Source organism: Rana temporaria, chromosome 13 (genome assembly GCF_905171775.1).
Source record: "Rana temporaria chromosome 13, aRanTem1.1, whole genome shotgun sequence".
In the NCBI taxonomy this organism is placed as follows: Eukaryota; Metazoa; Chordata; class Amphibia; order Anura; family Ranidae; genus Rana; species Rana temporaria.
The window spans coordinates 78,613,164-78,757,342 of NC_053501.1; the positions used below are offsets into that span (position 1 = coordinate 78,613,164).

The 144,179-nt window shown below is 43.7% G+C and overlaps 1 protein-coding gene and 1 pseudogene across 2 annotated transcripts; both read right to left on the bottom strand.

Annotated features, from left to right (window-relative positions):
* Positions 1 to 23,006: 23,006 nt before the first annotated feature.
* STX7 (syntaxin 7) lies at positions 23,007 to 80,871 on the bottom strand. 2 transcript variants are annotated; one of them, XM_040332693.1, is made up of 11 exons: positions 80,741 to 80,871; positions 73,686 to 73,820; positions 66,041 to 66,110; positions 64,536 to 64,626; positions 51,883 to 52,020; positions 50,378 to 50,430; positions 49,181 to 49,274; positions 42,758 to 42,830; positions 32,592 to 32,674; positions 27,882 to 27,981; positions 23,007 to 26,695 (listed from the first exon to the last, which is right to left on the bottom strand). In XM_040332693.1, the coding sequence occupies exons 2-10, from the start codon at positions 73,759 to 73,761 to the stop codon at positions 27,886 to 27,888; spliced, it is 774 nt and encodes a 257-aa protein (XP_040188627.1). In that variant the 5' UTR covers positions 73,762 to 73,820; positions 80,741 to 80,871; the 3' UTR covers positions 23,007 to 26,695; positions 27,882 to 27,885. The 2 variants fall into 2 exon arrangements, with proteins under 2 accessions (XP_040188627.1, XP_040188626.1); XM_040332692.1 differs by having other exon boundaries at positions 23,007 to 27,981; positions 80,741 to 80,870.
* A 40,341-nt stretch (positions 80,872 to 121,212) lies between these two features.
* Positions 121,213 to 121,503, bottom strand: LOC120920964 (annotated as a pseudogene).
* Positions 121,504 to 144,179: the final 22,676 nt, after the last annotated feature.

The following is a 144,179-nucleotide window of genomic DNA, read 5'->3' on the forward strand; positions in this document are numbered from 1 at the left end:
CGCCACCATCTGAGCTGGCACCATCTGGTGGTGAGCCATTATTACCACCAGATGTGTAAGCTGGCACCATCTGGTGGTGGCCGTTGGTATTACAAGTTAAGTATTACAAGTTAAACAGCAATTCTAATGTCATTTTTCACTATTTTCACTGCCATCTTCTTCCCTCTAATTAGAACCCCCAAACATTATATATATTTTTTATCCTAACACCCTAGAGAATAAAATGACGATCGTTGCAATACTTTCTGTCACGCCGTATTTGCGCAGCGGTCTTGCAAGCGCACTTTTTTGGGGACAAAATTACACTTTTTTTTTATTAAAAAATAAGACAACAGTAAAGTTATCCCCATTTTTTTTAATATTATGAAAGATAATGTTACGCCGAGTAAATTGATACCCAACATGTCACGCTTCAAAATTACGTCCGCTCGTGGAATGGCGTCAAACTTTTACCCTTTTAAACGTCGCCTATGGAGATTTTAAAAAAACTCTACAGGTTGCATGTTTTGAGTTACAGAGGAGGTCTAGGGCTAGAATTATTGCTCTCACTCTACCAATCGCGGCGATACCTTACATGTGTGGTTTGAATACCAATTACATATGCGGTCGCTGCTCATGTATGTGTTCGCTTCTGCGCGCAAGCTCGTCGGGACGGGGCGCGTTTTCTGGCTCCTACGTTTTTTAGCTGGCTCCTAGATTCCAAGCAAATTTGTCAACCCCTGTAGATAACAATGAGTGACATAAATAAAAATAAAGTTAAAAATACAGTCCACAGCAAGTCCACAGAGGTAATGTACACAATATCACCATATGCCATTTGATATCTGTCATGTGCCATCTTCCAACTTTCCCGTCTGGCGTGGATCCCTTGGATTCACCTGTGATGTTTGTAGGCTCCAATCCAATGCCCCCACTACAACAAGGGGGTTTGGCTTGGTTTTTGTCTTTGTTTTCATTTTTAATGTTTTTAGTTCCACTCCTTGTCCTCATCATTAACCAACACTACGGGGACGAGTAAACATTATGCCTATAACAAGACCATTAGATATATGTGGTAAAAGGATAATATATTCCTTGCTCTAAAGGGGCGTCACCAGTGCATGATGTATACCCACCGCACCGGTGATGATATCCCCTTGTAAACTCTGTAAATATATAGTTGTGTTTGTTTATTCTTTGAGGCTTTTCTTGCATGTTAAAGGATCACTAAAGGAATTTTTTTTTTTAAGCTAAATAGCTTCCTTTACCTTACTGCAGTACTGGTTTCATGTCCTTATTGTTCGTTTTTGCTTTAAAGTTGCTGTAATTCTGCTCTGATCTCCACACTTCCTGCTTGTCTGGCTCCTTATAACCATGGTACTGGGAGCTTTTCACGGTGGTCTAATCTGTCATTACTGTGTGTCTAAAACTCCTCAGAACCTATCGGATTCATTTTAAAAACAAAACACTGCCCTGGATTTGTTTGTTTTTGTTCTGAGGGTCTCTTTACTTCACAGAAACATGAAACCAGTTTAAAACCGAAAGTGAAACTAGAGGCACATTATATGATTGAATTTAATCAATTTTTAATCATTTTTAAAAGGAATCAGTTAACTTGTATGTCTCTATACCCTGTAAACAGTCATTTCAGCAAAAATGTTTTTTTCCTTTAGTGACCCTTTAATGTAAGTTTATATTTTCATTCGCTGTATTGATATTTATCTGTTTTTTTGTCTTCCCTTACATGCAGAGACATTCCCTGTATCTCCTGGTGATCGCACTTATTCAATCATATATTCCTCATTCACATGCCCAGATCTCTTTCCACCAGCGGCGTGACATGGATCGCTCTTGGATGCGTGTTGTTTTGCCTGTCACTCCTATTAGTTGGGCGCCCAGGGGTGACCACCAGGCGCTGAACCAGCTCTGAATTACAGCGGAGGCTATGATGCTGTGTTCACCCTATCTTCATGTGCCACTGAGCCACGCTGATTATACATCAGCATTGAGACCATCATCGTTCTCACGTCCCGCCCACGGGCGTGTTATCACGCCTCGTTATGCAGACAGGGACGGGACTCCAGCGCTGTATCGGCTTCCCCATATTTTATCCATGTTAATGGAAATTCTTCATGTAAGTTCAATACAACATTCTCCTTTTTTATCTACTATACCCCTTTACTCTTTCTCCTATGCCTGTTGGGCTCATGATTATCTGTTAATATGTATGATATATACTACCTTCATAGGCTACAGTATCATAAAATACATATTGGTAATTATCTATATCACTAAGCAGGAGACACTTGATCTTCCTTTATCATCCATCATTTTATATTTAATGTATGATTTATTGCAATCAATGCGGCCAACTAAGGAGGTTCCTCCCTTGATTATTGCCCTCTAACATGGATTCAACATATCGAATACTAATTATATAAGCGAGAATGGATAATAATATTCATTTTATCCGGTTATTCCTTATTTTATTTATTCTACATTATTTTCTGATGGATTCCAGTACTAGTAATATTATCCTTCTTAGTACCTTATTATAGAATTATTGCTATTATAAACATCATTAATATTGACCATCAAATTCAAGGACATTTATTCTTATACGATATTCATCTTTCATTCTTTTTTAGCTATAAATCTCCTTAATATTTTCTCTTTTCCTTTTTTTTTTTTTCTTTTTCTCTTTCTCTCTTTTTTAATGTGATCGGTCTTCCGATCCCTAAGATTATCATATAACAATCTGTATTTATATACTCCCCACCAGGAATGACAGGTTCTACACACACACAGTCCTTCTGTGTGATCCAGTCGCATGTCGCTAATCCATCAGGCGACTCTGTTGAAATAGTCAGTGACCTGTGAATTGCGATCATCATTGAGGTAACTATATGCTCTTTGCCAATCTATGTTTGAGGAACAAAGACAGACATTTGTGTGTTTTTTGATTTTTTAGTTTGTCACTTTTGGTTAAATACTTTTGTGACTTGACTTAATAATTTTCGCTACATACATTAATATTGTACCATATGATTAGGCTATTGATTATGTCTTTCTGCTACGTAACCATGACCCTATAGAACTCTTTTGATAAGCATGACAGCAATATTTATATGTTTGAAATGTGTCATTAATTGTTTATCCATCTATTTATTTGTAGATTGCTTTTTTATATACATACATGTCCCTGAGGAAGCCAGAATGGGCGAAACATGTCGGACCTACTGTATATAATACTTTAGAAATCAACCAATGGTGAAACTCAGTCCTTCATATGATCATGTTTTTAACTTTGTATGTACTCAATAATGTGTATCATTACAATTATATACTTTTATACATAAACCTTGTCATTGATGTGCGATCTCTGTGGTTCCAGAGCTATCATTTCTATTTTTCATTTATTGACAATCTCTTAGATACACCCGAATTGCATTCGCACAGTCCCATGCCCCATCCCTTAATTGGGAACATATATTTATTTCTCTACCAGGGACGGTAATGCTTTTGGCTATTTTGTCAGTTCTATCTGTGCAAGCTCTATATTTACCTTTCTCTGGTAAAAACAGTTGTCATCAGCAACCGTGCATTTCAGCAAACTGTGCGTTTTAGCAACTGTGTGTTCCAGCAGTTGTGCATTTTAGCTAGTTAGTGAGCAAGCACCTGCTCAACTGCAGTTGGCCCCATTCTTAGACCTGCAGGATACCAAGCACATATGCACGATATTGGAGATACAACGCCCTAAAATAGACCCATTGCTCATGTTTTTTTTTTTAGACATGTACTTTAAAACATGCAATTAAGCGATACATTTGCAAGCACATATATTATGCGGTTCCTGCCTACAAACAGTTAATAACACTTTTAACCACTTCAATACCCGCCCATTGTCATTTGACATCCACAGATGGGATCTCCCATCCTGGGTGGACGTCAAATGACGTCCTGGGCGTCGCGGGTGGATATCTGAATGATGCCTGCAGCTAGAGGCATCATCCAGATATCCTTTTGTTCTGCCAGCAATTCTGCGCATAGCCGCCGCTTGATCGTTCTTACAGGCGGTGGGAGGGGACACCCCCCCCTCCAGCCGCCATCCAGTGCTTCTCCGGGCTCTCCCGTGCCATCGGGGGCCCGGAGAAAGAATCGTCCGGCGCTCGCAGGAAGCATAGAGATGACTGTCATCTCTATGACCGTCGGAGGACCCGGGCGCGATGTGATGACGTCACGCCCGGGTCCCCGTAAGTAAACAAAGCCGCGATTGCGGCTAGGAAGCAACAGTATTCATGAGATCGGTGAATTTTTTTGCACCGATCTCATGGTTTCCAGCCTGGAGGAGAGATGCGGGGTCTTATTGACCCCGCATCTCTCCATAAAGAGGACCTGTCACACACATTTCCTATTACAAGGGATGTTTACATTCCTTGTAATAGGAATAAAAGTAAAAAAATAGAAAAGAAGTGTAAAAAAAGAAAAAAATAAGTAAAAAAATAAATAAAAGAATAAAAAATAAAATTAAAACGCCCCTGTCCCCGGTAAATCGCGCACAGTAGCGAACGCACACGTAAGTCCCGCCGACATATGTGAACGCCGTTTAAACCACATATGTGAGGTATTGCCGCATGCGTTAGAGTGCCAGCAACAAATCTAGAACTAGATCTCCTCTGTAAATCTAAACTGGTAACCTGTAAAAAAAAATTAAAGCGTTGCCTATGGAGATTTTTAAGTACCGAAGTTTGGCGCCATTCCACGAGTATGCGCAATTTTAAAGCGTGACATGTTAGGTATCTATTTACTCGGTGTAACATAATCTTTCACATTATACAAAAAAATTGGGCTAACTTTACTGTTTTGTTATTTTTTTAATTCATGAAACAATTTTTTTCCAAAAAAAGGGTGTTTGAAAAATTATTGCGCAAATACCGTGCAAGATAAAACGTTGCAATGACCGTCGTTTTATTCCCTAGGGTGTCTGCTAAAAAAAACATATAAAATGTTTGGGGGTTCTGCGTAATTTTCTAGCAAAAGAATGATGATTTTTACATGTAGGAGAGAAGTGCCAGAATAGGTCCGGTAATGAGGTGTGTATAAAAGCCCGGTATTGAAGTGGTTAAAGTGTATTGGGTTATTATTTACGAAAGGCAAATCCACTTTCCACTACAAGTGCAAACTACAAGTGCAAAGCGAAAAGTGCACTTGGAAGTGTAGTCACTGTAAATCAGAGGGGTAGATCTGAAATGAGAGGAAGCTCTGCTGATTATCATTCAATCATGTGCTAAAATGCTGTTTTTTATTTTCCTTGCATGTCCCCCTCGGATCTATAGCCTTTGCACTTGTAGTGCAAAGTGGATTTGCCTTTAGTAAATAACCCCCATTGTGTCTTTTTCTAAACTGTCGCTTTTCTTTTGTTTATAGCACAAAAAAATAAAACCGCAGAGGTGATCAAATACCACCAAAAGAAAGCTCTGTTTGTGGAAAAAAAAGTATGTCAATTTTGTTTGGGTACAGCATTGCATGACCGCGCAATTGTCAGTTAACGCATTGCAGTGCTGAATCACAAACAATGGCCTGGTCAGCCAAATCTTCTGGGGCTGAAGTGGTTAAGCGGTACAAACCCCATATTATTCAATTGCACTTGCAGGAAATGCATTTACAGGGCTCCAAGGTTCTGGCCTTAAAAAAAAGCAAATATTATGAATGTTATTCATGCAGAATACACATGCTCTAGAGCAGGGGTCTCCAAACTTTTTACTTCAAGGGCCAGATTCTATATTTTACACATATTCGCGGGCCAGAAAAATAATTTATAAATAAATCCACAGTAGAAGAATAGAATATAATTTTACTTACTGCTGACAGCAGGACTGGATGGTTGGCCTGTATTCTTTGCTGGCTCCTAAACGCTGGAGCATCATGCAGCGGGGCTAAACTTCCATCGTGCATGAGGCTTTACATCCATGTCCCCATCAGTCTTCCCATTCACCTGTGTCCCCATCAGTCTCCCCATACATCTGTGTCTCCATCAGTCTCCCCATACATCTGTGTCCCCTTCGCTTGCCACGAAGGGTAGGTATGCAATCTTGGTATGTAAGATATTTAATGTATTTTCAGAATCATTGACGTATTTCAGCATAGTGCCTCCAAATACTGTCAGAATGATCTCAAATCGCAGCAAATGCTGCTCTTAAAACAAGTGAAAAATATTTGCGCTGTGGAAAGTAGAAATATATATATATATATATATATATATATTTCTACTTTCCACAGCGCAAATATTTTTCACTTGTTTTATATCACCCTTTGTCTATTGAGGTAGACCTTCCTAATATTTGCAGCAGTATCCCTGTCACTTCCCCTTTCCCTCGTTCCCTTCATTTCACCTAGACAGCGCAGGAGTTCACTTTATCTAAATGCTGCACTTAAACAGGCCTCAAGGGATATAAGATGTTGGGTAAAGGTTTAAACCGCCAACAGATGCATCAAGGTCTATAAAAAAGGGGCAAATATATATATCTCAGAATAGCACCTCCTATAAGCAAATCAGTAAGTCATACAGATCAACAGTACACAGGTAACACGTAACAATCGGTCCATCACGCCAGGTATCTCCACCGCCTAGTGAACTGCCACAGGAAAAATACACAAATTGCTTCCCATTATATATCGTAAAGCACACCTGATTCCTATCCATACAAATGTCAAAAAGGTGCGCGAGGCGCGGCAAAATTACGTCAATGGATACGATTCCAGACCGCGCATCTGCGCACGCGCAGAACCTGCGGGTATGCTAGACATGAGCATGTGCGAATTTGCACAGTGGTCAGTCAGTGTCATATACAGAATAGGAGCCAACCATCGGCCCATCTAAACAGGATCCGAAAATTTGTATGCGCAGATGGGCACATCTCAAACTTCAGATAAGATGGGAAATCACACACTAGCTCCTATTCCAAGGGGTTCAATCCAAACTAGGGGTGGCATTGAAGGAGAAAAAAAGGGAAGTCAAAATTGTATGAAAAGGTTGAACTAAAATAAGATTTTTTTAAAAATATAAATGAAAAAAAAGGTATAGCTATATAAAGTCAGTAATAAAGTGTCCCAGCCCTTCATTAAAGTTTTTAATTTACAAATCTCTAATGTTGGGTATCATCTGAGTGAACCAAATCAAAAGAGCGGAGGAGAAGGAGGAAAATAAATAAATAAGTACTCAAAAACAAGGATTAAATAAGCAGAAAAGGAACTACGGTAGGTACAATAAGCCAAAAAGCAAAGGCATTTCAATCATCTAGAATAGATCATCTTATAGGGAGCCAACCTATAAGAAGGATTTATAGGAATTTACCTCATTAATCCCTGGAGGGGTGAGGGCTAAGAATTTTTTCAATCCAGTATGTTTCAGCTCTTAAAATGGCATTATCCCAATCGCCACTCCTGGGATTTGGGGGAATGACCTCTAAGGCCCCGTACACACGACCGGATCTGTCCGCTGGGATTTATCCACGGATCAGTTCCAGCAGACAAATCCGGACGTGTGTACGGCCTAGCGGACATTTTTCGGCGGACATTTGTCCAGCCGAAATCTATCCGCTGGAAACCTGTCCGTCGAACTTATCCGGTCGTCTGTACAGACTCACCGGATAAGTCCGACCGATCCCCATCCCTCGCATGCGTCGAAGTGATTCGACGCATGCGTGGAAGTATTTACAGTTGTGTTCAAAATTATTCAACCCCCCAATGCTGTAAAGGGTTTTAGGGAATTTAGTGTACATTTGTAATTGTATTCAGAATGAAATCCTACAAGGACTTCTTAAAGAACCATATGCAACTAAAATGACATCAATTGGTTTTGTAATACAGTAGTAAATGTTTCTTTTGTGAATTCTTCATTTACACAATTATTCAACCCCTTAAAGACTACCACTCTGAAGAACAGAGGTTCATTGAAGTGTTTTCAATCAGGTATTGAAAACACCTGTGGATGTCAGGGAGCAGCAATAAAGCCTAATAAGCACCAATTAGGCAGCTTTAAAATGACTGTGATACTCAGCTCTTTCTAGACATTTACTGGTGTGGTTACAAACATGGTGAAGTCAAAAGAATGGTCCAGGAAGACAAGAGAAGAGGTGATTACTCTTCACAGGAAGGGCAATGGCTATAAGAAGATTGCAAAGATGTTAAACATACCAAGAGACACCATAGGAAGCATCATTCGCAAATTCAAGGCAAAGGGCACTGTTGAAACGCTACATGGTCGTGGCAGAAAGAAGATGCTGACTTTGACTGCTGTGCGCTGCCTGAAGCGTAGAGTGGAGAAAAGTCCCCGTGTGACTGCTGAGGAACTGAGAAAAGATTTGTCAGATGTGGGTACTGAAGTTTCTGCTCAGACAATACGGCGCACACTGCGTAATGAAGGCCACCATGCCAGAACTCCCAGGCGCACCCCCTTGCTGTCTCCAAAGAATAAGAAGATTCGACTGCAGTGTGCCAAAAGTCATGTGGACAAACCACAGAAGTTTTGGGATTGTGTTCTGTGGACTGATGAAACAAAATTACAACTGTTTGGGCCCATGGATCAACGCTATGTTTGGAGGAGGAAGAACAAGGTCTATGATGAAAAGAACACCTTGCCTACTGTGAAGCATGGCGGGGGGTCAATCATGCTTTGGGGCTGTTTTGCTTCTGCAGGTACAGGGAAGCTTCAGCGTGTGCAAGGTACCATGAATTCTCTTCAGTACCGGGAGATATTGGATGACAATGTGATGCAGTCCGTCACAAACCTGAGGCTTGGGAGACGTTGGACCTTTCAACAGGACAATGATCCCAAGCATACCTCCAAGTCCACTAGAGCATGGTTGCAGATTAAAGGCTGGAGCATTTTGGAGTGGCCATCGCAGTCACCAGACTTAAATCCGATTGAGAACCTCTGGTGGGACTTAAAGAAAGCAGTTGCAGTGCGCAAGCCTAAGAATGTGACTGAACTGGAGGCTTTTGCCCATGACGAATGGGCGAAGATACCCGTAGATCGCTGCAAGACACTTGTGTCAAGCTATGCTTCACATTTAAAAGCTGTTATAACTGTAAAAGGATGTTGTACTAAGTACTAAGATTGAATGTTACTTGGGGGTTGAATAAAACTGATAATGATGTAAGCACAGAAAAGACATTTGTGGTTATTTCATTATAAATGTTATGTTATATTTGTCTGACCTACACGTGCCTCTTTGATTTAATTGTAAGCAGGATGACTGAATGATCAAAATCAATGTCAAACTGGCCAAAACAATCAATTTCAGTGGGGGTTGAATAATTTTGAATACAACTGTACCTTCCAGGGTCGCGCACGTCGCGGCGACGGCGCGGCCACGTCACCGCGTATGTTTTCCGCGGGGATTTTGATCTGATGGTGTGTACAGCCATCAGATCAAAATTCGGAGCAGAAATGTCCGATTGAAACGGTCCGGCGGACTGTTTTCATCGGATATGCGCTCGTGTGTACAGGGCCTCATACAAAAAAATAAATCACTGTATTGTCAAATCGGTGGTGCAACCCTATATGTCTGGTAACAGGGGTTATAATTTTGCCTCCACTAGAATAATAGAGATGACCCCTCCTGCTTAGTCCAAGCTTGCGAATAGTTTTACCTATGTAAAACACATAACACTGACAGGTCATGAGGTAAATCACTTCACACGTAGCACAGTCTGCTTAATGTCTTGACTGAAACCACTGACTGTTGGGCAGGCAAATGCCTTTTCCCTCAGGGATCCAAGGGCAACAACTGCATCTGCCACAATGGTAAGTAGCTTTGGCTAAGAAAAGAGGTGGGGGTGGTGCTGCGCTGTTCTCTATGTATTATAATGCCAATTGGCTATAAAAGAGGATCAGAAAAGGAGGTGCACAGCTGGCATAAAGATTACACTGTTCCTAATAAAAGTATACCAATAGGCTAGGTTAAAACAATGTATCAATAACAACGTATAATAGTGCATAACATGCTAAAATATAAGTGATACTGTAGGAGTATAAAGTGCAGCGTGCATAGCTAATACGCGCGCACTGGGTAAACTTACCCAAAAAAGTGCAATATCCAATAAATAAATTGTGCAACAAATCAAACAATGAGTGCAAAATCCAAAATTGCATTGTGCAGAAATCAGCAAAATAAATAAAAACCAATTCAAAGTGCAACGTGCAAATAACTGGTGTAGACGAAGATGACACATGCTACTGAGAGCTAGTGACAAAATCTAATCCTCCAGTCCAAACAATAGTGCAATATCTAATAAGTCCAAGAGTAGAATATGCAATCAATCCACAAGTGTCATATGCAATTAAGCTGTGAACAGACAGCAATAAATCAATCCATTCTGTGTGCGATATAAACAATCCAAAGTGCAGGTGACAGAAGGTGCTGGAGAGATTAAAATCTCTTCTTCGTGCAGCAGTACACTAAAGAATAGATGGCCACTTACCTTGCAGTAATGAGGCAACTGCATGTAAATAAAAAGCCTGAGGTGGTGGTTCTTCCTTTTAGATCCTAGGCATATGGGTTAAAAACCTGGTCTTTGTCTCTCAGCGGCAGGGGGATGTAGTGAACATATTACAACAGGGGAGTGTAAAAGAAAGAGGATTCCCAATAGTGTAGTACGTTTAAAAATAGTATGGTAGTTTATTGGTAACAGTAAAAGGGTACTCACATAAAGTTAAAATTACTTATCTCCTACGAGCAGCGAGCTCGTCTGCCAACGTCAGATGGAGTGCCTTCCCTACGTGTGACGTCACAACCCACATGACTTCATCAGGGGATACCTTTGGAAGATTGGGATACAATCCGGGCATTAGGTTGATAATGACTACTAGTCAGGGTGTCTCGTAATGAGATTGCCCATCTAAAGACCAATTCTGGAGTGGGGCGTATATACTTGGACAAATTATGATCTCCAGATAGGATGTGCCAATTATTAGAGATCGATGCTCGCAGAGAGTTTTCATGTGCCGAGAAACGAGTGATACATTTCACTATAGTCATCTCAGTTTTCAGTACCTTCTTGAATAGAAGTTCAGCTCTGGGTCTTATTCTGGCTTTGTTGAAAGCTTTTCTCAGCAAAGTTTTAGAGTACCCCTATCGGATAATCTTGATCATAATAGATCAGATTGATGAAAGAAATCTTCAGATAAACAATTCCTGCAAAGACGCAGGTATTGTGCGTAAGGTATGCTTCAAATGAGCGGGCTGTGTGAGAACTATGGGCGTGTAAAATAGTATTGCCCGAGCTAGGCTTACGATACAAGTCGGTTGTGATGTAGCCATTCTCATTAATGCAAATCAGCATGCTTAGAAAGGCAATTTGTGTGGGATGGAAAACGTGTACATTTCAAATTTAACTCATTGGTGTTCAAAACCCCCAGGAAATCCAAGAGGTCATCTCTAGACCCCATCCACACAATTAGCAGATCGTCAATAAAACAAAAGCAAAACTGTACCTTGGTCAACCAAAAAGTAAACCTTTCATCAGAAAATAACCACCTTTCCCAACTGCCTAAATATAAATTAGCATAAGTCGGTGCACAATAGGTGCCCATAGCCACCCCTTGCTTTTGCAGGTAGGCTTGATTAAAGAATATAAAATTATTTCTGGTAAGTATGAACCTAAGTAGATCTAGAATGAATCCATTGTCAGACGAGGTGGTATGGTTCTGACTAGGGTGTACTCCATCTTCCACCCGACTGCAGTGCTCGAATGGCCCTTGTCTATTTATGGCGTAGTCTTAGTCCCCTGCTGACCCACTTCTGGTGATTGGCTGAGGTCTCTAGTTTTTGAAGATTCTCCAACCTTGTAGACCATCAGGCCAAAAGGTATCAGAGAGAGCTACCAAGATCCATCCAGCCCTGGCCTTTAATAACCCTGACACAATTCCATGACTCAGGTTATTCCTGGCCAGAACTATGTTTTTTCTCTACTCCTACTTCTAGCACACACTAGGGTGCTACACAACATACGTCTATACCAATACTCAGTACAGTTTTTTGGCCTATGACTAATGTTGCATAGTGGCACTTTTCAGTTCATCCTACCTTTTGATAAAAACCAAAGCAAACCACATCTACTAAAGTTTAATTTTTTATTATTAAAAAAAAAAAGATGTTATACTTACCTGCTCTGTGCAACAATATTGCACACAGCAGTCCCCAGGTGTTGAATAGGTTCGGCAAGCAGGAGTTTTTTTCTTAGAAGATGCACCAAGGTACCAAAAACTATTTAGAACCACTTAAAACATCTGAAAAATACAACCTGAAAGGCTGAAATTCTTTCCTTGATAAAATGCTGCTTCAGGCTCCCTTATATGCTAGACTTATCTGAGAGCTTTGGTCCATATAGCCTTAAAGGGAAGATCAGAAAACATGACCTTCCCTTCAGCATCCCTATTGTACCCCCATATCTTTTGTATATGATCTCTTTTATTTCTTCTCATTTACATGTTTATCCACTCCTGTGGGGTGCAATGCAATAGCGGAATTTATAGGCAGGAGATTTAGAGATAAAGCATACTCTAAGGAATTTATACAACAGCAAATTCAAGATGTTTCGAGACTGAATAGAAATACCATGCTGCAAGGAAAGAAAAAGAACGACAAATCGGAAGCACCAGTTTTAGTACTGGACTATAATATTCAACATAAAGATGTAGAGAAGTTGATAAAGAAACACTGGCATATTTTAAAAAGTGATAAACATCTGAAAAGTATTTTGTCAGATAAACCCAACATTGTATATAAAAGGGCACCCACTATTAGGGACATTCTGGTCAATAATGTAATTGATCCTCCCCCACGTAGTGGATATACCTTTTTTACTAGGAAAGGGTTTCTTCCCTGTAAGTATTGTTATGCCTGTATCCATACCCAGAATCCACAAGTTAAAAGAAATGAGTTTATTGCCACAAAGACCGGAATATGTCATCCGATAAAGGATTTTATCAGTTGCCACACTGAAGGTGTCGTATATGTTCTACAATGTACCTGCAATTTGCAGTTTGTGGGGAGAACCAAGAGACCCTTGATGGTCCGCATCAAGGAACATGTCAAAAATATTATTAAAGGTTTCCCCAAACATAATGTTAGTAGGCATTTTGCAGAGGTCCACAATAAAGACCCCAAACATTTAACCTTTTGGGGGATTGATAAACATAATAAACCATGGAGGGGGGCCCATTTAGTTAGATCTATTAGCCAGAAAGAATCTCAGTGGATCCATTCCCTCCACACTCTTGTGCCGGACAGGTTAAATGTAGAGTTCGATCTGAACTGTTTTTTGATCAATTTTTATGAATTTTTAACATTTTGGAATTATCTTAAATATTTTTATTTTCGTTACTGTTGTTTTAATAATATTTTTTACTGGTATAATGATATCTTGTCCATGTTTGCGTGACCCATGGATTTATGTGTTGTGATATATGTGCCATATTGTTATACACACACACGCCACTTATGGTCCGCAGTGTATATATATTGTGACAGGAAGTCAGGTAAATCTGTGGGTGTTGTCACAAACGGGACATACATTTCTGCCTTGCTTAGACAATACACTAATCGTTATTAGGCATCGGCTGCGAGAAATAGTCAGACAAGGTCTAAGGGCGTTGAAAGACTCCAGCTGTTCAGAATGAGGCAATTAAGGCCTCTATAAATAGCCCAGAGGATTACCACTAATTGGCTGCATCACTCCTAAGGCTGTGTGAGTAGGAGAGCAGTGCCAGAAGGGCTTCTGTGGAGGTGAGGAGAGGATTGATTTTTCTGTGTGAAAAAAATCAAAAGACTATTGTTTTGTGCTGTATGACCAGCACTGTCTACCCAGCAGTAGGCTGTGTTAGACTTCATAGATAGGTTCCTGTGTGGAAGGTAGACACCCAAAGTGGCTAGGATTTATTTTATGTTTGATTTTGTTTATGCTGTTTGGATGCTTGCAATTGTTTTCCAGCAAGATGGAAAAATAAACCAAAAAAGTTGTTTTCAACCGTCTTCGACTGCCAGTCTGTATAAATTCAGTGTGTGGTGAACCCGTCCAAGGGGTCACACACCCCGCTACCGAGCAAACCCCTCACTATATATATATATATATATATATATATATATACACATATACATATACATATACACACACACACATTATTTTACTATCTTATTTGTTTAATTAAGTGTGGGTGTTTTTAACAGTCATGCTGGTTGGAATGTTTAGTGCTGCATTTAAGCTTTGGTCAATATGTCCCCATATTGCTATAACATGACGGCTGTATTCTATGTATATTCCACCAAGAAAATGGCCGCCGCTAGTATTGGAGACATTAGCTCCAAGAATATGGCCGTTCCATTTACTTCTATTCCACCATTAAAATGGCCACCGTCGGTGTTGGAGACATGTTTTCCTCCAAAATGGCCGCCGATCCACTACCGTTTGAAGTATATATAAAGAAATCTCTTACATCCAATCAGATTCCTCTGATGAAGTCACGTGAGGTGACGCAAAGCGTCAGAACTATTGCATGTGACCGGAAGTGACGTGGATTTCGTCCGGAATTACGGTTTTATCCCTGCTTTCGTTTTTACTCTGCTTGTAAGTGCCCAATTTTATGCTTTATTAAATTTCTTTCTCTTCTGGGATTTTCCTTATCCAGATGGTGAGCCTCCATTTTATTGAAGATTATTAATCGCTACTATTAAGGACAACAGGAAGCTGTATATTAAGGATTATGGGCCAAATCCACAAAGCAGTTGCGCCGACTTAACTCGAGATTTATAATTTTACACCGCGCGTATCTTTGCGCCCGATCCTCAAAACGAAAAATCCGGTTTTTCCGTCCTACCTAAAATAATTACACCGGCGCATCCTCTGACGCAAATTACGCTAGTCACGCCGCTTTTTTTGATAGGCAAAGATGCAAATGAGGGAGATAGGGCGATCCTCAAAATTAAGTGTGTGCGCCGTAGATTACGCCCTGTGCGCCGTAGATTACGCCCTGTGCGCACCTGTTAGTTTCCTGGAGCAAAATTAGACTTTATAAAAGCAGCCCTAATTTTACACCTGCCTTGTAAAGGTCTGCAGAAGCAACAGCATTGAGGAAGAGCTGACAACACATCTTTGCTGGACTTCAATCTGACTGCCAAAATGCCCGGCCCATCCATGATTCTAACAGCACTCGCTACTTTACAGGCGCAAAGAAGGAGGAGGGCACAGAGGAGGAGGAGGGCACAGGAGAGGGTATACCGCCCACGCCAAGATCTCTTTGGCATGACTGCTTCTGAGGTCTATGGCAACTTCCGCTTTAACCAGGAAGCCATCCTGGAATTAACCCGAATCCTGCAGGATGATCTCACCACCCCAACCCAACGATCCCATGCCCTGCCACCTCACATCAAAGTAATGGCAACCCTGCATTTTCTTGCCACTGGGTTTTCCAAAGAACATGTGGAGGTCTGGCTGGGATGGTACAGTCCTCGATGAGCAGGTGTGTCCATCAAGTAGTCCCTGCAATACTAAGACGCATGGGCAATCAATTTCAAAAGCCCACCCAGGAGGACCAGCGATTGAAGACCATGGCGGACTTTTATCACATTGCTGGGTTCCCACGGACCATCGGGGCCATTGACTGTACCCATGTGGCACTACAGCCCCCCCATGAGACAGAGCACCTGTTCCGGAATCGCAAAAACTGGCATTCCATAAATGTCCAGGTGATTGTAGATGCCCATGGCCTCATCTGGCACGTCTGTGCAAAATTTCCAGGTTCGTGCCATGACAGCTATATATTCCAGCAGACCAACATATCTCGAGATTTGGAGCTGAACATGTATGGAGACAGCTGGCTGATTGGTGAGTGACATGGGTGTCAGGTATGTCCCCCCCCCATGATGCAGACATCACAAGGGGCACATGCATGACTAACATCCTTATGTCTTTTCCCTTACAGGTGACTCTGGATATGTCCTGGGACCACATCTGATGACCCCATTCAGGAACCCCCAAACCCCAGGAGAGCAACGCTACAACGAGGCTCATATTCGCACCCGGGCAGTTGTGGAGCGCACATTTGGGCTGCTGAAGTCCCGCTTCAGATGCCTGGACAAGACTGGGGGTACATTGTTGTATTGCCCAGACTTTGTGTGCCAACTAATCGGTGCTTGTTGTATTCTTCACAACTTTGCCATGAGAAGGGGACTGGAGATTAACTTACGTGCTGACCTGACCCCCCACTCAGGCAATCCCCCCCTAACCCCCTCTACCCGGTCTACTGAGGGCACAGCAGCCATCTTTTCACAGTAAATGCACATAAATAATGTCACAATGAGAATGTTTCTTTTCCCAGTAAATGCACATAAATAATGTCACAATGAGAATGTTTCTTTTCCCAGTAAATGCACATAAATAATGTCACAATGATAATGTTGCTTTGCACAGTAAACGCACATGAATTATGTCACATTGAGAATGTTTTATTTCACTGGAAACGCACATTAATTATGTCACAATGAGAATGCATGAATGCACACCACTGTGGTCCCTAGCACAGACACATCACATGCACATCGAATTGGATTAGATCCAAGTACCCCCCCCCCCTTTGGTACTTGGGAGCAGTAACGCCACGCCACGGCTCCAATTATGTCACTGTGCATTCATACACCATTCAGGAACCTGGGATCACTTCTCCCTGGTCCTGGGGATCCCTTCTCCACCAAAACTGAGGGTGACACCCTTATTTTATCAGGAATGCCACCCCCCCACATTCACACATCATTCACACACATAAACCAACTCATAAGTACAGTATAATAAACAAAATCATAAAAAAAGAAAAAAAAAAAAAAAAAAGTACCCCTGCAATTTAATTCCGGCGGCGAGTGCTCCGTCTGGGCTGCCCACGGGCACGGACAACTGGAGAATCTTCACGGGGGGGGGTGTGAGCAGGGGAGGGAGTATCTTCACGGGGGGGGTGTGAGCAGGGGAGGGAGTATCTTCATGGGGGGGGGAGCAGGGGAGGGAGGAGCCTCCCCTGGTGTCTGACCTCCGGCTGGCCTGCCCTTCAAGGCCACTGCTATTCTGTTCAGACAGACAGTGATGGCAGCCGTATTGGCCTGGCCAGCCCGGGTGTTGTCCTGCACAGCCCGGGTGTTGTCCTGCACAGCCCGGGTGAGGGCAGTCACCTCCTGGGCCACGCCTGTTGTGGCGGTATGCAGGGATCACAAACAGGTGATGACCCCCAATGAATTGGTGGCCACATCACTGAGTGACTCCCTCATTACATCCAGGCTGTGCTCCATCTTGGTCATAGTTTTTTTGATGTCACCCAGACTGCGGGTCTGCTGGGCATTGTCCCTCAGCAGACTGGCCGGCAGACGTTCAGACACCCCTCTGGTCTCCTGGGTCGCCATCCTGCCTGCCCCTGAGGCTTGTGGCCTGGGAGGAGGGGATAGAGTGACCCTTGTGGGTTGCAGCCTGTTGGGGGAGGAGTGGGAGGGGCTACCCCTGATGGTGGCCTGACTGGTGCCAGCCTCTGGGGTAGCCTCTGGGGGAGCCTCAAGGGTATCCTCAAATGTCATGAGATCAATAAGGCAATAAGGATTTCCCGGCCAATCTGGAGATCTTCTTCCTCCTCCCCCTCATCCTCCTCCCCCTCATCCTACTCCCCCTCATCCTCAGCCTCCTCATGAGGGGAGGTTTGGCCACTCCCCTCTCCTGGGGACTCCTCAGCAGCCTCCTGTCTTTGGGGTGGTGCAGCAGCCTGGCCTGATGGGCCAGCAATCTCCTGGTCATCTGTGGAGGACACCAAACAATCACAGGTTTGAGGATCCACACACTTGGCACATCTTCCCTTCCCCCACCCACACATGCTAATCACCAGATAGAAAAACAAAAACCTTACCTGGCCTCACAGGAACATCAGACTGATAACCAGGCAGGCCCACCACCTGCTCTGGCTCGAAACACTGGGCCACTGCCCATTCCTCTTGAGTCAGCCGGATGGGGCATGGTCCCCCTCCTCCAGTGCCCCTCATATGGGCAGTGAGCTTGGCCACCTTATTGCGGACCACGCTCCTCAGATCATTGATCTTTTTCTTGATGCCAGCGGGGGTCCTCGTCTTCCCCCCCCCCCCGCCGCATTTATGTGATCTGTAATTTTTGCATATATCCTCTTCCTTTGGGCCGGGGAGGTGTTCCGGCTATCAGGCCCATGTAAATATCTTCCATATTGGATGATATACCTGGCAAGGATTTGCTTTTCAACATGAGAAAAATTCAGCTTCCTGCGTTTGGGGGCCATCACAGACACCACCCAGCAACAAGAAAACAAACAGGACAAACACACAAAAATACACACACAACAAACACACAAAAATACACACACAAGCAGACTTCTACTACAAAATCAAAAACAAACACACAAAAAACAAAAACAAAATCCAAGCAGAAAAAAAAAAAAAAAACACATAGCAGAAACAATCAAACAAAAAATACACTTATCAGAAACAAACAACAACTACTATCTAATACTCCTCCAACACTTCTCTATCACACACAACTTACCAACAAACACTGACAAACTAAGAGCAGAAGCAAATTGCTCATGGAAGGGAACACAGGGAAATACTTTTGCAAGAGAAGTGTGTTTGACTGGGGCTATTTAAGCACAGGGCGATCCTCAAACTAAGTACACTTGGCCTTTTACCTATCTCACTGATTGCGCTCAGCAAAGTTCTGCACATGCGCAGTGAGCAGCAGATTCGTGCGTGCATGCGCAGTACAGCCGGCCCTTCATTTGCATGGGGTCACGGCTCATTACAATGAAGCACGCCCACTTCCTTCCCACTTGCCATAACCCCGCCTTACGCCTCGGAATTTAAGTTACGGTTGGCGCAATTTTGTGCGCAAATGCGCTGTGGATACGGCACTTACGACACCAACTTAGGGCGCCGTAACTTAAATTACATACGTTTTCAGAAACTTAATTTGCGCCGCTGGCTGTGGATTTGGCCCATCATCTCTGCAGTAAGACGTACTGTAGTTATACAAGGCTTAAGATCTTTGTTATTGAGGCAAGTGCTCTGTGAGCCCATATATTTAGAGAACCATCACCTGAAGCACGCTGATCATTTGAAGCACTTGAAGCCAGCATTTGAATATTTATTAGTGAAAGCACTTTGGACTGATTTTTTTATTTTTTAATTTTTTCTTTTTTTGTCAGCACTGGATTTGGGTGTATGTATAGGAGGTTCAGTGGTATACGGATCCCAAAGTACCCACGATATTTATTGCACATTTGCACTTTATTTAAATGGTACTCACATTCTTTGGTTATTATAAAGTGTTCTTAGAGGTTGCGCTCATCACACTTTTTTCTGCATCCAATTTTTTAGTGATTTGTACACTTTATAGATTCGAGCAGCATTCTGACATATTGGTCCTCTTGACCATCTGGTGATTCACTAGGCAAGCGCAGGAGACCACTTTTTTTAAATAGTGGGAATGTATTGTATAGGGATGAGCCGAACACCCCCCATTCGGTTCGCACCAGAACCGGCGAACGGACCGAACTTTCCGCAAACTTTTAGAACCCCATTTAAGTCTATGGGACTCGAACGTTCGAATTCAAAAGTGCTAATTTTAAAGGCTAATATGCAAGTTATTGTCGTTTGAGAACCTGGGTCTTGCCCCAGGGAACATGTATCAATGGAAAAAAAAAAGTAAAAAAAAAAAAAAAAAACGGTTGTTTTTTCTGGAGCAGTGATTTTAATGATGCTTAAAGTGAAAAAAAAAATAGAAACATTTAAATATCGTACCTGCTGGGTGTTCCTATAAGAAAAAAGTAATTTAAAACTGCTTGCGCCTTTAATATAATGTCTGGTCCCTGCAATATGGATGAAAATCATTGAGAAAAATAGCATGGGTTTCCCCGCCCTTCTCCCCCCCCCAGGTCATAACCAGCCCCTTTGGCCCTATATACTTTAAACTGCAGTATACAGGCGGTGCAAACAAGACAGGGACTGTAGGTTTGTTGTTAAGTATAATCTGTTTGTAAATCTGAACTGGTACTTTTTTAAAGTGTAGCTCCAGCCATAAAATCAATTTTTTAAGCTTTTTGGAAAACATAGAGCAGTGAGTGCGCAGTGAGGTAGGGTAGTAGTGTAGTGACGTTGTACAAAACAGCCATGCTATTATCAGCTATCACTGCTGTGGTTTTTGATGCCCCTCAGCCTCCTGACTGTGTTTTAAAGGTTCAACTTCACATCTATGCGATGCATCAGAGTATGTGCCTTGCTGCAGAACAGCCTATTAATTTGAGAATGAACTGCCTGCCACCCCTCAATAGCACCAAAGTGCATGGGCCTTTTTTTAATTAATTTTTTTAATGCTGCTGCACCAAAATGCATGGTGCTTTTGTTAGCATGCATTTTTATTTTTGTGATTTTTTTTTTATTTACACACTCACATATACACATTATATATATATATATATATATATATATATATATATATATATATATATATATATATATATATATATATATATATATATATATAGTGGCCCGGATTCACATACATCGGCGCATATTTATGCCGCCAGAGCGCATCTCCTTTATGCTACGCCGACGTAGCGCAGAGAGGCAAGCACTGGATTCACAAAGCCAGTGCTGCCAAATCTGCGCTGGGTTTCTTAGGCGTAAGTCGCCGTAAGTGGAAGTGGGCGTGAGCCATGTAAATGAGGCGTGACCCCATGCAAATGATGGGCTGTCTTAGACAGATAGGCATAATGAATGGCGCATGCGCCGTCCCGTGGACGCAACCCATTGCGCATGCTCAGAATCACGTCGGAACTACTCCCTAAGATACGCCGGATCACTGCCTACGGCGTGAACGTACCTACGCCTAGTGATATTCATGTCCTACGTAAAATAGGTCGGCTTGTGTTCCCTGGTGCAGCCATTTGCATGGATGCTGCTGACTTACACCTGCTTTATGGGGCATAACTTTACACCGGACGTAGGGCTTTACGCGCACTGTGTCGGACGGACGTACGTTCGTGAATCGGCGTATCTCCTTCATTTGCATAGATAATCAACGGGTGCGCCAAATACGTCCAGCGTAAATATGCACCCACGATACGCAGGCGTAGGAAAGTTACGTCTGTCGGATGAAGCCTATTTTCAGGCGTATCTTGGTTTAAAAGTCCGGCGCATATTTACACTTACGCGGCGTATCTCGAGATACGTCGGCTTAAGTGCTTTGTGAATCCGGGCCTATGTGTGTGTAAATAAAATAATAATCACAAAAATGCATGCTAACAAAAGCACCATGCATTTTTTGGAGAATCGTGATCTTCATTCTAAGCAAAAGAATTGATTCTCATTTTTCCCAGAATCGTGCCGCTCTACTGCCTTTAGGAATTAATATGAGAAACACCAGCAAATCTATTGACGTAGCTTTAGGTGCACACTGCAGAGGACACAGACAGTACACCACGTGCCAGCACAATCACCTGCCTTCCTGTCAGTATATGTCAGCGAACGGCCCAAAACCTTCATAATTCGAGGAACGATCGAACATACGACGTTCGAGTCGAACGTGAGTTCGACTCGAATACGAAGCTCATCCCTAGTAGTGTATTTCCAAGTAGGCTGCTAGGCAAATTTAGTAAGCTTCTCTGTAAGCAGTGGAGCAGCAGTTGATTGCTTTTTGCGGTTCAGTTTCTCACAGGCTGCTGTTTTGCTAATTCCCCCGTCTTCTGGATAGTTCTGAAAGTATAGTGGGAGGGAGAGAAGAACCAGCAGCATGAATATTTATGGGTCTTTGGCCAATCCCTGAATTTTTTTTTTTCATAACAAATATGTCATACCTGCTCTGTACAGTGATTTTGCACAGAGCAACCTCAATCCACCTATTCTCGGGTCCCCCGTCTGTGCTCCTGGCCCCTCCCTCCTGCCGAGTGTCCCCATAGCAAGCGACTTGCTATGGGGGCACCTGAGCCACTGCTCTGTGTGTCCATTTACACGGAAAGTGGCTCAGCCCTGCCCTTGCTCTCTCCCCTTTTGCTCACTGACTGATTGACAGTAGCAGGAATCAATAGCTCCCGTTGCTCTCTCAGCCAATGAGGAGGAAAAGACCCGGGAGAGCCACTGCTCTCATGCACATTGTTGGATCAGCTTAGGTAAGGGACAGCTGCTGCACACAGAAGGTTCTTTACCTTTACGCACAGAATGCATGAATGAGTTAATTAACACTGTCACTGGCTACTAATGCAACACGAATGGGTTAATTAACACTGCCACTAGTTACTAATGCAGCAGGGGCTCATAGCAGTGTTAATTAACCCCTTCACCTCCAAGTTCATTGTACATGAGAAACTGCTTACCTTACATCCAACCTGCACTAGCGTAGCACTGCACTTTCCTTCAAGCCTTTGAATGATGTGACATTAGAGGAGCAGGCCAAGACCAACTTTCAGCTGTTGGGCAGAGATCACTCTGCCAAAGAGTAATGACACTTCAAGTGCCAGGTGCAGGAGCGCAGAGAGTGAATTCCAGCACTTGGCCCCCAAGCTATGCAGGCATCATCAAATTGAAGGCCAACCAGCCACAGCTCAAGGAACATCTAGCAAACTCTAAAGGAACCCTGGTTGAGAATGGCTGATCTAGATGGTCAAGACAAGAGTCAGCCCTAAAACCTCCCATTATGACACATTTCACCCAACACCTTACTTATTAATAACACTACAGTGTTTTTATGAATAAGTCACAAATAGTGTGTGGGGACAATCTCCTTGGTTACCTGGCACCCACTTTGTTGGAAGCAGTGTGGTAATCTTTTTTTGCTCAACTGCAAAACTTAGACACCAAGGTCTAAAAATGTTATATAAAATATACATTTTAGAGTGCAATATACATAGAATTTTAGCTCTTTTACTTACCTATTATATAATATAAATACCACTTGCTTCCCAAGTACTTTAAGGAGAGGAGTTTGAACAAAACAGATGTTTATTTCACTTAGTTTACAACATCAGTTTATTTTGAAAAGACTGCAAAGAGGTTTTTTTAACATATAGGTCACCAAAAAGTAGGAATGTAAGTTCAATAGACAATCTACTACACTCTAAATTCTTATAAAAAAAGTAGACTGTACAGATCTGCCCACAGAATAATTACAGTTGGTTTTGCAGAAAAAAAACAAAAAACACATTCAATTTAGTATTACATATCAACAAGGAGCCTTTGCATCGACTACTAATGGAGTACGACTAGAGAGGGTGGAATCCTATAAAAGGTGAACAATTTTAATGCTACCGCGTTCTTTACACAATGTATCAAAACAATTTCACAGAACATCAACCCTTACATTGTTTTGGCACAGCAGTGCATGGTATATGGACCTGAACAGGAATACACCAAAATGATGTTTTGTTACAGTAATGATGAAAATACAGATAGATATTACACAACACAAACTGTATAAAAAAAAAAAATATTTTCTGGAAACTCTGCAGCAGCAACTAAGTTTGGCACTAAAAGATTAACAAAAAAAAGACATTAAGTTCTTTGTGCTATTTTTGTATTATGCTTCTCTGTTTTCTTTAGATTATTTTCAAAGCACCATATTTTCAGATTTCCAAAAGAAAGATGACGGTGAGGCACTAGACATAAATCCCTAACCTGTAATGAGGAATAATTAGTAAGGTCTATTGGCTTTGCTTTGCCAGCTCTCCACAATTTGTGAGGTGGGGGGCAAAAATAGTGACCACCCAATTTGAGGAGTCCATGCAAAATAAGAAAAAAGTACCAAATAACTGTCTCAAAAGTCCAAAAAACTTTAATGGTGACTGCACATACAGGATGGAAAAATACATCTAAAGCATTTTGCAAGCCAACAATCTCCTTTCAACAAAGCTTAAACCAAAATACTGTCAGTTGGAATCAGCTTCTGGATATAACTCTCTGACTGGAGAAAGAATTGAAGTGCAATTGCGTCTGTCTCTATGGCCAAGTGATGGGATTTTGTCTTCTATGCATTAAATCACTGTGAGCTCCCTCTGAATTGAGCGAGGACAGGAGGCAAGAAACAGCAGGGGAGCCACACAAAAACAGGGTGTAAGGCCAATGAAGACCTGAATGAAAGTGTCAGACTAGAACAGATGGAGGTAGTGATGCAAAAGACACTGAATGGGCTCGGGAATGGAAGCAAAGATGCAAAGGAACTTAGCAGAGACGGGGGGTAGGTGTAGTGAAAAATGCTTAAATGAGACATGACAGAGAGAGTAAACATGGTGAAACAAAGGGTGCCATGAAAGCCAGCTAAGGATGCCAATATATGTAAAATTGTGAAATAATTGAAGGCACAATTTAATGCAGAATAAAGAAAGAAGGTGAGAAAAAAGAAATAAGAGGAGTAAAAAATAAAAAACACATAATGATATAAAGGCAGAACTGGTGTAGAAGGGTATATTGAAATATGTGACACGTGGAAAGGAATGTCTTGAGTATTAAGATAGTTGATAAAATTATATATTGAAAAAATAAATGGATGGGGGGGTACAGGGGAGGGGGAATAATATAGAACTGCCAAAGCTGAAAGAATGAGCAGACTACTGACAAGTGTTTACGAGACAAGAAATATGATAATGCAAAATATGGAAGAAAAAAAGAAAAGGGGGATAAGAAACTGTGCTTGTAAAATGGATGGTTAGATCAAAACATGTATAATATACTGTCAAAGGAGTGTGGTAGTAGAATAACGGTGAAAGTCACAGAGCCTCAGTGGTTTTGTTTAACCATCGGGACCCCATAATTAAGTCTATGAAACATCTCTCTCTTACACAACCTTTCGAAATCAATTATAATTTCTGGATTAATGTACTTCTCTTATTAATAATAGCCCTGAAAAGGCAATGGTCCTTCTGTGGCCCAACAAAAAATTTATTTATTTTCAGACTATGCTCTTTAAAGCCTGATCAAAGTTTGAAATTGTCCTTCCAACATACTTTACCCAAGTACGTTAATAACATATTGGGTTGAGCAATTCAGGTTGGATTTGATAAGCCAAATGTCCTATACTGGTGGTAGAATTATGACTAATTGAAAGAAGGTGCAGACACTTGAGGAAACTGTATCTAAGGTATTACATTACATTTCTAATGATGTTTACTGGTCAGGGAAAACCAACTTTGACAGGAGTATTTTGTTCGGTGCGATCGTGTTTTTAAGGGCGAGTCTCCCGCAGAAAAAAGCTCTTGATTTATTTGAAAGCTCAATACCATTATTTCTTATGTTAACCACTGTATCTCTGAGATTCTGAGCAGAAAAGGTTTTGATTCTTAACTTTTTCCTAAAGACACAATTTTTTGGTCAATTTGCTCACCCTATTAATGGCACGTATTCTAAATTCTTAATCATTAAGAGAAAATGACACTCCAGCTAATGAAAACAACATTATTCATCAGACACAATGACACAAGTTCTTAGACCTTCTTGGTAATTTATGTAAATAAAGCACTGCTTAAAAATGTCTATTTGGTCATTATAATCTGTCTCCAAGGTGCAGCTTATCCTTAGTCTTCTAAAGTGTCCAAAATTAATATTTAGTGGCAAAGGTTTATGGTGACAGCTCCTAAAATTATCAGAGCTGTTATTACCCACATTTATAAAAAAGATCTTCATGCTAATTAAGCCATCTGGTTTACACATTAAAAAAACATCTAATATTTAATAGAAGAATGGTGATGATGGCAGATGAAGTTAAGACCTAATGTGTTTTGGTTTGGATATTCTAAAAACAATGAAAAACCTGAAAGTTACCCTCCCCATATGATTAAAGGAGCATATATTAATCACATGTAAAAATTTCAAGACAAAAGGGATTCCTCAAATCCATCCATATAGTGGTTAGCAAAAATTAACTGTGAAATGTTTACCCGTGACAATTCAATACGTTGGAGAAAGAATGTATCAAGAAAAATAAAGTAATTATGTGTTTAATACGACGCTGTGTTATCTTTTTGTTGATTGGCTTTTATTTGTACCTACATCATTTCCAATAAAATGTTTTTGGGAAAAAAAGATGTGTTTGTATGAATTAAATCTACTTGTTTCCCAGTCATCAGAAAGTCTACACTTAAAAAGCAAGATGTGGAAAGTGGCAGCCTGTAGTCAAGTGGATACTCCGTTCATGATTTAGTAACTTTGATATGTCCATTAGGAAAGTAGGAAGGTGTTTGACAAAGATTTGAAGGTACAAATCAACATATTCCGAAATATTAGACGTGAATGAGTTCATGCTTGAAATTATAGGGTGTCCAGGTGGCTTAAAGATTTTTGGACCTTTTGGTAGATGGTAAAATGTGGTATGTTTGGATTTTTGAAGACACCTTTTTTCACTTCTGGTGATGATGGCTTTCTCAAACCCCTTCTTCTATGGGGATATATACTCTCTGCAGAAAACTTCAGTTTGGCTCTAGGGTAAAACAGATCTGTTCTGGACCATGATTCCACCTGCTTTATAAATGTTTTTGATTACAATGTTTGAATCAGCATTTTCTGTTCGCCTAGCTTATTTTTCTCCCTTAAATACGTTGGACACCAGTGTATTACCAACAGTCGGTAAATCATTAAAATTCCTTACCATTGGATAGTGTAGGAAGTAAAGCTGGACCTAAACACTGAAACAAAACATTTATTTAGAATATCATCTTCGGTCAGAGGTCAGATGGTCAGATATCATCAAGTATATTTGGTAATTAAGAATAAGCTTAGGATAGACAGTAATTTCATAGTTAGACAGTAGTTGAGTCCTTATGAAAGATGTACTAGAAAATTGGATGATAAATAAAAAATCTTTACTGTGTATTGGTCTGTTCACATTGCTTTGTGGATCTTTTTCTTCCTTCCCCTACTCTGCATTTTCTTTAATGTGCTCTGTGAAGTTCAGATTTGTAACTTTGCCAAATTTTAGGAAAGTACTTGTGCCAAATTAAAAACCTATATTTTAGCCTTTATCTGTGTAGGCAACGGTCTTCATGAATTTTCTTAGTACTAGACAGTATGATAAAAGCACATAATTACATTGGGTAATAACATGTTGCAGCTTGCTTTCTTGAGTCCTTCAACTACACAAAGAATTTCATCTTCCCTGTAAATTTGTGCCAACATTTACTATGTGTGTTTAGGCATTGCCACACTTGTTCTGGATCACATTGTGAAGTGGAGCTGTGAATTTGCTCTGGTGTCATGGATGGTAAATATATTTAGACTTTTTCAGGGAAATGGTTAACTGCCTATGTAGAGACCTCCTTAAGATTCTGGTCCCAGTTTCCTGCTGCTCAGTTTCCTATCTTCCAGTTTCTTGCACCTGTTAACCACTGCCTGCTAGAGACTTAGCTGCAATAGGGACAGCTAGTCTCGTCCTGAAGACAGCCATCTGTTAAACTGTAGAACTTTCTCTAAATCATAAAGTATCTACAGGATGATTTATAAGGACTGTTGTAGAGAAGAAACAGGACTGTCACCCAAAACAAGCAATCTTATGCAGGGTTGAGTTTTCTAACCTGCAATACAAAATATTACAGAATTCAGGTTGGATGCTATGGGTATCGACAGACAGACAACCTCAGTTGTTATAAATGTGTCCTTATGTGTTAAAAACGTCATTCCGTGGCAAGCAATATATACAATTCTTGATCACTGCTAACACATCATTAAACCCAACAGCGTGCAGTGCTGTTAAAGTGCAAGTAAGACATTTCATATTTATAATATACACTTCAATTTCTTCATTTTCACTGTGAGGGCTACTTCTTCACTGATTTGTTAAGAAGAGATGGAATTTAAAGGCATTTGTAAGGACACCTTTTTAATTTTTTGTTGCTCCCCAGATAATCAGTCCAAGAACGACAGCAAGTATAAGGAGCACGACAACGATAATACAGATCTTCTTCCGGGATTTGCGCTTAAATACAGAAAAGTAATGTCAGAAACCATTTCCAGAAACCATTTCCATATCATAGTCAATTTCCATCACAAAAATGCAATTAAATAAAAATCTAATGTGAGCTGGAAATTGTCCCTTGTATGAGAAAGTATAGTAAAAAAAAAAGATGCTACATTTATTTTTGAAAATTCACTAGACAAAGGAAAGTAGGAATTTAAAACAATCTACTGAGCTGCTCAGAGCTAGTTATTAAGGGACTCTATTCCACATTTTTACAGTTCATAATGTGAAGAAGCCTTTCCATATGATGGAGATTAATTATTTTTCTCCAAACATAAAAAGGGCCCCCTTGTCCTTTGTAATTGACCTGAAAGTAAATAACTCAACACCAAGTTCACTATTCACCACCTACTGTATGTATTTATACAAATTCAGCATAGCAATGATATCATTAACAAACTGAGTTCACAGCTTAAACTATTAGCTATGATGCCATTATCAATTACAAGGTCCTTGGCAATATCCTAATTTGGAAGTTAGTGTTACTAAATCCAAGACCCTGCATTCACTATATCTGGTCTCCCACAGTACACAGAACATGGAAATGTAATTACACTGCTCAAAAAAAATTAAGGAACACTTTGAAAACACATCAGATCTCAATGGGGAAAAATATCATGCTGGATATTTATACTGATATGGACTGGGTAATGTGTTAGGAACGAAAGCATGCCACATGGTTTGATGTAAATGATTATCAACCTAAAGAGGGCTGAATACAAAGAAACCCCAATCAAAGTGAAAAAATTAATTGCAGCAACTCAAAATGGCACTCAGAAGTTTGTATGGCCCCCACGTGCTTGTATGCATGCCCGACAATGTCAGGGCATGCTCCGAATGAGACAACGTATGGTGTCCTGGGGTATTTTCTCCCAGATTTGAACCAGGGCATCGGATGGACCAAAACAATGTCCCAGAGGCGTTTTATTGCATTTAGGTCAGGAGATCCTGGGGGCCATTCAATGGTATCAATTCCTTCATCCTCCAGGAACTCTCGCCACACGAGGCATTGTTGTGCACCAGGAGGAACCCAGGATCCACTGCACTAGCGTAGGGTCCGACAGTGGGTCCAAGGATTTCAACCCAATACCTAATGGCAGTCAGGGTGCCATTGTCTAGCCTGTAGAGGTCTGTGCGTCCCTCCAAGGATATGCCCCCCCAGACTATGACTGAGCCACCACCAAACCGGTCATGTTGAATGATGTTACAGGCAGCATCATTTTCTCCATGGCTTCTCCAGACCCATTAATGTCTGTCACATGTGCTTAGGGTGAACCTGCTCTCATCTCTGAAAAGCACAGGGCACCAGTGGCGGACCTGCCAATTCTGGTGTTCAATGGCAAATGCAAATCGAGCTCCATGATAATGGGCAGTGAGAACAGGGCCCACTAGAGGACGTTGGGCCCTCAGGCCACCCTCATGAAATTCACTCCCCATCCCTGACCTGTAGGGCCATAACCCCTTCTCCCGCCCCCCCTCGGTCACCGCAGAGCGGCAGTTTGCAAAAAAGTGCAGCCCCATTAGTCACTGAACAGTGTGAAAGCATTCCCTCATGGTAGCTACAAGCAGGGCCAAAAAAAAAGGGGGAATAAGTTGGCGTCACATCTGTCTTCCAGGAGGGGTTGGGTTGGCGCTTAGTCGTGCATGGCCCCTCCGCCTCCCTGGGGCATCCCCCCAGTCTCCAAGGATGGGACAACTCACCCCAGGTCAATGTTCTGGATTACCCCTGCCACCTCTCCCCCCCTACCCCTGGAAAGCATCACCAGGAGCATCAGGAGGAGAAGAATGTCCTGTCTTCCTCATCTTCTCCCGTGTGCTGGGACAGCCCATAAAGCGTGTATACAGTTTAGTTTGTGGAAGGCAATGTGGCTGGGTAAATCCGGGAGTGCCCAGGTGTAGGGGCTCCGTGCAAAACTGTAGACTAGGGATAAGCAGGATGGTTACTCTGCGGGCACAGGTGGCTGTTTTCTATCTCGGTCTGACTCATGTGCATGACCGAGGGCTGCCGAAACAACCGGTTTAGATAGCGGCTCCAGCGGGTACCTCAAGGGGATATTGGTAGGAGGTGCACAGGAGGGGGTTGGAAGTCACTGCTAGTGGGACCGCTGCAGAAGTTTACTGGCCCAGGAGCATGTTATCACACATATGTGAGGTCAGGGTGTCATTGCCACCAACTTGCTCAGCTAGGAGTGTTCTCAACAGGGCAGGTGAAGGGACAGTAGTCAGGGATGGGTGGCCAAGGGCCTACTCACGTGTTGCGCCTCCCGACGCGGACCGCTGTCTCCCTCCGCCCCATTGCTGGCGGGGCGGCAAGGGACCGCGATGTGCAGAGGCGCCCGACTGGCACGGGAGGATCTTTAGCCAGTCCAGAACAGGTATTGGTTCCGCATCCAAGAAGTGGAAAAATGCTGGTAGGTCCGCGGTGGTCTGAAGCGTGAAGGTTTCGGAGTCCCCATGGAAGGTCACAGAAAGGGGGTACCCCCAGCGACACATGAGGCCGTTCTGCTTGGCCAGATCAAGGCATGGTCGTAGTAGGGCTCTGTGTCGTAGAGTTGACCTAGACAGGTCCTGCAGGATTCTGACCTGCGATCCGCCCACCTCTACGTCTCCATGCTCCCATGCGCGTCTCAGAATGGCTTCCTTCTGTGTATAGCGGTGTAGCCTGGGGCCTAAGGCCCTGTGGACTCTATCCAGCATGACATCCGCCTCTGGGTCCTCGAGCACGGTCTGGAAGATCTCCCTCACTGTGTCCCCAACATTCTCCATCTTTGCTGTCTCTAGGATGCCTCGGAGCCACAGATTATTACGGCGGCTCCGGTCCTCGATGTCCTCCAGGTGTAATTGTAGCGCAACTGCGGTGTTGCGGTGCTGGTCTCGGGACCACTCCAGCGCTGACACCCGAACCTCCAGAAAGGACACCGAAGTCTCCCGCCCTCGTCACCTGGTCTGTCAGGCTAGACACCTCTTCCCTCACTTCTTGTACAGCATCTCCCTAATGTCCAGGTCCAATATGGAGGCATCTGGCTGCTGAGGGGAGGACATCATAGCTTGTTGGGGCTCTGTGGGACTGTTTGGCGAGCAGTCAAGCGATGCAGAGGTGCTGGGCGGGGGTGCACTGGAGTCTGATGTGTGGGCCTTCTGTGCGACTCTGCGCACAGGGCCTCATGGTGCCGCCACTCTAGCTCCGGGTGATTTCTCTTGTAGTAGCTTAATATAGTGGTGGATTCTCCTGGAATCTGCTCCGTGACTGTGTTGGGAGACACAGCAAACCTTCTGCCAATAACACGTATTGATGCGCCATCTTGGAGGAGTTGGACTGCTGTGCCACCTCTATAGGGTCCAGGTATCGTCTCATGCTACCAGTAGTGACACTGACCCTAGCTGATGCAAAACTAGTGAAAAACAGTCAGAAAAGATGAGTAGGCGGGAAAAAAAATGTCAGTGGCCTCCACCAGTAAAACGATCCTGTTTTGGAGATCGTCTCATTGTTGCCCATCTAGTGCACCTCTTGTTAATTTCATTACACCAAAGCAGATTAACAACCCCCATAGCTACTTAACTGACCAGATCAATATCCCAAAAGGTTAATTGACTTGATGCTATACTCTGATTAAAAAACTGTTCCTTAAATTTTTTTGAGCAGTGTATTATGTAAATATAAACGGCCAAATACCTTTTTTTCCATCAGCAGTTTATAGCAGTCTTGTGACTTCTATCAGTGTCTGGTTAAAGCTTGTAGGATGAGTTTTTATTCTCCTCTGACTGTCCTATAAAGCTGAAGGACCCCTGACCCTCTATCTGGACAGTGCTGTTTGGCCCTATGCTGATCTCATGCACTCTCTCCCAAGAAAAGAAAACCCTCTAGCAATACACACCAAACTGAGCATGTGCAGCTTGTCCCCAAGGCAAAAAAAATAAATTACCCCTAATTTTGAGTGTCCCATTGGTGGATGCTGCTGCGTTACAGAAAAAAAAACTTTGACTTTCATTTATTCTGACACTGCTGTTAGTGCCAAACGTCTGGCTCTGAAGAGTGCACTCCCAGCTCTAGAACACTACACACAGTGAAGGCTATGTGGGTCGTTCACACTCCACCTGACTGGATGAGAGGTGGATAAACTGTGACACAACCTCACCTCCTCAGAACACATTGGTTTAAAATAGAACTATGGGCTAAGTGTAACTAAAAGCAAAACATTATCTTTTAAAAAAGTGAATAGAGTGGAAAGGCGGGTTAGAACCACTGTCATGTTTTTTTTTTTTATTGCTGTCTGTGGCACCAGAAAAATTATATTGATATTTATATCTTATTCATTATAGCCAAGCCCACTAAAATATACTGTATTTATTGGCGTATAACACTCACTTTTTTACCCTGAAAATAGAGGGTAAACTGCCTGCGTGTTATACACAGGGGGCTGTGGAAAGTGTTTTCCTGGAACTTCCCTCTTAAAGTTAGGGTGCATGTTATACGCCGATAAATACAGTACATGCAATAAGTGACCCCAAAAATATGTCTAGAGAGATCAACACTTTCAATAAAAGCTGCTTGAGGCAAGTTTCCTTACTTGGTATTCAGCTGCTCTGGCCAATTGCTGGTTAGCTTGTTGGACGTGGACATCAGCACTCTCCACATTGGCCTCTATGCTGTCTGTATAATAAAACAGACGTTTAATACAATGTATATGTTTTGCACTTTTTACCCTATTCATTACATCAGGATAAAAAAAAAAAAAAAAAGTAAAAAATGGCGTATTTCTGTTCATCCAGTATGTCTGGTGAGGTTAAACTTTTTGTTGCTGCAGTCAAGTTGCATTTATAGGTCTTCTCCCTCCCCCTACCAGGGACTGAATAACACTCAGTGACAGACTAATGAAGTCTCTTCTACCATAAAACTCTACCTCCTGGTAAATTTTGTTTAGGAAGTTAAATTTCGTTTTAACATTATTATTATTATTAAGAATTATAGGTATGGCCATTTTTGTATATAAGGAATTGGTGAAACTATTGCGCTACTGGGAGTAGGTCAATATTACAGTGAATGAAGCTGAAAAAGGTGACGTGGAAGCAGCTATATCCGATAGTGTTCACTGTACACAAAAAGAAAAATGTAAAAAAGGGTGATAAGCGCTACACACTATGGTATGGCTATTGGAACACAATAACCTACCAAACTAGCAACAACTAGTACTTAAATGACAACTAGTGATAAATATACCATAAAGTGAAACAACTAGTGAAACAATGTATAAATCAATATATATGCAAGAACTGTGAACAACACAGAAGAACCAATGATTGGAATGGAGATGAGAAATGTCCTAAATGAGGATAAATGTCCTATAACTGAGGAAACCGATAATGGGCACCAATGGATAATCTTCAGAAAGATGGCTGTAAGTGAATCACAGTGCAGATAGAGAGGTGTCCTAAGTTAGTCTCCCAAAACTCTCACCGTAGTGTAGTAGGATGTTAGCATGTAGCATGGGTGTAAGCGTATCCAGAGATGAACGTCAGACCACTTCCCAATGATATCTTCTGCAGTGGTCCTTTGTCTCTGTAGCTGACTTTGATCTCAAAAATGGATAACAGATCTAGGCGGTGCTTAATGCTCAAAGAGCACGGGGGGGGGGATTAGGGGAGAGAGAAAACAAGGATGCCTCCAATGGTGAAGTACATTTAAAAAAGATTATCCATTGGTGCCCATTATCGGTTTCCTCAGTTATAGGACATTTATCCTCATTTAGGACATTTCTCATCTCCATTTCAATCATTGGTTCTTCTGTGTTGTTCACAGTTCTTGCATATATATTGATTTATACATTGTTTCACTAGTTGTTTCACTTTATGTTATGGTATATTTATCACTAGTTATCATTTATGTACTAGTTGTTGCTGGTTTGGTAGGTTATTGTGTAGGTTATTGTGTTCCAATAGCCATACCATAGTGTGTAGCGCTTATCAACCTTTTTTACATTTTTGTATATAGTTACATAGATCCATCTTGATCCAATGTGACTATGCATACATTCCACATCTGTGGGATCCCTCTAGAACACAGGTGTCAAACACAAGGTCCGTGGGCCAAATCCGACCCTCCAGGCCATTTCATGTGGCCCCCGCATCTCTCTTGCAGCTGCAGAAGAACTCCAGCCCTACTCCAGACCCTTACTTTCTGCTTTCAAGCAATGCATCCAGGTTCTTCCCAGCAGCAGCATAAGGAAAGGGGGGTGCATTGTGATATAAGGGAGAGTGGGGGACTCAACTTCTGATGGTGGGGTGGCTCTTGACATCTAATATATGGGGAGGGGATGCGCTGGACATATACTCTTACAGATACAACCGGTCCTTTTGAGGGCAATCATAATGCTTATACGGGCCAATTTAATTGAGTTTGACTCCCCTGCTCTAGAAGCTGCAAATCACTGTAGTAAACACCACTACTCCAGTAATCTTCAATAGCTTCCAGGTCCCATGCCGAGTTATTGTCCCGATGAATTTGAGTGCTTGTCCTGATGAATTCTGAACACAGAAGGTTGGTCGCTCAGCATGGGCATTATTTAGAGATCACTTTGCAATAATTTATCATCCAATTAGAGAATGCTTTGCATTCACTGAGAAAATGCAAAGCATTCTCTAAATGGTGCCTGTGTTCAGCAGCTGACCTTCTATGTTCAGAATGCAGCAGGGCAGCTTCTCGGCATGGGACCCAGAAGCCAGTGGAGATCTCTGGAGTAGCCATGTGTACTACAGTGATTTCCAGTTTCTAGAGGGATCCCACAGGTATGGTATATGCATAGTTATTTAAGTCCAAGCAGGATCAATGTAACGATGTAAGAAATGTCATACCAGGAATTCATTAAATGCCTTTCACCACTTTTGAACAGTATTTAGCTTTGTCTAGGACTTCCAAACAGTATATTCTAAAAGGGTGCTGAAATAAAGTGTAGTACAGTGAGATCCAAGGAACATATCTACAGTATTTTAGATATTATTCGTTTAGACAGCATAAGATCAAAAGTGTCAGCTCCCTTAAAAGTGGTACTTTAGTTTTTGGTAGAAGATGTTAAGCTGAAAAAACGATTAATACTTCCGACAGAATACTTTCATTTCCTTACTTCTGATAAAAATTGGGGCATAGATAAAGACTTGGAGATATTGCAGCTGGGTCCCCCTAGAGATAAAAGGAATCCAGTGGGGTATTTAACCAGCTGCTGTTTGTCCTTGCCTAACATATTTTTTTTTTTAAAGGGAAGTGAGGTCTGGAAGTCACTACAAAAAGGCGAGCAGAGGGAAAAGGAATAGTCAACAGTGTTGCCTGTAGGTCTCCATGCAGATGCTCCTTGCCTTGGTCTGCACTGCAACTCTTTATAGAGGTGGCCATCTTGGTAGAGGCTGGGTTTACGTCCTCATGTTAGAGCCTCCATCAAGAAGAAAACTGAGCAGCACCTTCGTGACAACATCAGATCCTACTTCAAATCTCCCAAGACTAGCAGCCAGTGGCAGGCCCTAAATACCACACTGCAGATATACAGCTATGAAGGTGTAGGTACAGGGAGGCCTGGGCACCCTCACAAACTAGGGAGTTTTTTTTGGGCGCAACTCAGGACAAACTGTACTGCTTAGGCCCAATTAAAGTGATACTAAAGGACAAAAAAAAAAAAAATATTTACCTCCTCTGTGCAATGGTTTTGCACAGGGCAGCACTGGTCCTCATTTTCTCGGGTCGCCCGTCCATGTTACTGGCTCCACCACACCCCCCCGCGGAGCGCCCCCACCCCATGATTCCTCCTCACTGTCTGTGATTGACAGCAGCAAAAAAAAAAAAAAAAACATTGCTGCACGTTTACAGTTTGCACAAGAGCACCTGGATGTTCCACAGCAGTACTGGCAACATTTTCTGTAAATTGGTTTCATCTAAGTTGAGTTGTTTGGAAGAAACACACAACACTATGTGTGGAGAAAAAAAAGGCACAGCACACCAACATCAAAACCTCATCCCAACTGTGAAGTATGGTGGTGGAAGCATCATGGTTTGGGGCTGCTTTGCTGCATCAGGGCTTGGACGGATTGCCATCATCGAAGGAAAAATGAATTCCCAAGTTTATCAAGACATTTTGAAGGAGAACTTAAGGCCATCTGTCCAAGAGCTGAAGCTCAACAGAAGATGGGTGTTGCAACAGGACGACGACCCAAAGCATAGAAGTAAATCAACAACAGAATGGCTTAAACAGAAGAAAATATGCCTTCTGGAGTGGCCCAGTCAAAGTCCTGACCTCAACCCGATTAAGATGCTGTGGCATGACCTCAAGAAAGCGATTTACACCAGACATCCCAAGAATATTGCTGAACTGAAACAGTTCTGTAAAGAGGAATGGTCAAGAACTACTCCTGACCTTTGTACACGTCTGATCTGCAACTACAGAAAATGTTTGGTTGAAGTTATTGCTGCCAAAAGGAGGTTCAACCAGTTATTAAATCCAAGGGTTCACATACTTTTTCCACCTGCACTGTGAATGTTTACATGGTGTGTTCAATAAAAACATGGTAACATTTAATTATTTGTGTGTTATTAGTTTAAGCAGACTGTGATTGTCTATTGTTGTGACTTGAATAAAGTTCAGATCACATTTTATGACCAATTTGTGCAGAAATCTACATCATTGCAAAAGGGTTCACATACTTTTTGTTGCAACTTTAGTGGATCTTTGGAGAGCATTGGGCTTCGGAACTGAGAAGATCTCTGGAAATTCCAGCTTGTACCCTAGGGATACTGTGGATACTACCCACTTGTCCTGGATTTCTGTCTGCCATGCCGCTGAAAACTGACCAGGTTGTCCCCCCACTCAGCTGAGCGGGGGCGCCACTTCATAAAGAGGCTTTGGGGTTTTGCTTGTTAGCTTCTGAACCCCACAGCTTCTTGTTTTTCTGGGCCTGTTCTTCTTTAGCCTTTGTGGCTGGTCGAAAATGCCGTCGCAACTGGCTGGAGGTAGATTTACCAGAAGCCGGGGAGAGCGAATGTTTAAAACAAGGCCGCTTGTTTTTCTTCTTCTCTGGTAATAGAGTGGCATTACCACTCGATATCTTTTGGATATATTTTTCCAAATATTCCCCAAAGAGGCGTTCGCCATGGAAGGGGAACTGGCCAAAAGTTTTTTGCATGGTGCCTCTGCTGACCAATGCTTTAGCCAAAGAATTCTGCGCATATGCACCAGCTGGAGTGTGAGGCGAGATGCTTGCTGAATCAAATCTCTCATAGCATCTATTGTAAAACATAAGGTTTTAGGCAAATTCTCCCACAATTTGACTTAATCCAGAGGCAGATCCTTCAGCCTGTTTTACCTGATCCTTGAGGACCTGATACATACCCACTGCTGCTAAAGCAGGTTGGGCAACTGAACTAGCCAAAAGGAAGGAAGATTTTAGTAAAGATTCCAATTTCTTTTCCGAAGGATCTTTAAACACCTGTACGTTATCCACCGGACAAGTCAGGTTTTTATTTACACAAGAAATAGCTGCATCTACAGAAGGCAGACTCCACTTCTTGGAAAACTCTTCCTCCATAGGATAAAAAATGTCAAACTTCTTAAGAGGTGAGATACGCTTATCTGGATGTTGCCAGTCTGCGTAAATTAGTTTCCTTAATAACGGATGCATCGGAAAAAAGCATGCACCCTGCAGGGATTTTAGTGAACCCAGTGAACCCAGGGAGGAGACAGGTGATTCAGTTAACTCCGAAGGGGGTAACCTGAATGCAGTACGCACTTCAGCATAACATTGCACCTGTGACCTTAGCATCTGGGAAACAGAGAAGGGTTCTTCTGAGATTCCTGATCCATCCAACTCCTCGTCCCCATCCTCTGCAGGTGTTACCTTTCTTCCCCTCTTCAAATTTTTCTGAAAGGGGATCTAGAACCACAGGAGGAGATCTGCTTCGCTTTTTGTCCTTTTGCGAGGACTTTGCATTTAGCGTAGCGATTCTCCCCTCTAGGTTGTCCAGAGCTGCAGCCAAAGTGTCCTCAGTGACATATGCAGGCCCAGGTACCACCGGGGAAGTTGCTACTCCTGATAGTGGCAATGGCTCCTCCTGTACAGGTGCGTCAGAAATTACAAGAGAGGAAGGTATCGAGCAGGCACAGCTAGAGCCCCCTTTCTCAGACAGAGGTGCTTTCTTGTCTTTCTTAGTCCCTGAATTATTTCTAAGGGAAGACACATTACTAAGCAACAAGCCGAGGTACCACAACGCATATACTACTGTGCTCAGTTTAGCAATCTACATAAAGTGTGCAACTTAAACACACAGTTTCATGCATAGAGTAGGTGTACCACATAGAGCTTACGTGCCCCCGTAATGCTGCAGTGTCCCAGGGAGTCCCTTTATGGCTCATGTATTGAGCGCAATCCTACAAATGAGCGTGCCCATGCACGTGCATGCTTGCGACCGTGCTCTTCCTCCTCCGCCCCCCACCGCCGCCGATAAAGCGCACCCTGTGCGCATGACCAAGGGCAAATGGCGGCTGTCCTGGGGCAAGGGGAGCCTCCACCTGCCTGCTACTGCATGTGCTCTTACCCAGTGTCTGGAGGAGAGAAGCGGTGGCCGTTCTATGGCAGAGCTCTGCAGCGGAGGAAGTGTGCTTGTCCGTGGGATCTGACACTGTTTGGAGCATGGTGAGTACAACTCAGATCTTTAAAAAAAAGAAGACACCCTACTCAATATTAGAAAAAGGTCCTTAAGATTGTTCTTAGGATTCCTTTTCCCTCTTACCTTTATCCCCGCCGCAGGTTTTTCTGATGAAATTCAGACAGCACCAATCTTCACCCATCACGGCGGGTTTTGTGTGCCAACCTTCAGGGATATGGGTTCCTATTTAAAGGTGACCTCTCCCCTGGGCCTTGTAAAAGACTCTTACCAGGACTTTTAGCGTATAGGGCGAAAGTGCTGGACCCTAAAGCCCAGTCTTCCGAAGAGAGTCATTACAGGCGACGCCTCAAGCATGAGGCCCAGATCCCATCTAGTTTCAGCGTAAATTATTTGGCGTCTTGCATGGATCCGAAAGCATAGCTCCTTTTACCCCCAGAGGGCCTCTTTGGCAGAGCTTTCCTTTAGCACCTCCTACATGCGTCCAACACCTTAGACACTGACGGAAAAACTGAGGTACTTCCCTGATGGGAGGGGTAATATGGAGGGGAACTGTCTTCAATTGGTTGTGCCAGTGTCCAATCACCGCTGGTGACCCTTAACCCATTATGTAATGAATGGCTCTGTGTCCCGTGGTGTACGATAAAGAAATAGCACCAACGTTGTATGTAGTGAAGAAAATTGAAATAGGAATTGTGGGCATTCTTAATTTGAGGAACTAATCCCCAACATAAATTGCCAGGTAATAAAATTATATATATATATATATATATATATATATATATATATATATATATTATATACACACACACACACACACACTATGTGCTCAGTTTAATATATAACTATTGTTCACCAAGTGCTAAACACATAAAAGAAAATTGCACATTTGACCACAGCGCGTACAGAGTAAACCCCATTCTCTAATAAAACAAAGGTGTATATAATGAAGAAATTAGTCTTAATTCATTTAGTGAACATCCATCCTCCAATACAGTGGTTAGTGCTTAAAAGTTCTAATTGAAAGTGCCAAGTGCTCCAGGTAAACATGACGTGCAGTGTGGCACACATGCCTTTTGTTTTCCTACTCCCCAGAAGAAATGGACCCTCTGCTTTTCAGTCTGGGGGTACCAGAGAACTTCTTTACTTTCTATATGTCCAACTTGCTGCTTCTATATCAAGCTCAAATTTCCACCAGGCTCAAAGAAAAGAGAGAGATTTCTTATAGTGTAGTACATTAGACTTTAAAAAAAACACACAACATATAAAAATCCACTTACAGAGTTTCAGATACAAAGGTGCTACGATGACTCACGGCGAACCTGGAAAAACATATCGCTAAGCAAAGCGCCTTTCTATCTGAAACTCTAAGTGGATTTTTATATGTTGCGTTTTTATTAAAGTCTAATATACTACACTATGAGAACTCTCTCTTAAGCCTGGTGGAAATTTGAGGTTTATATTAGAAGCAGCAAGTTGTGCATATAGAAAAAAAAGTTCTCTTATACCCCCACCACCAGATATAAGCGAGTTTGACCCCCAGACTGAAAAGCTAAGGGTGTATTTTTTTCTGGGGAGTATGGAAACAAGAGGGGTGTGTGCCACACTGCACATCATGTTTGCCTGGAGCACTTCAGGACTTTAAATATGAACTTTTGAGCACTGAGCACTTAATTGGAAGATTTATTATTTACATCCTCATGTTTTTTTGTTTATTAAATAATGGGCTTTACACTGTATGCGCTCTGGTAAAATTTGAGAATAAGTTGCCAAGTGCCCACTAAGTCGCAGAATGTAAGAAACAAGATTTCATCATCATAATGGGTTGTTGGTACAGAGAGAAAAAAAAAAAAAGGAAAGAGAAAGATAGAATAATTAGAAAAAAAAGAGGGGAGAGAAAGAGAAAAAAGGCAATGTCTTCCTGGCCTCCCCCCCTGACCGCCAGCAAAACAAACATTATGAAGACGGTTGATTATATTGTATCCATGGATTCCAGACCCTCTCGAACCATAGGGAGGCATCTCATAGTATGCTAACCAGCTTTTCATTAGTCATTATCCAAGTGAGCTTGCGCTTCATCAACACCGGGTCAACCAATGGCTTTTCCAAGTGGTTGCAATCATGGCTGCTAGTAACATAAATTAAATCAGAGTATGGGTGTCTGGAACACACTCACTAGGATAACAGCATCATCCGTGTCTGCAGATCTCTCAGGTAAGCGAATAACCCACTTCCAGCGGTACGTACAGTGCCAGCAATGTTACAAGGCTCACTTACCTGAGATATCTGCAGACACAGATGACGCTGTTATCCTGGTGAGTGTGTTGGTGATCCAACCAGCCCTTAATTCTTTACATGCAGCTGCTCTCTATAATTTGCAGGTCAATATTATCCAGTAGGCAGGCTCGCATCCCTCCTCACATTGGTGATAACTGCATGCACATCCTCTCTCACAGAAGCTGGTGTGGGGATTATTTTACCATTGTGTATTTGTGGACTTTTATGTGATGCTTATAGAGACTTTATGAACATTGAGTTAGCACCACACCCCTCTTGTATTGTGGATGTTGCAAGTGTGTCCAGGAACACTTCTTTACAGTCTGAGTGCCGACCAGAGGGGGATTGGGGGCAATTGAACTTGGTTTAGTTCAATTGTGCCCAGTGTGTGTGCATCCTAAGGGTGCACAAATACTGGGGCCAGTTGAACTGAACCATGCCCACGTTCAATTCTCCCCCCTCCCCACTGGTCTGCACTCACACTGTACTGTAAGAAAGTGTTCCCGGGCACACTCCTCTGCCAGCCAGACCAGTGACCTGTGCGTCAGTACATTGCCATTTATAAAGAGTTCTGTGCGTCAGTACATTGCCATTTATAAATAGTTCTGTGCTTTGGCACAGTTTGCACTCACACTGAAGAAAACTGTACCAGACCACAAATAAACCATGCCCAGGTCCACCTCTTCCAAGTGGTCACCAGCATGGTACACTTAACCATACCAGGGCACTGTTTTGAGTACTCACACTACACAATGAACCATACCAAGGTGGTGAAAGATGCCCAAGAATGGGTAAAAGTGTGAGTGTGCACCCTGAGAAGGGGTCATTTCAGGCACCGTTCATTTGTGGTCCAGTATTGTTCGCTTCAGTGTGAGTGCAGACCATGCCTGAGCACCTAACTCTCCATAGATAACTTAGCCTAAAAGCAGGAATGACTCTGGTCTGGTTGGCAGAGGTGATGATGTTAGCGTGCGCAGGAACACTTCCTAATAGCCAAATGCAGACAAGCAGGGAAGTAGAGGTCAATAAAACCCCTGACACGGTTCGTGTAATTGCTCCCAGTGTGAGTACACCATAAGTTGCAGTCCTGCAATAGCAATGTCTAGCTCTAATGTCAGTTCTCAGCCTGTGTCCTCATCCACACATGAATATCTCCCAAAAAAAAAAAAATGCAGATAAAATGTTAAGCTCCCAATTAAAGAAGCAACTTTCTATGCCCTGTCCAGAGAGTTAAAGTTTATTACACTGAGAAGGACTAGTGGTGTCAGCATGATAAATCACCCTTCATCACCCTTCATATCCATTTAGGACAGGCATATGCAATTAGCGGACCTCCAGATGTTGCAGAACTACAATTCCCATGAGGCAAAACAAGACTCAGACATCCACAAGCATGAACCCAGAGGCAGAGGCATGATGGGACTTGTAGTTTTGCAACAGCTGGAGGTCTGCTAATTGCATATCACTGATTTAGGAGGAAGCAAGTGCCAGCTGATCAATTATTTGTCTTTTTGTTTTTATGGGCAAAATTGAAGGATTTATTTATATCAGTCAGGCTGCTGTTGTTATTTGGATCATGCTTTTTTTATCATATATTGCACTGTGGCCTTTAATCGCGCTTTTTTAGATTAAAACAAGCTTGATTGATGAATATAATACATTTTGGCAGAATGGAATTTTGGAGCTTTAAACAAAATGCAATGACAGGTAAAGCAACTTTTAATTTAGAATAGAGCAGATTTAATCACACAAGCAGTAAATATCTGCTGATGGTAAAATGTTAAATTAGCAAATTTAATACTTATAATACAAACTCACCAATCATTTCTCCTTGCTCGTGAACCATCATACCCAAGTCTTTAAATATTTCATTTATTCCTCTAATATCTTCCTGTTGAAAATAAATACAGAAATGTTTCTATAAAATTATACATTAATCATTTGCTAACTGATGGTGTTTCTACCTAAACATCACATTGTATAAAATTAGTAGAACATCGGAACACATTTTTAATACACACCCAGTTTCCTACCCATGTGTGTTAGTGTTGGGGATTAAACAAGCCTGTCAGGACAGATCCTATGGGCCATTGCTCATTTGTTATTGAGGGAGCAAGCTATGGGAATGTCATACTTGTCCTTCCTTCACCAAGTCAATGATCGATGTCACTAATTTCTGGTCATTGTTTTAACATATAATGAAATTAGGATCAAAAAAATAGCCAGAGTCTGCATCTTTAACCACTTAAGCCCCGGACCAATATGCTGGCTAAAGACCTAAGGGGTTTTTACAGTTCGGGACTGCGTCGCTTTAACAGACAATTGCGCGGTCGTGCGACGTGGCTCCCAAACAAAATTGGCGTCCTTTTTTCCCCACAAATAGAGCTTTCTTTTGGTGGTATTTGATCACCTCTGCGGTTTTTATTTTTTGCGCTATAAACAAAAATAGAGCGACAATATAAAAAAAATGCAATATTTTTTACTTTTTGCTGTAATAAATATCCCCCAAAAACATATCTAAAAAAAAATTTTCCTCAGTTTAGGCCGATGCGTATTCTTCTACCTATTTTTGGTAAAAAAAAAAAAAAAAACGCAATAATCGTTTATCGGTTGGTTTGCGCAAAATTTATAGCGTTTACAAAATAGGGGATAGTTTTTTTTGCATTTTTATTTTTTTTACTAGTAATGGCGGCGATCAGCGATTTTTTTCGTGACTGCGACATTATGGCGGACACTTCGGACAATTTTGACACATTTTTGGGACCATTGTCATTTTCACAGCAAAAAATGCATTTAAATTGCATTCTTTATTGTGAAAATGACAGTTGCAGTTTGGGAGTTAAACACAGGGGGCGCTGTAACATTTAGGGATCACCTAGTGTGTGTTTACTACTGTAGGGGGGTGTGGCTGTAGGACTGACACCATCGATCGAGTCTTCCCTATAAAAGGGATCACTCGATCGATGCGCCGCCACAGTGAAGCACGGGGAAGCCGTGTTTACACACGGCTCTCCCCGTTCTTCAGCTCCGGGGAGCGATCGCGACGGAGCGGCTAAAAACAAATAGCCGCGCCGTCGTCCCGGATCGCTCCCCGAGCGGACCCGACCTCCGCATGTACCGGGGGGGGGGGTCCCGATCGGAGCCCCCACCCACGTCTAGCAGAGGACGTACAGGTACGTGATTGTGCCTGTCCGTGCCATTCTGCTGACGTAAATGTACATGAGGAGGTCGGGAAGTGGTTAAACACAAATCAGCATTTGCATCTTCTGTATGTGTGTTCTATGCATGTATGTGGTTCTTCATACTCAAGAGATAACCTACAGTGTTTCCTAAAGGAAGGATAAGTAATGCATAGCATGATTGCAATGATATTATGAATATCTCAAATTCTAGCTAACTGTAAAGCTACATTTTAAATGAGAGTCTTATTTTGTGCCTAACCAAAGTGTCTGACAAAATCCATCCACTTTTGAACTTGTACCTACAGGTAAGCCTATATTACAGCTTTACCTGTAAGTACAGTAAATATCTCCTAAATCTACAGTGTTTAAGAGACATTCACAAGCGATGCTGCCACGTCACTGACGCATTTGCTTTGAAGGGACGGAATACCGTGCTGTACTTTCAGAGCTTCATGCCGGAGCCGAGGGCTCCTCAGCGCATGTGCGGGAGTGACATCACCGCAGCTCCAGCAATTTATACAACCGAAGCCTGCGAACCCAGAAGGAAGATCGGGTGAGCACCAGGAATCCATGACAGCACAGCGTTACAGGCATCTGCTTTACAGGTATTGCTGGCCATACACTATACAAAAAATTGTCTGGAAAAAAAAAAACAAAAAAAAATGCATTAATATATGTCCACTGAACGATTTATCGGTCATTACATGATGGCACTATCGTTTGTGCTCTAGGCTGAATATTTTTTTTTTCGAAAATGGGCCGATATTTTGTATAGTGTATGGCCAGCATTAGTCTGTCATAATGTGCTAGTATGTGGTGCATACTAGTACATTATGTCTTAAAACTGAAAAATATGTGAAAATATTAAAATAAAATTACATAAATATGAGAATAATGCATCAGACACTGGAAGACTTGAATTCTCGATGTGATCAGATGATACGTTCAAAATGGATCTCAAAACAAATATGTATCAGAATATAAAAATTCATTAAAAGAGCCCTCTAGATCAGGAATAAGCAATTAGCGGACCTCCAGCTGTTGCAAAACTACAAGTCCCATCATGCCTCTGGGTGTCATGCTTGTGGCTGTCAGGAGTATTGCTATGCCTCATGGGACTTGTGGTTCTGGAACAGCTGGAGGTCCGCTAATTGCATATCCCTGCTCTAGATGTTCAAGTGACTCCAGTAATTTGCTGGAATAATAGTCCACAAAATATAACGTTCAAAATTGAATGGAGATTTAAACGATGATTCCACAACCATATATTCTGCAGTGACTTGAGACCACAACACCCAAGAAGTTGTGAAAATGGTATTTCATTCCTTTCTGTCACTTTATGAGGAATGATCGAATACCATATATTGAGGATATCCTGATTGATATTTCTGGGGACACCTTGCTATCCAAGCATAGAGACCCAGGGTTGGGAAATAAGCCACAGGCGTTTGTGATCTCTGTAACTAGAGATCCTAGCAAGCTGGTAAGCGGCAGTAATTGTATTGGTGGACGACCTTTCCTAAACTCTTTTTACAACTTTTTGGGTGTTGTGGTCTCAAGTCACTGCGGAATATATGGTTGTGGAATCATCGTTTGAATCTCCATTCAATTTTGAACTTTATATTTTGTGGACAATTTTTCCAGTAAATTACTGGAGTCACTTGAACATCTAGAGGTCTCTTTTAATACATTTTTATATTCTGATACATATTTGTTTTGAGATCCATTTTGAACGTATCATCTGATCACATGGAGCAGTGGTCTCCAAACTGTGGCCCTTTGCTTGCTCTTATCAGGCCCTTGGGACATTATTTCATCCCAACGATGGGGCTCAATTCCTCCCAATGACACCAACGATGGGGCTCAATTCCTCCCAATGACACAAATGATGGTGCTCAATTCCTCCCAATGACACCAACGAGGGTGCTCAATTCCTCCCATTGACACCAACGATGGAGCACAATTCCTCCCAACGATGGGGCTCAACTCCTCCCAATGACACCAATGATGGTGCTCAATTTCTCCCAATGACACCAAAGATGGGGGACAATTCCTTCCAATGACACCAACGATGGGGCATAGTTTCTTTTAATAACACCAACAATGACATCAGAGATGGGGCACTTTTCCTCCCAATGATACCAACGATGGGCCACTTTTTCTCCCAATGACACCAACAATGGGGCACGGTTTCTCTCAATGACACCAATGATGAGGCACAATTACTCCTATTGAAACAAACAACGGGGCATTATTTTTTCCCAGTGATTTCGGGATCTTTTCACTGACCACTGTCTGGCCCTTGCAAAGTCTAAAGGACAGTAAACTGGCTCTTTGTTTAGAAAGTTTGGAGGCTCCTGACATAGAGAATTCAAGTCTTCCAGTGTCTGATGCATTGTTCTCATATTTAATCAATTTCATTTTAATATTTTCACGTATTTCAGCGCAGCTTATTATTTTTCAGTTCGATTATTTGTGTGTATCTCACATAAAAGTTGCAGCAGTTTGTTTCCATAATTTTCTTTCACAATTCAGAGTGATTACGGACAGTACAGTAATAATTTTTTTCCAATTTACATTATGACTTAACCCTGCAGGGGGGTCTACTTAATTTTTAATTCAGTGGTGATTTACTACCACTTTAAGAACTGGACTTCAAACACACTATATGGGGTTACCAAGTTGCAAACCAGGTGACCCAAGAAGTGCCTCTATGTCACTTTGATTTGCAGTCATCACAGTCATTCTGTCCAGTGTGGGATTAGCCAAATGGTTGGCTATTAGGAAAACAACACATAAAACACTTTAAAGATAGTTACTCTCCACAGTATCAAACCCTTTTGCTCAAAAAGTTTGACAGTCTACCGTGTGCTTTTAGTCCAAACTGAAATTGAAAGATTTTTTCGTCCCAATTCTCCTATGGATCACAGGACTGCAGTTCATTATGAACCCGTGACCCATTTTCAGCCGACACCAGGCTAGATCCCGCTATCCGCTGGCGTCGCTCAGCGGGTCCAAGCTCTAGCAAGATCTCGTAAATCATAGTAATAACCTCCTGCACTTAGGTGTGATGCTAGGGATGTGTAACACTTTTCTGCTTGGCTAGCTAGTAGATATGGTGCCGAAAGGTCTTGCTGCCCTCACAGGACTGTGGGCATTCTCGCATGTACTACAAAACAACAACAAAAAAGTGCACCGACCTAGTGCATTACCAAAATTACAATTTATTAAGAATATGAAAAAAAAGTATTCTACAAGTTTTGAGGGTCAGGCCCTCTTCTTCAAAAGGCAAAGAGTCTCTTTGGCTCTGAAGAAGAGGGCTCGACCCTTGAAATGCATTAGCCTTAGGATGCTATAAGGGCTCCCCAAACCACTGGCTGAGTTCCTTTGGACATGGAGGCGGTCTTGTCTGCATAATTTTATATGCCAATGCATGTCATGAGTTCGTAAATAAAATAAATAAATACTTTTCTTTAATTTTCCTAATAAATTGCTATTTTGGTAATGCACTAGGTCGGTGAACCCTCTATTTGTTGTTGTCTGGAAAGATCCTGACTTTCCACTCCCGCCCCTCCACAGCTCAGCTCTCCAGTAAAGGGCAGAGCACAGATTCAGTGACTGACAGACACATACTCTCTGTTCATTAAAGACTGAGAACTGAGTAATCAGCGTTATTTGATCGCTCAGTTCTCAATCTTAGAAGAATCCCTCCTAGGTGGATATATATATATATATATATATATATATATATATATATATATATATATATATATATATATATATATATATATATATATATATATATATATATATTATATATATATATATATATATATATATTTTTTTTTTTTTTTATTTTTTTTTTTATAAAGAACCCCATGCTTCTCTTTGAAGTTGGTCACACATAGTTAAAATTTCAGCAGATTCCAGTAAAATCCAAGCTGTGAGTGGCCCTCAATAGAGAAATCAAAGTAGTGGGGCGAGAAAAAAGAAAGTGGCTGAACAGTGAGGCCCCATGCAAATGCAAACACATGCAAACTCAAGTTTTCAAAGGCAAAAACCGGCGTTTAAAACGCCAGTTTTTTGCCGCGAATTTTCGGCGTTTTACCGCGTTTGCGGCTATCAGCGTTCATAACAAAGACATTGTAGACCCTCCCAAAGCTTTGAAACGCAAAAACTTTTGCATCTGAACCCAAAATTTTGCGTCTGAAAAAACGAGCCTAAACCCAACTGCTTTAAAAACGCAAAAAAACGTGAATGTGTGCACGGACACATAGGATAACATTAAATGTGTTCAGGGGCAGTTGAAAAAAATGCCCAAATGCCTCTGAACTCGAGTTTACCAGCGTCTCGTGTGCATGGGGCCTGACTGCATTTTATCAGTTGCAGTCACTGTTCAGGTTTTCTGACAACTGTGGCTGCTGGTGTCAAAATACAAAAGCCAGCAGCAGGAGATTTGTCCATCCACACTGTTTAGCATGGATAGTGAAATCTAAAGAGCTCACTGGGCTGAATGAGAAACATCTTTACATGTATGGACAGCCTTAAACCACTGTTGTACTAACCCACCCAAGCCATCAATCTGGCAATTTTGAAAATCGTCAGCCAAATAGTGACTGCATCCAATCAGATGAAGTCACTGTTGGGGTTTTCAAGCAGCCAAGATTAATTGCAGTAGCCAATTTACCCTGCTTCAGGCTAATCTACAAAATAAAAAAACATTGAGAAGCAATTATTTAAAAATGTGAAAGTTACACAAAAATTGTTTTAGGTAAAAGTAAAATTGCTTAAAATGTGCTCATTAAAAATACTCTATATGTGCATTTACAAACACACTTCAAGAATTGTATCACTACTTAATAATATGACGCCCCGAATCCTTGAGTCTCTCAACTTAAGGTAACCTGCCTTTTAATTGCAGTAAATATTTTTTGTGCTTTGCTATAGAATATCTCTGCTGGATAAATACTTGCTTCCTGTTTCACCTTTTTTTTATATTTTATTGTCTGTAACAATTCTTATTTGTTCCTTTGTGAACAAATGAAAAATAGAAACACACCTCAAGTTGAAGTATTGAGGACTCCCGCTCTTCTATAAGCCTTAGGTCATCTTCCGTAATGTCATCTTCTTGCATGACCTGTGATTGGCTCTCACTGTAATAAAACATCACATGCAAGTTAATACATTTCTAATCTTTGGATAATCTTTTCAAAATTACACAGTAAATGACAAGAAGAAATTAAAGTGATTGTAAAGCCTCAAGGTTTTTTCATCTTAATGCATTAAGGTGGAAAACCTTCTGTGCTGCAGCTCCCCTCCAGACACCCCCTTTTTCTTACCTGAGCCCGGTCTGATCCAGCGATGTGCATGAGCGCAGTGGCTCCAGCTGCTGTCTCTCTCCTCATCGGACAAATTGTTAGCATCAGGAGCCATTGGTTTTCGCTGCTGTTAATCAAATCCAGTTACACGGGAGCAGGAGGTAGGACCGAGTCCAGTGTCAATGAAAGCGCCCCCTCCGAGCTTGCACGCAGAAGCGAACGCATATGAAAACAGTGTTTAAACCACACATGTGAGGTATCGGTGCGATCGTTAGTGCAACAGCAATAATTCTAGCACTAGACTATGGGGCAGATCCACAGAACAATTACGCCGGCGTATCTATTGATATACCGCGTAGTTTCAAATTTTGCGCATCGTATCTTTGTTTTGTATCTACAAAACAAGATACGACGGCATCTCGGCTGGATCCGACAGGCGTACGTCTTAGTACGCCGGCGGATCCAAGATGCAATTTTTCGGCGGCCGCTAGGTGGCGCTTCGGTCGAATTCCGCGTCGAGTATGCAAATTAGCTAGTAACGGCGATCTACAAATGTACATCCGGCCGGCGCATTTTTTTATTTCGTTTGCATTTGGCTTTTTCCAGCGTATAGTTAAAGCTGCTGTTATGAGGCGTACTCGATGTTAAGTATGGCCGTCGTTCCCGCGTAGAAATTTTTAATTTTTACGTCGTTTGCGTAAGTCGTTCGCGAATAGGGATAGCGAAAAATGATGTTTCGACCCCACTAACAATTAGAAAAAAATGAAAACAAAACATTTCAAAACAAAAATTATACTAGTGTATGGTGACTGACCTGTCAATTGACATGTTCTAGTTCTTCGTACAATCTATTGTATGTCCATCAGTATAGAAAATTTCCAATAAGGGGAGACTAAAGACTACAAAATTAAAAAATATTAGTTTTTTTTCTGACTTACTTATTCCAGTTGACCAGTGCGCCATCTCTAAGACCATCATCTGCCCCACCAGCCTAATGTATAGAAAACAGCAAAGAAAAAACATCTGTATGAATATACAAGCACTGCATTGCCAACAGTTCACATGTCAATTCTGGAAGCAAATGGTGCTATTAAAATAGAGGCAGAATTTCAAAACCTTAGTTATAAAAGAAAATATTTTCCGATAGTAATTTCAGACAATAAATGAAAGCAATCACTGAGCTAATAATACTTCTAAGTAAACGCAATAACTATATTAAAAAAAAAACAAAGTTTCACTAAGGCTTTTTATGTAAGAATTTGCGTTTTGCAAAAAAAATAGGAGGTAATGACGCTTACATGGGGAGGTGCCATCATCCCTGCACAATAGCATTTAACAAAAAAGTGGACAATTATAAGAGGATAGCTATCGTTTAAAATAAAATGGCACACTTACTAGCCAGCCTGCAAAACAACCAAATTGGCCCCATCTAACAGTTTACGGTAAAAACAGGGGGTTTGGTTTATACACATTTGCAACTATATGCGTGCAGGGACACACTGGATACCCTTGCTGCCTTTGTTCTCTTGCTTGGTGTCACGTGTGTCCCTATGCCTTAAAGCAGGGGTGTGCTCCCTCCAGACATACCTGCCCTTAATCTATTCATTCTTATATATGCTCCTACTATGGAGGCTCTGGAAATTAAGTTAAGCCTAGTACACACTGGCAGGGCTGAACAAAAAAGAAAACTGACAGTTTAGGAGGAGCAGCTGTACTGACTATACAATGTTAGTAAAGCGATCTCACTTGCTGTTCTGATGTGTTCTGACAGGATCTGCCCCCCGCCAGAACACTATAATCAGAGCTCTCAGCCATTGGCTGAGATTGCTGATCGGGAGGCAATCAGCAGGCCTCTATCAGTAATGTCCTCGTAAAGCCGACTTCTGTAGGACCGACTGCATAGTTACATAGTTAGTCAGGTTGAAAAAAGACACTTTCGCGCTTTTCAGTCATCGTGTTTTTCAGTCGGTTACAGCGTGACGAATGTGCCATCTCCATTACAAACGCTAGTTTTACCAGAACGAGTGCTCCCATCTCATAACTTGCTTCTGAGCATGTTTTTTTCCTGTCGTTAAAGCCTACACAAGATCATTCTTCACGTGTTCTAAATTTTTAATGCCAATTTTTCACGTCATGAAAAATGCTCTGGAGCCCACACACGATCGTTTTTAATGACATTAAAAAATAAATTGCATGTCATGAAAAACGGTCTTGTGTACGCGGCATTAGATCTTATTGATCATAGCTTTTAGTAAGAGTCCGGACATTAGCAGAGTGCATGAAAATTGTCAGACCCTGTTATTATAACAATTACGGTACATTCCATCTATACATTACACACGATTCTGAAAGGAAGGATATTGCCTAGTCTGCAGGCTCAAAGGAGCGATACACAGCTCAGCCATTAGCCAAGCAAAGACTATACCTCTGATATTTAACTTACAGATAGTCTGGAACCTGCGCGGACTCTGGCCACAAACTCTTTCTCCTTCTCTGCAGCTTGTCTCTGAATTTTCTGAAAGTTTGTTAGCGCAGAGCTGAACTCATTCAGGAGTCTGTCTTTTTGCAGTTTTCTCTGTCTCTGTCACACAAAGAGAACACAAGGTTAAAGGAATGCATTCGAAATCTCTACTGTACAAAAGTTCACCATTTTACACAAAATTTTAAACCCCCAATTACTCTTTTTATGTTTTAATTGAGGAACTTCACCCACTTTAACAAAAACATGAAAATGAAAGGTCAGCAACTAGAAATACCATAGCTGCTGACTTTAAATAAACATGTACTTGCCATGAAGTCCAGCGTTGTCTTGCTTTAACCCAAAGCCTTCACAGGTCCATTTAAATCCCAAGCTGCCATATTGGATATGAGGACCAGCTATGACTTCCTGAGAGTCACAGCAAGCCCCCTACTGTGCAAGGCACTGACAACGGGGAGCTGGTCCTATAGCCTCCCAGGAGGAAACAGGCCAGGGGGGACTCGAAACAAGCAGACGTAATTTTTCCTAGGCAATAAGTAAATGGGAGCAAGTACCTGTTATAAAGTGCTAAATATCCTTTCCCCATACGAAAAAAGAAATGCCAAATGTGTAAAAGGTAGGGAGGAGGGATAAGATGTGACTGAAGGTCCACTTTAAGCACAGAAACACATCAGTACTATTCTATTCTTGTTGAAAGTTGTTTATGTAATATATATATATATATATATATATATATATATATATATATATATTAAATTAGAGGTCGACCGATATGGGTTTTTCTATGGCCGATGCCGATATTTTGAAATAGGGGCGGCCGATATACAATACCAATTTTTGCGGCCGATATTTTGGGCCGATTTTTTTTTTTCCCCCATTTCGTAAAATTTAACAGTGGGCACATTTTATGTTATTAAGGGACACTCTGATGGGCAAATTTTATGTTAATGGAAAATCTGATGGGCACAACAAAACTTTTATGTTAAGGGGCAAACTGATGGGTATATTTTTAATGTGTACGCTGATGGGCATATTTTATGTTAAGGGGCACTCTGATGGGCACAGCAAAATGTGTCCATCAGTGTGCCTCTTAAAAAAATATGCTCATCAGTGCGCACATTAAAAATATACCCATCAGCGTGCCCCTTAAAATAAAATGCGCCCATTAGCGTGCCCCTTAACACAAAAAAGTGCCCATCAGTGTGACCTTTAACATATGCCCAGCAGTGTTAGTGTGGACAATTAATATGCCCGTTAATAGTGATCAACGAACTAAAAAAAGGAAAATGCCACATACCGAGTAGAATGCAGGGGCGGATGCTGAAAGAATCAGATAAGGAGCCGGGAACTAGTAGCAGGGTGCGGGGCGTTCACTGGACGTCACGCCTCCACCTCGCAAGGAGAGCCAGTGACGTGGAGACAGGCGTGGCCCCTACTCTTAATGAGAGCAATGAGTGGCCCGCGAGCTGCAGGGGGCGGGGGAAGGAACGTGATGCCACGCCCCTACACGCCGCCGTACGCGCTAGTAGACTTCCAGGACCTGCGGTGAGGAGCAGGGGCCATACATGCATGCGGGAGCAGGGTCACTGGTGACTGGTGGTCAGTACAGTACTGCAGGGCAGGCGGCCATGCGGGCCGGATATTGTAGTTGCAAATCGGCCGATTTTTTCACGATAATCGACCAATGCCGATTTCACAAAAACGGCCAAATATCGGCCGATATATCGGCCGACCAATATATCGGTCGACCTCTAATATATATATTGTGACAGGAAGTCAGGTAAATCTGTGGGTGTTGTCACAGACGGGACATACATTTCTGCCTTGTTTAGACAATACACCAATTGTTATTAGTCGTCAGCTGCAACAGTAGCCAGAAAAGGCCTAAGGGCGTTGGAGAACTTCAGCTGTTTAGAATGAGGCAATTAAGGTCTCTATAAGTAGTCCAGAGGATTACCACTGTTTTGCTGCATCCTGAGTCTTTGTGAGTAAGGAGAGCAGTGCCAGAAAGTCTTCTGAGAAGGTGAGGAGAGGATTGATTTTTCTGTGTGATAAAAATCAAAAGACTATGGTTTTTCTGCTGTATGACCAGCAGTGTCTGCCCAGCACTAGGCTGTACCAGACTCCATAGATAGGTTCCTGTGTGGTGAAGATAGACGCCCCAAGTGGCCAGGGTTTATTTTGCGTTTGATTTTGTTTATGCTGTTTGGATGCTTGCACTTGTTTCCAGAAAGATGGAAGAATAAACCAAAATCTTTGTTTACTGCCGGTCTGTATAAATTCAGTGTGTAGTGAACCCACCCGCTACCGAGCTAACCCCTTACACATATACATATACATTTATATATATATATATATATATATATATATAAAAGAAATGAAAAATAATTGATATCAAATAAGCAGGAAACCCCAGGGAATCCTCTGCCAAGAAAAACGTATACCGTATTTGCCGGTGTATAGGACGACCCCCTAATTTTCCAGCTAAAATGTTGGTTTTGGGATATACTCACTGTATAAGACGACCCCTCACTGTGCCATCTATACATGCCTCACTGTGCCATCTTTACATGCCTCACTGTGCCATTAGTAACATGCCTCACTGTGCCATCTATACATGCCTCACTGTGCCATTAGTAACATGCCTCACTGTGCCATCTATACATGCCTCACTGTGCCATTCCATTCCCTGCCTCGACGATCTCCCTACCTTCTCCAGTTTGCAGAGATGTCAGACGGCGGCCATCCATTATTCAAAAGCTGCGCCTCCTCCTCAGGCTGTTCTGTGATAGGCGGAACAGTAATTTTCCCAGCAGAGCCTCTGTTCAGTGTTCCGCCTATCACAGATGTCCTCTCGTCCGAGGCCGAGGATGAGAAGGCATCCGTGATAGGCTTATACAAAAAAACTCCCACTGGAAGCGCTACACCATAGAAACGGTAATCCACAGTGTTCTGTGTGATTAAAAAGTTTCACAAAAAAACACACCCGTGCATCTGTCAATCACTAAGGAGACATGGGCAAAAAGCAAAAGAACAAAAAAATACAGCGCACAGGGGTTTAGTGAATGTCACTTTATAGTCTAAAATATAATGTAGAAAAACATATATGCATGAATAATTGAAATAGCCGCAAATAGCACACAGCAAAATAGAACATTTAAAATCTAATAAAAATAGTCCAAAATATTTAAGCAGAAGTTCATGTGGAGATGGTAGAGTGGAAAGGATTTCGCGTGCCAGGATAAAGCGTCCTGGCACGCGAAACATGTCAGTCACGGCTCACCTCAATTATCTTTTATGCCCCCATATGTTTGCAGTAGTACACGGTAGCTGATGCGTTGTGCTGACACCCGGGAAATCCTTTTAGTGACGCTAGCGCCAGTACTTCTACTGCTCGTTTTTTGCTCACACCGATTGGCTCCTGGAGTCACCTGATGCTTGATGGACGGTGTCCGGACACCTCCTTCTCTCCCCCTGTGTGACTCAACAAGGCTTCCGTCTCCCCCTCCTCGCTTCCGTGTGACGCGGCCGCGTCACTGAACCGGCTTGGTGGTTTCCTTCCAGGACTTCCCCCGCCGCTTGAGATCCTTGTTGCGAGGAAGCATTCCTTTTCCATCAGCCCCTGAGCCAGTGTGGTCAAAACGGCAGTATCCTCCCTGCATGGAAACAGCGCCAACATCTGCTCCCAGCGTGGTTGTCATCTTTCCACTGACGGATTCCATCTCCCCGCATAGAGACGTACAAGCGGCTGCTGTTTTTGAGGTATCGTATCACCTCTGCATACTAGCGTATGCACACCATTTGGATCACATTTTTAACATCTCCCCCGAAGTGTATGTGTTTCCACTCTACCATCTCCACATGAACTTCTGCTTAAATATTTTGGACTATTTTTATTAGATTTTAAATGTTCTATTTTGCTGTGTGCTATTTGCGGCTATTTCAATTATTCATGCATATATGTTTTTCTACATTATATTTTAGACTATAAAGTGACATTCACTAAACCCCTGTGCGCTGTATTTTTTTTATCCGTGATAGGCTGAACACTAAACAGAGGCTCTGCTGGGAAAATTAGTGTTCCGCCTATCACGGAACAGTCAGAGGAGGAGGCGCGCTTTTTTAATAATTGATGGCCGACGTCTGGCACAGGTACCCGGCGTATATGACCCCCGACTTTTGGGGGAACCTTTTTAGATGCAAAAAGTCGTCTTATACGCCGGAAAATAAGGTACTTTGTTCGCTTTTAACAGCTGAGGTAGAATAGAGATCATCCTAAAAAAAATCATTAATAAAAAAATGGTGATCAATTTCTTCTTTTGCAGTCAAATTTCAGAAAAACCCCCACTATAATCTTTGTTTTTTCCCCCCCCCCCCATTCACATCGCATACATATAATAATTTAAAAAATATTTGTTCCCCTTCTAGGTGTTTTTTTCGAGCAAGGCTTGGGCGGAGACTGCCTGCTACTCTGAACAATTTTAAATGAGAGGAAACACAATCGGTTTCCTCCACATGCTCTGGTAATACTCTGTGAATGTAAATGTCTCCAATAGTGTTTCCCTTTACATCGAGTACCCCTACCAGAGTAATTCATTATATTGGGTGTCCCCATCAGAACACCCCACATAAATCAGTTGCCACCATCAGGGTACCACCTTTATAACAGGTATTCCCATCAGGTTTCATCAGACAGCTTCCCTACATCTGGTGTCTCCCATTAGTGTGCCTTCTTACATCATTTGTCCCCATCAGAGTGTCCCCTTACAGTAGGTGCCATCATCAGAGTGCCCCTTTACATCAGGTGTCCCCATCCGAGTGTCCCTTTACATTAGGTGTGCCCATCACAGTGCCCCCTTACATCAGGTGTCCCCATCAGAGTGTCCCTTTACATCGCCCCCTTACATCAGGTGTCCCCATCAGAGTGTCCCTTTACATCGCCCCCTTACATCAGGTGTCCCCATCACAGAGCCCCTTTACATCAGGCATTCCCGTCAGAGTGCCTGCCTCCTTACATCAGATGTCCCCATCAGAGTCCCCCTTAACATAAAATGTGCCCATCAGCATGCCCTTTAACATAAAATATGGGTCACGCTAATGGGCACATTTTATGTTAAGGCACACTCTACTCTGATGGGAAAATTTTATGTTAAGGGGCACCCTAATGGGCACAACAAAACGTGCCCCTTAACATAAAATATGCCAGAGTGCCCCTTACAATAACATTTTCCCATCAGAGTGCCCCTTAACATAAAATGGCCCGGATTCACATACATCGGCGCATATATATGCCGCCGTAGCATATCTCTTTTACGCTACGCCGACGCAACGCAGAGCGGCAAGCATGGAATTCACAAAGCAAATGCACCCAATGTTGCGCCAGCGTAACGTAAATTCGTAGGCGTAAGCCAACCTAATTCAAAGTAGGTGGAAGTGGGCGTGATCCATTTAAATGAAGCATGACCCCATGCAAATGATGGGCCGAACGAACGGCGCATGCGCCGTCCTGTGGACGCATCCCAGTGCGCATGCTCAGAATCACGTCGAAAATACTCCCTAAGATACGTTGAATCACTGCCTACGACGTGAACGTAACCTACGCCCAGCCCTATTCACGTACAACGTAAATAACGACGGCTGTGTTCCCTGCTGTGCCAATTTGCATTGATGCTGCTGACTTACACCCGCTTTATGAGTCGTAACTTTACGCCGGACGTACAACTTACGTAAACCGCGTATATTAATGAGCCGGGCGCAAGTACGTTCGTGAATCGGCGTATCTCACTCATTTGCATATTCGAATCGTAAATCAATGGGAGCGCCCCTTGCGGCCAGCGTAAATATGCGCCCACGATACGACGGCGTAGGAAACTTACGTCGGTCGGATGAAGCCTATTTACAGGCAAACCTTGCTTTCAAAGTCAGGCGCATAGATAGGACGGCGCATATGTGCACTTACGCGGCGTATCACGAGATACGTCGACGTAAGTGCTACGTGAATCCGGGCCAATATGTCGAACAGCGTGTCCCTTAACGTAAAATCTGCCCATCAGAGTGCTCCTTAATACAAAATGTGCCCATCAGTGTTGCTCTTAACATAAAATGTGCCCATCAACATGTCCCTTAACATAAAAGGGTCACGCTGATGGGCACATTTTATGTTAAGGGGCACTCTGATGGGCACAACAAAATGTGTCCATCAGTGTGCCCCTTAACAAAATATGCCCATCAGTGTGCACATTAAAAATATACCCATCAGCGTGCCCCTTAAAATTAAATGTGCCCATCAGAGTGCCCCTTAACATAAAAAAAAGTTTTGTAAAAGACCTTTAACAAAATATACCCAGCAGTGTGCACAATAAAAATATACCCATTAGTGATCAGTACATGTGGCCCACATACCTTGCATGCAGGAGGGCACAACTGAAATAACGAATGGGTGGAAGCTGCGAGATATGGATTGCCAGGAACCGCGAGCAGCATCGGGGCAGGGCACGCATGTGACGTCACGCCCTTCCACACAGGGAGAGTCGGGAGCCACAAGCAGGGGGGCGGGGCATGCATGTGATGTCACGCCCCTACTTGCGGCTTGGGTCAACCCCGAGCCTTGTGGTAAGGAGCAGGAGGCAGGCGCATGCACGGAGCGTCACTAGTTTCTGGGAAAACCTGTGGTCCCAGCAAACCAGCACTGACATTTACAATTACACTGGCAGCCTGGTGGTCCGGGGAGAAGCATCACTCGGGCCGGACTCGGACCGTGGGCTGCCATTTAGTGACGGTTGTTCTAGATTAAAAAACTTTGATAGGACAGACAATGTTCAAATCTAGTGTACAACCGATAATGAAATGTGCCAGTACAGTACAGACAGAGTTATTTATGATGAACTTTAATTCCCAAGCCCTCTCGGCACAGCAGAGGAAAACTTCAGATTTGGAGTTTTCAAAAAGATTCAAGTAAAATGTAAGCAGCAATTTTTTTCCAATTATGCTATATGAATGAGAACATGTCATGAAAATAAAAGTAGGCGACTTTAAGAGGTTGTATAACTTCCTGTATACTTTGTACCTATAGGTAAGCCTAGAGTAAGTCTAACCTATAAGTACTGTAAATATCTCCTAAATGTACGCCATTTAGGAGATTTTACTGTATACCACGTCAATGATGTCATTGGCGAATGCGCTCTGAAGGAACGGCCGTCCGTACCATTTCTTCAGGAGCATGTGCCGTGATCGGGAGTGAAGCAGCAGGAAGAAGTCAGCAGCTGTCTATGAGGTGACGTGGAATAGTCCACAGGTGTAGGAAAGTGTGGGCCGTCTGGTGACTGAGACTCTATTTTGCTGAACTCCTGCGGCTTGTCCCCCCCCCCCCCCCCCCCCCCGAAACAGGCAGGGACTTTAGACCCAGGTGTGGAATGGAGATACTAGCGATGAGCCATTTAGTGGTAATAATTATATCAGGACTATGCTTTTATTTTTGCTTGTTTTGAGAGACCGGTAAAGACTATTTTGTTTTGATTTTGTGGTCTTGGGCACTCAATATTACACAGCACACAGCCATTTATTGCAATGGGAGGCTGAATGTTGTACCTGTGGCTCCCTTAGGCCACATTTACTGTTGCTCATTCTCTTGACTTGAATGGGCGAGTTTGACAGGTAGTGGCGTGGCAAGTGAACAGCTCCCTCCAGCTCTATAGAAGGTTTTAGGTGGCAAGGAGGACCATGACTCAACCACCTGCTTTTACCATTCTCTGTCGGGGTCCTTGCAAAAGAGGCCTTATGCTGGCTTATGCTATGTGTATTCTATCAGGGCCATCTTTTCCATTGGGCACGCTGGGCAGTTGCCCGGGGGCCCCGCTTGCCTGGGGGGCCCCACCGGCTGCCCAGCAACCCCAGTAAAAAATTGTGGAGAGTGACGGGTTAGAACTGCCCATGCCCAGTTCGCGAAAATCACAGAGAAGATCCGGTGCTCCATGAGTGCTGATGTAAGGGGGGAGTGAATGCAAAAATGTAAGGAGGCATTGATATAAAGGTTCCCCCTCCTATATTAGTGACCCCCATTACCTTAGTGTATTTACTCTACGGAAGGTGGTCTCTGGTTACCAGAGTGCCCCCCACATCAGAGTTCCCCTTTATATCAGAGTCTGCAGGATTCCCCCTTACAATGCAAGGGGGAACTCAGTCTGCGGACCCTGTTGTAAGTGGGAAAGAGAAAGCAGTGGACTCTGATATAAGGTGGTCTCTGGTCACCATAGCCCCCCTCCACATCAGAGTTCCCCCCCTTAGCTCATGATCTGCAGCATTCCCCTTTACATAAGAGTTCCCTTTCATGGTAAGGGGGAATCCTGCAGACTCTGATGTAAGAGGAAACTCTGTGCTGGCTGGGTTATAGTAACCTGACCTTCATGTCAATGAAGACATTTTTTTTTTACTTTTGTTTAACTTAAACACATTGCTAATAGCACTAGCTATATGTTTATAGTTTAAATACTGACATTTGCATTGTTCGGCACTGAAAACTGAAATTGTAGGTACTTTTTTTGCAGTGGCAGTAAAAAATGTGGTTCTGCCAGTAAATTTTATGATTTTTGTCAGTAAATTCTCGTGCATGATTGTGTAGACAGGGCCCCAGTGCACTGTATTGCCCGGGGGCCTATAATGCTCTTAAGATGACACTGTATTCTATACATTCTAATGAAGCCGTGTGCATGAAGGTTAACAGAGAATGTGATATTTACCATCCTGGCTGCGCTGTCTGACAGGAGGTAAATGAATCACAAACCATTTGACATTACACATATGTGTACTTGTTTGTGCAACTATCCATAGCAATAAAAAGGCAAGAGTTTGCTTTCAGTTTAAAACGGTTAGCTACTAATCCTGTCTATTCGTCTATCCATCATAAATATAAAGTACCTATTTGCATTTGTTATCATTAAAAGAAACATGCGTGATTCAGAAACTTCCCTTTATGAAAAAAGCACCATAAAAGAGAAAAGGGGAAATGTGTTTAAAACAAAAAGTATCTGTTCCGTTTTATGTAGTATGCCTCACTGCACAAGCCTACACAAATAAATCAATGCAAACCTCTTCACTGCTGTAATGCTTTCACAGGTAAATTGTTATTCGGTTAAAATTAAAACTTAAGAGTTGCATGTTGTTTCCTGCCTCTCTGCTGTACAGAGCCACAGAGCCAATGCAGAGCAGTGATGGTTTGGAAAACTAAACTGATTGGTGCTGAGGGGTTTTAGACACACAGGGCAGGATTCAGCAAGGAGATATGACGGCGTATCCCCAGATACGCTGTCGTATCTATGCGCCTGATTCAGAGAATCAGTTAAGCATAGATTTCCCTAAGATCCGACCGGCGTAGGAGTCTTACACCGTCTTATCTTAGGCTGCATATTTACGCTGGGCGCTAGGTGGCGCTTCCGTATAGTTACGCAAGGAATATGCCAATTATGACGGCGCATGCGCCGTTCACAAAAAACGTCAAATACGCGGGGTCATCTTAAATTTAAATAAAACACCCCACAACATCCCCATTCGAATTAGGCGGGCTTACGCCGCCACACATACGTTACACCGCCGTAACTAAGGGCGCAAGTTCTTTCTGCATACGGAACTTGCGCCCAGTTACATCGGCGTAACGTATCTGAGATACGTTACGCCCGCAGATAGATAGACAAATCTATCTGAATCCGGGCCACAGTAATCACACCTTCTTGAAGTTAGTGACCACAGAGAGAAAGCTCCCAGCACTGTGGTTATCAGGAAACAGACAACCAGGAAGTGTGGAGATCAGAGAAGAATTACAGCAACTTGAGAGCAAAAACGAACAATGAGGACATGAAAACAGCACTGCATTAAGGTAAAGGAAGCTATTAAGATAAAAAAAAATCCTTTACAAACCCTTTAATTAATAAAAAATAAATAAATATTTTATGTAGCATTTTTTATGAATAATCGAAAAACAAAACAAAACAACCTGTGCTAATACAAGAACCAAGCTATCAAACAAGAATATATGAACTCCCTTAGTGAATTCGTGCACAGCATTTTTCCTAATAAAATTACTAACTATGACTTTTGCTCCTAAATTAACTAAAATAAATGTATTTGGACCTCCATGGAACCTTAACAGCAGCCACAATTGCACCAGATTAAACTGAAAAACATACATACATGATATACTATAAAAGAAAACGAAGAAGAAAAAAAAACAGCAGGGCGCTAAGATCAGTATCAAATAAAAAAAACACTTTATTAAAATAAGCAGCACACTAATGCTGGCCATACACTCTATGAAAAATGGTCCAAACGAACTTTCGAAAAACGAACGTTCGGTCGTGAGCGCAAACGATATTGCCGTCATGTAATGACCAATAAATCGTTCAGTGGACATAAATAAAAAAAAAATTGGTTCGTTTTTTTACATATACCTAGTGCAGAAAGTTCAGACGGGAAACACATTAACCTTCCGATTTATCGTTCGTTCCGCAGAAAATTTCCAAACTTGTCCTTCGTTTTTTCGGCTCAAAAACGTCCCAACGATTATCGATTAACTATTCGAAAAACGAACGAACTGTCTGAACTAACGAATTTCGTCCGAATTTGCTGTCAAAATGCCTGGTGGATGTCGGAGAGGGGGTGTGCATGACGTGTTTCCAGGGACTTTGTCCTCTTTTGTAAATGTCTGTACTATACTGTAACCCAGTCAAAACTGACCTTTTTTTAAAGCGGGGGTTCACCTGCAAATAATTTTTTTAAAAGCCAGCCGCTACAAATACAGCAGCTGCTGTCGTTTAAAAAATTAACACTTGACGGACGCCGAAAAGGCGTTCGACAGGGTGAGTTGGCCCTTCCTACTCTAAACTCTCCGCCATATAAGACTGAGGGAGCGCATGATGAAGTGGGTGCAAGCTATATACTCCCGCCTGTCAGCCCAAGTCAAGGTCAATGGCCACCTATCCTCAGCCTCGGCCGAGAGGACATCCGTGATAGGCGGAACACTGAACAGAGGCTCTGCTGGGAAAATTAGTGTTCAGTCTATCACGGAACAGTCTGAGGAGGAGGCGTGGCTTTTGAATAATGGATGGCCGCCGTCTGACATACTCTGCAAACAGGAGAAGGTAGGGAGATCGTCAAGGCCAGGAATGGAATGGTACAGTGAGGTCGGCAATGGCACAGTGAGGCATTTAATATTTGCACAGTGAGGCATGTATAATGGCACCGTGAGGCATGTAATAATGGCACAGTGAGGCGTGTATAATGGCACAGTGAGGCATGTAATAATTGCACAGTGAGGCATGTAATAATTGCACAGTGAGGCATGTAATAATTGCACAGTGAGGCATGTAATAATTGCACAGTGAGGCATGTAATAATTGCACAGTGAGGCATGTATAATGGCACAGTGAGGCATGTAATAATGGCACAGTGAGGCATGTAATAATTGCACAGTGAGGCATGTAATAATTGCACAGTGAGGCATGTAATAATTGCACAGTGAGGCATGTAATAATTGCACAGTGAGGCATGTAATAATTGCACAGTGAGGCATGTAATAATTGCACAGTGAGGCATGTAATAATTGCACAGTGAGGCATGTAATAATTGCACAGTGAGGCATGTAATAATGGCACAGTGAGGCATGTAATAATTGCACAGTGAGGCATGTAATAATTGCACAGTGAGGCATGTAATAATGGCACAGTGAGGCATGTAATAATGGCACAGTGAGGCATGTAATAATTGCACAGTGAGGCATGTAATAATTGCACAGTGAGGCATGTAATAATTGCACAGTGAGGCATGTAATAATTGCACAGTGAGGCATGTAATAATGGCACAGTGAGGCATGTATAATGGCACAGTGAGGCATGTATAATGGCACAGTGAGGCATGTATAATGGCACAGTGAGGCATGTATAATGGCACAGTGAGGCATGTATAATGGCACAGTGAGGGGTCGTCTTATACAGTGAGTATATCCCAAAACCAACATTTTAGCTTGAAAACTTAGGGGGTCGTCTTATACGCCCAGTCGTCTTATACACCGGCAAAAACAGTAATGTTTGGGGGTTTTGTGTAACCTTCAAGCTTACATTTTTTTTAAATGTGTGCAAAAAAATGCAATAATGGCTTTGGCAGTGAAAAGGTTATTATAATATTATTATTATACAGGATTTATATAGAGCCAATGGTTTACACAGCGCTTTACAGGTTAAAGATCTCCCTCTTCTTCAGGGCTTAAGTGTAATGCATTTATGCTGAGCCTAATCTTTCTCACACCTGATTTTTTTAAGCAGGAAATAATAAAAACCATGGTGCTTTTTGGAGTCCTCCATCACATGAAAGCCCTGAAGAAGGGGAAGCCCCCCCCTGAAACGTGTTGTTTCCACTGAGTTTTGCACGTGACTTTTCAAAACTGGGCTCCCTGCTTTTGTTTAGTGCAGCCTCACCAGAGCCACTGTGCCTTGGAACAATATGATTGATCTACTGATGCTTTTAATCTAGCACCCTGTTTTTACTTGTTTCAGTGCAATAAAAAGACGACAGTCACCAGTCTATAAGAAAATGCTTTTGGCTGGAGCTGAGCTATAAGATAGTATCAGTACCTGATCGCTGTCTGCAGGAAGCGATGTAAAGTTCTTGAGGCAAACGTCTGTGTCCTTAGCAAGTTTATTCACAAACTGTATCTTCTGTTGTCTACAACAAAAATTACATCATCATAGGGTCAGTATACTGAAAGTGTTTTGTAATTGTTATATAACCATATAATCCTCTACCTCTAGGGCATATTTGGCTTGCACTTTATATATTACTGACATTTATATACCATCAACAATTTATACAAAGCTTTACATACTGTACACTCACATTAGTCCCTACTGTATCTCACCTATGAAGTTATTTTCTGCTATGTGTTGTATTAAAGTGGAGTTCCACCCATAAATATAACATTACATCTGTAGTTTTAAAAAAAATGTCATTAGTCCTTTTAAGAAAAAAAAATTGTTTTTTAGATGCCTTCAAAGTGTTGTTGCTAGGCAGAATAGTTAATCTTCCCACTTCCTGCACCTAGGTGCTTAAGCTTCCTAACCTACACCGCACAGACTCCTGGGAATGTAGTGGGTGTAACTTTCCAGGAGTCTGTGCACTCTCCAGTCTCGAAGAATCATGTGACTTGGACAGTACAGGTGCTGAAACCCGATCTGAAACCTATTACACCGCTTGTGCAGCACTGAGCATGTGCGAGATCTGCAAGGCTGAAATCCAGGAAGTCATACAGTCTGGCTTCATGATGCCCACACTTAAGATGGCCCCAGTCAATTTCTATTTTATAAAGTGTCTAAATGCTGTAACAACCTAACAAAACGAACCTTAGTTTACAGACTAACTTTACTAGAATACATTAAGCTTGTGTATTACAGGGGTATTTATATTTAAAAAGTGAAATTGTGGCCGGAACTCCGCTTTAATGTTATTATCCATGCTGATATCCAGTGTTAGGCAGACCGTATCGTGGTTGCCGGAAAGAAATTTACATGATTCCCCCATCAACACAGCCAGTGCTCACAGGGAATCCCTTCTTGTCTTCTCCCAGCACTGGCAGGCGGGGGAAGCTAGTGATAAATCGCTAGCAGCTATAGCAGCCACTTGCAATAATTTTGAATTGAATTGAAATCTCTTGTGAGAGTTTGCCAGGAAGGGAGGGGAATGAGTCATAAGAGGGTCAATGAGAGCTGCAGAGCTGAAGGTGTGCCTCTGTGTAAATCCAGGAAGAGAACAGGCCAGACTCAGTGGAGGGAGATTTCTGCAGCAAATATGGCAAGTCCCAGTATATATAAAATAATATGCAAAAAGGTTGGAGGGAAGCTGCAGAATGGCAAAGATATTATTATTACAAATTACGTGAGCAGACTGCAGTTCCTCCTTAATAAGTTCATAGTCAGGTAACACTATTCCTTTTTTGTAATTTGTGGCTTTATACATTGAATTGTTCTAAGTTGTGTGCTTATTTATCTAGGAAAGCAACCCAAAATATGCTGATTAATGATATCATAAGTCTCCTCCTGCTGTAGCAGCAATGTCAAGAGATATGACAAGGTTGTGTACTCACAGTTGATGGCGGAGCTCTGCAGTATCCAGCGCAGTTCCAAGCTGATTTACTATCCTCTGGATTTCAGAAGCTGCATGAGAAGTTCATTATTAATGTAGAAGGTTTATCAGTGTGTGTGTGTGTTACAACATGCAGAAATAACATTTGGCAATTAAACATTCATAAGAGGAAAATGGCAAACAATGAGATCACTGTAATGGCGAACAATCAGAAAGTGAACTTGTCAAGTGCAAAATATTGCCTATTGTGATGATTTGGCAGAATTGAAGCATTTGGCCCAGATTCAGGTAGATTGGCGTATCTATGCGGCGGCGTAACGTATCCGATTTACATTACGCCGCCGCAACTTACACGGGCAAGTGCTGTATTCTCAAAGCACTTGCTCCGTAAGTTGCGGCGGCGTAGCGTAAATCACCCGGCGGAATTCAAATTCGGCGGGTAGGGGGCGTGTATCATTTAAATCAAGCGCGTCCCCGCGCCGAACAAACGGTGCATGCGCCATCTGTAAAATATCCCAGTGTGCATTGCTCCAAATGACGTCGCAAGGACATCATTGATTTCGACGGAAACGTAAATGAGGTCCAGCCCCATTCACGAACAACTTACTCAAACGACGTAACTTTTTACAATTTCGCTGCGGGAACGACGGCCATACTTAACATTGTTGCGCCGCACTTATGCCACCATATAGCAGGGGCAACATTACGCCGGAAAAAGCCTAACGTAAACGTCGTAACTTTACTGCGTCGGCCGCACGTACGTTCGGGGAATTCGCGTATCTAGCTAATTTGCATACTCGACGCGGAATTCAAAGGAAGCGCCACCTAGCGGGCAAAAAAAAAAATTGCAGTTTAGATCCGACGGCGTAAGAGACTTACGCATGTCGGATCTAATGGATATCTATGCATAACCGATTCTAAGAATCAGTCGCATAGATACGACGGGTCAGATTAGGACTTACGACGGCGTACATGGCGCTGCGCCGTCGTAAGTCCGTTGAGAATCTGGCCCTTTGTGTTCCCCTGTGGAGTGTCTTGGAGCCCAGACCCAGGCTGAATACAGGGCCTGCAGATCTCCTCTAGTCGGCATTAAAGTCCGGACACTTTAACCTATCACTAACACTTAAACCCTTCCCTCCTTTACACTTAACCCTAAGCGCACAAAGGGGTGTACTCAAAAAAAAAAAATTTAACATTTGTTCTGCGCCAAAAGCAATGTTTTTCCTTTACAGGTTGAATATTATTCTATCCTAAAAAAAAAAAAAAAGTGATTTGGAAAAATACAACAGGACAGTATGGCCCAGATTTACAGAGAGCAGGCGCACATTACGCCGCCGTAGAGTAACCAATGTACGCTACGCCAACGCAGCGCAGAAAGGCAAGCAATGCATTCAGCAAGCTATTGCTCCCAACGCTTCGTCAGCGTGGCATAGGTTTCGAGGGCGCAGGCCGGCGTAGGTGGAAGTGGGCGTGACCCATGCAAATGAGGCGTGACCCCATGCAAATGATGGGCCGAGCGCCAGACAGATACGTATCACGAACGGCGCATGTGCCGTGACGTAGACGCATCCCCCTGTGCCTGCTCACAACCACGTCGGAACAACTGCCTAAACTACGTCGGATCACTGCGCAAGGCGTGAACGTAACCTACGCCCAGCCAGACACACGTCCAACGTAAAATACACCGGCTTGTGCTCCCTGGTGCAGACCTTTGCATGTCTGCTGCTGGGTTGCACCTCCTTTATGGGGAATAACTTTACGCCGAACGTACAACTTACGCGCACCTCGCGTAGCCTGCGTCGGGCGCACGCAGGTTTGTGAATCGCCGTATTTCCCTCATTTGCATGTTTGAATGGCTAATCAATGGGAGCGGCACCATGCTCCCAGCCTAAATGTACGCCCACCCTACGCCGGCGTAAGCAAGATACGTCGGCGGGGTTTACATATCTGTTTGTGGGTCTGCGCACAGATACGACGGCGCACATTTACACTTACGTCAGCGTAACTTGTTATACGTCGGCGTAAGTGCTTTGTGAATCTGGGCCTATGTGCGTTATGTCACACACTAATGTGTATTGTGTAAAAGCAGTCCATTCATTTTGGGCTGCCAACACACTCCAGCTTTCTCAAAGCGAGTGCAACCTTTTTAATGTAATGCAAAAATGTGATTTGGCTCTTTTATTATAGGCCTGAGGGCCAATTCACACCAGAATCACACAGGAAACGCACATTCCTTTGTCACTCGGTGTGGTGCCATTTTTAGCCCATTCATCTGAATGGACTGAAACTGCACCAAAAGTAGTGCATGCACTACCTTTTAAAAACGCATTTCAACCAAATTGTATAGTACTGCGGTATCATGCAATCTGGTGTAGGTAAGAACCCTTTCACACTGGGCTAAAAATAGTGCTTGTAAAGCACCTGAAAAATGCCTCCCTGCAGTGGCTTTCACAGTGGGACGCTGTGCTGGCAGGGTGTTAAAAAAAAAAGTCCGGCAAGCAGCATGTCTGTGGCGGTGAAGGAAATGAGGCGCTTCAGCAGCAGCGTTACACAGGCGCATTTAACCCTTTATTCGGCCGCTAGCGGGGCTTAAAAGCGCCCCACTAGCGGCTGAATAGCACTGTCAAAACGACTGTAAAGCGCCGCTAAAACTATCCTTGTTTTACCGTCAATGCCCACCCACCCCCGTGTGAAAGCAGCCCAAGACCCCTTTCACACTGGGGCTGGTAGGCATTGACGGTAAAATATTTCTCGGTTTAGTGGTGCTTTACCGTAATTTTAGCGGCGCTATATGGCCGCATTTAACCCCTGCTAGCGGCTGAATAAAGGGTTAAATGCGCCTGTGTATCGCCGCTGCTGAAGCGTTTTGCAGGGGCTTCGGCAGCGATGAAGAAGATAAAAGAAACAGAAGATTGTGGTAGAGACTCAGTGATAGTGGAATTTTTACCATTCAGCTTCTAGTATCCAATTGGGCAGGTCATATATTATGGAATTTTCTTTCCTTCAACCACAGGTCGAAGGGATGAAAATTGCTCGATTCACCCATTAGCACAGTCAGAGTTGATGGTGAAATCCCTCCCTGTAGCACTATTGTGTTCCGCCATCAAGGAGCCTTCCCCGCCGGCAGAATACAGCGATCACTGCTGGCAGATAATAGCCACCGGCAGTGGTCAAATGAAAAAAAAAAGGGCATCTTCTCTACACCAATTTCCTTGGCTTTTGTCTGAATGAATGTACACCAAAAAAAAGTCTGTATTCTCTGATCCAACGATTTGTCACTCTATTGTGCAATCCAGTGGTGTCTGGTGCTCAATATTTGGGGGGGCAAACAAACCTGCACCCCCTCACTCGTACTACCAAAATCCAGGCAGCCTGCCAAGTTTTATTACAACACACAAGTAAGTAGAAGCAATGTATCTTTTCATTCTTTTATCAAGGGAAATAACACCGGCGTGTAGATGAGGGAAGTCTAACTGTTTAAAGACCAAACCTTTTCTCACATTTGTTGCTTACAAGTGAAAATCATTATTTTCTGCTAGAAAATTACATGGAACACCCAAACATGATATATTTTTTTTTTAGCAGAGACGCTACAGAATAAAATGGTGGTTGTTGCAATATTTTTTGTCACACTGTATCTGCGCAGCGGCTTTTTAAATTTCAAAATGTTTAACCACTTGCCGTCGCCGCACCGTCATTATACGTCCACAAGGTGGCTCTCCTAGGCGAGACCACGTAAATGGACGTCCTACCTTTTAGCAGCCGCTCGCCCCCGACTCCCGTGCGTGTGCCCGGCGGGCGCGATCGCCGCCGGGCACACGCGATCGCTCGGTACAGAGCGGGGAACGGGAGCTGTGTGTGTAAACACACAGCTCTCGTTCCTGTCAGCAGGGGAAATGCTGATTTTCTGTTCATACAATGTATGAACAGAAAATCAGTGTTTCCCCTAGTGAGGCCACCCCCCCCCCCCACAGTAAGAACACACCCAGGCATACTTAACCCCTTCCCCGCCCCCTAGTGTTAACCCCTTCACTGCCAGTGGCATTTTTATAGTAATCTAATGCATTTTTATAGCACTGATCGCTATAAAAATGCCAATGGTCCCAAAAATGTGTCAAAAATGTCCGAAGTGTCCGCCATAATGTCGCAATACCGAAAAAAAAAATCGCTGATCGCCGCCATTACTAGTAAAAAAAATATTAATAAAAATGCCATAAAAATACCCCCTATTTTGTAAACGCTATAACTTTTGCGCAAACCAATCAATAAACGCTTATTGCGATTTTTTTTACGAAAAATATGTAGAAGAATACGTATCGGCCTAAACTGAGGAAAAAAAAATGTTTTTTTATATATTTTTGGGGGATATTTATTACAGCAAAAAGTAAAAAATATTCATTTTTTTCAAAATTGTCGTTCTATTTTTGTTTATAGCGCAAAAAATAAAAAACGCAGAGGTGATCAAATACCACCAAAAGAAAGCTCTATTTGTGGGAAAAAAAGGACGCCAATTTTGTTTGGGAGCCACGTCGCACGACCGCGCAATTGTCTGTTAAAGCGACGCAGTCCCGAATCGCAAAAAGTACTCTGGTCTTTGGGCAGCAATATGGTCCGGGGGGGTAAGTGGTTAAAAACTGAAGTTAGCCCAATTCTTTTTTTGTATAATGTGAAGGAAGATGTTACATCGCGAGAATCGTGATCTTTATGCTAAGCAAAAAAATTGTGATTCTCATTTTAGCCAGAATCGTGCAGCTCTAGAAAACATTAGCGAAAATTCATTTGCTAATATCACACAACTGAGCTGGCTCAGGGCGCAGTGCTCTGCACCCTGAGCCCACTCTTTTCCTAATCTAATCCTGTGCTTTAAAAAAATAAAATAAAAAATATTGAAATCCATGTGTCCGGCGCCCTGCATGTAGATTAGGGGCCGGGCGCATGGATAAGGGGGGCAACCCTAATGGAGTGGCCGCCACTGGTTTAATCTCCTCTTCATGTGGAAATATTGAAATCATTGGACTGGGTCTCAACAGCAATCTGGCAGTGCGGGGAGGTAATAAAATGGACAATGTGTCACTTACTACTGAAATCTAGCATTGTGGAATCATCATTACAATGCAGAGAACATCAAGCGTAATCCCAGCCAACTTTTTTGGGGGGGTTTTGGACAGTGTGCAGAAGGCTTTAAACCTTCGCCTGTGCCGGTGTCTTGTCGATCTAGTTCCCCTATCGAGATGGTTCCCTGCCTGACTGCGCAGGCGCAGACGAATCCCACGGAAATCTCCGACCCTCGGATGGCATCCAGGCTCATTCCTTAAAGTGGAGGTTCACCCAAAAACTTAATTTTTAACATTAGATTGAGGCTCATTATGTGAAGGGGCGTTCCTATTTGATTGACAGGCTTCTGACGGTCACATACATCGCGTCACGATTTTCCGAAAGTAGCCGAACGTCGGTGCGTAGGCGCCGTATAGAGCCAGACCGACGTTCGGCTTCTTTCGGCTACTCGTGACGCGATGTATGCGACCGTCGGAAGCCTGTCAATCAAATAGGAACGCCCAGTCCCGAAGACCATACCTGGAAGCGGCGGAGAAGATCTATCTCTAAAACGGTAAGTACTGCTTTGATTTTAAAAAAAAACACCCGATTCCCCTTGAGTTGACTGTGGGTATAGGGTTAGAGTATGTATGTTTTTTTATTTTATTTAGTAAGGGGTCTTTTACACTGATGAGTTTTTTGCCTTGCTAAAAATGCAGGAATTTTTTATGGGACTCCACTGCGCTGTGGATGTGGTGCGTTTTGAAAATCCTGCCTGCTGCAGTTCTTCAAAACCACACCAAAAACTCAGCTCCCCATTGAAATAAATAGAAAACACCATCTCAGTTGTATGGTGTATGCTGGGAGTCAGGCAACTAAACCAATGCACTGGAAACGCATCAAAAAACACATAGGCCCCTTTGACACAGACCAACCGATCAGGTCCACCTGTCAGTTTTTCAGGCAGACCCGATCAGACCCTCCATTGCGATCTATGGAGTAGCGGATGTCAACGGACATGTGTCCATCGACACCCGCTGACATCCGATCCAATCCCGTCTGCTAAATACAGACGGATGGAAATCTGTTCCCCAGCCATCTGGCGGATCAGAGGACAGTCAGATGGAAACGGACAGGCGATCTGTTTATCCGATAGCCCAAAGCCCAATCCGCATCAGCAGAGTGGACACCGACCTGTCACCTGCCTTCTCAGCTAGGATCAGTGGAGAGATCCCCTGCTGAGCTGGCGGACTCCAGTGTGAAAGGGTCCATATGCATTTTTTTAGCCGAACAGTGTTAAAGCCGCCTAAGGCCCGGTACACACGAGCAAACATGTACGATGAAAGCGGTCCGTCGGACCGTTTTCACCGTACATGCCTGCCAGAGGGCTTCTGTACGATGGTTGTACTAACCATCGTACAGAAGTCCGCGCGTAAACATTACGCGGGGCGTGTCCGCGTCAATCGCTGCGGCGATGACGCGGCGACGTGGGCAGGCCTGGCATTTAAAGGCTTCCACTTATGCGTCGAAGTCATTCGACGCATGCGAGGGACGGCGGGCGCTCGGACATGTACGGTAGGTCTGTACTGACGACCGTACATGTCCGAGCGGGCAGGATTCCAGCGGACGGTTTTAAAACACGTCCAGGAATATTTGTCTGCTGGGAAAAGGCCCGGCGGGCAAATGTTTGCTGGAATTCGGCCCGCTTGCGCCTACACACGACCGAACATGTATGCTGAAACTGGCCCGCGGACCAGTTTCAGCATACATGTTTGGTCGTGTGTACGGGGCCTAAGTCATTGCTTCTCTATTGGTTGAACTAGATGGTCTTTTTCAACCTGGCCAAAGCAGGGTATACACTAGTAGAACTCTGTTCAACATTTTTAGTACAGTGGTCTTTTGTCATCATTGGCGAGTCAAATCGGTGTTCCTTTTCAACCACAGTGACAAGAATAGGTACAGGATGAAACAATTCTAACAGTGTATGTGGTTTTCATTCAATTAAGTCTATTCACTCCAAAATGGAATGTTAAAAGCAAACAAATTCTTGAAATACTTTTATTCGACATTTGAATGTCGTGGTGAATTTGAATTTTCACACATGTCGGCTCAAGAAGGGCTGGCCTGACCTATAAAGCGCATATCTCCAAGACCCCTTTCACACTGAGGAGTTTTTCAGGCAGTTTAGCGATAAAAAATAGCGCCTAAATACCGCCTGAAAAACTCCTGCCCTGCAGTCTCAATGTGAAAGCCCGTGGGCTTTCACACTGAGGCTATGCACTGGCGGGACCACTCCAAAAGTCCTGCCAGCAGCATCTTTGGAGCGTTAAGAAGAGCGGTGTGTTTCCACCGCTCCTGCCAGTAATACCGCCGCCAATGCGCTTCTCCACAGAGTTGCATTGCATGCGATATTGACCCTTTTTCGGCCGCTAGTGGGGGTTAAAACCGCACCACTAGCGGTCGAATACCGCGGCAATTCCGACGATATAGTGCCGCTAAAAATAGCAGCGCTATACCGTCACCGCACCTCCCGCCTCAGTGTAAAAGGGGCCTAAAGGTAAAGAAGAAAGTCCTTTGAGGTTATATCGAGCAAACAAAAGGCTGTGACGTACTGCTTTGTGTTATCTTCTGGATATTCGTTGATATGGTCTGCACAAGCTGCATGGGGTCTCTTGTATCATAAGCCATGGTTGCTTTGTACCCGAGATCTTGTTCACATCAAAAATGTCCAGGAAATGGGATGGTACCTGAAAAAAATGTAAAAGATTAAATCAAAATGAGGTTCACAGCAACGCTAAATGAATTCCATGGCCAAAAGCCTGGACATTAAAATGTTGCAGCAACAGAACAGAGACCACTTGTGAAGTAAAAAGGACTTGATTTCCTTTTCTAGTATTGTGGCTATTGGCATCTCCATTAAAATTTAGTCTACCACTGCCTATTGCTGTTAATGTAACCAATGATATGAGACTTAGGAGCACACAATTACCACCATTACAACATTAAAGGGATAGTTCACCTTTACCACAAAACTGCCTATACAGATAAGGGTCATCTGTAGATAAGAAGAAACTGTGCAGCTCTGACTAAAGTTGAACAAAGCCATTGTAGGCCATTTACATACTTTATGAAACCTGACTGGAATACTCCCAGGACGTTGCCAAGTGTGGTCCAGTCGTCACTGTCCACCTTCTCAAATGCTGAGCTCAGAACTACTTCATTAGGAGAGAAAGAGAGTATGTGAGGGGGTTTGAATCGGAGAAAGAGCTCACTCCTGTGATGGTGGAGATAAGTAGTGATGGCTAGGCCTCACTTAGCAACATCCTGGGAGTATTCTAGTCAGGCTTCATACAGTATTTATATGGCCTACTCCCATAGCAAGGGTATTATTCATCTTTAGTCAGAGCTGCACAGTTTGTTTTAAATCTACAAACAACCCTTGCCTGCACAGGCAGTTTTTTTCGTAAAGGTAAAACATACAAACACAGTAAATTGCTTTGATGGCTTTAAATGGCCATGGGGTTTATATTATGGGGTAGCCCATTCTTTAAGCATACAACATACATACTTAACCAATTAGCCTAGCCATAAAAGCTCAGGCTGACAATTCCAAAAACAATCACGGTTAATCAATTTGAACCTGATCACCCCAACACAATGCTGGATGACCACTACAACAACAAAACCTAAGCCTAGGATCACATTGGAGCGATCTGTCATGCGATTTCAGAGATCAAATCGCATGACAAGTCGCAGCCTATTGGAGGCAATGGCGCTGTCCCAATCGGTGCGACACCGATTTTGCGGCAGCAATTTGCAAAAGTACTTCCTGCACTACTTTTGCAGATTTCAGGTGTGACTTCAATAAACATCTATAAATGAAGCCACACAAATGTCTATCAAGTAGCACCTGAAATCGCATTGACCTTACTACTTAGAAATCGCACTACTTCACGTGAAGTATCGCGATTTCAAAGTAGCATCAATGTGAACCAGGGCCAATACTGTGTAGGGGGGCTCTCTACTACTCCTGACAAGGCTACACCCCAGGTGGCTCAAGTTGCTGATAGCTGCCAGATCTCTCTAATCAACGCTGTCACTCAAAAGACAACTGCACTGCAACGCAACTGTAGTGAGCCTCAGGCTGAGTTCACACTACTACACTACTTTCATCCTACTTTGCTCTGCTACATTGGTCCTACATTTATCCTACATTGGTCCTACATCCATCCTACTTTCATGAACAGGACACTACTTTGGTCCGACTTCAATGATATTCAATGGGCCTGAAGTAGGATCAATGTAGGACCAAAAGTAGTACAGGGAGCATTTTCAAAGTCGGACCGACTTGTGTAGGACGCTACAAGATGCTCTCATAGGGAAACATTGAACACAGAGCAAAGTAGGATGAAAGTAGTGTAGTAGTGTAAACCCAGCCTCAAGCATTAAAGCACTTCTGGGGCCAGATCCACAACGAGCGGGCTTAACTTAAATCTTCCTATTTAAGTTACACCGCCGCAAAATCTCTACCTAAGTGCCCGATCCACAAAGCACTTACCTAGAAATTTTCAGCGGTGTAACTTAAATTCGTCCGGCGCAAGGCGGGCCCAATCTAATGGGGCGAGTCCCATTTAAATTTGCCGCGCTCCCGCGCCGGACATACTGCGCATGCTCCCGACGCGATTTTCCCGACGTGCATTGCGCGAAATTACGTTATGCCGAGTTTTGTGAATCGCGCCGGGTAAAAAAAGTTGCGTCGGGAAAAAAAAAAAGAGATGCGGCGGGAAAAAAAAAAAATGTAAAAAAAAAAAAATTTACAGCGTCGCGGGAAAGAAGGGTCTACTTTTACATGGTGTACTAACTTTACACTTTGTAAAAGTAGCCCTAATTTTGCGTTTGCAAACTAACAACTTACGGAGACTTCACGAAGGGAAACCGCTTCGTGGATCTCCGTAAGTGCTAATTTGCATACCCGACGCGGCATTTCGACGAGAAATGCCCCCAGCGGCAGCCGAGGTACTGCATCCTAAGATCCGACAGTGTAAAACTATTACACCTGCCGGATCTTAGGAATATCTATGCGTAACTGATTCTGTGAATCAGTCGCATAGATAGAAACAGGAATACGACGGCGTATCAGTAGATACGCCGGCGTATCCCTTTTGTGGATCTGGCCCCTGGTTCTTAAGGCTGAGTTCACACTACTACACTACTTTCATCCTACTTTGCTCTGCTACATTGGTCCTACATTTATCCTACATTGGTCCTACATCCATCCTACTTTCATGAACAGGATACTACTTTGGTCCGACTTCAATGATATTCAATGGGCTGAAGTAGGATCAATGTAGGACCAAAAGTAGTACAGGGAGCATTTTCAAAGTCGGACCGACTTGTGTAGGACCAGTTAAGACAGCTCTCATAGGGAAACATTGATTTTCACACGTCATGCTACATGAGGCTCCCAATGTAGGACCGTTTGTCGGACAAGTGTGAACCCAGTCTCAGGCTGGGTTTACATTTTTGCGAATTGCATGCTGGTTTTCACCGCATCCAATTCACATGACAGGAGATTGTGCCCTCGCGCCAGCCCAAAAAAATATGATTTTTGATACTGTTTTTTTGCCAATTTTTGGAAAAACAAAAGCAAACAGTGGCCACCAGTTTAGACAGGTGGTATACATTTTCTACATATATATTTTGTATTGCCCTCAGTTGTCAGCTTCATGTTTTATTGCCCCCACTTGTCAGCCTCATTTTTTACAGTACCTTCCCCAGCCCCTGTCCCCCGACTTGTCACCTGACCTGCTCCAATCAGGTTCCATTTGCCCACCTTCTAATCTGGACTGGCCTGGTAAATGGTTGAGCGCCGGTCTTTGTTCCCTGGTCCAGGCTGTGGGGCCCCCCTCAGGCAATTGGTCGGCTCGATCCGCAGGCGGAAGGAGTAGAAGTGGGGCAATGCGCTGCAGGAGATGGGACGGGTAGCCGAGCCATGGATCTAAGCTAGCCAGCACTGCAGAATGCTGCCGCCCATCGGGAGGTCACTGAAGACTGGAGGAGATGCTCTGGCTGCTCTCTCTGGGTGCTGCTGCCACTGCCAGAGAATGAGGAGAGGTGGGTGGACAGGGAGCGCAGGGCAGCACTGGTTAAAGGCTTTGCTCCTCTCTGCCTTGCTCCGAGACTCTGCGAATGTGACGTCACTGGTTGTTAGGGATAAGTCGGCACTGCGCTGCGCTAATCACAGGCAGTGAGACATGATCCGATCTCTGCAGCCACGCATTGGGACAATGTCTCCCTGCCTGTGATTAGCACAGCTCTGCATGTGGAGTGTGCGAACACGCCAGAGCTCATCCCTACTGGTTGCTAGACGCCAGGCGGGGTTGCCCTAGCAACCAGTTTGGCAATTGTCTATTAGGGTGGCTATGTGTCCTCATTTCATTCCGGGACACTGTATTGTCCTGGAATGAAGGTGCCCAGGACACAGGACACAAATGAGAATTATGGGACAATCCCGGGCAATCCGGGACACATGGGCACCCTACATCTGGTCCATTTTAGGTCCGAATACAGCCAAAAATTCGGACTGAAACGGTAAACAGGGACACACTGGACCCCTGCTGCCAGCCACTTTGAGGTTGGGTTCACACTGCCGCACAATGTGTGAATTCAAAAGGCTCATTCACACAGCACTGCATGCTAAAATAACCACGCTTAGACCTGGTTCACACCTATGCATTTTTTAGTGCATTTTCAGTTTTTTTTTAGTTCAGTTTTGCAGAAACACACTAAAGTACACTTAACACGGGCCAGGGACTTTTTTCTGGTATCATAGACTTCAATGGATCAAAAAATGTGTATTAAAAAATGCAAAATGCACCTGGAATATGCAAACTGCATTCTGCATAGGCGTGAACCAGGCCTTAGTGTACGGGCTGCTGTCAGTTCAGGGGCAGCAAAGCTGCAGTGTGATACATGTTTCAGTGCACACATTTTTTCATTTTATTTGTCTCCATACAGCAGCGCAGTGGCATGCTCTTGTGGTAAAACGTGTCATGTCTGCATTTTACTGCAGCTCACCGCACCTCCCAGCTGCCTTGCACTGTGAACTGTTTTCTATTTGCCCTAGCTGTGACCGGCGGAGGTCCATTGCAGAGAAGTGCAGATCACCAAACTACATGCAGACAAGCCTTTAGGCTAGGATCACATATGTGCGAATTGGTTGCGTATTTCCCCACATTCCAATTCATATGACAGGTGAGTGTGCCCGGTTCACACAGATCCAGGGCGGCCACAGTCCGCATTCTAAGGCTGGATTCACACCTATGCAGTTTTAGTGCTTTTTGCAGATTTGCACTACAGAACATGTTCCAAAGAAAACAATGTTAAATGGACTGTAGTGCAAATCTGCAAAATGCAAAAAGCACTAAAAATGCATAGGTGTGAATCCAGCCTAAAAAGGTCCTGTGCATATTTGGGTCCTGTTCAGGTGCGAGTTCAGGCAAAAAAATTCTGAACAGGGATGCACCGGACCGCATGCTGGGAACCTAGGGTGACCACGTGTCCCGAATTGCCCGGGACAGTCCCGCATTTTGCAGGTCTGTCCCGGGCACCTTCATTCTAGGACAATACAGTGTCCCGGAATGAAACTGACAGAGCCACCCCCCAAAAAAGGCCGCCACATCACCGCTTTACTTACTGACAGTACTTGTCCTGGCCGGGAATTCCTGGAGGAGCACAGTCCCCGCCCCTGCTTGTGATTGGAGAAATCAGAAATCCCACCTCTTGTGTCCAATCACTGTGCTGTGCTTTGTTACAGCACAAGCTGATTTTTGGGAAGGGGAGTGTCCCTGAATGGTAGTTTGGAAATGTGGTCACCCTATGGGAACCGCGGCCGCACATCTATGAACACAGCCTTAAGGGCCAGTTTACACCGTGAATCACACAGGAATGTGTTGTGCGATTCACATGCAATCCAGGTGCAGTGCAATTTCAGACCGTTAATTTAAATGGGCTGAAATTGCACCAGACCGCACCAAATGTACAGTAGTGCATGTACTACTTTAGAAAACTCACAGCAACCGGATCGCATGGTTCTACTGTACCATGTGATCTGGTGCAGGCAAACGCTCTGTTTGTATGACCTGCGTTTGGGGTATGGTTAAATTAGCCCTGACACCCGCTGCAGAATGCAAATGCATTGCGTTTTGAACGCAGTGTGGGAAGCGTGCATGGAACATGGGTTTCCAGCACTGCATTCTGGTGTGAACTGACCCTAAAGGGTTACTTCCCCTTTCCAGAGAACATGTAAATGGGAACAAACACCGGAGAACCTCCCAACACCCCTGGTCCCCACTGTACATACCTCTGGGGGTGCCAAGCTATCAGCACCAATCCCCACTTTTCTTCACACACCACTTCAGAGACAGATCAGATCGATTCACTTTGATGGTGCTGACCAATCAGAGTTGATCTGGCCCATCCTGGAAGTGCTGCACTGAGCAGAGGGAGGGTTTTAAATTGCTAGACTGGCTGTGGGGGTCCTGACAGCTCAGCAACCCCAGAGGTAAGTACAGGGGGTGGTGAAGGTGTCCGGTGTTAGTTTTACATTCTTTCTGTAAGCCCTGGGTCACACTGGTGCGACTTTGGACTCATGCTACTTCAGCGTGATTTCAAAGCCGCAGATCAGTGCGATTTGCGCTGCTGATTTCATTTAACGGTAAAACGTAGTGTAGGAACCTTTTTCATAATCGCTGTGTCGTGGCATTATTATTATTATACAGGATTTATATAGCGCCAACAGTTTGCGCAGCGCTTTACATCAGGGAAGACAGTAGTCACAATACAAATCAATACAGGAGGGATCAGAGGGCCCTGCTCGTTAGAGCTTACAATCTAGAAATATGAACGGTTCCATTGCCGGCAATATGGTGTCACTTGTCATGCGATTCAAAACTAACAAATCACATGACAAGTCGCATCGCTGTGATTGGGGGGCTAAAGCCGAACTAACCCTTTAAACTGACAGCCGATCCCTAACATTTTCCTTTGTTTTCAATGTTGCAGGCTCCTAACAAATATCCGACTCCTAGAATGGACAGACAGAATGGTTCTCCTGTCCACCCATAATGCAAACAGCAGCAATGGCCTCGCCACCGGTTGCAGGAACCAATCTATGAAATACGCCATTTGTAAACAACGCTGGGATCTTTCATGCATGCTTTCTGCCATATCACTGCCCCTTTGCTGTGGAACCAGAAGTCCCAGCAGACCGGTATGTTCCAGAAGTGTGTGAACAGGAAAGGACAGACATTGCTCCTCCTGCCATCACATGATCAGAGTTCAATCTGGATTTCCCGAGCAACAACAGGGAGACTCCCTCTCCGCCACATCAATGGAATATGCAGCTTTAATGGCCGGTCATGTGATCCTAATGGACCCTCTATAAATCCAGGACCAATAGATTACAATGGATCGCCTGCAATGACATAAATCACATAGAGTGTCCCCAGTGTGTAGATGTGATCACTTCTTGTGTGATCAGCTTCCTTGTGACAATCTAAGTGCTGGGCTGAGATCACAACAATTAGATCAATGGTTGCTGGATCAAATGATCCCTCCATGCTGATCACACCCTGCCTCCCCCCTTTATTACAAAGCAATGTCATACCTGGCTGTATCCTGCGGCCTCAGTGCTCCACACACCCCAGTGACAGGCAGCGCATACTCAGTGTGACTGGAGGGAGGGGCCGAGCCTGCTGATCTCCAGTGTCACATTTAGGAAGTCTGCATCAGGCAACTCATTGCATTCTAGGTGTCAGCATTACAAGCCGCTTCTTCCTGGTGGGGGTTTGCTCTGGGCGGAAGACAAAACACATGGGATTATAAATGCTATACAACTAAACGCCCGTATGTGTTTATACGCCTATGTTTTTGTTCTTCCGCCTAGCTTTGCTTTAGGCTAGGCTCACAGTCACATCTATGTGTTTTTTAGGCTCCATTTACATCTATGCATGTTACTTTTAGGTATTCCTGCTGTGCTTTCTGCGTTTTAAGACACGCATTTTTTAATTCATTTTTTCTAAGCAATTTGTTGTTCGGCAGATTACCCACTTCATTACTGGGCACTTAAAGTGGGTTTCTACCTTATTTTTAAGTTTATTAAAAGTCAGCAGCTACAAAAAGTGTAGCTGCTGGCTTTTAATAAACAGACGCTTACCTGCTCCACGGCTCCAGCGACGCGCCGGGGGGCGAGGAGCGGAGCCCTGGCCGGCGCGTCGCTGGAGCAGGTAAGTGTCTGTTTATTAAAAGCCAGCAGCTACACTTTTTGTAGCTGATGACTTTTAATAAACTTAAAAATAAGGTGGAAAACCCCTTTAAGGCTCCATTCACATCTAGGCGGACGAAATTGCGGCGTTTTGTCGCCGCAAATCGCGGTAAAAATAGTGGCGTTTTGTACCGCGATTTGTGGTATTGTCCGCCTAGATGACCCCCTCTATGGAGATGATTCCCATCTCCTAGCCGAACGCTCGAAGACGCCTGAAAAAAAGGTCCGGGACCTTTTTTCACGCGGCAGGCGACAGGCGTTCGGCGTGGAGATGTGAACCATCTCCATAGAGGGACATCTGTTTTCAGCCCTCTGGCGGCAGCGGCGTAGCGCTACAGGCGTAAAAACGCCTAGGTGTGAATGCGGGCTAAGTGCCCAGTAATGAAGTGGTTAATCTGCCCAACAACAAATTGCTTAGAAAAAATGTGTGTTTTCATTCTTAGTGTGGGCACCCGTTAGTGACAGCTTTCAGCTTCACGGCCGGGCACCCAGTGCGCATGTCCGAGCGGCGCAGCGCCGTCCGATTGGACAGGCGCTCGCCTACAGGGAGGGGCTGTGAAAAGGCGATTAAGCTAATCGCCTTTTCAGCCCCTCGGCGGAAGGAGGAAGTGGGACAGGAAGTCCCCTTCTCCTGAAGCTCCCACCCCAAAAAAATTACATGCCAAATGTGGCATGTAAGGGGGCAGGGAGTGGGTTAAGCGGAAGTTCCATTTTTAGGTGGAACTCCGCTTTAAACCCCCTTCGTTCCCAGACCAATTTTCAGCTTTCAGCGCTGACGCATTTTGAATGACAATTTCGCGGTCATACAACACTGTACCCAAATTATATTTTTATCATTTTTTTTTCCCACAAAGAGAGCTTTCTTTTGGTGGTATTTGATCATCTCTGCGATTTTTATTTTTTGCGCTATAAACATAAAAAGACAGAACATTTTGGAAAAAAAAACCCAATATTTTTTACTTTTTGTTATAATAATATCCCATTTTTAAACAAAAATAAATAAACATTTCCCTCGGTTTAGGCCGATACGTATTCTTCTACATATTTTTGTTAAAAAAAAACCGCAATAGGCGTATATTTATTGGTTTGCGCAAAAGTTATAGCGCCTACAAAATAGGGGATAGATTTATGATTTTTTTTTTTTTTACTAGTAATGGCGGCGATCTGCGTTTTTTTTTGTCAGACCTGCGATATTGCGGCGGACGTATCGGACACTTTTTACTAAATTTTGGGACCATTCACATTTATACAGTGATCGGTGCTATAAAAATGCACTAATTACTGTATAAATGTAACTGGCAGTGAAGGGGTTAACACTAGGGGTGAGGAAGGAGTTAAAAGTGTATCCTGGGTGTGTTCTATCTGTGCGGGGGAGGGGACTGACTGGGGGAGGTGACCGATGCTGTGTACCTATGTACAAGGGACACAGATCGGTCTCCTTTCTCCCTGACAGCACGTGGAGCTCTGTGTTTACACACAGAGCTCCACGTCCCTGCTGTCACCAGCGATCACGGGTACCTGGCGGACATCACGGCCACCAGGCACACGCATCGGCTCCCCAGCGATGCGCCAGGCACGTTGTTTCCCCGCTGCGCGCCTCCAGCGGCGCGCACAGGGAATGTCAGCAAGAGGATGTCCAAAGACGTCCACTCGGCACTTGAGAGCCGCGCTCTGGACGTCTTTCGTCCATAGCGCGGATCCCAAGTGGTTAACCTCTTGCCAACCAGCAGCTGTCATTATTACTGTGGCAGGTTGGCACGGCCGCACAAACTGCCGTAGGTGCACGTCAGCTGCTCTAAGAGCTATAGGTTGCCGCAATGTTCCGCCGGCAACCTGCAATCTCTCTTCAAAAGAGGCCAGAATGGGGATCTGTCAATGTAAACAGACAGATCCCTGTACTGTCAGGGAAGTATAGAGAGATCTGCTGTTCCTAGTGATCAGGAACAGCGATCTCTCTCTCCTTCCTATCAGTACACTCCCCCCACAGTTATGCCCTGTACACACGATCAGAAAATCGTCCGAAAAATACTGATTTCTGAGCGATCATATGATAATCTGATCGTTAGTATAGAGCTTTCGAGAGCTGATCAGGACAGTTCATACGATATTATTTGATCGGACGTGCAAGTTTTTTTTTTTAATAAGATGCCAGATCACACGATTTTCGTTTAATCAGCACAGCTGTTGTTGGAAAATGCTAAACAAATGCATTACAACACATGATATCACTTCTGAATTTTTATTCTGTCGTTTGCAAATTTTCGTGACTTTAGTAAACTCATCAGATTCGATCTGAGATTAGCATGCAAAAAAACGATCATCTTGTTCAATTTCCTTTAGATTTACCTTTTAAAGCGGAGTTCCACCCAAAAATGGAAATTCCGCTTTCCCCACCCCCCCCCCCGTCCGGTGTCACATTTGCCACCTTTCAGGGGGGAGGGGTGGTGCAGGTACCTGTATAATACGGTATTGAATAATAAGGTATTAGCACCCACCTCTGGGGAGAGACTCCCACGGGAGTCACTCCACTTCCTGTCGTCCCCCCGCTGCCTTCTGGGAAATACACTGGTCCCAAGAGACAGCGTGGACCACTGGGAACGCGCTGTGCTACTCGCACATGCGCAGTAAAGAACCAGGCAGTGAAGCCGGTGAGGGAATCAGGAAGTGAACCCGCAAGGCTTCACTTCCTGATTCCCTCACCGAGGATGGCAGAAGAGAGACGAGCGATTGCTCATCTTCTGCCGCCGACATCGCGGGCGTGCTGGACAGATAAGTGTCTATTTATTAAAAGTTAGCAGCTGCAGTATTTGTAGCTGCTGACTTTTAATATTTTAGTTTTTTCCGCGGGACCTCTGCTTTAACTATGTAGTGCAAGGGCCTTGTAATTGCTTACATATTGAAAGTGTTTAGGTCTGACCTTATATTATATGGATTTGATAACTATAAAGGAAAATTTTACAAGAAAATTGTATAGTGTATGGACAGCCTTAGAAACCTCCCTGGGGAATATTTAACCCCTTGATCGTCCCCCTAGTGTTAACTCCTTCCCTGCCAATGACATTTATACAGTAATCAGTGGCTATTTATAAATGTCAATGGTCCCAAAAAAGTGTCTGTCATAGTCCAGCTAAAAAAAGGCTGATTATCGCCATTACTAGTACAAAAAAAATTATAATAAAAATGCCATGAATATATCCCATATTTTGTAATCGCTATAACTTTTGCTCAAACCAATCAATATATGTTTATAGGGTTTTTTTTTTTTTTTTTTTTACAATAGCCCACATCTTTCCCGGAATCACTGTAAATCCCGGAGTGATTGGCCGGAGCCGCGATGACGTCACTCCCACGCATGCATGCGGGTGCTGCCGTTCACAGCAGGGGTCCTGATAAAATGGCATGAGTAGGCTGTTCCTTCAGTGTGCATGCACAAATGACATCGTCAGCAGCGTACAGGCCCGGATTGGCCATAGGGCAGACCGGGCATTTGCCCGGTGGGCCGGATCGCCCGATTCATGGCATGTTGATGATCAGGCCGCACAGCAGGAGGGAAGCGGCGACTGCGGCCTGGCCAGAGTTATCACTTACAGACTGCTCCTCTTCCTTCAGCCATGGGCGTCCGCACAGTGGGGCGGAGGGGGGGCTGCGAGCCGCTGTCAGGATGGTTTCCTCCCCCCTTTCTTTCTCATGTCGGCTGCATGGGAGGAGAGAGAGCTTTCTGCCTGTTCTTCTTTCCTCCCAATTGGCCACAGCGGAGGGCCAATCAGAAGAACTAGAGGGACATCATGGGAAATGTAGTCCCAGAGATTGATGGCCCAGTTGTTATCAGCAGGGAGCCGGCCAATATGCATTCTGCTACATCTTTGTAGCACTACCCCCAAAGGAGCTGCTGGTTTGTTTTGGGTGGCACGTTACCTTGTGGCTCCTCCGCCGTCCTAGGGGTGTATAGTGAATATAGCAGTAATGGAATGTCCACGACAGGTGTCTTTTTCTGTGATCTTTATTACCCAGTCAGGTAAAAAAAATAAAAACTTGTGATGAAGAGTAGAGGTGGAATAAAAGGAGAAGTAGCAGACTCAGGCGCAACAATAGGGAAACAGTCCTGCTCCCAACAATACTTTGTATTCTTCGCCACTCTAGCCAGAGTGAGTATAGCGTACCTGGACAGGCCTCTCTCACTGACCTGGCAGCCAGGGTATCGCTCGAACTTGAAGGAAAAGTTTCTGTCTGCCACAGACCCTCCTGGAGTGAACTCAGGGAAAAGCCTCTGCCACAGGCCCTCCCTGTGATTACGGAGACGATCCTCTTTGATAGAATTGTGCCTGGATCTCCTTCAAATAGTTTTCAGGTACCGACTGACAGGTGACCAGCCTCTCAGTGTCCAGCTACCTTGATCCCCGGTAGTTTGTCGAGACCCTATTGGATCGCCAGCCTATCATTGGCTCTCCTCAGATGGACTCCCCACCGAACAGCTACCTCGCTTGGGATCTTCAGGATTGGGAACCCAGTCGACTACTGGGCTCCCTGCCACAGCTTAAATGTTCTGGACCAACATGGTCCCGGAACCAGGAACACCGCGTGGCACGCGCACACCGGCCTGGGAGGCCATTACATCGGGGCGCCGTGATGCAGTCACCCTGAAGGTGGGTGCCGCACTCCGAAGAAGAACCCAGACCAATGGCGTCTGCCTCTTAATCACTTGCCGCCCGCCAATGACATATTGACGTCGGCAAAGTGGTTGTAGAATCCTGAGTGGACGTCATATGACATCCTCAGGATTTTGAGCCGCTGCGTGCCCCCGAGGGCGCGCATCGCGGCAATCGTTGTTGCAGGGTGTCAGTCTGACACACCGCAACACCGATCAAGCTAAAGAGTCTCTCACGGAGACTCTTTACCACGTGATCAGCCGTGTCCAATCACGGCTGATCATGATGTAAACAGGAAAAGACGGTAATCGGCTTTTCCTCACTCGCGTCTGTCAGACGCGAGTAGAGGAGAGCCGATCGGCTGCTCCTGTGACAGGGGTGGTTTGTGCTGATCGATTATCAGCACAGCCCCCCCGAGGATGCCCACTGGACCACCAGGGATGCCCACTGGACCATCAGGGATGCAAAAAAAAAGGTATGCCACCCTAGACCACCAGGGATGAGAAGGACACAAAAAATGGATGCCAATCAGTGCCGCAATGGATGCCAATCAGTGCCCACAATGGGCATCACTGATTGGCAGGCATTGTTTGGCACTGATTGGCATCCATTAGTACAACACATACCATAGTGCCCATCCGTACCACCTATCAGTGCCCAGAGGGATCAGAGGGGAGAAGACCAGGCCAAGAGCTAGTAAAAGAGCAGAATAAAGTGGAGGAGATCTGGCAGAAGACACCGGACAGCGGGAGAAGAACCAGAGAGAGAGCGGAGAAGAGCCGGAGAGGGCAGAAGAAGTCGGAACAGACCCCCAGAGCTGCCTAATAAATTACTTTAAAAACCTGCATAGTGTGTTTTTTTTTTCAGGTGAATGGGTAGGGGTACAATGTACCCCATACTTATTCACATAGGGTGGGGGGCTGGGATCTGGGGCCCCCTTATTAAAGGGGGCTCCCAGATTTCCGATAAGCCCCCCGCCCGCAAACCCCAACAACCAACGGCCAGGGTTGTGGGAAGAGGCCCTTGTCCTCATCAACATGGGGACAAGGTGCTTTCGGGTGGGGGCACCCACACCCCCATGTTGAGGGCCTGCGGCCTGGTACGGTTCAGGAGGAGGGGCGCTCGCTCGTCCCCACCCCCTTTCCTGACCGACCGGGCTGCATGCTCGCATAAGGGGTCTGGTATGGACCTTTGGGGGGCTCCCCTGAAAATCCATACCAGACCGAAGAGCCTGGTATGCTCTTAGACCCCTTTTACACTGGGGCGTTTTTCCGACGCTTTAGCATTAAAAAAAAAGCCTTAAAACACCTGAAAGTAGCCTCATCTGCAATCCCAATGTGAAAGCCTGAGTGCTTTCAGAGCCCTTTCACACTGCCAGCACCCGAAAAACGCTGGTAAAGCGCCGCTAAGACCCCTTTCACACTGGGTGTTTTTTTTTAGGTGCTTTGGCGGTAAAAAAAGCTCCCTCAATGGGAAGGGGGCTCTGCAAAGAAGCTGCTTGCAGGACTGCCAGCACAGCGCCTCAGTGTGAAAGCCCTCGGGCTTTCACATTGGGATTGCAGATGCAGCTTCTTTCAGGCGCTTTACAGGCCCTTTTTTAATGCTAAGACCCCTTTCACACTGGGGTGTTTTTCAGGCACTTTAGTGTGAAAGCACTCAAGCTTTCACATTGGGATTGCAGATGCAGCTTCTTTCAGGCGCTTTACAGATGCTTTTTTTAACGCTAAAGCACCTGAAAAACACCCCAGTGTAAAAGGGGCCTTAGAGAGGAAACCAATGCCGGTTTTTTATTAAAAATTTGGCGTGGAGTTCCCCCTCAAGATCATCAGAGCCCAAGTCGCATGCCAAAGTCAGATCATGCTAGACGGCGATCCGACTTTGATCCGACTTCAGTGATATTCAATGGGCTGAAGTAGTATCAAAGTCGGATCAAAGTAGTACAGGGAGTATTTTCAAAGTCGTACCGACATGTGTCTAACCAGTTAAGACGGGTCCCATAGGGAAAAATTGATTTTCACACGTCAGTCGACATGAGCTCCCAATGTCGGAGCGTTTGTCATACCAGTGTGAACCCGGCCTCAACACAAATGCAGTGCTTTTGCATGCACAGGATCACATGGTACAAAATCTGGTTGCAGTGCATTTCTAAAATTGATTGTGCACTACTTTGGAGCAATTTGAGCCCATTCACAATCACCCCACACTGAATCGCATGTGAATTGCATAGGAATGTGGTGCGATTCCTGTGTGATTCATAGGCCTTTCAAAGTGTGAACCAGGGCTCCTTCCTAATTGTATTTCCTATAACACTTTACTGCAATGCATTTTATTTTTAAAGGTGCAGGGACTTTTTTACATGAGGCATGCGTTTTTCGCTCCATAGACTTGAGTTTAAAGACGTTGTAAACCCTTTTTTTTTATTTTTTTGCTACAGGTAAGCCTATATTAAGGCTTACCTGTAGCTAGCCTGGATATCTCCTAAACCTGCACAGTTTAGGGGATATCCCCCTGTGTCTGTCGTGCCGTTGCTTCAGTTAGCTGTACCGTAACAGGCGGCTCCCACGCGCATGCACGGGAGTGACGTCATCTCGACTCCGGCCAATCACAGCGCTGGAGCCGCGATACCCGGAAGCAAGCTCCGGATGAGATGTCCGCAGCCGGAGGGGATGGCTGCGGGGGCTTCGATCTAAGGTAAGTAATATATAATGAGCTAGTATGCTATGCATACTAGCTCATTATGCCTTTGTCTTGCAGGTATTTATTTAAAAAGATATTTTTTTACGGGTTTACAACCACTTTAATTGCTTTAAAAGCGTATATATGTGCGTTTTACCCACATTCTTTGTTTCGTTTTCCTGTATGACAACAGACACCTCCTCCTAGCATCATCACATACAATACTTTATATGTAACAAACCTAGGTGCACTATCACTTTTAGCCCTGGTTCACACCAGTGCGACTTGAGAGTTCAAAGTCGCACCCCACTTGCGGCAATGGAACCATCCAAATTGCTGCAACTCTGAAAAAAGGTTCCTGCACTATTTCTGTGCAATTTCAGTGCAAGTTGCATTGACACATGTTAAATTAAGTACCACAGATATCAGCAAGCTGCACATGAAATCACACTTTGAAGTCGCGCTGAAGTAGTGTGACTTCAGAACCACACTGGTGTGAACTAGTGCTAAAGGCATTTTCAGGTGATTGTAAAAGCAGAAATGAATTCTATGCATTAAGATAAAAAAATTCTGTGTGCAGCCCCCCTAATACTTACCTAAACCCCATGTAGATCCAGCGATGTCTCAGCTGCCTGGGACTCCCCTCCTCATTGGTTGAGAGAGCAGCGCGGCGACATTTGCTTCTGCTGCTGTCAATCAAAGTCAGTCAGCCAATGAGGAGAGAAAGGTGGGGGGCAGGGCCACGGCTCCGTGTCTGAATGGACTAAGGAAGCTGCGGCTCAGCTTGGGTGCCCACATAGCAAGCTGCTTGCTGTGGGGGGCACTCAACAGGGGGGAGAGTTCAGGAGCACAGAAGAGGGACCCGAGAAGAGGAGGATCTGGGCTGCTCTGTGCAAATCCACTTCAACAGAGCCACCTTGTTCCCGTGTTGATGGGGACACAGGCCTCTTCCCCACACCCCTGCCTGGTGGTTGTGAGGGTCTGTGGAACAAGGGGCTTATCTGAAACTGGAAGCCCCCTTTAAAAACACAGACAGTTTTTGACCATTCCTTTATTAAAAATAAAAAAAAACCTGCCCCAGGGTGTAGATCCATCGGCAATTACAACAAAAGCTAAAAGCTCCATACGTGCTGTGTGACAGTTCTTAAATAGGTAAGGGGTGGGGGCCACCCAGCGACATAACCTGGTGGTACCGCCCCACTGTGATGTCACTGACCGCTGCATGCTGGGTCGGTGGCATCGCAGGGGGCAGTGCCACCAGGTGATGTCGCAGAGTGGCACCACGCCTTGAATGACCCGGTGACAATGACCAGGTAATATGAATAGCAGCGGCCGGTCAGCCTTTATTAAACTAATGACAGGCTGACAGTGGCCACCACTTTTCGCATATAGCCGCACACCACGTGTTTACCTGCGGATGTCTGGGCCTTGATGCAGTCAGCTGTGTCCAGCTCAGACATCCACAGGCAAACGATCGGTGTGCGGCTACATGCAAAAAGCTTGTTTTTTTCTCACAACCCCATGCTAATAAATGGTCAAAATATTTTTTATTAGATAATATACATTCTCTGTAGAACAAGATACATAAGTTTGGTGGTGTCAAGCTAACTTCTCAATCGAACAAAAATAGCAGACATCTCAAGTCTCCTGCGAGATGCTGGAGACTCCCGCATTTCTTTGGCGGCTCCCGCACACCCGCAAGCGACTCGCGATCTCCCGGGAATGATCGGTGGGCAGGGGACATCTGTGAAGACCGATCTCTGTCCCCACAGACGTCTCTGCAAACACAGCTTCCGCTCCCAGCATCCCCTACAACAACACTAAACAATCTGTTCTTGTAATTAGGGCTCGCGGACCAGTTTCAGCAGACATGTTCAGTCGTGTGTAGGCCCGAGCGGACAGGATTCCAGCGTACATTTGCCCGCCGGGCCTTTTTCCAGCAGGCAAATATTTCTGAACATGTTTTAAAACATGGAATCCTGCCCGTCGGACATGTTCGGTCGTCTGTACATGTCCGAGCGGCCGCCATCCTTCGCATGCGTCGAATGACTTTGACGCATGCGTGGAAGCATTGAACTGGCAGGGCCGCGCATGTCGCTGCGTCATCGTCGTGGCGACGGTGCGGACACGCCCCGCGTATTGTTTACGCGCGGATTTCTGTATGATGGTGAGTAAAGCCATCATACAGAAATCCCCGGGCAGACATGTACGGTGAAAACGGTCCGGCGGACCGGTTTCATCGTACATGTTTGCTCGTCTGTACGAGGCCTTAGAGGTGCCTCTCTTTTTTATAAACTGTAAAAAAAATGCTTTGATATACAAGTGCGTTGGATTACAAGCATGTTTCTGGAACAAATTTTGTGCTCGCAAACTATGGTTTTACTGTGTGTGTTTGTGTGTATATATATATATTTTAAGATTGGGGGATCAGACTCCAATGGTAGGTGCGTTTTTTCAGCGAGTATGCCGATCCAGACTGAGTTTTTTTAGGGGCCTGGTAGCCCACTTTTATTTAAAAGTTCACAAATACAAATAGCAGCCCACGCAGTGGGGTTCCACCATTCCTGTATCTTGGAAAAACATCAACAGTTCAGCCTCCCGGCTTTCACATTTGCCATCCGGCTGTTTCAGGCCTTTAGCTTAGGCCCCAAGTTCTGCTCCTCAGAACTACCAGTTTCTTAGAGATAAGCACACATCTAGCTTACGTCCTGCTGCAGCTAAGCACACACCTAGCTTATATCTTGCTGCTCCAACAGTAATGACCTCTGCCTCCTGCAGAGATGCATCCACTCTGTGACTTCTCTCACAGAGCTTTGGGAGTCACCTGACTCCTATCACAGACCTCCTGTCTGTGGGGTGGGGCCCTGAATGCTGTTCAGATCAGCCTTAAAAAGCCCAAAACACAGCTGACCCATTAACATGTGTTTCTCTACAGAATCTGGCGTAAAGCAGCCATTTCTCACCCAGCACAGGGTCCCATCCTCACAATATATATGTATATATATATATTAGGTACATGTGTTTATCTTATCTGTCCAGGACATCTACCTGTCTAGTGACCTAAAACGATATCTGTCCTAAACTTGCTGCCTCACAAATCTCACAGTAGCTTGATACAGTTTATCTGTTTGTCAGTTGGTATCAGCAGTAGGACATACCCGGGGCAATAAACTGGGAACACCACATTGTACTTCCCATTTCCCTATGAGGCTGTCCCTGTTGAAGACAAAGTACTACTTAGACCACATACACACTAGATTTTCTTCAGATTTTTGTCTTCAGATTTACAAAAACCATGTAGTGCAAGGGCCTGCCTGATTGCATGCAAATCAAAACTCTTAAGGTTTGACCTCATATTATATGGTTTTTGTAAATCTGAAGACAAAAATCTGCAGAGAATCAAATAGTGTGTATTGGGCTTTAGACTGTACATTTTGGTATGATTCCATGTCTACATTTGGGCACATGTAGGACCTATACAAAGCCTAAAACGAGTTACCGTTTCTATCTCGCTTGTGCTCTTGTCATTGACATCAATTGCTTTAGTACTTGAAAAAGGGCAAAACGTGGCCAGGAGTACACTGCTGTTTTTGAATGTTAGTTTATAGTTATTGTATTAATTCCTCTTATGAAAACTAAAATTGCAAGCCATGGTAAAATACTTTACTTTATTAGTTCATAATTGTATACATCATCATTTATCACCGAAATGAACATTTCCCTTTATCTGAACATATAAAACTTCTTGTTGCCTTCCTAAACTCTTGGTTTCTTACGCTATATAAAAGAGGGTTAATGAAAGGAGTAAGGATGGTATACAAGAGTGATCTCCATTTATTTTCTGGATTAAAGGGACCTCTTGCTGTAAAAATATACACAGTAACCAAAATACCACAGTGAGTGCAGACAGTAATCAGATGGGAGCTGCAAGTGGAGAAGGCCTTCTTCCTTCCAGCAGAGGTTGAGATTTTCAGAATTGTGATAAAAATACAGATATAGGATAAAATGATAAATAAGAATGGTATAAATATAAGAAGGAAGGAAATGGAGAAATCATGCCATTCAATTAGGTCTTGGTTTGCTGATGCTAGACTGAGGAAAGGAGCTAAGTCACAGAAGAAATGATCAATGACATTAGACTGACAAAACTGTAGAGTGAAGATCAAATAGAATTCGCTTGGGCTTAAGAAGACACCGGCTGCCCAGGACCAGAAAGCCAAATGAAAACACAATTTAGGAGTCATGAAAGAAGAATAGTGTAAAGGGTAGCAGATGGCCATGAATCTGTCAAGAGACATAGCAGCAAGAACTATAGACTGGGTATAAACGTACAGAGAATGTGTACAGTACTGGAAAAAACACCCAGCTATGGTTATTTCCCCCCCCACCATCAGGATGACATATAACATATTGGGTACAATGTTTGTGGTGAACATGAGGTCTACAAGTGCCAGATGTTTGAGGAAGTAAAACATAGGAACTTGAAGCTGATGATCCAATGACACCAGTGTAACGATGAGAAGGTTTCCAACAAGTATGACTATATACATTACTAGAATGAAAATAAAAAGGAGAATTCTAAAGTTCTGAAGACTCTGGAATCCCAAGAGTAGGAATTCAGTCACCATAGTTTGATTCTCATTGCACATTTATTTCAACCTGTAATAAAACGAATGCAAGTTGTCAACAAGGGATGATATTTTTTGATATTGATGATATTGTACCATTAATGACATGATCAGCTGAATAGTAAAATATTAGATTTAATTAAAGTTTATATATAGCCAAAATGTTTTGTTTTTGATGAAGTAGGGAAGGACTAGAACCCTGACTGCTGGTGAGTGGAGAGGCTTTAGGACAATAAAAAACAGGTAAATGTTTGATGTTATGTTCAAGCTTAACTTCATCTTCTAGGGCCTGAGGTTAGGGATTAAAGGGAAGTTGTGCTTTGCCTATGCGCAGGAAAAAACAACAGATTAACTTAAAGGGGTTGTAAAGGTTAGTTTTTTATTTTCGAAATAGGTTCCTTTAAGCTAGTGCATTGTTGGTTCACATACCCTTTCCTTCAATTTCCCTTCTAAATGTTTTTTTTCTTTGTTTTCTTAGTCTGAATTTCTCACTTCCTGTTCTTTCTTGGTAAGGTGTTCAGTAAGCTGTTCCAAATGACTTTCCACCGCTCAGATGATGGTGGAAAGCTTACTGAGGAGAAACAGGAAGTGAGAAATTCAAACAAAGAAAAAAAACATTTAGAAGGGAAATCGAAGGAAAAGGTAAGTGAACCAACAATGCACTAGCTTAAGGGAACCTATTTAGAAAATAAAAGACGAACCTTTACAACCCCTTTAATTGTCTCCCTCCCCAGCTTTCATATTCACTTATCCTTCAGTCCTCTTAAAAGTAGAACAGAAAAGACAAAAAAATACAATTACTGCCAAGATGGAAACTGGGTCATGGAATAAATGTGTTCAATTTGTTATCCAAACCAGTTGTTCTCATCATTTCTGAGAAATAATCTTTTTATCACACTACTGTTACACTGTACAGTTTGGGAGTTTCCGAGGATTTGTGATATGCCTTAACTCATGGGACGAATATCCTTGATACAGACAATTTTATCTTAGATAGTCAGGAATTTTATTGCATCCTACATCCTGATAGTCAAACTTAGATCCCATACACACTATACAACTTTTGTCATCTGATTTCCTCTAGATTTACCAAAATCATGTAGTGCAAGGGCCTGCCTGATTGCATACAAATTGAAACCCTTGAAGTTATTATATGGTTTTGGTAAATCCGAAGGAAAGAATCTACAGAAAATTGTATAGTGTGTATACAGCTTAAGTGGTGGTGAACCAAAATTAAGGTGAGTACTTAAAGCTGGGGAAGTTTGCAATTAAATGAGCCTTTTGAATTTTCCTGAATTGTCCAAGCACTGGTTCATTTTAAATTTAGGTGTTAAGTCTAGGTTATCTGTAGGGTTAAGGAGAAGGTTAGGGTTACCTTTACAGTTACCTTTAGAGCCGGTTCACACACAGGCGGCACGACTTTGGGGGTGACTCGGCAAGGCGATCTCAAGACGAATTGAGAGGCAACTTGCAAAATTACTTCTCTATTATAGTCAATGCAAGTCGCCTTGAGTCGTCCCCAAAGTCGTACAGGAACCTTTTTCTAAGTCGGAGCGACTTGCGTCGCTCCTATTAGAACGGTTCCATTGAATAGAGTGGACCGCAACTTTTTAGGCGACTGCGTCGCCTGACAGGTCACCCCTGTGTGAACCGGCTCTTAAAGTCAGTAAATTGATCTGTGTACGTAACAGATGCAACAAAAGCAGTTTGTGCTAAAGATGCATCACATTATCTCTTCTATAACTAAACAATATGGTACAACAATTGTAAAGTTATACATGTAAAAGGTTCAGACATCTATTTAGAGATACACATTTGTACTTACTATTATTCAGATTCCAGGCTTGATTAAAAATGTGTTTTGGAATAAGATATGTGTTAGCTCTTTAACTCTATAATCATAATAATATAATAATACTATATATCTATAATGTTGATGTGCCTTATGATGGGTAAGAATTATCCAGTAAAAGTATCATGCCCTTTTATTTACCATTCAATTCAACTCAGATCCAATCAGATTGTTAATTGATTTCAATAATCTGCAAAAGTCCCTTGTGTATAATTAGTTCATAGAAAACAAAGCAATAAAACAATAATGACAGTTTCTGTAAGTTAATTTGCTTGTTTCCTCTGAAGTAATGTTATAATGTATTATTAAATATATTAATAAAGAAACTTTGTTCTAAGAACAATTTTAAATCATACGGTTTATTCCCGCTTTACTAAACCAGACTGGGTGTGCTATATATGGAGAGGTAAGTGAACACAGGCTACAATTTCGATTATCTGCTGTAGTGAACCCCTAGGTGACGGCCACCCATTCTGACACCTAATCTTTAGCACTCAATCGCATTTTGGGATAAGCTCCGAAAAATAATAGTGCCCTGGTCTCCCCATTTAACAATTTTTTTGCCCATATTTTTAATAATCCGTGGATTTTAAAATATTGGTGGATATTAAGGCTTTTAAATGGTGGCTGAACAAGGGGTTATACTGAATGTGGCACTTTTTTAGGGGGCCCTTTATATTATGTTATTGCATAGACACTCTTGAAATGCCCTTGTTAGAGTGATATACACATATTCGCCAGCACACCAAGGATCATTTAAAAAAACGTCCAAAAATTTAATGCATGTTAGCGATCCAGAAAAAGCAACGTTTCAAGGTCGCGCATAAAATTTTTGGACTTTTTTTAAATGATCCTTGGTGTGCTGGCGAATATGTGTATATGATTTGCTTTCCGGTTCCCAGCCGGTAATCGTTTCAGCACCCTTTTACTTATTGGCCATTTCCTGGAAGGTGTGCAATTGGAATATTTTTGACTTGTTGGAGTGATTTCGCTTTTTTCAGATCTCACACTTTTTACCGTCGCTTTGGCCTGAAAATCAGGACCAATATAAGGTAACCTCATATTAAAAGTGGTATACGCAGGACACGGGTCAGTGAGGGGGTATATCTCTCATATATAGGCTGCTACTGGGCTCATGTCCCAAATGTTCCTATATTCCTATATTCTTCACATGCAATGGACCTTGTGGAGGACAGAGATCTGGATCTATGGCACAAGTGTTTTTTTTTAAGATCATTTACTGGTATCCTGAACGTTGCTGTAATGGAAGCTGATTTGAAGGTACTCACCCATTGGTACTTTGTCCCGACGTGCCTGACTAAGATGTAGTGACTACCATGTTTGGTGGGAATGTCCACAGATTAATAGCTTCTGTAATGGAGTCTTTGCCTTAGTGTGCAAAGCATCTGTTCCTTAGACACCCCACATCACTCTTCTTAATGCTCCAGTGGATGGTGTCCCTAGCCACCTCTAATGTTTGATCCTTTTATTTTACTGGGGCTAAAATGATGGTCGCTAAATCTTGGAAGCAACCTACCATGCCTCCAGCATGGGCAAATAAAAAAGTCACATGGATTATGTTGCAGGAAAACATTGTCAGTGTTTTACATGAAATAGACCTGGGAACCGTGGGCTAGCTATATGCATGACTCATTTTTAACTTAATGCATTTCCCTGAACGTGAGGGATAAGTGTTTCCTCTGGTTCTGTCCAGACTCATTCTTCTTTTTCCTTTCTTCTCTTTGCCTCTTTGAATGTCCTGGGTGTCTGAGGGTCCTTTAGAATGTTTGTGCCGGAAGTGAGGTCCCTCATGATTGTATACTTGTTTATTACTTGCCTTGAGAGGTGGGTTAACCTGGCAGACTCCATGGCAGCCTATGTGTGGGGGCTTACCTTCTCTCCACTGCTATAGGATGGCTCTTAAAGGGAAAGTAGCCTTTCCCTAACCATATGCCTTATATCCTGCAGTTAGGCAGGATGGGGGGGGGCGTCTGACGGTCATAATGCTCCCGAGGTTCAGTTGAGAACTTCCGTGTTAACGGCAGGTCTCTCTATCTCTCTCTTGTTTGTCAGACCTTCCAGGTCAGGTGGCCAGACTTCAGCATGTGATGACAGAGACCTTGCCAGGCCGCAACAGTGGCATTCTTTATCTAGATCCAGATGCCATGGCTCCCCATCTAGGATCCAACATCAGTGGAGAAGTTCTGAATCCTCCTCCAGACACTGCACCTACTGCCCTGACAGCCACTCCAATCAGAGAGCCTGCTGGGGATGTGTGAGGTCCCAGAGGGCAAGTCACTATGCAAGCCATGCTATGCCTGGGCAGTTGTGGAAAGAGACTGAAAACCAACAAATGGAGTCTGTAGTGAATAGTGTGTTGCAACAGTCCCTGAAAAAATGGGGTACAACCCACATGCAGAGTCAGACCACCACCATGTTAGGCTCTACCATTGGGGATGCTAAAGGTGACCTGAATCCATCTCAGCCAAGGTATGCATCCACCAGATCCTCAGTGAGGTAAAGGGAGATGAATACTTCAGAGGCCTTGACTTTGACTTATATGACCCCCTTCGCTCCACCGTTACCCTTTGAGCAGGGTCGCTTACCATCTCGGTGATGAGTCTGCTGGTCGTATAACACGTCTATTTTAGACTTGCTGTTGATGTATTTTTTATAAAATTGTGTATTTCCTGTTTTTTTAATGTTATTTTCAATAAATTGATTCATTTTTTTACCTTTACTACATTTCTCTTTTAAAACTCTTTTATCTAGTACCGCTATAGTCCACTTGCCCCTACCTACCTTCTTGGCTTTTTTGGCTCTCTGGGGTCCCAATAAATCTTATTTCTATTCAAAATTATGTTTAGGATGATGGTACTATAACTTTCTGTTTATCTTTGACACTGAGAGGCTTCCATTTAAATCATTGTGATTAGGTGGATAACACACCAGGACCTTATTTCTTTCCGGATTACTGTTGTGACGAGGAATAACACTTTTGAGGAGTATTTTACCACCTTTACCCCATATGTGACTCACCTCTGAACCAAGAGTATCTCTCCTTTTTCTATGCTCCCAGTTCTGGGTAGCTGCCTCTCGATACATCTATTTGAATTTCTGTGCATTAAATTGTTATTTGAATTTTGTACAGACAGTTCTCTCCGACATGGACCTAGTAGGAACTGCTTGGACTGGCTTTGTGAGCTCAATCCAAGCTAATTGCCTGACTACCAATGTCAAAACTGAGGAAGAGACCAAAATCTTCCTCGATAGAATGTTCGGTCTGCTGAAGCGCAAGTCCCATCTGCACTGGCACACCGAATATTTTAAACAGTACATCAGAGAAGAAACCTGCCCCCTAGGTTTAAGGATCCAGTTATTTCCCACCATTAAAGACCCGTCCTCCAGCCTTAAAATGACCTGGGAAAAAACCTTGACGCATTGTAGCCTAGAACTCATGAAAATACTTACCAATCAGTATATTTTAGACATGGTCTCCCTGGATAGTGAAATCGAGCGTCTGAATACCCAGTATCATCACCTTATGGACGTCACTACCTTCCCTGCTAAATGGAAGGAGGTTCGACAACGTCTAGAAGTGATGAATAAAGATATCATTATCAAAAAACAGGCTAAATACGTCAAGGACAAACTTGCTTTTTCTGAAAGCTTCGCATATAAGTGGAATGACCAGTCCAATAACCAAAGAGGGCCCCCTAAAAACAATAGGCCCCCCCCCGAAACCCAACCTCTGATTTTTCAGAATCTGACTCATCCACTTCCTCCCTTTGTTCTTTCCCTGTAGACCCACGTCTAACTGGGACTGCCGTATCCAGTATGACGCGTAAACGCACAAGACATACTAATGGGACCTCACCAGTGGCACCTAGGAAAGGCAAAAAGACTTCTAACAGGCACCAATCGGCCCATACCCCGGGTGAACCCTCACCAGAGGCCAACACGGCCCCAGGTGGGAGCACACCAGCCCCAACACTCCCCGCTACCCTGCATCACCTTATTCCCAAGGCCCTGAGCTCAATGGTGAGCAACCCCAAAAAACCTCTCCTGGACATTGATTGATTTTTTAGACTTGACATCCCCCGACTTCAAAAAGCAACAACTCAAAATCGACACATTCACACGGAAAATACCACTGACACCACTACCTAGCGAATCCACAACACCGACCAATTAAATATTATTAATCTCTCCCCAAATAAACCTTCCCCCGAACAACTGTCTGTATTACAACTAGGTTAGAGCTTCTGCCCCCTAGATTCACTACACGTCATGGAAACCATTAAAGATTTGTATCTTTTTGCACGTAACCTTACTTACAAATACCTATATGATTCAGATCATCACAATGCTAACCTGGAGCGTGAACTTTGTGAAAGCACCAAACATTTCTCTATGGCTGAATTCAGGGCCCTACGTGACTTAATGCTTCTCTATGACGAGGGCTCCATTGATGACCCCCCTCCGGCCTCACAGACCGGAGTATCTGGGGTCCCCACTGGAACCTCTGTGACAACTCCCTTAAATACAATGACAATTACCAGCAACGTTCCAACTAAAAAATTTCAATTTTTTTTTTACAGATTGCTCTCAAGCAACTCCAACAATGTGGAGAAATAATAATTAAACCGTCTGACAAAGGCGGGAACATTGTAGTAATGACACACCTCCAGTACCGCACAATGTGCTATACTGTACTCAACAACTCAACCTGGTATAGACCAATGCCTATGGTCTGTACACAAACATATATTAATGAATTTTGTGAGTTGTGCACTGGTGCATTCTGGCAGGGCTTAATTGATAAGGAGACTCTTAGCTATCTGATTCCCAAATTTCCCAGGACCCCAACATTCTACACCCTTCCCAAAACCCACAAAAACTTGCTACAACCCCCGGGTCGACAGATTGTGTCGGGGATTGGTTCCTTAACCGACCACGCCAGTAAATTTATCGATTTCTTTCTCATGCCCCATGTCAAAAGTCTACCCTCATATATTCAGGATACCTCTGATCTTTTGCGGCACATAGAGGGGATCCAGGACTCCCTCCTCGTGGCGATTGACGTCGAGACTTTGTACTCGAGCATTCCCCACAAGCAGGGAGTACGGATGGCTGGATCCTTTCTCATGGAACAGGACAATACCACCTGGCCCCTTAACAAATTTTTGCTGAAACTACTGAGATTTTTTTTGACGCCGAATTATTTCATCTTCGAGGATCAGCATTTTCTTCAATGTCAAGGCGTAGCCATGGGCACCTTGTGTGCCCCTGCCTACGCCAACCTCTACTTAGGCGCTTGGGAGAGAAGAATCTTCTCCAGCGAAATCTATGATACCTTTTTACAAGCAGTACTATGCTGGTATCGCTTTATTGATGATCTGTTTATTGTGTGGACTGGGTCCATAATCCTGCTGGAGGAGTTTATCCTTGCCCTTAATCAAAACTCAGACAATTTGTTTTTCACTGTGTGTTTTGACAAGCAACAGATCCCGTATCTGGATCTGTTAATTACCAAGAGCCCTGATGGCACCCTAGGTACAGATCTATACCGCAAGCCCACTGCCGGCAACACCCTGTTGCACGCCTCCAGCGCACACCCACGATCTCTTGTGCACAGTATCCCGTATGCGCAATATTTGCGCCTACGCAGGAACTGTGCACGAGATGAGGACTTCTTATCACAGGCTGCCTCCCTACGGACGCGACTCCTGGCAAGGGGCTATTCCTCTACCATTTTGAGGAAAGCCTTCAACAAAGCACAGGCTCGCACGAGAACATCTCTCCTATACACTGCTCCACGTACCCCTAGAAAATCCACGACAGCTATTGTCACCAAATTCTCGGCCCACCATGGGCAGCTGCGCAGCATTTTAGACACTGGCATATGTTGGCAGATCATCATATCCTGAGCAAGTATATCCGTGAGACCCCGGAATTAATTTTCTGTTGAGCTAGGTCACTCAAGGACTCTCCCTATCTGGGACCCAGGGGCACCTCATGCTGTGGGCAGTGCCCTAAATGCCCCTGGATCCTAGAGGGACAACGATATCAACTACCCAATGGAGAAACCTTCTCCCCCCACTTCTCAGCCAACTGTGGGACTAATGGGGTTGTTTATCTCATGCTATGCACTTGCCAGGCCTTTTATGTGGGTAAAACAATACGAGAATTACGCCAACGTATTGATGAACACCTATACTGTTCTACCAGTGGGAAACTTACTACCATAGGTAGACATATAGGGCTTCAGCACTGGTACAACCCCTTAGCAGTTAAATTTATGATACTAGAGATAGTTGCTATAGACCCTAGGGTTGGTGACCGTGATAGGGTTCTCCTCCAACGAGAAGCCCTATGGATTGAACGGCTCAATGCCCTAATTTCTCCTGGCTTAAACAAAGTGAATTCATTCAAATCATTTATATGATCTATAGACACATATTAGGAACGTTCACTTGCCCCCCCCCTCCTCCTCCTCCTCCTCCACCTTTGCAATTTTATGTTTTTTTGTGGTTTCTGATTATGCCTATGTGTTTTTAACTTTGCTTTTTGTGATCATATATGCATAAATCTGATGCTCTTTTTCCCTACTATGTCATACATATGATCCATGTCCGATATGATATAACTGTCTGCCCATGATTGCTTGAGCATTTCTTTGTTTAAAATGCTTTATTTACCTTACAAATACTTGTCAGGGTATCAACACATACCCTTGTTAAGCTTGTTACATACCATATGTTTTGAGTAAATCGTATAACTCTTTATTAATAACTGTTTATTCTTTGTAAAAGCCATCACTGTGCGGCTCCTTGTCCTGTGTCTTCCTCCACTCGTTCGGGGTGACCTGCTTCCAGCTGCGCTGGTTCCTCTTACAGCGCGCCCTGTGGCCATTGGGGCTTATCACCCCGCCTCCTGGGGGCGGACTACTGTCGCCTCAGACACGCCCCTAGCTTGATTCCAATATGGTCCACGACTTTGCCTTGGGGGGCTGGTGTAGTAAAAAATCCTCGGACCTATGAAAAAACCGGACCGCGCCACTTCCGGTGCTACTACGTCAGGAGCACAGCTGATCGCGGGTCCACGGCGCATGCGCAGATGCTTTTTTATTGTCCGTGAATATCCTAGACTGGGGTAGGTGGGCTGAGGCGGATCAGGCTAAATTCAGAGACTCGGGTGGGCAGGCGGAGCAAGAGTTTTCATGACATTATCTGCAGCACCGCCTCCAGCCCTGTCCATAAACACACAGTAGCCTGCTTGGTCCCATGCTATTTTTGGTCCGTGAATATCATAGACTGGGGTGGGCGGGGCGGAGGCGGAGCAACAGTTTTAATGACATTATCGGCAGCACCGCCTCCTGCCCCATGTAAACACACAGTAGCCTGCTTGTTCCCGAGGTCGAGAAAAAATATAGAGACCCCCGCCCCCTAGCCTGCTCTGCTAAAGGGGGGGGCGGGCCCCGTTTATACTTGTGCCCGTCATACGAAGCAGTTGTGCCCACCATGTGCAGTCACTTGTGCCCATCATACGCAGCCAGTGTGCTCACCATTTGCAGCCACTTGTGCCCATCATACGCAGCCAGTGTGCCCACTATTTGCAGCCACTTGTGCCCATCATACGTAGCAATTGTGCCCACCATATGCAGTCACTTGTGCCCATCATACACAGCCAGTGTGCCCACTATTTGCAGCCACTTGTGCCCATCATACGCAGCAATTGTGCCCAACATTTGCAGCCACTTGTGCCCATCATACGCAGCAATTGTGCCCACCATATGCAGTCACTTGTGCCCGTCATACGCAGCCAGTGTGCCCACTATTTGCAGCCACTTGTGCCCGTTATACGCAGCAGTTTGCAGCCACTTGTGCCCATCATACGCAGCAATTGTGCCCACCATATGCAGTCACTTGTGCCCGTTATACGCAGCCAGTGTGCTTACTATTTGCAGCCACTTGTGCCCATCATACACAGCAGTTTGCAGCCACTTGTGCCCATCATACGCAGCAATTGTGCCCACCATATGCAGTCACTTGTGCCCGTCATACGCAGCCAGTGTGACCACTATTTGCAGCCACTTGTGCCCGTCATACGCAGCAGTTGTGCCCTCTATATGCAGTCACTTGTACCCGTCAAATGCGGCACTTCCTTCTTCTTCTGTAGCGGCGACTGTAGCTCCTGTGTCCGCTTGGCTCCTCAGGCTTCCTCCGTCATGTCTCCTTTTCCGCCAAAGCGTTAAGCATCCAATAGGATCGCCTAAAGATTTGGCCATTCGGGAGACGGTTTTTACTGACCTGCCTGCTGATTGGCAAGGAGGAACTTTAGTGTGAAAATAGCCTCTGGCTCTTATCACGTGCTTCAAAATTCACACCCCGCCTATTCCCGCCATAATATTTCATGTGTCCGGCGTCCTGAAAGGGGCCAGGCACATGAATAGGAAGGGCGGCAGAGGTGACGGGGGCGGTGCCCATGCATTGTGGGCCCACCATGCAGTAGCCACCACTGGTCTTTGATATCTGTCAAGTGCTGGGGTCCGGATCGCCTCCGCTGCTTTTCCTCCAATCGGGCCAAAGAAGCTAAGTGCGAGTTTACCTATAGCCCTCACACTGGAGACTTGTACACCATCATCATGGCATCCCAGGACGGTGGGTATCAGGTCACGGGAGGGCAGAGCGCATGTGTGTCCCGCTTTGGGGCACTGGTGGCTTAGGGAGAAGGAGAGGGCCCCTGGGTGGACGTGGGAGAAGGAGACGGCACCTGGGTGTTTGGAGGAGGAGAGGGCCCCTGGGTGGCCATTTAGTGAAGAAGAGGGCCCCTGGGTGGCCGGGGGAGAAGGAGAGAGAACCTGGGTGGTTGGCAGAGAAGGAGTGGGCCCCTGGCTGTTTTAAGGAGAAGGAGATGGGCCCCAGTGTTGGCCAAAATTGTAAGTGAAGGAGGACAGCACTAAGGTAAAGGAAGCTATTTTTGAAAAAAATTGTACCTTTACAACCCCTTTAAGCCACCCAGGACTCTGATTAGCTCTTTTAAATGTATTTCCCATTGGGATGAATTGGCTAATGCCCTTATTTAATATGCTCTTAAAGCATATTAAATATGTGTTCTTTGTTCCTAAGATTATATCCCAATTATTATCTTCTAGCAAGGAACATAGTTTAGGGAAGTTGGCTCTTTTGAAATTCAGTATCTTTGTATTCTCCTTATGTTTTTATATTTGTGTATATCTGTGATCGTTGTTTCCTAAATCTCCCCGTATTTCCACATCCGTGATCAGGTCTGTATTGTTGAGAAAAGGGGAAAACTGGGGCAAGTTTTTTTGGACTTTTCAGGCACAGTATGCTAGTAAGAATACAGTCGTACAAAGAGGAATTCTCTAAAATGTAATTTAATTGAACATGGGAGTACAGTTCATATGTTAAAAACTTGACGTTCCAAAAGGAACTGACTAACAAACTAGCTAGGCATTGTAACAGGCCTCCAAACCGTAACAGGAAATAGTCAAATAATAATCAAAACAAGTAGTAGTATAAAAGTAGTATAGCGTTTCAAGATTAGATGAAATACGAGCTATAGAGAGTAGATTAGGTAATTAGAATATCCTGTATGAGTAGAGGAGGTTCGGACGTGATGATGTCCGAAAGATGGAGCTTGCAATGGGATGACTCTACCGGTTTCGCGCGTCTAACAGCGCTTCTTCCCAGAGTCTCTTAGATATAGTTTGCTACAAAACAAAATATAGACATTGGAAGCACAGACATAATAAAACATTTGGATGTCAAGCAGAACATTAATACAGATAAAACTAAAAATTGATAGGCGTGTGAAAGGGGCCAATCATTGTCTCAAACATGGAAAGCGGTATGAAAAGGAATATCGAAGTCAAAAAGGCAAGGAAGAAGAAAGGAAAAGGAAAACGGGAAGTAGCGACGGCTCGCCTGGACTAGGAGAATGCAACCCAAATTAATATATACGTGTGCCAAATATGAATAAGCATATATAATCAGTAATATGTATGAAAGGAGAAAAAGTGTTAAAGAGCAGGAAGGGAAAGGGGAAGGTAAGCAATATAGTAGTTAAAAACTGAGGGGCATATTCTTATAGATCTGAGGCGGCGGAACGTATGTCCTTTACGTTACGCCGCCGCAAGTTTAAGTGGCAAGTGCCTGATTCCCAAACCACTTACCTGTAAACTTGCGGCGGCGTCGCGTAAAGTCCACCCGCGCAAGCCCTCCTAATTCAAATGATCCTGGTAGGGGGCGTGGATCATTTAAATTAGGAGCGCTCCCGCGCCGATCGTAATGCGCATGCTCCGTCGGGTAAATTACCCGACGTGCATTGCGCTAAATGACGTCTCACGGACGTCATTTGTTTTGACTGTAACGTAAATGGCGTCCAGCGCCATTCACGGACGACTTACGCAAACGACGTTAAATTTTCAAATTTCGACGCGGGATCGACGGCCATACTTAACATTGAGTACGCCACCTAGGGCGCATCTTTATCTTTATGCCGCGTATCGCTTACGGAAACGACGTTAAAACACTACGGCGGGCAAGCGTAGGTTAGAGAATCGGCGTGACTAGTCATTTGCATATTCTACGCTGACCGCCACCTAGCGGTCAGCGTAAATATTGCAGCCTAAGATACAACGGCGCAGGCCGTCGTATCTTAGGCATGTTTAAGTGTATCTCATTTTGAGAATACACTTAAACATAGGATCGGACTTACGTCGGCGTATCTGCTGATACGCCTGCGTAAATTATTTGAGAATATGGCCCTGAGTTACTTACTTACTCATATATATAAGTAGATTCAAGAACATTGGTATAGAACATAGAAGAAATTCATTTCTTATAGAGGTTTAAAATACTAGGTCCGGGCTGCTGGACACTAGATGATATACCCTTGAGGGTAAGCAGATCTATGAAGAGAGTGAGCCGGGTTAATTATAGTACAAATATAGCCAAAAGGAAGGGTTAACAAAGTTTCTAATTCATACCTCAAATGGAGTATTAGACTGCCAGAGCGAGGGGGGGAGAGAAGAGGGGGGGGGGCCACCGTGGCTCCCAGCCCTATTGTAGTCTCCAAGTATTCAGCAGAACGTGCCGGGGCTTAGGCCCAAGATGGGGTTGTAACCCAACAGGCAGTGTAAATTTTGGGAAGTTAGGGGATAAAAAAGACAGGATAAATAACATTGCAACAGCGCAGTGAATCAGGGGTTGGGCGGACTGATTAGAGCATGGACGGTTTACCTGGTAGAACGGATGGCAATATTTAAGTTTATTTTGCAAAGCAAATATACAAAAATCAAATACTTTCAACAGGGTACATTCTCTGTACTGCGACGCAGCGCATAAATACACTACATATCAATACAGTTGCAAGCATACAATTAAATTACATTCATTCAACCCATTCTGCGGTATGATGCCTGATGTGTTGCGCATAGTTGTGAAACCCCGAAACATCACATCGTGCATGACGCCGCATTACCCTGAAAACAGTAGTTCAAAAAAGCGTGTCAAGAAATGTCAATGTCAGGTGGAAGGGGAAATCTTCAGACGTCCTCTTCCTCCTTAAAGTCCATCAAGGTATAGTCTCTAGAACGTAGAATGGATGGCAGCGGGTATACTCCATAAGTCTCGTACGAGACTGCAGCCCAGAGCGTCCAAGTCCTGAGACTTAAGAAGGGCCGCGCACCAATCAGAGGGGACGTACAACGCGGCACGGATGCGTGACGTCATCCGCAGTAGCCGCAGATAGAAAAAGTATAAGAAAAACAGCGCCGCATGACAGAACAAGGATGCAGTATAAAGGGGACAGGCTAGCTAGAAGGGAGCTCCATCTAGTGGTATGCAAGTGTAACGTAGGTAATAAAAATGTATTGGAAGAGCCGGCATTGTACATAAAAAGGGAAAGTAAATACAGCAGTACACGAAAAGCAGATTCAGAGAAGGGGAAAAGAGTAAGCAAAGACAGAAACACAAATAAGAGGTGGAGACACATGAAGGGAGCTAGAGATTCACACGCTCATCAATGGAGTTACAAAATATAGGATGCAATTAACATTCATAATATAATATAAAGCACAGAGTTATAAGAATTTAATAGTTCAGAAAGTTTTGCATAATCAGACAGGGACAAATGATCATACATTTATATGATTGAGTAGATACTTTTAGTGTGATTATTTAAATGGAGTCATCAATAAATTATTAACCCCAAAGCTTACAATAATGGGGTAAGAAAGGGAGGGAAGAAAGGGGGAAGGGAAGGGAAAGGGGGACAGGGAAAGGATGGAAAAGGAGAGAAGAAAAGGGGGAGGGAAGGAGGGAAGGAGTCTGGGAGCACAGGTAGAGTTGTGCTATACATGCATAATAGATAAGGAACCATGACTTATATGTGGTGATAACCTAAATGGCCTAAAGGAGGTAGAATGTTGGTCATTTAGATAGTATTAGTAGGGTAAAGTATGGTTATTTAAATAGCTTTTTTTTAAAACTCTATGAGCTAAAGACCGTGTAGTTCATCATGTCATATGTATTTAGTTGGAAACCCCCGAAGGGGGAGCAAACAAACCACAGTATAGCTATAAAGGGGGAGGGGGGGAAGGGGAGGGGGGAAGAAACGGGTGAGAGCAGGTACAGGCAATGGATTGGCCATTACAGAAAAGGTTTGTATGATTGTGCCTCGTTGAGGCCAGGACTGCATAAGGCATTTAAACGCTCAATCCAGAGGGTTTCTTTCTGTAGCACCAATTTATCCCAGTTTCCGCCACGTTCATTTTTACGGACTACCGCAAGAGCTATAAAAGAAACAACCTTGTTGTTGAATCTATGGTAAAGATCCAGGTGGCGGGTAACAGATGTCAGCATTTTACCCTCCGCAGAGTAGTAAATGTGATCCCTTATTCTACATTTAAACTTCCTAATCGTTTTGCCAACGTAGAAGGCTTGGCATTGACAAGTCATTAAGTAGATTACCCCCTGTGTATAACAATCAGCATGAAAATTTTGTGTAAAACTTTCCCCATTGGGTAAAATGAAGGTGGTGCCCTCATTAACCCAGGGGCAAAAAGAGCAATGACCACAGCGAGTGATGCCATTGGGGGTGTTAAGGATTAGGATTTTGGTACATAGTGGCTGGAGGTTAATTGGTCCCGTAAAGATCTAGATCTTTTAAAGGTTATATCTGGTTGTTTGCCAATATATTTCTTAAGGATGGGGTCATTAAATAATAGGCTCCAATGTTGGTTTAGGATTCTTAGTATTTCGTTATGGTGCCCGGAAAAACGCGTTATGAATCTGACTGGATGCGATGTAGGATTAACCTTTTGTTTATATAGTAGACTTGTACGTGGTTGCCGAAAAGCTTTATTAAACGCCTTCCGCAACAGAGATTTACTGTAGCCTCTATTAAGAAGGCGTTGTTTGAGGAGATTAGCTTGCTGAATGAAATTGGTAGTTAGAGTACAGTTTCTGCGGAGGTGCAGGTATTGGGCATAAGGTATGCTACGTATTAGGTTGTCTGGGTGAGTACTTCCTGCGTGCAGTAGTGTATTTCCAGCAGTCTCCTTTCTGTATAGTGATGACGTAAGTCGTCCGTTTGCGTCTTTCATGATAGTCAAATCCAAAAACGTTATTTGATTTTGTGCGCTGGTAAATGTAAATTTCAAATTATAGCTGTTGACATTGATGGCCTCTACAAATTGGTGTAGTAGGTCCAGTGGACCTGTCCAAATTATAAAGATGTCATCAATATAACGTAACCAGTTGGTAACGCGGTTAGTATAAATGGACAATTTTTCATTGGAAAAAAAAAATCGTTCCCACCCCCCCAGGTACAGGTTGGCGTAGGCAGGGGCACAACATGTGCCCATTGCCACGCCCTGTACCTGGAGGTAATGGGACTCTTTGAAAACAAAATGATTACATGCAAGTATAAAACGTAGGAATTCTACAACAAAGTCACTATGCTGCCATAGATGGTGGTCTTGTTCGTAGAGGAATGCTCGAGCTGTCGATATGCCCTGCTCATGAGGGATGCTGGAGTAGAGAGCCTCCACATCCAAGGTCACGAGCAGGGCATTCCGAGGCACTGCCACATCCTCAATCTGTTTGAGTAAGTCGAGTGCATCTTTGGTATATGATGGTAGCCCTAATACATGTGGCAATAGAATTTTCAGTGAGAGAACCAATCCCGGAGACTATTGGTCTTCCGGGAGGAAGTTTGGAGTGTTTATGGATCTTGGGCAAAGCATAGAACGTGGGTGTTCTAGAATGCTGAGTATTTAGGTAATTGTACAAGTCTTGGTCAATTAGACCTCTTTGGTAGGCGGAGGCTATAATGATGAGAAATTCATCTCTAAACTGTGTAATTAGTTTGATTGATCAATTTGTACCATTCTCGATTTTGGAGTATGTTCATAACCATCTTTTCATAATTTTGTTTTGTCATCAGTACTACGTTGCCACCTTTATCTGAAGCCTTGATTTCAAGGTCAGGGTGGCATTGGAGGCTGTTTATGGCTTGTCGTTGTTCTTTAGAGATGTTATAGGTTAGGGGATTGGTATCTAACTTTCTAAGATCATCAATAGTACTTACGAGGAATGCCCAAATATTGGGATTGCTCATAAGATCTGGAAACCGTTGGGATTTCAGTTTAAACTTTTTAGTGATAGAAGAGGTTTCATTAGGGGTAGCAATTTCTAAATTATCTGAGGAGTTCAAGGTAGAGTATTCATTCTCATCCAAGAGCAGCATGAGGTCTCGTAAGGCTCTAAAGTCTTCCATGGTGAAAGATTAATAACATCTAATTCAGGGTTAATTGTTACGTTGGTGGTAGAGTGGTCTGGGGATTGTGAAAATTAGAAACCTGGGGGATAACATGCAGATCCAATGTACCTTGTCTAGTGCATTGTTGTAAATGGGTAACCACTGGAGAGGCATCTAAGGAGATGTATCTCCTAGGGACCCCCGTATGTAATTCTGGGGTAGAGCCAGTAGTACTAGCACCCAAAGGGAGCAAATGCGATATGTTTTGGGCTTGCAATGTTTGTATGGCTTGAAGTGCTGTGGCTCCCATATAGTTACTTTGTGACCCACCGCCGCCACCACTAGAAGGAGTGTTAGGTTGGGAACATTGGGCCAGAGCAGTGTCCCTAATGGGCGGGCGTTTTTTAGGAGGGTGCGATACGGAAGACCCACCACCAAAGTCCCTCTTACGTGTTCCGGAAGTAGACGGTTTCGAGCCCGATTGGTTACATTGTGATGAAAACTGTAAAGGAAGCAAAGAGGAAGAATCAGATTCTGTATCATCTTCAGTGGTGTAATAATTACTGTCTTGGTTTCTAGGTATTCGATAATTAGAACGTGAGTTTCTATTGGATGGAGGTGCCTGCCAACGGTAGGCAAAACCTTCTGTAAATGCTACTCTGTCTTTAGAAAGCTTGGTTTGTTTTTTATATATAATATCCTTAGTAATCCTAGTGATGTAATCCTTAATTTCTTGGCAATGTTTTTCGTATTGACCATGTGACTTAATTCATTCATTATTGGATTGTAGTGCAATGATATCTTGGTCTAAGGAGAGTAATTCTAATTGGTATTATCCAATTAGTAGTTTCATAAGCTGTGTGCTGCAAGCAGTAAGTATATGTTCCCAAGATGTCTTAAACTCAGCAGTAGCATTTTGGAAGGAAGGAAATACCTGGACTCGGAGGCCTAGAGGACTAATATTGTCATTCACATATTTACTGAGGAATTCTATATGCCAATGTAAATTCGACTTCTTTTTTAACAGACGTTTCATTTTAGCCATATATTGGTTGATCGTTATTTCCTGTTCATTAACCACTTAAGGACCGCCTCCTGCACATATACGTCGGCAGAATGGCACGGCTGGGCACAAGCACGTATATATACGTCCTGTACTTGTACCCAGCCGTGGGTCGCGGGTCCGAAGCTCCGGGTCCCCGATCGGTCCCCGGAGCTGAAGAACGGGGAGAGCCGCGTGTAAACAAGGCTTCCCCGTGCTTCACTGTGGCAGCGTATCGATCGCGTCATCCCCTTTATAGGGGAGACACGATCGATGACGTCACACCTACAGCTACACCCCCCTACAGTTGTAAACACTCACAAAGTGAAGCCTAACTCCTACAGCGCCCCTGTGGTTAACTCCCAAACTGCAACTGTCATTTTCACAATAAAGAATGCAATTTAAATGCATTTTTTGCTGTGAAAATGACAATGGTCCCAAAAATGTGTAAAAATTGTCCGAAGTGTCCGCCATAATGTCGCAGTCACGAAAAAAAACGCTGATCGCCGCCATTAGTAGTAAAAAAATAAATAAAAATAAAAATGCAATAAAACTATCCCCTATTTTGTAAACGCTATAAATTTTGCGCAAACCAACGATAAACGATTATTGCGATTTTTTTTACCAAAAATAGGTAGAAGAATACGTATCGGCCTAAACTGAGGGGAAAAAAATAAATTATATATGTTTTTGGGGGATATTTATTATAGCAAAAAGTAAAAAATATTGCATTTTTTTCAAAATTGTCGCTCTATTTTTGTTTATAGCGCAAAAAATAAAAAGCGCAGAGGAGATCAAATACCACCAAAAGAAAGCTCTATTTGGGGGGAAAAAAGGACGCCAATTTTGTTTGGGAGCCACGTCGCACGACCGCGCAATTGTCTGTTAAAGCGACGCAGTCCCGAACTGTAAAAACACCTTGGGTCTTTAGCCAGCATATTGGTCCGGGGCTTAAGTGGTTATTGACATTACAGTTGGTTTGGATTTCAGACATGTATCCTGTCCAGCCTGTACCTGCAAAGTCCATTATTGTAATGGGGTGGCTGTGGGGATATAATGACTTAATTGATTTTAGAGAGACAATAAGGATAACAAAAAAAAAAAACTTTCTGAATTAAAAAGTTGAATAAAGAGGTTTAAATTGTTATGTAACACTAGTAGGTACTTTGGTGCAAAAAAGTAGGTCTGTATTGTTGGTAATTAGTAGGTCTAGTAACGCTTTGTTTTTAGTTGTTGCATTTACCAACTGACCCATGAAAATGTCCTGCAAGAAATTTAAGAACTAGTGAGTATTAGATGAATGCACGGTTCCTTCCACCCAGTCTATGTCTGGATAATTTAAATCCCCCATCATAATGACACTTCCCATTCTTACTGCTAATCCAAATTATGATAGGAGGTCCGCCTCCGCCTTCTGGTTAGGGGGCCTATAGCATACTCCCAGTATTACTTTCCCCTTAGTTTCCTCCCTTTGTAGCTCTACCCCTAAGGATTCGACCTCCTCCCTTAGTGATGTCATCTCACATTCACTTGTACATAATTTTTGATATACAAGCATACCCCTCCCCCTTTTTTACCTTTTCTATCCCTGCGATATAGGGAATACCCTTAAATAGTTGACAGCCAATCATGAGAGCTGTCAAACCAAGTTTCTATAACTCATACAAAATATAAATCCTCCTCATACAACAGTAGCTCTAGTTCTCCCATATTGTCTGCCAGACTCCTGGTGAACATGCCATGTAGTTTAAATTAGTTGCATACTATCTCCTTATTGGGTCCTCTGGGTTTGCAAATAGGATTTCTATCCTTGTATCCCCAAAACTCCCAAAACATTCCAAATATAGACATCAGTTATGTGCTTATTAGAAATTGCCAACAGCACTGTTTTGCCTGCAGCATAGCCATGGTAAAAGAACCAGCCATTGGGTACAACATACATGAGGAAATACATGACTCCACAGAGCTTAGTGTTAGGCCCCGTACACACGACCAAACATGTATGCTGAAACTGGTCCGCGGACCAGTTTCAGCATACATGTTCGGTCGTGTGTAGGCGCGAGCGGGCCGAATTCCAGCAAACATTTGCCCGCCGGGCCTTTTCCCAGCGGGCAAATATTCGTGGATGTGTTTTAAAACCGTCCGCTGGAATCCTGCCCGCTCGGACATGTACGGTCGTCAGTACAGACCTACCGTACATGTCCAGGCGCCCGCCGTCCCTCGCATGCGTCGAATGACTTTGACACATGCGTGGAAGCCTTTAAATGGCAGGCCCGCCCACGTCTCCGCCGTGTCATCGTCACGGCGACAACGCGGACACGCCCCGCGTATTGTTTACGCGCGGACTTCTGTACGATGGTTAGTACAACCATCGTACAGAAGCCCTCTGGCAGGCATGTATGGTGAAAACGGTCCGACGGACCGCTTTCATCGTACATGTTTGCTCGTGTGTACCGGGCCTAAGTAGCACTTCAGCAAAAGTTATGTTCTTCTCCTTCTCAAGTGCGCAAAGCAACCACTTTTTATGAAGGCCGCTAATGCCCCCTTTTCCTCATACTGCTCATTTTCTCTTAATGCACTGTGTGGTGCTAGCATTGAGGCGGAGGAAAGCAGCGAAATTATTATTTTTGCTCCTTGTACCCTGCCTTGAAAACATTGCATAATTGAAGAAACACAATCAAGTGAAGGGTTGCTTTCACTTTTTTTGTAATCATATACTCTATTTAACCTCTAAAGTGGGGATGCATTTCATGGCTGTAGGCAGTTTGTGAATCGGCGTACGCAAACGACGTAAAAAAAAAAAATTTGACGCGGGAACGACGGCTATACTTAACATTGGCTGCGCCTCATAGAAGCAGGGGTAAGTATACGTCGGGAAATCGCTTACGTAAATGTCGTAACAACACTGCGTCGGGCCCGCGTACGTTCGTGAATTGGCGTATCTCGCTGATTTACACATTTCTCAGCGTAAATCAGCGCGAACGCCCCCAGCGGCCATCTTTAAATTGCAGTTAAGATCCGACGGTGTAACACAGTTACACCTGTCGGATCTTAGGCATATCTATGCGTAACTGATTCTATGAATCAGTTACTATGAATCAAGTCAGAGATACGAGGGTGTATCAGGAGATACACCATCGTATCTCTATGTGAATCTGGCCCCATGTGTCCATAAGAGTCAGCCCCCCCAAAAATAAATAAATTCCCCCTCCTCCCAAGACAAATCTGCCCCCTGCTGAAATCCCCCGTCCCAGCACAAATCTTTGTCCCCTCATCCCCCCCTCCCAGCTCAAATCCTCTCTTTGCTCAAATCCCCACTGCACACCCCACCCAAAAAAAATCACTTCTACTAGCAAAAATCCTCTACCCCTCAAGTTTCCACTCTGAGTACACCCCCCCTCCAAATCCCCCCTTCTAGCACAAATCCGCTCCCCTCTCTACCATTTTGCCTCTTCTAGCACAAATTCCCCCTTCCTAACACAAATCCTCTTCCCCTATACCCCCTCATAACACAAATCCCCTAAAATCACCAATCCTAGCCCCCGTCCATCAATTTTTCCCAACCAGAAGAATATATTCCCCCACCCAACACAAATACCCCCCCCCATCTCCTTCTGGTGCCCCCCAACTCACATGATATCAAAGTGCCCAGGGCAGCCGCCTCTCCTGCGTAACCCTTGTCTCGGTCCAAGCTGTAGGCAGCAGTAATGAGAGGCTAAAAATCCCTACAGCTGTTAGTGTAGGCAGCAATTCTAGACACTGAAGAAAATGGTCAAGTAAGGTGACTGATATTTTAAACTGGTCCTGTCATGACATTCATTTACTAACACCAGCAGACATAATATAGTGCCAAAATATACCTTTTAATTTTTTGTAACTCATCTTTTGAGGGTTAAGAAATTAACCAAACTGGATGATCTTTGCAAACAGACTTTTAATTGACATAGATTTAATTAATGGTTCACGTATCATACATTAGGACACACTACTGGACTACTGCATTGATCACTGCCTGTTTTAGAAGGGATATGTGCAGGAGAAGGTCGGGCCCCAGGGTCTTCTGGTAAAGTAGAAGAGTGACCATAGCTGTAGTTGCTGCACCAAGAGTGGAATTACCTTGTAGTGAGACCCTGATATGGCATGAAGGACTGAATCTTTATTATTTACCTTTTGGGAAACAAGTACAACAAAGATGTATAAGCGCCACAGCACTTGAGAAGAAGAAGAAGGATGAACATGTTATGTTTATGGATGTTGCACCATTTTGTGTTTTGGATGGAAACAACTGTATGTATCAGTTCCTTTATTTAAAATTTGCTCTGGTTAAACAACATCGTCTAATTATTGTGGAGAGAGTGTGCTCCTACAATAAATATAATCTAGGGAACAGAGGGGTTCATGTACTTAAAGGGGTGGTTCCCCTAAAAATAAACTTTTGACATTGCATTTGCTACAATAATTACAATTAGAATCGGCTGGTTTTATGTAAAAAATACCTCCGTACGTAGCGTTTGGTATATTCGTTCCCACCGCCACTTCCGGGTACGATGCTGGCGGTGGGCGTTCCTAATTGATGGACAGGCATCCGACCGACGCATCCATCGCGTCACGAGATGCCGAAAGAAGCCGAAAGTCGGTGCGCATGCGCCCTATAGAGCTGCACCGACGTTCGGCTTCTTTCGGCATCTCGTGACGCGATGGATGCGTCGGTCGGATGCCTGTCCATCAATTAGGAATGCCCACCGCCAGCATCGTACCCAGAAGTGGCGGTGGGAACGAATATACCAAACGCTACGTACGGAGGTATTTTTTACATAAAACCAGCAGATTCTAATTGTAATTAATGTAGCAAATGCAATGTCAAAAGTTTATTTTTAGGGGAACCACCGCTTTAAACTGGAATGCGCAAAATCTGGTGCAACTGTGCATTGTAAGTAATAAGCTTCTAATGTTAGCTTGTTCAGTTAAGCTTTGACAATAAAACCTGGAAGCTGATTGGTTTCTATGTAGAGCAGCACCAGATTGTGTATTCTCCAGTTTTAGTAAATCGACCCTACAGTGTAAACCTTTAATCTAGCCTTCTGGATGGTGAAGAGTGAGTAAAGAATGCGGAGCAACCAACTCAGGAGAGGGAGCAGTAGTGGTCGGTGATGGAGGTTCCATAGGTAGGGTGATCTGGTGTGTGATGCATCCTGCTCAGTGCTCAATGCAGTCTCTCTCAAAATGTCTCTGTAGTCAGTGCCATATGTGGGCACCCGGTGAAGTGATTTGGCTTCTGGCCATAAAGGAGTGCTAAACCCACATGAGTGACAATACACTACAACAATATGCAGTTTATCCATGCTAACAAACTGATTGTGAAGATGTGATCATGCTACAAAGTTCGATCTAAGTAGGGGCTTCATTTTAGGTGTGGCCCAGGTAAGTCCATACACAGTATGGTACATGTTGCAATCTGACTGTATAATCTTTAAACAATCACCTTTAAACTATTTAAAGTGGAAGTCTCATCTAAACCCTCTAATCTTAAACTTGCTCCCACCCTTATTCTAAGTCATTTAATAACTAGCCTGTAGAGGAAAGATATTTACATTCACCTATACCTTAGCATCCGTGCCTGATCATATGATCGTCTCCCAGCACCAGCTTCAGGGAAGAAGGAGGGGCAACGGACAACAGATGCCCCATATTAAGCCTATGGGTGACCCCACTTCCCAGGCATTGCAGTTGTTGCCCCCCTCTCCCATTAAGCTGATGCTGGGAGCCAATTACATGACTGGACAGGATAGTTCAGGGAATAGGCCGGGCCGCCAGTCTCAAACTGGCGGCCCTCCAGCTGTTGTGAAACTACAAGTCCCATGAGGCATTGCAAGGCTGTCAGTTACAAGCATGACTCTCACAGGCAGACGCATGATTGAGACCCCTGTTCGACAGGCTTCTTAGTACAGGGTTAGGGATGGGGGTTAGAGCAGATTAAAGATTAGGTTTAGACTGGGTATGAGGAACTACCAAACTATCCAATCAATTTGTATCCAATCAAGCAGGCCCTTGCACTACATAGTTGTTGGTAGATCTAAAGGAGATTGTACATTCAGTTTGTCGTGAGCTTTAGTCTTGCAATTTATTAAAGTTTTATTGAACACTAAACACCCAAAAATTGACAAAAAAACCCCCAAAACAATTAAACGCAATCAACAAATAGCAGTTAATTTTAATTTACTTTATTAACATGTTTACAATGTACATACTATATACCCTACTGTATGCCTATATTATTTACCTTTATGTCTATGTGTCAGTTGTTTTAGAACTTTTCTAAACTCTTGACTCCTGAGGCTATATAAAAGGGGATTAATAAATGGGGTTATCACTGTATACAATAGAGACCTCCATTTGTTTTCACGTAGTGAATTACCTCTTACTGTAAAAATATATATTGTAACTAAAGCTCCATAATGTGTGCCGACAGTGGCCAGGTGGGAACTACAAGTGGAGAATGCCTTTTTCCGTCCAGCAGAGGTAGAGATATTCATGATTGTAATGAAAATACAGATATAAGATAAAATAACAAATAGAAATGGAATAAATATAAGACAGACAGAGATCAGAAAATCTTGCCATTGTATTATATTGGTGTCTGATGAAGAAAGCTTGAGAAAAGGGGAAAAATCACAAAAGAAATGATCAATGACATTTGAGTTGCAAAACTGTAATTGGAAGATTAAGAGAAATTCACTTGGAATAAGAAAAAAACCAGCTGCCCAGGACCAGAAAGCCAATTGTTGACACAGTTTAGGATTCATGACAGAAGAATAATGCAAAGGTTGGCAAATAGCCATATAGCGGTCAAAAGACATTACAGAAAGTATTACAGATTGTGTGTAAATTGCAATACAGTGAATATAGTATTGTATAAAGCACCCCGTTGTAGTAATGTTTCCCCCTTCCATCAATATAATATATAGCATGTTGGGTACAATGTTGGTGGTGAACATGAGGTCCACTAGTGCCAAATGCTTGAGGAAGAAAAACATGGGAACTTGGAGTTGATGACATGTTGTCACCAGTATGACAACTAGAAGATTTCCTATCAATATCATTATGTACACAAGGAGGACCAGTATGAAAACCAGTACTTTCAGGTGGGAAAAGGTTTGAAATCCTAACAGGAGAAATTCAGCCACATCCGTTTGATTCTTCTCACACATTTTTTAAAGATGTTTAGAACTTTTGTCCAAGCCTGAAACATAATGGAATTGGGTTAAAGGAACACTAAAGGAAAAAAATGTTTTTGGTAATGTAACGGGAGGGCCGTGAGACCCAGAAGCTCTTACACAGATTGAGCCAGGAAATAAGGGACATATTTTGGATTGTCTTAACATGGGTCTGTAATCCACAATATATTCAAGAATGTCTGCAAGAAATTACAGGTTGTTGATTCTGAACCCAACAGGTCAATAGAAGAGTGACTCATTCATGTGGGAACACAGACTGTTAAGGGGGTAATTACGTCTGCTACTGTCATGTAAATTAACCTTAGTCTGGCTCTCAAGAACCGGTCATTGTGTGATGCTAATTAACACTATATTGTGTGAATTTATATTGATGATAAATGTGTATTGTATAGCAGGTGAGAAGAGCCGGAGTCACGATGTCTGACTTGTCAGCTGTAGCTAATTAGCTCATGTGGATTGTGTCAGACCTGGCGCCAGAAAGTCTACCCAAGATGTGTATTGGAGGCTTGTGAGGAAGCATTGTATAATGTTGTGGGTGGAGTTGAATCATTGTTCATATTTGGTTGCTGACTGTACAGTATATAAAGAGCCTGAGTTTACCATTAAAGGATCTATTCGTTTTGAACCAGAGAAGAGAGCTGTGTGTGTCTTGTTTCTGGGGAATCCTATGGGTCGTGTTCGTCTGCTGGATTGTGGAGTGTCGATAAGCTGTCGTGGGTTGGTGGAATGGAATATCGTAAACGGCGTTTACCCCTGACCGTTACAGGTAAAATAACAAACATGTTATACTTACCTCCACTGTGCAGCTCGTTTTGCACAGGGTGTCCCCGAACCCTGTGCAAACATTTAACTTTACAACAACCCCTTAAATTGATAGATCACATTTAAGTAATCAGGGACTTTTCCTGTGTCAGGACTAGGGCTGCAACTAACGATTATTTTCAACATCGATTAGTTGGTCGATTATTGTTTCTATTAATCGGTTAATAACCTTACAAAAAAAAGGTAATTTTGCTGCGATTTCCTTTTTTTTTTTTGGCTAATTTGTTGTTAGCCAGGTTAAAAAACACAATTTACCGCAAAAACACATTACCGGTACATGCTTTTCTGCAGATTCTCCATTGAAGTACTGGTATATTGAACCAAAAAAACAAAATAGCACAGTTTTGTGTTAAAAATAGTCATTGCCCTTTCCAAATACGCAGCAGCTGAAAAAAGCATGGATGTTAACGTGTCCCATAGAAACCATGTAAATGAACTATAGTGTGTTTCTGCAAAAAGCACCAAAAAACACAGATGTGTGACCCAGGCCTGAGATGTTTAGTAACATAATGGGGTTAAAAAAAAATTGTACAAAAAAGAGCAAATAATTGCTACTGTAAGTGGTTCTTTTTTTACTGTGGGACAGTGTAAGTAATATTTACAGTAGCGATTTGCTCTTTTTGTAGTATAAAGGGATAGTTTTTTTTTTAACCCAATTATGTTACTGGCTGATTAATCGATTATGAAAATAGTAATCGATTCATTTCATAATCGATTAGTTGTCGATTAATCGATTAGTTGTTTTGGCCCTAGTCAGGACAAAAATCATTAACACATTAAAATGTATTGTTTGTCCAGCTTGTTGTTATTATTCCCAAATATCAGAGGTCCACTAAGTAAAATTTTTGTCCAGCAGAGGTTCGAATCTCATGTCGGCACCTGTGGCACATTTTTGTGTGCAACAAACCGCATGTTGCTGCAGCACCATATGGCTTAGTGTGGACCGATTTTGAAAAAAAGGGTCAGAGACTTCTTTCTCCATGTTTCTCGTGGGTAGTACAGCCCTTTAAAATGAATGCACCAAACTTACAGTAACAGATCTGAACCCATTCTTGCATCAATGTCCTCAGTCCTCACTGCACATCACAGTCCCCTCCCCCCTTCACATCAAGATCCCATTTTGATGAGTGTCCTCAGCTTCCCCTTTACATCACCCCCCCCCTCAAACCTTTCACAATAATGTCCTCACACTTCCTGGACATCAAACCCCCCAACAGTACTGTCTTATTTACATCGCCTCCCTACATTACTCTCCCCACACCCCCACACATTATTATCTTCAGCCCTCACATTACAGTTCTCAGTCCCCCACATTACTATCCTCATTGCCCCCCACATTACAATTCTCAGCCCCCCCCCACGTCACAGTCCTAAGCCCCCCCCACATTACTGTTCTCAGCCCTCCACATCACAGTCCTCATTCCCCCCACATTACTGTGCTCAGCCTCTCCACTTTAATGTCATCAGTAGATTTGGGCCGAACACTCCCCGGTTCAGCTTGTGCCAGACCTCTCGAATATCGCAAAAGTTCAGACCCGAACCGTGAACCCTATTAAAGTCTATGGGACAGTTATTGGCCATAAAAAAGGTATGGGGGTCCGGGGACTACCCTGGAAGACATGTATCAATGTAAAATAGTTTTTAAAAACCTGCTGCAGCAAAACTGACATATATAAAGAAAAAAAATGACATTTAAATTGATTTTCCCTGCAATCTTTCTTTATTTTGTAAACACATGGCTTGAGGTGCCGGTCTGTATGATGAAGCCACAATTAAGTGCACTTGGAACAAGATTCGAGATTTTTTGGATAAATTCTGGTGTCTCTTTGGCACCAATTTTGCATCACAGTGAGCAAGCCTTATGCGAATAAGCCAAATTAAAGCACACTCAGGCCAAGATTAACATTTTTTTTTTATAAAGTCTAGTGTCTCTTTCGCAGACTTTGGATAGAAGTAACAGGTGTGGACAAAATGGCCTTTGGGTGTTGGTGGTGCCTTTGCACCATAACCCTATAGAAGTACTATAGAGGAAAACAAATTTGTTTGTTTTTGTATGTTTTGTTAAGAAAAATAATGTCCAACAATAACCTCAAAAGAGAAGTTTCAAAATAAATGTACAAAACTAATTTGTAAATTGCTTTATTCTCTCATCTCGCCATCTTCTTCCTCCTCTTTTACTCCTCGTATATACAATACATTATTACATCTTATTAGAACTTCTCCAAGATGTCTAGACCATGCCCCATCAATATACTATTCTGCATTGACGAGCTGCATTTTCATGTAGCCATCGACAGAGATCAGGTATCCCTTGTACTCTATATCCCTCTTCAGTTTCACCATTACTGGCTTACCAGTAAGGCCATTAGGAAATGGTTTTTGGCTTAGTGGCAAACTCATTCTGCCGATGAAGCTGCCGCTGATCTACAGTGAAAGGAAGAAAATATTTCCCTACAGAATGCTCTGAAGACAGTCCCGAGAGAGCAGGAAATAGCTAGAGGTAGGCACTCTTGATAAAAGCAAGAATTGGCCTTGCTATTAAAATAATTATATGCACCTGTTGAACTGATGTGGAAAAATTGGTCCTTGGATCGTCTACTGGAAAGCTCTCCATGTCTGTTTTCACCCCTAGATAATCTTCCACCATATGATGCAAACGCTGCCAATGGCATGTGGAAGCTGACAGCCCTGAGCGCCAAGGACTAAAAAATGTTTTAAATCCATCACTTAGATGGCCCCCTTCTCCACCACTCCTCCTTTGACCAACAGAAGCCTAACAACTACCTTTACCATGAGACCGTAACCTACCAGAGTCTGGAAAGGTGCTACAAAAACTCTTTAATGTGCCCTTAAGATACATCATCCTGTGCTGCGGGGGCAGAATGAGTTTTGAGACTTTACCCTTGTAACGATGGTCAAGAAGGGTTGCCAAAAAATAATAATCCTTCTCCTTGATGCCATCAATTCTTGGGTCCTTTCGCAGGCTTTCAAGAATAAGGGAGCCCATGCACCATAATTTAGTCCTCAGGGTCACTATCTCAAACTGCCTCCTCCCAGCCATGTACTTTTCCCAAGGTTTCTGAGGACTGAAAATCATCTCTTAAGGTTTGACGTACAGTATGTCTTCCTCTGCTTCAATGACTCCAAAACTGCCAGAATCCTCCTTCTCAAGTTCTCCTCTTCCTCCTGTTTTGGCTAGAGTGCCCTGTCCATAATGCCACGCAGAATAGGCTCCAGCAGGAACACAAGAGGGATTGTGTCACTAATCCATCTATTGTCACAGCTCACCATCCTTGTTGCCTCCTCAAATGGTGACAGTATAGTGTATGCATAGTTTTTCAGCAGCCATTTGCGTGGTAAAAAAGCCAAACTCCCATGAGCATGTCCTTATGCCTTACTCAAACAGGTACTTGTTGATGGCCCTCTGCTGCATGTGCAGTCATTGCAGAATTACCAAAGTTGAGTTCCACCTGGTGGGCATATCACAATACAGGCAGTAGTAATTCCCGCTGAATTTTAGCCAACTGAACACTGGCTGTGTATGACCACCTGAGATGGCTACAGACTTTTCTGGCCTGCCTTAAAAGATCTTGCAAACCTAGGATACTGGTGGTTCATAGGACAATTCGGCAGAGGAGGGCATGGAGGAGGAGAAGGTGGAGCTGACAGATCTCACATCATCACCACCAGCTGTATGGAGAGGTGGTGGCAAAAGAAGCTCCAGCACTGAGCCCTGTCCTGCATCCTTTCTAGTTGCAAGCAGAGTAACCAAGTGTGCTATGAATGAAATATATCATCCCTGAACATGCTTGCTGGACCAAGTGTCAGCAGGTGGACGTTGCTGCTGACTGCCTTGTCCAATTATGCCAAAACATTGCCTTAAACCTGATGGTACAAAGCTGGAATGGCCTTACATGCAAAGAAATAGCGACTGGGAACCTGCCATTGTGGTACAGCACATTCTGCAAATTCACAAAAGGGGGCAGAATCCATTAAATTGAAAGGCAGGAGTTGTAGAGCCAGCAATTTAGACCAGCTGGAATTTAGACGCTGGGCATGTGGGTGGGAGGGAATGTATTTTTTTTGATGCAGCAGCTGGGACAGAGAAATTTGTCAGTGGAGGCTGCTGGGAGGTGTGGCTTCCAGGTGGTCTTGTCGATGGGCTGAGTGGTGAGAGGTTAAATGCCTTTGCAAGCATGTGGTATCCAAATGGCTGGTGTTTTTGCCACGCTTTATTTGCTTGCAGCAGAGATTGCAAATTGCAACAGTGCGACCAGCTGCACATGTGCTAAAAAAGCCTGCACAGCTGAGCTGTGGGAGGTGGGCCAGGAGATAACAGCTCCACAATCTGATGGAATAAGGTGGCTGCTCTCTACTGTTCCATGATGGCTGCCTCTGAAGGACATCCTATGTAGAAAAAAGGAAAAGAAGGGCGCACCGACGTAGTGCATTCACCAATGGCAAGATTTAGTTAAAATTAGTACAAAGATCATAAATACTCACAAAGCAAGTTAAAATACAAGCGTATACAACACTCCATCAGCAGGGATAGATGCCACCAGAGGGCCTCCTACTGCAACCATATAGTGTGACTTACGTGTTACGAGGGCGAACCCTCTTCCTCAGAGTAAAAGCAATGGTCACTACCATACCCATTATTCTGAGGAGGGTAGCAAGATTTGTGGTCATTCCCCATTCCAACGGAAGGCTCTGGTTGTGCCACCAAGTGACTGAGCGCAGGAGACTGTCTGTGTTTCTGAAGGACATCCTGCCTTGTTGGGGTTGTGCCTCTCCCTCACTTTCCTCCTCTGCTCTATCTGGCACCCAAGTCACATCAGTGATCTCATTATCCCCTCCATCCTTATCATCGCTGGAGCCAAGTTGGCAAAACGCTGCGGCTGGGGGAACATGGCTGCCAGTTTATTGTTTATCAGTGGTTTCCCCTCTCCATAAGCTCATGTTACTCCCTTCCTCAATGTCAGAACTAACATCAGAATCAAGTAATGCCTGTGCATCATTAACCACTTAAGACCCGGACCAAAATGCAGCTAAAGGACCCGGCCGGTTTTTGCAATTCAGCACTGTCGTGCGACGTGGCTCCCAAACAAAATTGGCATCCTTTTTTTCCCACAAATAGAGCTTTCTTTTGGTGGTATTTGATCGCCTCTGCGGTATTTATTTGTTGCGCTATAAACAAAAATAGAGCGACAATTTTGAAAAAAAATCAATATTTTTTACTTTTTGCTATAATAAATATCCCCCAAAAATATATATATAAAAAAAAAATTTTCCTCAGTTTAGGCCGATACGTATTCTTCTACCTATTTTTGGTAAAACAAATCGCAATAAGCGTTTATCGGTTGGTTTGCGCAAAATTTATAGCGTTTACAAAATAGGGGATAGTTTTATTCCATTTTTATTTTTATTTTTTTTACTACTAATGGCGATGATCTGCGATTTTTTTCGTGACTGTGACATTATGGCGGACACTTCGGACAATTTTGACACATTTTTGGGACCATTGTCATTTTCACAGCAAAAAATGCATTTAAAATGCATTGTTTACTGTGAAAATGACAATTGCAGTTTGGGAGTTAACCACAGGGGGCGCTGATGTGTGTTTACAACTGTAGGGGGGTGTGGCTGTAGGTATGACGCCATCGATTGTGTATACCTATAAAAGGGATCACACGATCGATGACGCCGCCACAGTGAAGAACGGGGAAGCTGTGTTTACACACAGCTCTCCCGTTCTTCAGCTCCGGAGACCGATCGTGGGACTCCAGTGGCGATCGGGTCCTCGGGTCCCGCGGTCCCGGAGCTTCGGACCGGGTGGCGGGCGTGCACCCACGACCCACGGCTGGGTACTAGCACAGGCTGTACCTATACGTGCATGTGCCCAGTTGTGCCATTCTGCCGACGTAAATGTGCAGGAGGCGGTCCTTAAGTGGTTAAGAAGCACGTGGCTGACACTATGTTCAAATAATTCAGCTGACTCATGCCTGCATGATGCTGGGGCTATGCAGGAGTAGCTGTGGACAATGAGGCAGGAACATCTGCCTCTCCTTGGTGGCCTCCCAGACATGATGGTGGGCTTATTACCAAAATGTAATAGATACTGTACTAGTAAATGTGTAATTGGATAGACTTTATTCAATGAAAAGTGGTGTTTGAGGCACTTTAAATTGAGGACTGCTGCTGACAGAATTGTAAAAACGATAAAAAAAATAAAAAAGGGGGAACAACAGCGACACTAAGGGTGACAATTTAAAAAAAGGGGGAAGGCACGGGACAAAAAAGTAGGATTTTTTAATAACAGCTTACCTGTAAAATCCTTTTCTTTGAGTACACCATGGGACACAGAGCCTTTAGTCATTACATAGTGGGTTGTATGGTCACCAGAGGTGATTGGACACTGGCACAACCAATGAGAATAAGTTCCCCTCCATATAACCCCTCCCATACAGGAAGTACCTTATTTTTTTTATAGCAAAGCAGTAAGGATCCCATAAGAAGGGGGGGGGGACCTCTGTGTCCTGTGGTGTACTCAAAGAAAAGGATTTTACAGGTAAGCTGTTATTAAAAAAATCCTACTTTGTTTATTGTACACCACGGGACACAGAGCCTTTAGTCATTACATAGTGGGACATCCCAGAGCAATGCTCTATATGAAGGGTGGGAGACACAGATCAAGCAGGCCGCCAACGGACAAGAAGCCCTAGTCCGCTGCCTGCAGCACACTACGCCCGAAGGCAGAATCCTCATGTCCTCTTACATCTATTTGATAGAATTTGGTAAATGTATGGACTGAAGACCAAGTAGCAGCTTTACAGATCTGAGCCATCGAAGCCTGGTGATGCACTGCCCATGAAGCACTTATTACCCTGGTCGAGTCGCCTTAACAGGAAAAGGAGGAACCTCATTCCTTATACCATAAGCTTCAACAATAACTTGTCGAATCCAACTAGCAATGGTGGATTTTGATGCCGGCTGGCCCTTCTTGGGACCATCTGGCACAATGAACAATACAACTGTTTTACGTATCCGAGCCGTAGCCTGAAGATACACTTTTACTGCTCTCACTACATCTAGAGAGTGCAATGACTTTTCCTCCGCTATTCGCGGTTCAGGAAAAAAGAAAGGCAAAAAAATGTCTTGATTTAAAAGAAACGCCGACACCACCTTTGGAAGAAAGGTAGGGTGAGGATGTAGTACAATTTTGTCTTTGTGACAAATTAAATTGGGCTCTTTACAAGAAAGAGCTGCTAACTCCGATACCCTTCTAGCAGAAGAGATAGCAATCAGAAAGGCCAATTTCCTGCTTAAAAGAATCAAAGGAATATGGCGAATAGGTTCAAAAGGTTGCTTTTGCAGAACTGATAATACTAATGAATGAATCCCTGAATGAATGCCCGGACTAGGGAATGAGATGCCAATGGTTTCTGAAAAAAAAAAACTAATATGCCGCGTACACATGACCGTTATTCAGGTCATGGAAAAAAACGAAGTTTTTCTCGAGGTGCATTCTCTCAAGCCTGCCTTGCATACACATGCATACACGTGAAAAAAATTAAAAAAATGCTTGAGCAAAGCCCGGTGACGTACAACACGTACGACAGTACTATAAAGGTGAAGTTCCATTCGAATGGCGCCACTCTTTGGGCTGTTTATGCTAATTTCCATATCTCATAACTTGCTTCTGAACACGCATGTTTTTTCCCCCTCGTTAACGCATACACAGTCCGTTTTTCACGACGTGAAAAACGACAACGTGAAAAACGACGAGAAAAAATAGAGCAGGTTTTAAATTTTTAACGCCCATTTTTCTCGTCGAGAAAAGTGCTCTGGAGCCTACACACAGCCGTTTTTCACGACCAATTTAAAAAATTGCATTTTTCTCGTCATGAAAAACGGTTGTGTGTATTTGAGCCGATATTTGACCCTTGCCAATTTCATATCCACTCCTAATTGGAAAAAGGCAAGAATCCTACATATGGCATACTTCCACCCTCTGGATTCATACCAGGAAACATAAGCCTTACAGACTCTGTAGTAGATTAGTCTGGAAGCTGGCTTTTTCTAGCATTAATGAGAGTAGAAAATAACTGGACCCAAGATTCCTTGTTTCTTCAAAATGTAGGTCTCAGTAGCCAGACCATCAGATTTAGCTTCTGCAAGGAAGGGTGGAACATTGGACCCTGTGATAGCAGGTCGTGACGTAGTGGAAGCACACAAAGTCTTCCTACCACCATCTTTATGGTATCGACGTGCCAGGGCCTTCTGGGCCAATTTGGGGCCATTAGGAGTACTGGTATTCCCTCTTTCTTGATCCTGCCCAGGATCGGGGGGAATGCATAGATCATTGAAAACTGATTCCAAGGAATTGTCAGAGCATCCGTCCGTAGGCCAGTGGATCCTTCGTCCTGGACACAAAGTTGTCCAACTTTCTGTTGAGCCTGTAAGCTAGAAGGTCTACATCTGGGGTCCCCCATCTCGGGCATATTGCCTGAAAGACTTAGGGGTGGAGAGACTACTCTCCTGGTGACTTAGATAGTCCGGTTGCCAGTTTTGGTGATTGATATAATCTACTATAGTAGCATTGTCGATTGAATCCGAACTGGGTGGCCCTGTAACCTGTGTGTCCAGGTTCTGAGGGCTAAGTATACTGCCCGATTTTCAAGAATATTGATGGGCAGACTATCCTCGGTTTTGGCCCAGGTACCCTGGGCTGTAGCTTCTTCTGATACTGCTCCCCAGCCCAACAGGCTGGCATCTGTCGACACCACCTTCCAGGTGACTGGGAGAAAGGACCTTCCTTTCTGCAAGTTTTTGGTCTTTAACCACCAACTGAAGCTTTGGTGCACCTGTGGAGACAGGTGCATGGGTAAATCCAGAGCTTGGCTTTTCCTGTTGCAGGCAGCCAGAATGCCGCCCTGCAGTAGTTTCGAATGAAACTGGGCATTGGGAACAGCCTCGAAGGAGGCCACCATCTTCCCTAATAGCCTCATGCAAAGGCAAATTGATGGTCCCTTCTTCGTTCTGACCTTGTGGATAAATTCTCTTAGGGACTTGATCTTTGGCTCTGGCTGGAATACCCTGCTTTGGGCTGTGTCTATGATCATGCCCACATACTCTACCTTTCCTAGGGCTTGTAGAGAGGATTTCTGCAGGTTTATGATATATCCTAAATGCTCCAGGTATCTCACTGTATTGAGCACTGAGTGATCTAGTCCTGCCACTGACTGATCTATCACAAGTAGATCATCTACATCAGTGGTTCTCAACCTTCTAGTGCTGTGACCCCTTGATAAAATTTCCCAAGTTGTGGGGACCCCTATCAGAAAAATTATTTTCGTAGCGTGGATTGTCGCCACCCAAGGCAAGACAAGTAATTTGTGCCCCTAACCCACAGACATTTGGCACTACCTGAGTCCTTTTAATGGCAACTCTAATCACAGGTAGTGTTGCTCGCTGTGTCTCCGATTTTGTGGTGTCTCGTAGCAGTGACACCTATGCCGAAATCAGGAGATGGGGTCTCCTTCAGCCCCTCCCACTTCACATTCCTCACCAGTCAGCTGACCTCTAGTCTCTGCCCCTGTCATGGTCTTGCCTCTTTGCAGGCTTCTCATCACTGGCATGTGCTGGCAGCCATCTTGCTTCATGGGGTTCTTGTAACCTGCCTCACCCTGCGGCTCCTCCTTCCCACTGGGAGGAGCTGGCTGCTCAGCATATATATATAACGGCAGCTGCAGCATTTCCTTGCTTGGGCCTCTCGTCTGATACCCCATCTATGATCGTGCTGCTTGCTCCTGGTAACCAACCCGGCTACGGACGTTCCTTCTGGTTCCTGATTCCCGGCTTCGTTTCACCCGTCTCTGGCTACAGACTCCGGCTTGGCTGACTTCCATCCCTGGCTATCGACCCTGGCTCTGTTGGACGACTCTTCTGGCGGTTTCGATCGTCAGCGTGGACTTTGATCTTGCTGTTTGATTTTCAATAAAATCTCCTTATTCATTTATTTGTGTTGTACGTCTGATTCATGCTTCCATGACAGCCCCCCAGCCATGCCGCGAACTGAATGGGTGCCTGTGAAGAGGCTGAGTGGGCAGCTGCGGGCTCCAGAAACAGCCGGGCGGCCACAGGCTCTAGTGATAGCCCTGCTTGGGGGCCCCAAAAAGGCTGGGAGAGTGGTGTGGGCTTCAGGAACAGCCCAGGATTCGGTGACCCCCTGGCAAATCATCTTTTGACCCCCGAGGGGGTCCCGACCCCCAGGTTGAGAACCACTGATCTACATAGTTAGTCAGGTTGAAAAAAGACATAAGTCCATCCAGATAGGCCCAGGCCCAGATCTAGATAGGCTTTCACCGTTATGCCCTGTGCGATCAAGCCTTTTTGCACGATTATGCGACTAAGCATCTTTATGTGAACAAGCATTTGTATGCGACTATGAAAAAAACATGCATATCTATACAAACATAAACATGCATCCTTATGTGACCGTGTATCCTTAAGCGATCCTGTCACCTTATGCGATCATGCATTTTTATGTGATCAAAAATAAAAAAAAATTTTTTAACACAAACATGTCCAAACATGCATTTTGTACGCCCATGATTATGTATCTTTATGCAAACATATGAACTGGTAAAAACAGTTATCTTCAGCAACCGTGTGTTTGAGCAACCGTGTGCTTCAGCAACTGTGCCCTTTAGCAGCAACTATGCGATCCAGCAACTGTGCATTTCAGCATCTGTGCAATTTTAGCAACTGCGCATTTCAGCATCTGTGCGATTTTAGCAACTGTGCGATTTAGCAAATTTGTAAGAAAGCACCTGCTCAACTGCAGTTGGTCCAATACTTTAGACCTGTAGGATACCAAGCACATATGCACTACGCTCATGCCTTTCAAACATGTACTTTAAAAACATGCAATTAAGCAATAAATCTGCAAGCACAAATATTATGCTGTTCCGGCCCACAAGCAGGTAATGACACTTTTAAAGTGAACTGCTAATTATCCAGGGGTGTATCTGCTACTTGCAGTTGTACATGTACCTTGGATAGGCAGAAAATTTGCAGCATGTAATCATGGCTTGTCTGCACCCGTTCCCAAGCTAGTACTCACATACTCACGGCCCACTGTTCTGTCTCCAAGGCCTATCTGACCTGTCAACACATGGTAATGGCCGCCCTTCCTCTTCCTGCCTAAAATAAAACAATAGGCTAGACTTGAGACACTGGTGTGTCTCTCCCTGTGCGTGAATAAGTGCAAGTACTTGAATTTGACCTGGAATCAGTCTCCTACAGTTCGGTTGGCTCTGATGAAGAAGGGTTTCCTTCGAAACGCGTAAGGTCCTCCCTGGGCTAGAGGCTTTGGCAAAGTTTGGAGATTGTCACCACTTGAAGTGGCTTGATGAGCGAGTATACTACCTATACTTATGTTATTGGTTGGGACGTCTCACAACTCCACATTGCTCTCATCCCCTCTGCTTTGATTGATCCTGATGGATCACAGGTTCTGGTAAGGGTCAGTGTGTGTACTGGTGGTGGTTTCCGTTTGTTTTTTTGTTTTTTTGTCTAATAATTTTTATTAGAGAAAGGAAAAATCAGAGTACCAAATACAGCCAAGGTACCTAAGTACCGCACAGTAGCACATAATCACAAAATGTCAATACATACTCTGAATACTCTGAATATAGGCAATTTTTATATCCTATATCAAAAGAAAGCAGACAAAAACATCACTATCTATGATTTACCCGCTACTAGCTAATACTAAAGACAAAAAGGAGAAAGAAAAAAAAAAAAAAAAAAAAAAATAATAATAAATAAGGGGGGCTGAAGACACCGTAATGAACGGATCTTCTAAAGTCTCTACGTACCAAAAGGAGTGAGCAGGAAATGGTCAAAGCCAAAACAGCAGTCTCATCCCATATCGAGTTGTAAGTATTGATCAGAATACCTGAACGCCACCCAAGGTGACCACGTCTGATTGAATTTTTCCGACGATTCCCTGGCAATTGCTACCGTTTCCTCCAATTGGTGGATGTTCTCTATGGAGCTAAACCATTCCGGAATGGAAGGAATATCCTTAGATTTCCAGTGCCTGGGAATCAAAACTTTCGCTGCATTCAGCAGATGTCTAGTCAATGATTTTTTATAATGTTGCATGGAGCAGTCCGCAATGTGGAGTAAGCAACAAGCAGGTGTAAGAGAGATTGTGGTATCTGTAATGGCTTTGATCAGTTCGCACACCTTGTCCCAGAAGGGTCTCAGACACGGACACTCCCACCAAATATGAACAATGGTGCCCGAGTCTTGCTCGCATCTCCAGCAAGAATCCGATGTCAACGGGTACCATTTTTTTATTTTATCCGGAGTGGTATACCATTGTGTTAAAAGCTTATACGACATTTCCTGCATTCTCGTGCCAATCGCACACTTATGGGCAAAAATGCAGGCACGTTTCCATTGCTTATCTGTAAAACTTATTTTGAGCGCCTTTTCCCATTGTACTTGTAATCCCGACGCTATCCCCCCCCTGTCTAATTGGAGCCATGAGTATGTGAGAGAAGTAGATCTCGGAACCGGAGCTCCAGTCAGGCAAGTTTGTTCAAGCGGAGTTATTGATCTAAAGAATTGTTTTTTAAACTGGGAAACCTGTATATAGTTATGCAGCTGACGGTAAGTCCAAAATGAAAGAGTGCTCTGGGGATTTACATCTCTTTTTAGGGAGTCAAAGGATTTTAAGGTATTAGCCTCAACACAATGTATCATTAAGAGGGGCATTGTTTGGTCCGTGGGTGCAGAAAAGTGCAGGTCCATCCCAGGCAGGAAATCCGGATTGCGAGTAATAGGGGTGAGCGGACCGGGACATGAGGACAATTTATGATGTTTCATCATCATGTGAAACGCTCTGAGCGTGGACCCCACCAAGGGATGCTGCCGCAAGCTCTGCGGGAGTTTCCCCCAAGGAGTCCAAGGTAGGAATCTAAGATGCAATGTAGATGATGCTTCCTCCAATGTAACCCAATCCTTCTGTCCCCTATGACAGTTCCAGTCCAAGATTCTAGCTAAATGTATCCCAGAATGATATAGTTTAAAATCAGGCAGGCCTATACCCCCTTCTTCCTTAAATTTTGAAAGCGTTTCCAACTTTATCCGAGGTTTTAGCCCCTTCCAAATAAAGGTGCGTACAATAGCCTGAAGTCGTTTAAAAAAAGAACCTGGGAGTGGAATAGGTAAAGTATGGAAATGGTACAAAATTCTAGGTAGAATTACCATCTTCAGTATGGCAGCTCTTCCAAACCAAGAAAAGGGTCTGGAGGTCCAACTTTTAAGATCTACTTGGATTTTTTTTAGCAAGGATAGAAAATTGATGTTATAGATATCCCCAAAGTTAGCCGCCAATTTGATTCCTAGATAGGTTATGGATGAGGTTACCCACTTAAACGAGCAGGAAGAGCGTGCCCTCGCTAAGGAATCAGATGACAGTGTGAGATTAAGGGCTTCCGATTTAGAATCATTAATTTTCATATTGGAGATATAACTGAAAATGTTAAAAACTTTAGAAAGATTCGGGATGGAGTCGTGAGGCTGTGTCAAAAAAAATAAAAGATCATCCGCATATGCTGCTATTTTAAAGTCACGCTGACCTATCTGGAAGCCTTGTACCTCCGGGTTTGCATTAACTGTGCGGATAAAAGGTTCTAAAGACAAAATAAATAAGAGAGGGGAAAGAGGGCATCCCTGCCTTGTGCCATTGTTTATATCCACTGCTTCTGAAAGGGTGCCATTGATTTTAAGCTGTGCCCGAGGTTTATGGTATAAAGCCGAAATCCACGCCATCATGTGCGATCCCAACCCAACATGCCTGCAGGTAGCAAACATATAGTCCCAGGCGACACGGTCGAAGGCCTTCTCCGCATCGGTTGAGAGGAGAAGGCCCTCAATTCCCCGGGTATGTGCATAATGAACCAAATTAAGGGCTTTTATAACATTATCCCGTGCTTCCCTTCCTGGCATGAATCCCACCTGTTCTGGGCCTATAAGTTTGGAAAGGAAAGGTGTCAGCCTGGAAGCCATTAATTTCGCCAGTATTTTTAAGTCCAAGTTCAACAAAGAAATCGGCCTGTAACTTGTACAGTCAGTAGGGTCCTTCGCTGGTTTAGGGATCAATGTTACAAATGCCGTTGTAAAAGTGCTCGAGCTTGGTGAAGAAGTTCGGATATAATCCAGAGCACGGAGGAGGGGGGCTTTCAGGGTGTCTATAAAAATGTTATAATAATGAGCCGTGAACCCATCCGGGCCTGGGCTCTTACCCGGTTTTAGAGTCTTAATTGCCGCCATAAGTTCTTCTTCTGAAATCGGCGTTTCCAAGGAATCGCTCTCATCCGAGGATAAAGTAGGCATGCCACTCTCCACTATATATTCTCGCAAAATGGATTCTCTATTTCCTTGAAGCTCTGCAGGTTTATGTATCACAGGGAGATTATAAAGCTTAGTATAAAAAGCATGAAATTGTGCCGCAATCTGGTCCGTTTTTTGTATAAGTTGGCCCTTAGGGGTCTTAATAGAAAGGATAGAATGTGCATAAGAAATTGTTTTGAGGGTTTTTGCAAGGAATTTGCCGCACTTATCCCCATGTTCATAATGAAAGCCCTTCTTGAGATAGAGAATACGTTTTGCTTTGAGATTAAGTAAGGAGTTAAGTTTTTCCCGCGTCTTTGAAACTTCTGACATGAGCGCCTCTAAATGTGATTGTTTATGTTGGCTTTCCAGACAGGCAATTTTTTCCGCCAATGCCGAGATAGCTTTTTCAGCTTCTCTTTTCTTAATCGAACCTAGGCGCATAAGTTCGCCACGTAGGACACACTTATGAGCCTCCCAGATCGTCAGAGGTGACATATCCTCTGTAGTATTAAGCTGGAAGTATAATTTGATCGCCTCGTGAATTTGTTGGCTGGTAAAGGGATCCGTCAATAGAGTGGAATTCAACCGCCAGCTGCATGGTCTAGAAGGCCTATCTTGTTGTGAAAGAGAGATCGAAACCGGGCAGTGATCCGAAAGGGATTGTATGCCTATGTTGGCTGCCTGGAGCAAAGGTAAATCACGTTGTGAAATAAACACATAATCGATACGGGAGTGCTTTTTGTGTAACGGAGAATAATATGTATAGTCTCTGCCCGTCGGGTATACCAGGCGCCAAGCATCCACCAAGGTCAAAGAGTTCAGCTGTGATTTAATTTTCTGAATAATAGAATATGAGATGCTAGACTTGCCATTAGAAGTATCCTGTAGGGGTACCAGTGGGATATTAAAATCCCCACCCAAAATAATACAGCCAGTGGCAAAGCCCTTTAATTCGTCTATTAAGTGACGACAAAATGCAAGATGGCCTGAATTAGGGAAATAAGCATTGGCCAGGGTAATCTCTTTATTATGCCACATTCCCTTGAGGAACAAAAATCGCCCCTTAGGGTCCTTGTATTGCTGGGACACTTTAAAGTTTGCATGTTTATGCAACAGAATTGATACACCTTTGCACTTAGAGTTAGGATTTGGCGCATGGTATACCTCAGGAAAGTGTCTATCAAATAATCTAGGGACAGAGGAGGATAGAAAGTGGGTCTCCTGTATTAACACAAAAGCCGGTTGAGCCTTTTTTAATTCTCTTAAAAGTGATACCCTCTTTTCCGGAATATTAAGGCCCCTTAGGTTGTGGGAGATCAGGGTAGGGTGTTCTCCTAATGAGGAATAGGCCATTTCAGCACAATGTCAATAAACCCCCAACCTACAACAGAAAAAAAATAAAAAAAAATAAAAAAAAATAAAAAAATAAAGAAAAAGTCTCCTGAAGGAACAGGGTAGATATATACAATTAACCAATCGAGCACTCCTCTACCACTGAAGAGGGGCTCCTCCAATTGTGTCTAACCCGGGGTACAAGGCCCGAAGATAAATAACCCTGTGAACCCCCGGGGTAGACACAGTGTGGGGTTTCCGTTTGTTCACACTGTCTGTTGCCAGTCACTGGGGGATGCTTTTTATGTATTGATTATCGCACGGATTTACACCATATTAGTTTATCTCTCTGGTTGCTTTACTGGTGGATCGGTGACTCTGTGGAGGATCGCTTCAAGAGACAGGCTCCATCCCAGCATATGCGATCCAGTGATTTCTGCTTGACTAGATCCGTTAGGATCTTCCATTCTGGTAAGGGTCAGCAAGCTTCAGTGATCATTGGACCCTGAGTTTTTCCTCACGTTTGCAGCAGTGTGCCAACACTCAGATTCGACACATTGTTGGACTATTATTTTTATTTCAATTTAGTAATTTGTTTTACACTTTTGGATATATATTGGATTCATACACAGCCTTCATATTGATTTAGATGGCATATGAAGGCCTTTTCACTCTTTAGCGCTACTCCACCGTTTGTTCTAGACTTGAGAAAACCTGCGCAAATCTAGTGGCTGGGGAAGAAACAGCAGCCTGCATGAGCAAAAGCACAAGCATGATAGAACAGCACACTGCTCCCAGTGGCCACCGGGAGAACAGACAGTCAGATCGCTCTCTTTTAAAAGAGAAACAGCAAACAAATGCAGATTCACCATTCCTCACTGCAGGGTACTGCTGGAATATCACAGCGACCCAATATTCACCCATCACGGTGGGTTGGTGTCATGCTAGACCTTTAAGGACAGGGTCCCCTCTGAACATAGGGTCCACTTCCTTGGACCAGTATTGCGTTCTGTGGTATAGCAATGTGACCAGGGTGCTGGATCCCAGGGCCCAGCTCTCCTAAGAGAAGCGTTACAGGCAAAACCTTGTTCTTCCGTACCGAGGCTTGGGTACCATCCACTTTTGTCTTTGTTTATAGACTTTTTTAATGGATCCGATAGCGTAGCTCTCTGACCCTGACCAGGCCATCAATGGAGCACTTTTTAGCAAACTATTAACCGTGACCAACACCTTAGACACTGGCGAAAAAACTAAGGTACTCCCTGTATGGGAGGGGTTATATAGGGAGGAGACTTCCTGTCTTGAATATGCCAGTGTCCATAACCTGAAGGTGGGTGTATAATCCATATAGTAATTACTATAGTGCTCTGTGTCCCGTGATGTACGATAAAGAAAAGGGGGTATACAGCACTAAATGTTATGTAATGCTGTGTTAAACACTGCACTACACTACACTACACTCACACTATACTGACACACTATACTCACACATTAAACTATAATGAAGTGCTGGCACTGTGCCCAAGTGCCGCTAGCCCCTGCCCTGGATTTGCAAAAAAAATTCAGAGACTGATTTAATAGACTTTTCTGCTGAGGAGGAACAGCCCTGTGAGCCTCCAGCAGAAGAGCTAGCATCAGGGCAGAGCACCACCGACCTCTGCCCAGCACCCACAGCACTTCCGGAGCTCCAGGGAGTCAAGGTCGGCAGATCTGCTCCCAGCAACAGGCCAATGCAGAGAAGCTCGAACTCACAGCTGAAGCATTGGCAACTGGACAGAGAGTCGAATGCCGCGTACACACCATCACTTTATGTGTTGAAAAAAAATTACGTTTTTAAAAACGTCACTTTAATTGACTGTGTGTGGGGGAAAACGTTGTTTTATGTCTTGTAAAAAACGACCAAAAAAAATTGAAGCATGCTTCAATTTTATGTGTCGTTTTTCAAAAGTGCACTTTTTACTTCACAGAAATTGACCGTGTGTAGCAAAAAACGTTGTTTTCTAAGACGTTTTTTCATCCACGCATGCCCAGAAGCTACTTATGAAGCAAGCTTCAATGGTAAAACGTGGTGGAACGTAACCTCACTTTGCAAGATCATTGTGAGAAAACGATGGTGTGTAGGCAACTTCGTCTTTGAAAATTGAAGTTTCAAAAACTTAATTTTTTACTTCACAGAAAGTGTCGTTTTTTTTCATCACATAAAGTGATGGTGTGTACGCGGCAGAAGACCTCTGACCCACACCAGAATCAGTTCTGTTGGAACAGGATGAGAATGTGGCAGTTCATCTTTACAGAGATGCAGGAAGTCAATGATACAGAGACAGGAGGAAGCTGTCCTCACTCCCCATTGGCAATCTGAGATTCAGGGAGGGCAGGAAGCCATTCCCCCTGTCCAGCGGCAGGCCAAGGACCAGGGAGAGGGGGTGGTGATTGTAAGAAAACCATTCGCTTCTGTCCGGTGCACACCAGTGCACATGTGCGCGCGCATGGGCGCCTGCAGATGCCAGACGGCCTACTTAAGGAAGTGCCCTGATCATTGCTGTTTGGTCTTCAGCTGTTCCTTGATATCCTGAATTCTGCTATTATCCTGCCTGATACCTGTTGCTGAACCTGGCTTGCCTTGGCTTGACCTTGCTTCTGGACTCTGCTTCTGTTCTGACTACTGGTTCCTGATTCTGCCTTCCCATTTGACCCTGCTTCTGCCTGCTGTCTTGTACCTTGCTGCCCACCTGCTACCGAACCCGGCTATCCTTGAGATTCTGCTCCCTGTTTGGCTTCGTACTATTATTCGAGTGTCTGCGACTGCAGTCTTGAGACCTGCTGCAACTTCTTGCTGCAATCCTGCCAGGAACCCTACACCACCTGACTTTCCAGTGCCCCTGTCCAAGCGGAGTGCCTCTTCAACACCTCATGATCCATGGTGCACAGCTGCCTATCCTGATCTGATGCTTCCCCTGCTTTTCCGAAGTCGCATCCTCTGCTACAGGTGTCCGGGTCTACTTCTGCAGGCACTCGTGTTCCTCCTGTCCCTCGGTTTCCTCTGTTCCACTGACCACAAGAATCTTGAATATTTGAGAGCAGCTAAAAGACTGAGACCCCGCCAAGCGAGATGGGCCCTCTTTTTCGCAAGATTCTGCTTCCATATTACTTATCGGTCTGGGTCTAAGAACGGGAAGCCCGATGCCCTTATATGTTCCAAGACACTGAGGTTTACCCCGAACCTGATACCATTTTACCTGCTAAAAAAATTATTTTGTTACAGACTGATCTCATCTCGCAAATCAAGACAGCAGTTCAGGATCATTCTCCTCCTCAGGAACTCCTCTTTCAGTTGAAAGAAGGTCTCTATTTTCATGGTGAGCAGATCTTTGTTCCTGAGCACTTACACACAGCAGTCCTTTACATGTGTCACGACCACCCCTTGGCAGGACATTTTGGAGTTCATAAAACCTCCAGTCTGGTTCTTCGCTCATTCTGGTGGCTGGATGTGATACAAGATTGCAGGGACTATATTAGGTCCTGCTCAACTTGTCTTTGAAACAAGTCCGATAGAGCCAAGAATTGGGGCCTGTTGGAACCTCTCTCTGTTCCTGATAAGTTATGGAGCATGATCTCTATGTACTTTATTGTCGAATTATCCCCATCTGAAGGATTCACCACCATTTTTGTAATTGTGGATCGGTTATCCAAGATTGCCCACTTCGTGCCCCTGAAAGGTACCCCTTCCGTGCTGAGACTGCCTCCTCTTTCATCAAGGAAACTGTATGTCTACACGGTATTCCTGCTAACATCACCTCAGACCGTGAGGTACAATTCACGTCCAGATTCTGGAAATCCTTGTGTGAAGTTTTGGGCATTAAACACTGTTTGTCGTCTGCCTACCTCTCTCAGACTAACGGGTAAACGGAGAGGACCAACCAAACCCTGGAGCTGTATTTGCGTATCTGCATTGTTTTTCCTTGTTTGCACAAGATGATTGGGCCTCTCTTTTGCCGTTAGCAGAGTTTGTATATAATACCTCAATATATTCTGAAATCAAACAAACTCCCTTTTTCGCAAACTATGGGTTTCACCCGACCTTCTTGCCTAATGTTCCCCAGGAATCTTTGGTCCCGGCAGTACAGGATCATCTGGAGTTCTGGAGGTCCAATAATCAGCTCTTGCAAGAAACTATCACTAAGTCCCAGGAAAATAATAAGAGGTTCTATGATAAGAGTAGAAGGGGCAACCTAGACCTTTAACCTGGAAATAAGGTATGGCTTTTCACTACGAACCTAAAGCTGGCTTGTCCCGCTAAGAAACTAGGACCAAGGTACATTGGCCCATTCCCAGTAAAGAAGAAGATTAATGCTGTAGCCTTCAAGCTCAGTCTGCCAGTGAGTTTGAGGATTTACCCGGTGTTTCACATGTCCCTCTTAAAACGGTCTGTGACTAATCCTTTTCCTGATCGAGAACCTGAGACCCCTGCCCCACTGCTTGTCGAAGGAAACAAAGATTTCAAAGTTGAATCCATCCTGGATTGCAGGAAGAGAAGGGGGAAAACCCAGTTCTTGATTAAGTGGAAGGGCTATGGCCCTGAAGATAACTCATGGGAGCCTTCCTCTAATGTATGTAGCGCTTCCCCCAGAGGAGCCGCTGGTTAGATTGGGACCTACTCTCGTTAATTAGTTCACCCCTTTTAATTGGCTCGAACCCTCCCTTGGCACACCAGATGAATGCAATAGTATTGTGACCCCCTACTTGACTGGGGCCACAATAACACACATAAAACATGCAATGGTAATACAATAGTATGGTCACCTTCTCCAGTTGGCGGCTCCCAGGAGTAAACACACCTCACACAATTAGTATAGTCAAACCAAAAGAATAGCTTTACTTTGCATATAGTAAAGAAGGCAAAGGGGTTTGAATACAAGTTAAATATGCACAACATACATAAACATTAGCAACAAAATGACTCTTTGCAATAGTCAACAAATAAAGAAAAGAAAAACCCAAACTAAGAGGTAATATAGTTAATTATCAGTTACAATAGGCAGTCTTTGCTCGCGAGCTCCCCTAGCGGGTAGTCCTGCAGAACAGCTAATGTAGAACTCTTTGCCAGGCCTGGGTCAAGCAACCCCCAAATGTCTCCTACGAACAAAGTTTATGTTGCAGCCGTTGGTGCACTTTTAGACTGTAATCAAAAAAGGGTAAAAGAGGGAATAAACTCAGCCAAACAGGGTATGACGAACTCCAATGCTGATGAACTGATCTCTAGTCAGTGTCAGTCAACTCGTGGCCTGCGGGTATGACTCTCAACTCTCTTGGCCTCTCTGGTTTAGTCAGAGATCAAACATGTGGTTTCGGTTTATGGAGTAACACTAAGTTATCAGCTGAAGTGAGGTTTGAAGTTTGGGCAGGTGCCCTCTCACCCGAACAGGCCCGATCCGCCTGAGTTCTTCACAAAGACGCGCCGATCAGTCCCTGCTCCGCAACACACGGTCTCTGGTCTCAGACTTTCCACTGTTACAATCATCAGCTGGCGAGCTTCTCCGGTCTTCTAGGACACAAGCTGGGCACCCTTGGTCTTGCTTCCCTCCAGGCGGTTGGTCTTCCGGTGAATCCAGGCCCAGGCTTCAGGCCTAGCAGCTCGGCTGTGCTGCTCTCCACAGCTCCGCAGAGGAGAAGATGCAGGTCCCGAGAGTCAGCTCCTCCTTTCCTTTAAGTAACCTCCCCCATAAGTCTGTGCGGAGGTATCATGTGCTCCAGGAAGGCAAGGCATTGTGGGAAATGTAGTCTATTTCTACTAATTGTCGATGGAGTCCATATCTCCCAGTACTTCCGATCCCACAATGCATGGCTTCTAAAAAGATATCAACACATATATACAAATATAACTAGAGCACCAGTGGGGATTCAGGCTATCAGTAGTCCATGATAGTGTGACCCCACTACATGTAAATGCTTCACGATTAATTCATGCCTATCTTCGTCTCCACCCTGAAAAGATATCCCTAGTAGGAATCCAGAGGCTGCCTGTAAGGGGGCAGTGTAAGAAAACCATTAGCTTCCGTCCGGTGCGTACCAGTGCGCTTGTGCGCGCACTGATGCCTGCAGATGCCTAGGCGTGCCAATTTGCAAGTGCAGCGGACTGCATGCACGCGCAGGAGTACGTCCCTAACACCAATTGGTGCCAGACGGATTATCCTGCCTGATACCCATTGCTGAACCTGGCTTGCCTTGACCTTGCTTCTGGACTCTGCTTCTCTTCTGACTACTGGTTCCTGATCCCAGCTTCCCATTTGACACTGCTTCTGCCTGCTGTCTTGTACCTTGCTGTCCACCTGCTACTGAACCCGGCTATCCTTGAGCGTCTCCGCGTCTCACGCCCCCCCCCCCTCAGCAGCAGACCGAGTCCTGAAACAATATAGGACACTAAGCTGAATATTTTTAGGCTTCCTTCACACCAGCAATTACCTGCATCAGCAGATTCTTGTGGCTGGAGTGACAGATTTATATGAGCACCAGCCACTCAACCTGTAGGAAGTAATGACAGGCTGACAGGAGCCAGGAGCCATAACATGTATTTGCAAGTAGTTACTTGCAGTTAGGGACAAATGTCAAGAACTAGATGCAGATTTCTGGGTCCAGTGTCACCCATCCATCCCTAACCGCATGTAATCACTGAGTGCGAATAGTAATGACTTCTTAATGGGTCATGGCTATGTACAGGCTGAGCGTCCGCAGCCGCTCACATACACTTGTCATCCCAACCACGAGAATCTTCTGGAATCTGGTGTATGCAGTTAATCACACATGTGAAGGAGGCATAAAAAAACAATATATTTTAAAGTGGTTGAAAAATGAACAAAGCATTTTCTTCTATTGTGTGTACTTGCCTCTATCCAAAGCACCTAGTGTGATTTGTGTCTCCTCTCTCATTCCTCTGTTATCTGCATGACTCACTTCAGACAGACAATGCCGACACCACACAAACCCAAAAGATGGCCCTGCCTCCAGCATACAGAACGTGATTGATAGCCTCACCTTTTGCATGTTTCCCTATGAGATTGTGTGTGAGGGGGTGTGTTTATTCCCTCCACTCAGGTCTTAGATTACACTGTGTAATATCAGATCCCCACCCAATGCCCTGAAACTCAGACAAGCAGTGTAATGTAGTGATGTGGATGTAGAAGAGAGAGGGCCGCAGATAAACAGGTACATGTTATGTAGGTATATTTGTTTACCACCTGAGGCTAGTCACTTTAGTGGATTTATATAAGGGTTTACAACCACTTTTAAAAAACAACCTTCCTATTTAAACCAGGAAATTGTTGGAACCTCTGCCATGTGTTAAAGTGTATCTAAACTCATATCAGGCTACCAGTCCTTAGATGTGGTGGGTGCATTAGTGTTCTTTTCTCAAGCTTTGTTTCCTTTATTTTCACCTGGTGGTAACACAACTCCTGACTTGCATTGACAATGCTCTTTCACCATACTGAAACAGGACAGAACCACACAAACCTCCCTCTCTTTTCCTATCCATAACATGGACATGCAAAGTCCTCAGAGAGAGCAGGAAACTAACAACAAATAACAATCAGTACAGGCAGAGGCATAGAACATTGTAATTCATCAGCTGACAAGATTTGTGGCAAGATCAACAGATATTTTTACACTTATTAAATAGATATAACAAAACACTTTTAAACCTTAAGTTCAGCTTTACAGAAAAAATGAAAAGGTGAACTAACTGCGTTCATCCTCCCCACCCCCTGCCCCTAGTCCCCGTTGTACTTACCTCCAGAGATCCTGAGCTGTCAGGGCTCCCGAAGCCAGTCCATTGGTCCAAGGATTTTATATCATGCCCCCACAATGACCTTCTCCTAGCACACTCTGATCACGGATGCTGAATGTGAACAAACTGGCTAGTGATGCTGGCTAAGGTCACTGGCAAAATATTTGTTCAATGACATTACCCAGAATTCCTGGCGGTTTGTTTGCAATTTGAAATAATGCTGCCACTAAATAAATAGCTTTCTGTTGCAACAATCAGAGGTCCAGGAGGATGGGTGAACTGGCCAAAATCTGGCCATTAAATAGGTTTGGCCACCTCTTATACAGGGCTAGAGAGGAGTCCTAGATGCCATTCCAGTGCTGGCGACTTGGATGCTGAAGGAATCCTGTCTCCTGATCGAGATGCTTGAACTCCATATGCTTTGTTGTCTCTAAAACTCTGATACCTCCCAGCTTGAGGATCATTTGATCTCGATTTAGTTGGACAGTGCCACAGCAGTGCTGTATATCAACCATCAAGGAGGACCCAAAAGTCTCGCTGCAGCAAGAGAAGTAGAAAACATTTTGTCCTAAGCAGAACTTCATATTCCAGCCTTGTCAGCCGTTCAAATCACAGGGATGGACAATTGGCAGGCAGACTACCTCAACCAACACTGAGATGCTCTGGTGACTCTATGGGATCAGTGATCTACACCTATAATTCCCTAAAAAAACACTTTACTTGTCTACCTTGTAGGATCAAGGAGAACATTTCAGTTATACTCATAGCTCCAAACTGGCCCAGGAGGATGTGGCATTCCTACCTGATCAAACTGCTGGCAGATATCCCATGGGCTTTTCCAGATCAACCAAACCTTCTATCTCAAGGACCGGTTTACCACTCTGCTTCACGGTTGCTGGCTTTTTAATGGCATGGCTGTTAAAGCCCAGGTTTTGATAGACAGGGGCCTCTCTGAATGAATAATTCCCTAAAAGCTGGGAAGTCATCCTTATACAAGGTCTACTATTGTACATGATAGGCAAAACTCTGTGGGACATATCCTGACCTTTTTGTAATAAGGCCTGGATCAGCATTTGACTCAGATTTTTTAAATCCAAGGCCCTGTGATTTTATTCCAAATAACATTAATCTCCACTTTCTTGGTTATGACTTTTCTATAGGGTGTCTGTCCCCCTGAGCAACTACCTGTGACTTAAATTTGGTTCTTGACTGTTTGTCATCATGACCAAGGAAAAAATATGATACTGCGCTGAAACTAACTAAAAAACAATTCTAAATGTATAAGCTGCAACAAAAATTGTGATATACACACAATAAAATCAAATACAAAACAGATAAGTTGCGCTAACCAAGAGTGAATGAGGAATATCAATATAGTTGATATAATTAAATTTCCCCAGACGACGTCACATACTGACGAAACGTACGTCGGGAGGAGGAGACGCTTTGACGTGCTGCGTCTAGGTCCAGAGGACGGGCGTTCGTAGTAGCCGGCCGGCTCGAAATTACATGCTGTTTTTATCTGTTTTTATGTAAGTGATATCTACCATATTAAATTGTTTCCTTA

What these genes read in the sequence shown, in the direction of transcription:
- STX7 (XM_040332693.1), bottom strand. Translation starts at nt 73,761, where the DNA reads ATGGCTTATGATACAAGAGACCCCATGCAGCTTGTGCAGACCATATCA. An exon ending in GCAGAGCTCCGCCATCAACT is followed by an intron (nt 64,627 to 66,040) that starts GTGAGTACACAA and finishes TTTTTGTTGTAG; the next exon opens with ACAACAGAAGATACAGTTTG. An exon ending in TTCCTGCAGACAGCGATCAG is followed by an intron (nt 52,021 to 64,535) that starts GTACTGATACTA and finishes TTTGTGTGACAG; the next exon opens with AGACAGAGAAAACTGCAAAA.